The following is a 116,601-nucleotide window of genomic DNA, read 5'->3' on the forward strand; positions in this document are numbered from 1 at the left end:
GCATGAATTGGTCATAAAATTAGATCTGATCTTCATCTAGGTCACAACAATTGACAAACACAGTCTGTTTTAACTAATAACACACAAACAATTATATGTTTTCATGTCTTTATTGAACACATGGTGTAAACATTCACAGTGCAAGGTGAAAAAAATATGTGAGCCCTTGGATTTAATAACTGGTTGGCCCTCCTTTGGCAGCAACAACCTCAACCAAACTCAGTTGCGGATCAGACCTGCATAACAGGAGACATTTTGGACCATTCCTCTTTACAGAACTGTTTCAGTTCAGCAATATTCTTGGGATGTCTGGTGTGAACTGCTCTCTTGAGGTCATGCCACAGCATCTCAATCGGGTTGAGGTCAGGACTCTGACTGGGCCACTCCAGAAGGTGTATTTTCTTCTGTTGAGGCCATTGTTGTTGATTTACTTCTGTGTTTTGGGCCGTTGTCCTGTTGCATCACCCAACTTCTGTTGAACTTCAATTGGCAGACAGATAGCCTAACATTCTCCTGCAAAATGTCTTGATAAACTTGGGAATACATTTTTCCGTCGATGATAGCAAGCTGTCCAGGCACTGAGGCAGCAAAGCAGCCCCAAACCATGATGCTCCCTCCACCATACTTTAGAGTTGGGATGAGGTTTTGATGTTGGTGTGCTGTGCCTTTTTTTCTCCACACATAGTGTTGTGTGTTCCTTCCAAACAACTCAACTGTAGTGTCCTCTGTCCACAGAATATTTTGTCAGTTGCGCTGCGAAACATCCAGGTTCACTTTTGCAAACTTCAGACGTGCAGAAATTGTTTTTTTGGAGAGCAGTGGCTTCATCCGTGGTGTCCTCCCATGATCATCATTCTTGTTTAGTGTTTTATGTATTGTACACTCGTCAAAAGAGATGTTAACATGTTCCAGAGATTTCTGTAAGTCTTTAGCTGACACTCTAGGATTCTTCTTAACCTCATTGAGCATTCTGCGCTGTGCTCTTGCTGTCATCTTTGCAGGAGGGCCATTCCAAGGGAGAGTAGCAACAGTGCTGAACTTTCTCCATTTATAGACAATGTGTCTTACTGTGGACTGATGAACATCAAGGCTTTTAGAGAAATACCTTTTCCAGCTTTATGCAAGTCAACAATTCTTAATCTTAGGTCCTCTTTTGTTTGAGGCATGGCTCACATCAGGTGATGCTTCTTGTGAATAGTAAACTGACACGTTGTGTGTGTTTTTTATATGGCAGGGCAGCTCTAACCAACATCTCCAATCTGGTCTCATTGATTGGACTCCAGGTTAGCTCCTGACTCCAATTAGCTTTTGGAGAAGTCATTAGCCTAGGGGGTTCACATACTTTTTACAACCTAGACTGTGAATGTTTAAATGATGTTTTCAATATAGTCAAGAAAAATACAGCAATTTTTGTGTTATTAGTTTAAGCACACTGTGTTTGTCTATTGTTGTGACTTAGATGAAGATCAGATCAAATTTGATGACCAATTTATGCAGAGATCTGAGTAATTCCAAAGGGTTCACCTACTGTTCTTGCCTTTGTACACGTACACATTTACACTGGTACACACATTCAATTTGTGTGATTGTTGTGCATTCCACAGCTCAGGGGTGGTAAAACCATGCTTCCCCGCACACACACAGTCCTGGCCAGTAGCAGTGTTAGAACCACTTCACCCTATAGCCAAGAGTTATAAAACACCCACATAGCCACACACACACCAAATAATAGGCCAACAGGAGCCGTCTGACTTCTTCACCCCACCAGCCGAGAGCTATGAACAAACACACCCATAAATGACCTTCTCCTCCATTCAGCAGGATTAGCCTGACCACTACCAGCCCTCCACCTCCGTCCAGCACAACTCTCTATTAAATACAGATCTATGATCAGCGTACCCTCCCTGAAACCTAACCATCAGTTCCGAAAACACAAAACTGACCTAAGATCAACATCTACACTAGGGAAGTATGAGAGAATTGAATAGCAGCCTCAGAAGGAGGGCGGTAGAGGGGTGGTGGTACACCCTTGGTCAGAGCTGCTGGGGCGCTCCAGTACTCTCCAAATATGTTATTCTCCAGCTAAATGAGAACCAGACGCCCGGGCTCGGCTCAGCAGGCACTCGGACTGCCCTGCACGTGTTCAGACAGCCAAAGGGTCTTTCAAGTCGTGGAGGACATACTCAGGATTTTCAAGGCCCAGTCTATCTGTGTTTCATGTTTAGTAATGACATGTCCCTGAACGATGAATCACAGTGAATCATTCCTTTAATAGAAGCAAAAGGTAGTTTTTAAATGTGCCTGTGATTTTCTCTCTTTTTATTTATCCACCCACTCAATAGCATCAGACTTAACAGAGGACTGATGGTGAAATAAACAGTTCTGGTCTGTTCTTCAGTTGTACTGCACAAATGTGTCAGCTGTGTCACTGGTTAAGACCGCCCTCTAGTGGTAGAAACGTCACAGTACATAGAGCCCTCAATCACTGGCTCCTTCCCGATGGAACTGGGGAGAAGAGAAATAAGTCTGAGGAAACAGAGCAGTGAGGGGCCTGACCGACACCTACAGGTTGATATGTTGTGTGTGAGGGACGTTTATTAACTCACTGGGAACACAATCTAACATGTGTATGTTTCTTTGGTTGTTTCATAGGAGAACGAGACGCCAGGACATCAGGAATGGAGATCCCCTCTCCCAGTGCTCCGACCTGCAGCATCATGGTACAAACGCTTTAGATTTTTATTTTACGCTTTCATCTCTCACACACACACACACACACACACACACACACACACACACACACACACACACAAAACCCCACTGTGGTGTTTCTCTGGTAACCTTATCCTTGTGTCTGTGTAGATGACGTGGACGGGCTGGGTCATGTGGAGGACAGGAGTGTGTACGGAGTGGAGAACAGCAGCATGTTCCTGGAGTGTAGTCCCAAGTCCCAGAGAGCCCTCATCTACTGGCAGCTCCAAAGACCCAACGAGGACCGCAAACATGAGGTGGGTACACACACACTCTGCATGCAAGATGTGTCCTATTTACCATCATTCTCAATAACGTCCCAATCATTTTCAATAACTTTGCAATCACACTAAACCTTCACAAATGATTACCTGAAATTGCTTCAGTTTGTTAATAATCAATTGCCATGCACTCAAATGTAACCATATTGAGTGGATATTGAATCCACCCCACCCTTTCTATTTCCCCCTCCCTTTCCTCCCATCCCCCTCATTTCCCTCTCCAACTCTCTCTCCAGATCAAGTCCGAGGACAGGATGATCCGCACGGAGCAGGGCCTGCTCATCCGCATCCTCACCCAGGCCGACTCAGGCGTCTACACCTGCCACGCTGTGGAGCACGGCTTCATCCAGCCCCTCCTCCGCCTCTCCCTCCAGGTCATCCCCACACAGAGGCTGGGTGAGCTGCTGCCTGGTGGGCCTCAGGGTGGAGCTGGAGGGTCTGGTGGCGCAGGTAGTGGGTCTGGTGGTGCAGGTGGGCCTGCTGGTGCAGGGCACTCAACAAAACACAAGCTGTGGTACAGGGATTTCCTCTCCCTCCTCGACCACCCTGACCTGAACAGCGTGGAGGAGTTCTGCGAGCGTGTGTGGCGGAAGGAGCGCAAGCAGCGGCGTCTGAAAACCCCCACCATCACCACCAATGACCAAAGTCTGGCTAGGCCTGACGGCGGAGCTCCAAGCTCAGGCCTAAAACCTAAAAGTAGTCCTCTTGGCGCAGGTGCACCCAATGCCCAGAAGCAGCAGAGCGGGCATCCTACGGTGCAGCAGCAGCAGAACAAAGAAGGGAGCCCCCAGAGCACGAACCCCCAGAAGGTGCAACACCATGCGGGTACGCTAACCCAGGCACAGGCCCCTAAAAACAACAACCAGAATGCCCAGAACTCTCAGGCCACACCCAACACCCAGAGCCCCCAGAAGGGCCAAGGCGCCCTGGGGGGAACCCAGGTGCCTGGTGGTGGGGCCAGAGGTGGACCCCAGCACACGGCCAAGTGGAGGCGAATGCAGGAGAATAAGAAGGGGCGAAACAGGAGAACCCATGAGCAACAGAGACCCCCGCGGAGTGTCTGAGACACACACACAGCAACACACACACTTACACACATATTGTACATTAAAATATAGACTTGCTATCCCATAAAGATATAATGTAGGATCCCACATAATGCAATACTCATGGTCATATGCTCATTCACACATAATATGTAGACAGAAATATACCGTCCAAATGGAATGCTCTAAAACATACACCCAAAGCACACACACACACACACAGTAGCCATGGCTACTAGGTCATAGGGTTACAGACCTGGGTACACACACACACACACACACACACACACACGCACACACACACACACGCACACGCACACGCACACACACACACACACACACTGCAAATACCCTGTGAAGACTTGGAGAAGACTGGCGACTAACAGGACATTGAAGACTGAGGCTAAACTGGAATCGTATGCGTACTGTACATGCTAACCATGTGGATATAGTGGCCCAGGGGGTACAATTTGAGGAACTGTGTAGTCCAGGTCCGTGTTGCAAGTGGGACAGAGTTATCTGGCGGACACATGGCCCTTCTGTACAGACGCTACTTCCGTATGGGACTGGGATGGGGTTAAAAAACATTCATTTTCAGTGAGGATGATACATATTCAGACCTCTGGACAAGTTTGGACAATGACCTCTACAGGACATTTCAGAAGACATTTCAGAAGGGGTTAAGACATTTAAGTTCAGTAGGGACGTCCATTACTGCAGCTACTGGCCTTGTTGACATGCGCAGAAGGAAGAGGATGTCCACTATATAGAGAATGGAAGAACTATGAGGATAAGAATCATTTGTCCAGTCGATTGCAAACTAGAACCGAAATACATCAAAAGAAGCACAGTCATTTTCAGAGAGTGAACTGCATTTCCCACAATACAGTTTGTCGGCTCAACTTTATTCAACTGATTCGATTCACAATGACTCTCATGAATGAGCACTTTGGGCTTGTACATAGAGCTTGACTGTCTTATAGGTCAAACAGATTAAATGGGGCACAGTTAGCTGATTAACAATCCACAACGGTGCCCTGCATATTGTTTATAGTTCAATAACAGAATTATTCAATATAAAACGACAAAATCCACATTAGCCTGTGATCTGTGCAGCAAAATCAAGCTTCTCTTCCTCCCAAGGCTTGAAAAGCATTGTGCATGTCGTAGTCAGTCAATATTCATGATTTGAATAAGCTATTTCTCGCCAGTTACTCGCTATGTAAGGTTTTTTTATGTTAAAGGAGTCCTATGAAAGAAAAATCTATTTTCTGTTTTTATTTGATATTTACTTCTCTCTCTCCCTACAAACCACTGCATCCCTGTAGGGGTAAACAATTATGTAGTAGAATTTTTTGACCTGCCCCTTTAAGTTATTTTTCTTTCTTTGCTTTCTCCTGGAGTTGCGTGTGAATTTATAATTCCAGTCATATGTTCGTGCTCAGTCTGGAAAACAGACTGCCTATTGATTCTGTACATATGCATACAACAACAAAACGACTCTTTATGTATGTAAATATATACAACCAGAACACCACTGATTATTTATTTCTCATTGTTTTGTGAAAGGGTTGCATTTATTTTTGATATTCTGGTATTTTGGCTCATCAATAATCAAGAAAAAAAAACTGTGGCACATTGAGAAACACAAACGGACCAATGAGGACGGATTTCCTCTGTCAAGGACTCCCTTTTTTTCCGGGGGGGGCGTGTTTCGGAAGTGAACCACGGGATGAAGGTGGGAGCAGGGGGTTGTTGTGTGTTTTACAGTATCCAGACTGAGAGCCTTCAGGATGATAAGCACAAGTTTCTCAAACCCTCTTCTACGTTTCTGTCTCTTCTGGTCTTTTCCTAAATGGCTCATTTTTCTACCCAGGAGGTGTTTTCGTTGGAGTTTGGAATCCCATCCACCTATCTCATTCGTTCATCCCAAATACTCATTTTATGTAAGATAATACTACCCAAAACCTGATAAACATTAGCTGTGAATTCCTATGTAAGAATTAGTAAGGAAAAGGTTCCAATCTAAACCTAGTCTGAGGACGCTGAGTTAAAGCTGCATGTGAATGCTACTTAAGTGCATCTTTTCTATTGTCTCTAGATGTTTCCTGTGAGCGGTAAAGGTCCCGTGGGCAACATGTGCAAGAGAGATGTGAATATTCTTCCTTTTTGCCAAAACAAAGATGCCAACATGTACCAGGGGTGTATTCATTAGGAACCAAACAGAAGCAAACAGGCCTAAACGGGGAGGGACTAACCTGAACTTGTCCAATAACAAACGCACATTTTTGTCGCAAATCGTTTTCTGTAGCTAAACGTTTTGCTATGGTGTCTGCTAATGAATACACCACAGTGATGTTACTCCAATCCCAAAACTTGTATTAAGACCTTCAACTTTTCATACAACTATGTGTTTCCCCCTCAGTATACAACAAGACTGATGTGTCATTGCAATAATGGACAGCAGATAGCAAGGTTTCCTGGTGGTTTGTGGTATGTTTCCGGTCTCTCACGGTGTGTAGGGTGGACGAGGAGAGAACAGATACCTCTGCTGTAACATGGTTCTTCCTGGCATGCGTTCAGTTGTCTAATTAAACATTTCCTGTAAAACCTAGCCTTGTTGTTGTTGTGTAACTTCTGTCCAGTTCTATATGGTACAGTCTGATGCATGTGAATCTGAGTTGACAAAATGTATTTTGTTTGTGTTGTACAGTCATTTCAAATGGTGCCATTTTATCCCATTTAGTCACAGGTGGGACTGGGAGCAGTCAGTTTGCACACTCAAACACACAGATAAAAGGTTGAGTTGATGAAAAACACATTTTTTACTGGAATTACATTATGGTGAATTACACAGTATTATATCTTCTTTAAAAACGTTTTTAAAAATACTTTCCAACAGACAGTGAAGCCTACTCCTTCACCAGAGGACATCTGAACCCAGACCGTGGAGGAAGATGTGACTCAGTTCTAAGGTACCTGCTGAATTACAATGGCTGTGTTTACAGAGGCAGCCTAATTCTGATATTATAGGCTAAAGAGCCAATCTGATTGATTAAACAACCAATTAGTGGCAATAGATCAAAATTGGGCTGCCTGTGTAAACGCAACCATAGTGGGCTCTCAGTGCTGAGTACAGTAAATACTGAAGTAGAATCACAAGCTCTCTGTCCACATCCTTCAGTGGGTTGACCACGGCTCCCATAGAGAGATTTCATTGACAAAAGGCAGAAATTATGTGTCAAAAAAAGGTCATTGATGTGTTATGCTGTGTAAGGAAGAGGCAGCCTTCCTTGTGGATGAAAACACCCCCTTGCCATGAATAATTAAACTGGAGGTTCATGTTTTGGATTAGCCACAAGAGGTCACTGTTCTCTCTGATCTCTGTTCCAATGGACTTCCATTTCTACCTAGCTTTTCAGGGGATTACATTTTAGCTGTCATTCTAGTCACGTGTCCAACTCATTCCACGGAGGGCTGAGTGTCAGCGGGTTTTAACTCCTCCCTTGGACTTAACTGATGAATTAAGGCCACTAATTAGTAAGGAACTCCTCCCACCTGGTTGTCTAGGTCTTAATAAAAAAAAAACAGACACTAAACTCAATGGAATGAGTTTGACACCCCTGTTCGAACACTTTAGTTAGTAGTCTAAGTTCCCTGTATATCAATTATGTGACTGGAATGCAATGCCCATCAGCTGTTTATGTTCATCAGCCACAACGTCTTGCACTGTGTGTCACTCTATGTCTGTAGTTTTGAAGATTCCACTGGTGTGTAGAGACAGATGGTTAACAGTTAACACAGTGTCACTAAAGGCCTTCGTGAGGTCGTCATCTCCACTCTAATTGAGCCTACAGTGGCACAGCGTGTTACCTAAAATGGTGCTCTACCACAGAATCCCTGCAGGTACCTTAAAAGGTTCTCTACCACTCTCTGCGTGGGCACAAACTCCCTGAACCCTCTGACTGACACACACACACACACACACACACACACACACACACACACACACACACACACACACACACACACACACGCACACAGACGCACACACACACACACAGACGCACACAGACGCACACACACACAGAGACACACACAGACACACACACACACACACACACACACACACACACACACACACACACACACACACACACACACACACACACACACACACACACACACACACACACACACACACACACACACACACACACACACACACACACACACACACACACACACAGAGAGACGCTGCAGCCATCCAGTCACACAGAGAGAGTGTGCATGTGGAATCCTCAGCTTAACTGATGAGAGTAGCACAATCTATGTTCCCAGGCCCCAAGAGTCACAAACGTGTTGTGAATTCACAGGGTTCGTTACCATGGGTACTGCCCCGAGAACACAAGGGCTGTACGTGTGTGTGTGTGTGGAGGCTGCTGAGGGGAGGACAGCTCATAATAATGTCTGGAACGACGCTCATGCAATGGCATCAACCACATAGAAACCATGTGTTTGATACCATTCCACTCATTCCGCTCAGGCCATTACCACGAGCTCATCCTCCCCAATTAAGGTGCCACCAACCTGCTGTGGTGAGTGTGTGCATGTGCACGTGCATGCACACACCTTTGGAATGGTGTGATAGGTGACTTACCAATGATAAAACAACACACTACAGTATATTTGTACCCCTTTAAAAAGGCTGTTTAAACACAGGGTTTATTATGTCATTGACATTGCAGTGACTGCTCTCTTTGGGTGCATCTCAATAGTTTGGAGTAGCTTCCTGCCCTCGTCTCTTCTTCATCTGTACTCATCTGAAAATGTAAAGCAGTATGGTGGATGCCAATGGCGGAAAGGAGACAAGGAGAAGAACCCATTTTAGATGACTGAGATACACCCCTAGATTCCTCAAAGCAGAGGCACACACTTGCTCACTGCTTGAAACATCGGTGCTGATCCAGGTTAACTGGCCCAGGCGGTTCACTTAACCTTTTTGCAGTTGTGTCGCGGGCTAATCATCAGGGGTTGTATGTATCAAGTGTCTCAGAGTATGGGTTCTGATCTAGAGTCAGGTCTCCCCTGTCCATATAATCATATTCATTATAATCTAAAACACAAAATCTGATCCTATGTCAGCAACTCTGAGACGCTTGATAGATACAACCTGTTAATGACACAGCAATCCTCGGAAACGTGCAGCACGACTGCAAAAACATCAACCTGGAACGCGGCCATTACAACAAGCATAATTTAGCTATATCTATGCATATTCATGTAGCTTTGAACTGAGGCATTCTGTTCTGTTGTGTCAATGACAGGTCTGTAGTGCAGCATAGACAAGGCTAAACAGCTGGTAGGTAGGAATGCAACACCGATGTGTCTCACAACAAGCTATCTCGGATTTAGAGATGGATTGAAATATGCCTGGTTTTACCATGGAAAAGAGGCTCTCTTGATGACAGGAGGTTGATGGCACTTTAATTGGGGAGGACAGGCTTGTGGTAATGGCTGGAGCGGAATAAGTGGAATGGTATCAAATACATCAAACACACGGTTGCCATGTGTTTGATGTCATTCCATTCACTTCGTTCCAGACGTTATTATGAGCCGTTCCCCCCTTCAGCAGCCTCCACTGCTCGAGGTTCCACTCATAGCTCTTATATGGAAGAATATGTTTGTACTGGGTCTTAGTCAGATGAATGAATAGGAAGACACCATATGTTTGTACTGGGTCTTAGTCAGATGAATGAATAGGAAGACACCATATGTTTGTACTGGGTCTTAGTCAGATGAATGAATAGGAAGACACCATATGTTTGTACTGGGTCTTAGTCAGATGAATGAATAGGAAGACACCATATGTTTGTACTGGGTCTTAGTCAGATGAATGAATAGGAAGACACCATATGTTTGTACTGGGTCTTAGTCAGATGAATGAATAGGAAGACACCATATGTTTGCTAACCCACTGGTTTGTTTCTTTGTGGTTGTGTGTAGGTTGGCCTATTGTAGACTGTATTGAAATGCAAGTCACCGTTGTTGTCATGGGATTGCCACTAGATGGCACACAGATCCCCGTACTGTAAAGATGACCTATGGAAGTTCAACATCACTTCTTTATAATAGACAGAATGGGTCAATGGATATAAGGGCTATAGAAGGTATGTGGTCTCCTGCTGGAGTGTAGAGAAAACACTGCCATGGGCTGTAGAGAAAACACTGCCATGGGGCATAGAGAAAACACTGCCATGGGGCATAGAGAAAACACTGCCATGGGCCGTAGAGAAAACACTGCCATGGGCCGTAGAGAAAACACTGCCATGGGGCTGTAGAGAAAACACTGCCATGGGGAGTAGAGAAAACACTGCCATGGGCTGTAGAGAAAACACTGCCATGGGTTGTAGAGAAAACACTGCCATGGGGAGTAGAGAAAACACTGCCATGGGCTGTAGAGAAAACACTGCCATGGGGAGTAGAGGAAACACTGCCATGGGCCGTAGAGAAAACACTGCCATGGGCCGTAGAGAAAACACTGCCATGGGGCTGTAGAGAAAACACTGCCATGGGGAGTAGAGAAAACACTGCCATGGGGCATAGAGAAAACACTGCCATGGGGCTGTAGAGAAAACACTGCCATGGGGAGTAGAGAAAACACTGCCATGGGGAGTAGAGAAAACACTGCCATGGGCTGTAGAGAAAACACTGCCATGGGGAGTAGAGAAAACACTGCCATGGGGCATAGAGAAAACACTGCCATGGGCCGTAGAGAAAACACTGCCATGGGGCATAGAGAAAACACTGCCATGGGCCGTAGAGAAAACACTGCCATGGGGCATAGAGAAAACACTGCCATGGGCCGTAGAGAAAACACTGCCATGGGGCATAGAGAAAACACTGCCATGGGGAGTAGAGAAAACACTGCCATGGGGCATAGAGAAAACACTGCCATGGGCCGTAGAGAAAACACTGCCATGGGGCATAGAGAAAACACTGCCATGGGGAGTAGAGAAAACACTGCCATGGGGAGTAGAGAAAACACTGCCATGGGCCATAGAGAAAACACTGCCATGGGGAGTAGAGAAAACACTGCCATGGGGAGTAGAGAAAACACTGCCATGGGCTGTAGAGAAAACACTGCCATGGGGAGTAGAGAAAACACTGCCATGGGGAGTAGAGAAAACACTGCCATGGGCTGTAGAGAAAACACTGCCATGGGGCATAGAGAAAACACTGCCATGGGGCATAGAGAAAACACTGCCATGGGCTGTAGAGAAAACACTGCCATGGGGAGTAGAGAAAACACTGCCATGGGGAGTAGAGAAAACACTGCCATGGGCTGTAGAGAAAACACTGCCATGGGGCGTAGAGAAAACACTGCCATGGGGCGTAGAGAAAACACTGCCATGGGGCGTAGAGAAAACACTACCATGGGCTGTAGAGAAAACACTGCCATGGGCTGTAGAGAAAACACTGCCATGGGGCATAGAGAAAACACTGCCATGGGGCATAGAGAAAACACTGCCATGGGCCGTAGAGAAAACACTGCCATGGGGCATAGAGAAAACACTGCCATGGGCCGTAGAGAAAACACTGCCATGGGGCATAGAGAAAACACTGCCATGGGCCGTAGAGAAAACACTGCCATGGGGCATAGAGAAAACACTGCCATGGGCCGTAGAGAAAACACTGCCATGGGGCATAGAGAAAACACTGCCATGGGCCGTAGAGAAAACACTGCCATGGGGCATAGAGAAAACACTGCCATGGGGCATAGAGAAAACACTGCCATGGGGCATAGAGAAAACACTGCCATGGGCCGTAGAGAAAACACTGCCATGGGGCATAGAGAAAACACTGCCATGGGGCATAGAGAAAACACTGCCATGGGCCGTAGAGAAAACACTGCCATGGGGAGTAGAGAAAACACTGCCATGGGCTGCAGAGAAAACACTGCCATGGGGAGTAGAGAAAACACTGCCATGGGCTGTAGAGAAAACACTGCCATGGGGCATAGAGAGAACACTGCCATGGGCCGTAGAGAAAACACTGCCATGGGGCATAGAGAAAACACTGCCATGGGGCATAGAGAAAACACTGCCATGGGCCGTAGAGAAAACACTGCCATGGGGAGTAGAGAAAACACTGCCATGGGCCGTAGAGAAAACACTGCCATGGGGCATAGAGAAAACACTGCCATGGGCCGTAGAGAAAACACTGCCATGGGGCATAGAGAGAACACTGCCATGGGCCGTAGAGAAAACACTGCCATGGGGCTGTAGAGAAAACACTGCCATGGGGCATAGAGAAAACACTGCCATGGGCCGTAGAGAAAACACTGCCATGGGGAGTAGAGAAAACACTGCCATGGGCTGTAGAGAAAACACTGCCATGGGGAGTAGAGAAAACACTGCCATGGGCTGTAGAGAAAACACTGCCATGGGGAGTAGAGAAAACACTGCCATGGGGAGTAGAGAAAACACTGCCATGGGCTGTAGAGAAAACACTGCCATGGGGAGTAGAGAAAACACTGCCATGGGCTGTAGAGAAAACACTGCCATGGGCCGTAGAGAAAACACTGCCATGGGGCATAGAGAAAACACTGCCATGGGGCGTAGAGAAAACACTGCCATGGGGCATAGAGAAAACACTGCCATGGGGCAAAGAGAAAACACTGCCATGGGGAGTAGAGAAAACACTGCCATGGGGCGTAGAGAAAACACTGCCATGGGCTGTAGAGAAAAGACTGCCATGGGGCGTAGAGAAAACACTGCCATGGGCTGTAGAGAAAACACTGCCATGGGCCGTAGAGAAAACACTACCATGGGGAGTAGAGAAAACACTGCCATGGGGGATAGAGAAAACACTGCCATGGGGCGTAGAGAAAACACTGCCATGGGCTGTAGAGAAAACACTGCCATGGGGCGTAGAGAAAACACTGCCATGGGGCATAGAGAAAACACTGCCATGGGGCGTAGAGAAAACACTGCCATGGGCTGTAGAGAAAACACTGCCATGGGCCGTAGAGAAAACACTACCATGGGGAGTAGAGAAAACACTGCCATGGGGGATAGAGAAAACACTGCCATGGGGCGTAGAGAAAACACTGCCATGGGCTGTAGAGAAAACACTGCCATGGGGCGTAGAGAAAACACTGCCATGGGGCATAGAGAAGACACTGCCATGGGGCATAGAGAAAACACTGCCATGGGCTGTATAGAAAACACTGCCATGGGGAGTAGAGAAAACACTGCCATGGGGCATAGAGAGAACACTGCCATGGGGAGTATAGAAAACACTGCCATGGGGCATAGAGAAAACACTGCCATGGGGAGTAGAGAAAACACTGCCATGGGGCTGTAGAGAAAACACTGCCATGGGGAGTAGAGAAAACACTGCCATGGGGCATAGAGAGAACACTGCCATGGGGAGTAGAGAAAACACTGCCATGGGGCATAGAGAAAACACTGCCATGGGGAGTAGAGAAAACACTGCCATGGGGCTGTAGAGAAAACACTGCCATGGGGAGTAGAGAAAACACTGCCATGGGGCATAGAGAGAACACTGCCATGGGGAGTAGAGAAAACACTGCCATGGGGAGTAGAGAAAACACTGCCATGGGGCTGTAGAGAAAACACTGCCATGGGGAGTAGAGAAAACACTGCCATGGGGCATAGAGAGAACACTGCCATGGGGAGTAGAGAAAACACTGCCATGGGGCATAGAGAAAACACTGCCATGGGGAGTAGAGAAAACACTGCCATGGGGCTGTAGAGAAAACACTGCCATGGGGAGTAGAGAAAACACTGCCATGGGGCATAGAGAGAACACTGCCATGGGGAGTAGAGAAAACACTGCCATGGGGCATAGAGAGAACACTGCCATGGGGAGTAGAGAAAACACTGCCATGGGGCTGTAGAGAAAACACTGCCATGGGGAGTAGAGTAAACACTGCCATGGGGCATTGAGAAAACACTGCCATGGGCTGTAGAGAAAACACTGCCATGGGGCATAGAGAAAACACTGCCATGGGCTGTATAGAAAACACTGCCATGGGGAGTAGAGAAAACACTGCCATGGGGCATAGAGAGAACACTGCCATGGGGAGTAGAGAAAACACTGCCATGGGGCATAGAGAAAACACTGCCATGGGGAGTAGAGAAAACACTGCCATGGGGCTGTAGAGAAAACACTGCCATGGGGAGTAGAGAAAACACTGCCATGGGGCATAGAGAGAACACTGCCATGGGGAGTAGAGAAAACACTGCCATGGGGCATAGAGAAAACACTGCCATGGGGAGTAGAGAAAACACTGCCATGGGGCTGTAGAGAAAACACTGCCATGGGGAGTAGAGAAAACACTGCCATGGGGCATAGAGACAACACTGCCATGGGGAGTAGAGAAAACACTGCCATGGGGCATAGAGAGAACACTGCCATGGGGAGTAGAGAAAACACTGCCATGGGGCTGTAGAGAAAACACTGCCATGGGGAGTAGAGTAAACACTGCCATGGGGCATTGAGAAAACACTGCCATGGGCTGTAGAGAAAACACTGCCATGGGGCTGTAGAGAAAACACTGCCATGGGGCGTAGAGAAAACACTGCCATGGGGAGTAGAGAAAACACTGCCATGGGGCATAGAGAGAACACTGCCATGGGGAGTAAAGAAAATACTGCCATGGGGAGTAGAGAAAACACTGCCATGGGGCTGTAGAGAAAACACTGCCATGGGGAGTAGAGAAAACACTGCCATGGGGCTGTAGAGAAAACACTGCCATGGGGAGTAGAGAAAACACTGCCATGGGGCATAGAGAGAACACTGCCATGGGGAGTAGAGAAAACACTGCCATGGGGCATAGAGAGAACACTGCCATGGGGAGTAGAGAAAATACTGCCATGGGGAGTAGAGACAACACTGCCATGGGCCGTAGAGAAAACACTGCCATGGGGCATAGAGAAAACACTGCCATGGGGCATAGAGAAAACACTGCCATGGGCCGTAGAGAAAACACTGCCATGGGGAGTAGAGAAAACACTGCCATGGGCTGTAGAGAAAACACTGCCATGGGGAGTAGAGAAAACACTGCCATGGGCTGTAGAGAAAACACTGCCATGGGGAGTAGAGAAAACTCTGCCATGGGGAGTAGAGAAAACACTGCCATGGGCTGTAGAGAAAACACTGCCATGGGGAGTAGAGAAAACACTGCCATGGGCTGTAGAGAAAACACTGCCATGGGCCGTAGAGAAAACACTGTCATGGGGCATAGAGAAAACACTGCCATGGGGCGTAGAGAAAACACTGCCATGGGGCATAGAGAAAACACTGCCATGGGGCATAGAGAAAACACTGCCATGGGGAGTAGAGAAAACACTGCCATGGGGCGTAGAGAAAACACTGCCATGGGCTGTAGAGAAAACACTGCCATGGGGCGTAGAGAAAACACTGCCATGGGCTGTAGAGAAAACACTGCTATGGGGAGTAGAGAAAACACTACCATGGGGAGTAGAGAAAACACTGCCATGGGGCATAGAGAAAACACTGCCATGGGGCGTAGAGAAAACACTGCCATGGGCTGTAGAGAAAACACTGCCATGGGGCGTAGAGAAAACACTGCCATGGGGCATAGAGAAAACACTGCCATGGGGCATAGAGAAAACACTGCCATGGGCTGTATAGAAAACACTGCCATGGGGAGTAGAGAAAACACTGCCATGGGGCATAGAGAGAACACTGCCATGGGGAGTAGAGAAAACACTGCCATGGGGCATAGAGAAAACACTGCCATGGGGAGTAGAGAAAACACTGCCATGGGGCTGTAGAGAAAACACTGCCATGGGGAGTAGAGAAAACACTGCCATGGGGCATAGAGAGAACACTGCCATGGGGAGTAGAGAAAACACTGCCATGGGGCATAGAGAAAACACTGCCATGGGGAGTAGAGAAAACACTGCCATGGGGCTGTAGAGAAAACACTGCCATGGGGAGTAGAGAAAACACTGCCATGGGGCATAGAGAGAACACTGCCATGGGGAGTAGAGAAAACACTGCCATGGGGCATAGAGAGAACACTGCCATGGGGAGTAGAGAAAACACTGCCATGGGGCTGTAGAGAAAACACTGCCATGGGGAGTAGAGTAAACACTGCCATGGGGCATTGAGAAAACACTGCCATGGGCTGTAGAGAAAACACTGCCATGGGGCATAGAGAAAACACTGCCATGGGCTGTATAGAAAACACTGCCATGGGGAGTAGAGAAAACACTGCCATGGGGCATAGAGAGAACACTGCCATGGGGAGTAAAGAAAATACTGCCATGGGGAGTAGAGAAAACACTGCCATGGGGCTGTAGAGAAAACACTGCCATGGGGAGTAGAGAAAACACTGCCATGGGGCTGTAGAGAAAACACTGCCATGGGGAGTAGAGAAAACACTGCCATGGGGCATAGAGAGAACACTGCCATGGGGAGTAGAGAAAACACTGCCATGGGGCATAGAGAGAACACTGCCATGGGGAGTAGAGAAAATACTGCCATGGGGAGTAGAGACAACACTGCCATGGGCCGTAGAGAAAACACTGCCATGGGGCATAGAGAAAACACTGCCATGGGGCATAGAGAAAACACTGCCATGGGCCGTAGAGAAAACACTGCCATGGGGAGTAGAGAAAACACTGCCATGGGCTGTAGAGAAAACACTGCCATGGGGAGTAGAGAAAACACTGCCATGGGCTGTAGAGAAAACACTGCCATGGGGAGTAGAGAAAACACTGCCATGGGGAGTAGAGAAAACACTGCCATGGGCTGTAGAGAAAACACTGCCATGGGGAGTAGAGAAAACACTGCCATGGGCTGTAGAGAAAACACTGCCATGGGCCGTAGAGAAAACACTGTCATGGGGCATAGAGAAAACACTGCCATGGGGCGTAGAGAAAACACTGCCATGGGGCATAGAGAAAACACTGCCATGGGGCATAGAGAAAACACTGCCATGGGGAGTAGAGAAAACACTGCCATGGGGCGTAGAGAAAACACTGCCATGGGCTGTAGAGAAAACACTGCCATGGGGCGTAGAGAAAACACTGCCATGGGCTGTAGAGAAAACACTGCCATGGGCCGTAGAGAAAACACTACCATGGGGAGTAGAGAAAACACTGCCATGGGGCATAGAGAAAACACTGCCATGGGGCGTAGAGAAAACACTGCCATGGGCTGTAGAGAAAACACTGCCATGGGGCGTAGAGAAAACACTGCCATGGGGCATAGAGAAAACACTGCCATGGGGCATAGAGAAAACACTGCCATGGGCTGTATAGAAAACACTGCCATGGGGAGTAGAGAAAACACTGCCATGGGGCATAGAGAGAACACTGCCATGGGGAGTAGAGAAAACACTGCCATGGGGCATAGAGAAAACACTGCCATGGGGAGTAGAGAAAACACTGCCATGGGGCTGTAGAGAAAACACTGCCATGGGGAGTAGAGAAAACACTGCCATGGGGCATAGAGAGAACACTGCCATGGGGAGTAGAGAAAACACTGCCATGGGGCATAGAGAAAACACTGCCATGGGGAGTAGAGAAAACACTGCCATGGGGCTGTAGAGAAAACACTGCCATGGGGAGTAGAGAAAACACTGCCATGGGGCATAGAGAGAACACTGCCATGGGGAGTAGAGAAAACACTGCCATGGGGCATAGAGAGAACACTGCCATGGGGAGTAGAGAAAACACTGCCATGGGGCTGTAGAGAAAACACTGCCATGGGGAGTAGAGTAAACACTGCCATGGGGCATTGAGAAAACACTGCCATGGGCTGTAGAGAAAACACTGCCATGGGGCATAGAGAAAACACTGCCATGGGCTGTATAGAAAACACTGCCATGGGGAGTAGAGAAAACACTGCCATGGGGCATAGAGAGAACACTGCCATGGGGAGTAGAGAAAACACTGCCATGGGGCATAGAGAAAACACTGCCATGGGGAGTAGAGAAAACACTGCCATGGGGCTGTAGAGAAAACACTGCCATGGGGAGTAGAGAAAACACTGCCATGGGGCATAGAGAGAACACTGCCATGGGGAGTAGAGAAAACACTGCCATGGGGCATAGAGAAAACACTGCCATGGGGAGTAGAGAAAACACTGCCATGGGGCTGTAGAGAAAACACTGCCATGGGGAGTAGAGAAAACACTGCCATGGGGCATAGAGAGAACACTGCCATGGGGAGTAGAGAAAACACTGCCATGGGGCATAGAGAGAACACTGCCATGGGGAGTAGAGAAAACACTGCCATGGGGCTGTAGAGAAAACACTGCCATGGGGAGTAGAGAAAACACTGCCATGGGGCATAGAGAGAACACTGCCATGGGGAGTAGAGAAAACACTGCCATGGGGCATAGAGAAAACACTGCCATGGGGAGTAGAGAAAACACTGCCATGGGGCTGTAGAGAAAACACTGCCATGGGGAGTAGAGAAAACACTGCCATGGGGCATAGAGAGAACACTGCCATGGGGAGTAGAGAAAACACTGCCATGGGGCATAGAGAGAACACTGCCATGGGGAGTAGAGAAAACACTGCCATGGGGCTGTAGAGAAAACACTGCCATGGGGAGTAGAGTAAACACTGCCATGGGGCATTGAGAAAACACTGCCATGGGCTGTAGAGAAAACACTGCCATGGGGCTGTAGAGAAAACACTGCCATGGGGCGTAGAGAAAACACTGCCATGGGGAGTAGAGAAAACACTGCCATGGGGCATAGAGAGAACACTGCCATGGGGAGTAAAGAAAATACTGCCATGGGGAGTAGAGAAAACACTGCCATGGGGCTGTAGAGAAAACACTGCCATGGGGAGTAGAGAAAACACTGCCATGGGGCTGTAGAGAAAACACTGCCATGGGGAGTAGAGAAAACACTGCCATGGGGCATAGAGAGAACACTGCCATGGGGAGTAGAGAAAACACTGCCATGGGGCATAGAGAGAACACTGCCATGGGGAGTAGAGAAAATACTGCCATGGGGAGTAGAGACAACACTGCCATGGGCCGTAGAGAAAACACTGCCATGGGGCATAGAGAAAACACTGCCATGGGGCATAGAGAAAACACTGCCATGGGCCGTAGAGAAAACACTGCCATGGGGAGTAGAGAAAACACTGCCATGGGCTGTAGAGAAAACACTGCCATGGGGAGTAGAGAAAACACTGCCATGGGCTGTAGAGAAAACACTGCCATGGGGAGTAGAGAAAACACTGCCATGGGGAGTAGAGAAAACACTGCCATGGGCTGTAGAGAAAACACTGCCATGGGGAGTAGAGAAAACACTGCCATGGGCTGTAGAGAAAACACTGCCATGGGCCGTAGAGAAAACACTGTCATGGGGCATAGAGAAAACACTGCCATGGGGCGTAGAGAAAACACTGCCATGGGGCATAGAGAAAACACTGCCATGGGGCATAGAGAAAACACTGCCATGGGGAGTAGAGAAAACACTGCCATGGGGCGTAGAGAAAACACTGCCATGGGCTGTAGAGAAAACACTGCCATGGGGCGTAGAGAAAACACTGCCATGGGCTGTAGAGAAAACACTGCCATGGGCCGTAGAGAAAACACTACCATGGGGAGTAGAGAAAACACTGCCATGGGGCATAGAGAAAACACTGCCATGGGGCGTAGAGAAAACACTGCCATGGGCTGTAGAGAAAACACTGCCATGGGGCGTAGAGAAAACACTGCCATGGGGCATAGAGAAAACACTGCCATGGGGCATAGAGAAAACACTGCCATGGGCTGTATAGAAAACACTGCCATGGGGAGTAGAGAAAACACTGCCATGGGGCATAGAGAGAACACTGCCATGGGGAGTAGAGAAAACACTGCCATGGGGCATAGAGAAAACACTGCCATGGGGAGTAGAGAAAACACTGCCATGGGGCTGTAGAGAAAACACTGCCATGGGGAGTAGAGAAAACACTGCCATGGGGCATAGAGAGAACACTGCCATGGGGAGTAGAGAAAACACTGCCATGGGGCATAGAGAAAACACTGCCATGGGGAGTAGAGAAAACACTGCCATGGGGCTGTAGAGAAAACACTGCCATGGGGAGTAGAGAAAACACTGCCATGGGGCATAGAGAGAACACTGCCATGGGGAGTAGAGAAAACACTGCCATGGGGCATAGAGAGAACACTGCCATGGGGAGTAGAGAAAACACTGCCATGGGGCTGTAGAGAAAACACTGCCATGGGGAGTAGAGTAAACACTGCCATGGGGCATTGAGAAAACACTGCCATGGGCTGTAGAGAAAACACTGCCATGGGGCTGTAGAGAAAACACTGCCATGGGCTGTAGAGAAAACACTGCCATGGGGCATAGAGAAAACACTGCCATGGGCTGTATAGAAAACACTGCCATGGGGAGTAGAGAAAACACTGCCATGGGGCATAGAGAGAACACTGCCATGGGGAGTAGAGAAAACACTGCCATGGGGCATAGAGAAAACACTGCCATGGGGAGTAGAGAAAACACTGCCATGGGGCTGTAGAGAAAACACTGCCATGGGGAGTAGAGAAAACACTGCCATGGGGCATAGAGAGAACACTGCCATGGGGAGTAGAGAAAACACTGCCATGGGGCATAGAGAAAACACTGCCATGGGGAGTAGAGAAAACACTGCCATGGGGCTGTAGAGAAAACACTGCCATGGGGAGTAGAGAAAACACTGCCATGGGGCATAGAGAGAACACTGCCATGGGGAGTAGAGAAAACACTGCCATGGGGCATAGAGAGAACACTGCCATGGGGAGTAGAGAAAACACTGCCATGGGGCTGTAGAGAAAACACTGCCATGGGGAGTAGAGTAAACACTGCCATGGGGCATTGAGAAAACACTGCCATGGGCTGTAGAGAAAACACTGCCATGGGGCATAGAGAAAACACTGCCATGGGCTGTATAGAAAACACTGCCATGGGGAGTAGAGAAAACACTGCCATGGGGCATAGAGAGAACACTGCCATGGGGAGTAGAGAAAACACTGCCATGGGGCATAGAGAAAACACTGCCATGGGGAGTAGAGAAAACACTGCCATGGGGCTGTAGAGAAAACACTGCCATGGGGAGTAGAGAAAACACTGCCATGGGGCATAGAGAGAACACTGCCATGGGGAGTAGAGAAAACACTGCCATGGGGCATAGAGAAAACACTGCCATGGGGAGTAGAGAAAACACTGCCATGGGGCTGTAGAGAAAACACTGCCATGGGGAGTAGAGAAAACACTGCCATGGGGCATAGAGAGAACACTGCCATGGGGAGTAGAGAAAACACTGCCATGGGGCATAGAGAGAACACTGCCATGGGGAGTAGATAAAACACTGCCATGGGGCTGTAGAGAAAACACTGCCATGGGGAGTAGAGTAAACACTGCCATGGGGCATTGAGAAAACACTGCCATGGGCTGTAGAGAAAACACTGCCATGGGGCTGTAGAGAAAACACTGCCATGGGCTGTATAGAAAACACTGCCATGGGGAGTAGAGAAAACACTGCCATGGGGCATAGAGAGAACACTGCCATGGGGAGTAGAGAAAACACTGCCATGGGGCATAGAGAAAACACTGCCATGGGGAGTAGAGAAAACACTGCCATGGGGCTGTAGAGAAAACACTGCCATGGGGAGTAGAGAAAACACTGCCATGGGGCATAGAGAGAACACTGCCATGGGGAGTAGAGAAAACACTGCCATGGGGCATAGAGAAAACACTGCCATGGGGAGTAGAGAAAACACTGCCATGGGGCTGTAGAGAAAACACTGCCATGGGGAGTAGAGAAAACACTGCCATGGGGCATAGAGAGAACACTGCCATGGGGAGTAGAGAAAACACTGCCATGGGGCATAGAGAGAACACTGCCATGGGGAGTAGAGAAAACACTGCCATGGGGCTGTAGAGAAAACACTGCCATGGGGAGTAGAGTAAACACTGCCATGGGGCATTGAGAAAACACTGCCATGGGCTGTAGAGAAAACACTGCCATGGGGCTGTAGAGAAAACACTGCCATGGGGCGTAGAGAAAACACTGCCATGGGGAGTAGAGAAAACACTGCCATGGGGCATAGAGAGAACACTGCCATGGGTAGTAGAGAAAATACTGCCATGGGGCTGTAGAGAAAACACTGCCATGGGGAGTAGAGAAAACACTGCCATGGGGAGTAGAGAAAACACTGCCATGGGGCTGTAGAGAAAACACTGCCATGGGGAGTAGAGAAAACACTGCCATGGGGCATAGAGAGAACACTGCCATGGGGAGTAGAGAAAACACTGCCATGGGGCATAGAGAGAACACTGCCATGGGGAGTAGAGAAAACACTGCCATGGGGAGTAGAGAAAACACTGCCATGGGCTGTAGAGAAAACACTGCCATGGGGCATAGAGAGAACACTGCCATGGGCCGTAGAGAAAACACTGCCATGGGGCATAGAGAAAACACTGCCATGGGGCATAGAGAAAACACTGCCATGGGCCGTAGAGAAAACACTGCCATGGGGAGTAGAGAAAACACTGCCATGGGCCGTAGAGAAAACACTGCCATGGGGCATAGAGAAAACACTGCCATGGGCCGTAGAGAAAACACTGCCATGGGGCATAGAGAGAACACTGCCATGGGCCGTAGAGAAAACACTGCCATGGGGCTGTAGAGAAAACACTGCCATGGGGCATAGAGAAAACACTGCCATGGGCCGTAGAGAAAACACTGCCATGGGGAGTAGAGAAAACACTGCCATGGGCTGTAGAGAAAACACTGCCATGGGGAGTAGAGAAAACACTGCCATGGGCTGTAGAGAAAACACTGCCATGGGGAGTAGAGAAAACACTGCCATGGGGAGTAGAGAAAACACTGCCATGGGCTGTAGAGAAAACACTGCCATGGGGAGTAGAGAAAACACTGCCATGGGCTGTAGAGAAAACACTGCCATGGGCCGTAGAGAAAACACTGCCATGGGGCATAGAGAAAACACTGCCATGGGGCGTAGAGAAAACACTGCCATGGGGCATAGAGAAAACACTGCCATGGGGCAAAGAGAAAACACTGCCATGGGGAGTAGAGAAAACACTGCCATGGGGCGTAGAGAAAACACTGCCATGGGCTGTAGAGAAAAGACTGCCATGGGGCGTAGAGAAAACACTGCCATGGGCTGTAGAGAAAACACTGCCATGGGCCGTAGAGAAAACACTACCATGGGGAGTAGAGAAAACACTGCCATGGGGGATAGAGAAAACACTGCCATGGGGCGTAGAGAAAACACTGCCATGGGCTGTAGAGAAAACACTGCCATGGGGCGTAGAGAAAACACTGCCATGGGGCATAGAGAAAACACTGCCATGGGGCGTAGAGAAAACACTGCCATGGGCTGTAGAGAAAACACTGCCATGGGCCGTAGAGGAAACACTACCATGGGGAGTAGAGAAAACACTGCCATGGGGGATAGAGAAAACACTGCCATGGGGCGTAGAGAAAACACTGCCATGGGCTGTAGAGAAAACACTGCCATGGGGCGTAGAGAAAACACTGCCATGGGGCATAGAGAAGACACTGCCATGGGGCATAGAGAAAACACTGCCATGGGCTGTATAGAAAACACTGCCATGGGGAGTAGAGAAAACACTGCCATGGGGCATAGAGAGAACACTGCCATGGGGAGTATAGAAAACACTGCCATGGGGCATAGAGAAAACACTGCCATGGGGAGTAGAGAAAACACTGCCATGGGGCTGTAGAGAAAACACTGCCATGGGGAGTAGAGAAAACACTGCCATGGGGCATAGAGAGAACACTGCCATGGGGAGTAGAGAAAACACTGCCATGGGGCATAGAGAAAACACTGCCATGGGGAGTAGAGAAAACACTGCCATGGGGCTGTAGAGAAAACACTGCCATGGGGAGTAGAGAAAACACTGCCATGGGGCATAGAGAGAACACTGCCATGGGGAGTAGAGAAAACACTGCCATGGGGAGTAGAGAAAACACTGCCATGGGGCTGTAGAGAAAACACTGCCATGGGGAGTAGAGAAAACACTGCCATGGGGCATAGAGAAAACACTGCCATGGGGAGTAGAGAAAACACTGCCATGGGGCTGTAGAGAAAACACTGCCATGGGGAGTAGAGAAAACACTGCCATGGGGCATAGAGAGAACACTGCCATGGGGAGTAGAGAAAACACTGCCATGGGGCATAGAGAGAACACTGCCATGGGGAGTAGAGAAAACACTGCCATGGGGCTGTAGAGAAAACACTGCCATGGGGAGTAGAGTAAACACTGCCATGGGGCATTGAGAAAACACTGCCATGGGCTGTAGAGAAAACACTGCCATGGGGCATAGAGAAAACACTGCCATGGGCTGTATAGAAAACACTGCCATGGGGAGTAGAGAAAACACTGCCATGGGGCATAGAGAGAACACTGCCATGGGGAGTAGAGAAAACACTGCCATGGGGCATAGAGAAAACACTGCCATGGGGAGTAGAGAAAACACTGCCATGGGGCTGTAGAGAAAACACTGCCATGGGGAGTAGAGAAAACACTGCCATGGGGCATAGAGAGAACACTGCCATGGGGAGTAGAGAAAACACTGCCATGGGGCATAGAGAAAACACTGCCATGGGGAGTAGAGAAAACACTGCCATGGGGCTGTAGAGAAAACACTGCCATGGGGAGTAGAGAAAACACTGCCATGGGGCATAGAGACAACACTGCCATGGGGAGTAGAGAAAACACTGCCATGGGGCATAGAGAGAACACTGCCATGGGGAGTAGAGAAAACACTGCCATGGGGCTGTAGAGAAAACACTGCCATGGGGAGTAGAGTAAACACTGCCATGGGGCATTGAGAAAACACTGCCATGGGCTGTAGAGAAAACACTGCCATGGGGCTGTAGAGAAAACACTGCCATGGGGCGTAGAGAAAACACTGCCATGGGGAGTAGAGAAAACACTGCCATGGGGCATAGAGAGAACACTGCCATGGGGAGTAAAGAAAATACTGCCATGGGGAGTAGAGAAAGCACTGCCATGGGGCTGTAGAGAAAACACTGCCATGGGGAGTAGAGAAAACACTGCCATGGGGCTGTAGAGAAAACACTGCCATGGGGAGTAGAGAAAACACTGCCATGGGGCATAGAGAGAACACTGCCATGGGGAGTAGAGAAAACACTGCCATGGGGCATAGAGAGAACACTGCCATGGGGAGTAGAGAAAATACTGCCATGGGGAGTAGAGACAACACTGCCATGGGCCGTAGAGAAAACACTGCCATGGGGCATAGAGAAAACACTGCCATGGGGCATAGAGAAAACACTGCCATGGGCCGTAGAGAAAACACTGCCATGGGGAGTAGAGAAAACACTGCCATGGGCTGTAGAGAAAACACTGCCATGGGGAGTAGAGAAAACACTGCCATGGGCTGTAGAGAAAACACTGCCATGGGGAGTAGAGAAAACTCTGCCATGGGGAGTAGAGAAAACACTGCCATGGGCTGTAGAGAAAACACTGCCATGGGGAGTAGAGAAAACACTGCCATGGGCTGTAGAGAAAACACTGCCATGGGCCGTAGAGAAAACACTGTCATGGGGCATAGAGAAAACACTGCCATGGGGCGTAGAGAAAACACTGCCATGGGGCATAGAGAAAACACTGCCATGGGGCATAGAGAAAACACTGCCATGGGGAGTAGAGAAAACACTGCCATGGGGCGTAGAGAAAACACTGCCATGGGCTGTAGAGAAAACACTGCCATGGGGCGTAGAGAAAACACTGCCATGGGCTGTAGAGAAAACACTGCTATGGGCCGTAGAGAAAACACTACCATGGGGAGTAGAGAAAACACTGCCATGGGGCATAGAGAAAACACTGCCATGGGGCGTAGAGAAAACACTGCCATGGGCTGTAGAGAAAACACTGCCATGGGCTGTAGAGAAAACACTGCCATGGGGCGTAGAGAAAACACTGCCATGGGGCATAGAGAAAACACTGCCATGGGGCATAGAGAAAACACTGCCATGGGCTGTATAGAAAACACTGCCATGGGGAGTAGAGAAAACACTGCCATGGGGCATAGAGAGAACACTGCCATGGGGAGTAGAGAAAACACTGCCATGGGGCATAGAGAAAACACTGCCATGGGGAGTAGAGAAAACACTGCCATGGGGCTGTAGAGAAAACACTGCCATGGGGAGTAGAGAAAACACTGCCATGGGGCATAGAGAGAACACTGCCATGGGGAGTAGAGAAAACACTGCCATGGGGCATAGAGAAAACACTGCCATGGGGAGTAGAGAAAACACTGCCATGGGGCTGTAGAGAAAACACTGCCATGGGGAGTAGAGAAAACACTGCCATGGGGCATAGAGAGAACACTGCCATGGGGAGTAGAGAAAACACTGCCATGGGGCATAGAGAGAACACTGCCATGGGGAGTAGAGAAAACACTGCCATGGGGCTGTAGAGAAAACACTGCCATGGGGAGTAGAGTAAACACTGCCATGGGGCATTGAGAAAACACTGCCATGGGCTGTAGAGAAAACACTGCCATGGGGCATAGAGAAAACACTGCCATGGGCTGTATAGAAAACACTGCCATGGGGAGTAGAGAAAACACTGCCATGGGGCATAGAGAGAACACTGCCATGGGGAGTAAAGAAAATACTGCCATGGGGAGTAGAGAAAACACTGCCATGGGGCTGTAGAGAAAACACTGCCATGGGGAGTAGAGAAAACACTGCCATGGGGCTGTAGAGAAAACACTGCCATGGGGAGTAGAGAAAACACTGCCATGGGGCATAGAGAGAACACTGCCATGGGGAGTAGAGAAAACACTGCCATGGGGCATAGAGAGAACACTGCCATGGGGAGTAGAGAAAATACTGCCATGGGGAGTAGAGACAACACTGCCATGGGCCGTAGAGAAAACACTGCCATGGGGCATAGAGAAAACACTGCCATGGGGCATAGAGAAAACACTGCCATGGGCCGTAGAGAAAACACTGCCATGGGGAGTAGAGAAAACACTGCCATGGGCTGTAGAGAAAACACTGCCATGGGGAGTAGAGAAAACACTGCCATGGGCTGTAGAGAAAACACTGCCATGGGGAGTAGAGAAAACACTGCCATGGGGAGTAGAGAAAACACTGCCATGGGCTGTAGAGAAAACACTGCCATGGGGAGTAGAGAAAACACTGCCATGGGCTGTAGAGAAAACACTGCCATGGGCCGTAGAGAAAACACTGTCATGGGGCATAGAGAAAACACTGCCATGGGGCGTAGAGAAAACACTGCCATGGGGCATAGAGAAAACACTGCCATGGGGCATAGAGAAAACACTGCCATGGGGAGTAGAGAAAACACTGCCATGGGGCGTAGAGAAAACACTGCCATGGGCTGTAGAGAAAACACTGCCATGGGGCGTAGAGAAAACACTGCCATGGGCTGTAGAGAAAACACTGCCATGGGCCGTAGAGAAAACACTACCATGGGGAGTAGAGAAAACACTGCCATGGGGCATAGAGAAAACACTGCCATGGGGCGTAGAGAAAACACTGCCATGGGCTGTAGAGAAAACACTGCCATGGGGCGTAGAGAAAACACTGCCATGGGGCATAGAGAAAACACTGCCATGGGGCATAGAGAAAACACTGCCATGGGCTGTATAGAAAACACTGCCATGGGGAGTAGAGAAAACACTGCCATGGGGCATAGAGAGAACACTGCCATGGGGAGTAGAGAAAACACTGCCATGGGGCATAGAGAAAACACTGCCATGGGGAGTAGAGAAAACACTGCCATGGGGCTGTAGAGAAAACACTGCCATGGGGAGTAGAGAAAACACTGCCATGGGGCATAGAGAGAACACTGCCATGGGGAGTAGAGAAAACACTGCCATGGGGCATAGAGAAAACACTGCCATGGGGAGTAGAGAAAACACTGCCATGGGGCTGTAGAGAAAACACTGCCATGGGGAGTAGAGAAAACACTGCCATGGGGCATAGAGAGAACACTGCCATGGGGAGTAGAGAAAACACTGCCATGGGGCATAGAGAGAACACTGCCATGGGGAGTAGAGAAAACACTGCCATGGGGCTGTAGAGAAAACACTGCCATGGGGAGTAGAGTAAACACTGCCATGGGGCATTGAGAAAACACTGCCATGGGCTGTAGAGAAAACACTGCCATGGGGCATAGAGAAAACACTGCCATGGGCTGTATAGAAAACACTGCCATGGGGAGTAGAGAAAACACTGCCATGGGGCATAGAGAGAACACTGCCATGGGGAGTAGAGAAAACACTGCCATGGGGCATAGAGAAAACACTGCCATGGGGAGTAGAGAAAACACTGCCATGGGGCTGTAGAGAAAACACTGCCATGGGGAGTAGAGAAAACACTGCCATGGGGCATAGAGAGAACACTGCCATGGGGAGTAGAGAAAACACTGCCATGGGGCATAGAGAAAACACTGCCATGGGGAGTAGAGAAAACACTGCCATGGGGCTGTAGAGAAAACACTGCCATGGGGAGTAGAGAAAACACTGCCATGGGGCATAGAGAGAACACTGCCATGGGGAGTAGAGAAAACACTGCCATGGGGCATAGAGAGAACACTGCCATGGGGAGTAGAGAAAACACTGCCATGGGGCTGTAGAGAAAACACTGCCATGGGGAGTAGAGAAAACACTGCCATGGGGCATAGAGAGAACACTGCCATGGGGAGTAGAGAAAACACTGCCATGGGGCATAGAGAAAACACTGCCATGGGGAGTAGAGAAAACACTGCCATGGGGCTGTAGAGAAAACACTGCCATGGGGAGTAGAGAAAACACTGCCATGGGGCATAGAGAGAACACTGCCATGGGGAGTAGAGAAAACACTGCCATGGGGCATAGAGAGAACACTGCCATGGGGAGTAGAGAAAACACTGCCATGGGGCTGTAGAGAAAACACTGCCATGGGGAGTAGAGTAAACACTGCCATGGGGCATTGAGAAAACACTGCCATGGGCTGTAGAGAAAACACTGCCATGGGGCTGTAGAGAAAACACTGCCATGGGGCGTAGAGAAAACACTGCCATGGGGAGTAGAGAAAACACTGCCATGGGGCATAGAGAGAACACTGCCATGGGGAGTAAAGAAAATACTGCCATGGGGAGTAGAGAAAACACTGCCATGGGGCTGTAGAGAAAACACTGCCATGGGGAGTAGAGAAAACACTGCCATGGGGCTGTAGAGAAAACACTGCCATGGGGAGTAGAGAAAACACTGCCATGGGGCATAGAGAGAACACTGCCATGGGGAGTAGAGAAAACACTGCCATGGGGCATAGAGAGAACACTGCCATGGGGAGTAGAGAAAATACTGCCATGGGGAGTAGAGACAACACTGCCATGGGCCGTAGAGAAAACACTGCCATGGGGCATAGAGAAAACACTGCCATGGGGCATAGAGAAAACACTGCCATGGGCCGTAGAGAAAACACTGCCATGGGGAGTAGAGAAAACACTGCCATGGGCTGTAGAGAAAACACTGCCATGGGGAGTAGAGAAAACACTGCCATGGGCTGTAGAGAAAACACTGCCATGGGGAGTAGAGAAAACACTGCCATGGGGAGTAGAGAAAACACTGCCATGGGCTGTAGAGAAAACACTGCCATGGGGAGTAGAGAAAACACTGCCATGGGCTGTAGAGAAAACACTGCCATGGGCCGTAGAGAAAACACTGTCATGGGGCATAGAGAAAACACTGCCATGGGGCGTAGAGAAAACACTGCCATGGGGCATAGAGAAAACACTGCCATGGGGCATAGAGAAAACACTGCCATGGGGAGTAGAGAAAACACTGCCATGGGGCGTAGAGAAAACACTGCCATGGGCTGTAGAGAAAACACTGCCATGGGGCGTAGAGAAAACACTGCCATGGGCTGTAGAGAAAACACTGCCATGGGCCGTAGAGAAAACACTACCATGGGGAGTAGAGAAAACACTGCCATGGGGCATAGAGAAAACACTGCCATGGGGCGTAGAGAAAACACTGCCATGGGCTGTAGAGAAAACACTGCCATGGGGCGTAGAGAAAACACTGCCATGGGGCATAGAGAAAACACTGCCATGGGGCATAGAGAAAACACTGCCATGGGCTGTATAGAAAACACTGCCATGGGGAGTAGAGAAAACACTGCCATGGGGCATAGAGAGAACACTGCCATGGGGAGTAGAGAAAACACTGCCATGGGGCATAGAGAAAACACTGCCATGGGGAGTAGAGAAAACACTGCCATGGGGCTGTAGAGAAAACACTGCCATGGGGAGTAGAGAAAACACTGCCATGGGGCATAGAGAGAACACTGCCATGGGGAGTAGAGAAAACACTGCCATGGGGCATAGAGAAAACACTGCCATGGGGAGTAGAGAAAACACTGCCATGGGGCTGTAGAGAAAACACTGCCATGGGGAGTAGAGAAAACACTGCCATGGGGCATAGAGAGAACACTGCCATGGGGAGTAGAGAAAACACTGCCATGGGGCATAGAGAGAACACTGCCATGGGGAGTAGAGAAAACACTGCCATGGGGCTGTAGAGAAAACACTGCCATGGGGAGTAGAGTAAACACTGCCATGGGGCATTGAGAAAACACTGCCATGGGCTGTAGAGAAAACACTGCCATGGGGCTGTAGAGAAAACACTGCCATGGGCTGTAGAGAAAACACTGCCATGGGGCATAGAGAAAACACTGCCATGGGCTGTATAGAAAACACTGCCATGGGGAGTAGAGAAAACACTGCCATGGGGCATAGAGAGAACACTGCCATGGGGAGTAGAGAAAACACTGCCATGGGGCATAGAGAAAACACTGCCATGGGGAGTAGAGAAAACACTGCCATGGGGCTGTAGAGAAAACACTGCCATGGGGAGTAGAGAAAACACTGCCATGGGGCATAGAGAGAACACTGCCATGGGGAGTAGAGAAAACACTGCCATGGGGCATAGAGAAAACACTGCCATGGGGAGTAGAGAAAACACTGCCATGGGGCTGTAGAGAAAACACTGCCATGGGGAGTAGAGAAAACACTGCCATGGGGCATAGAGAGAACACTGCCATGGGGAGTAGAGAAAACACTGCCATGGGGCATAGAGAGAACACTGCCATGGGGAGTAGAGAAAACACTGCCATGGGGCTGTAGAGAAAACACTGCCATGGGGAGTAGAGTAAACACTGCCATGGGGCATTGAGAAAACACTGCCATGGGCTGTAGAGAAAACACTGCCATGGGGCATAGAGAAAACACTGCCATGGGCTGTATAGAAAACACTGCCATGGGGAGTAGAGAAAACACTGCCATGGGGCATAGAGAGAACACTGCCATGGGGAGTAGAGAAAACACTGCCATGGGGCATAGAGAAAACACTGCCATGGGGAGTAGAGAAAACACTGCCATGGGGCTGTAGAGAAAACACTGCCATGGGGAGTAGAGAAAACACTGCCATGGGGCATAGAGAGAACACTGCCATGGGGAGTAGAGAAAACACTGCCATGGGGCATAGAGAAAACACTGCCATGGGGAGTAGAGAAAACACTGCCATGGGGCTGTAGAGAAAACACTGCCATGGGGAGTAGAGAAAACACTGCCATGGGGCATAGAGAGAACACTGCCATGGGGAGTAGAGAAAACACTGCCATGGGGCATAGAGAGAACACTGCCATGGGGAGTAGATAAAACACTGCCATGGGGCTGTAGAGAAAACACTGCCATGGGGAGTAGAGTAAACACTGCCATGGGGCATTGAGAAAACACTGCCATGGGCTGTAGAGAAAACACTGCCATGGGGCTGTAGAGAAAACACTGCCATGGGCTGTATAGAAAACACTGCCATGGGGAGTAGAGAAAACACTGCCATGGGGCATAGAGAGAACACTGCCATGGGGAGTAGAGAAAACACTGCCATGGGGCATAGAGAAAACACTGCCATGGGGAGTAGAGAAAACACTGCCATGGGGCTGTAGAGAAAACACTGCCATGGGGAGTAGAGAAAACACTGCCATGGGGCATAGAGAGAACACTGCCATGGGGAGTAGAGAAAACACTGCCATGGGGCATAGAGAAAACACTGCCATGGGGAGTAGAGAAAACACTGCCATGGGGCTGTAGAGAAAACACTGCCATGGGGAGTAGAGAAAACACTGCCATGGGGCATAGAGAGAACACTGCCATGGGGAGTAGAGAAAACACTGCCATGGGGCATAGAGAGAACACTGCCATGGGGAGTAGAGAAAACACTGCCATGGGGCTGTAGAGAAAACACTGCCATGGGGAGTAGAGTAAACACTGCCATGGGGCATTGAGAAAACACTGCCATGGGCTGTAGAGAAAACACTGCCATGGGGCTGTAGAGAAAACACTGCCATGGGGCGTAGAGAAAACACTGCCATGGGGAGTAGAGAAAACACTGCCATGGGGCATAGAGAGAACACTGCCATGGGTAGTAGAGAAAATACTGCCATGGGGCTGTAGAGAAAACACTGCCATGGGGAGTAGAGAAAACACTGCCATGGGGAGTAGAGAAAACACTGCCATGGGGCTGTAGAGAAAACACTGCCATGGGGAGTAGAGAAAACACTGCCATGGGGCATAGAGAGAACACTGCCATGGGGAGTAGAGAAAACACTGCCATGGGGCATAGAGAGAACACTGCCATGGGGAGTAGAGAAAATACTGCCATGGGGAGTAGAGACAACACTGCCATGGGGCTGTAGAGAAAACACTGCCATGGGGAGTAGAGAAAACACTGCCATGGGGAGTAGAGAAAACACTGCCATGGGGCTGTAGAGAAAACACTGCCATGGGGCGTAGAGAAAACACTGCCATGGGCTGTAGAGAAAACACTGCCATGGGCTGTAGAGAAAATGTAGCAGTTGTAAAGCAAGTTTTCTGCAATTCTACACATTTTGTAATGACTTATGTCGTGTTAATATAAGAGCTGAGTGAGAATGACTAACACAATCAATGGATCCCCCTGGAGGTCAGGTCATGATTACTACAAGTTTAGATGGCTGGCTAGACTATCTGCCAGGCTATATACAGTGCCTTGCGAAAGTATTCGGCCCCCTTGAACTTTGCGACCTTTTGCCACATTTCAGGCTTCAAACATAAATATATAAAACTGTATTTTTTTGTGAAGAATCAACAACAAGTGGGACACAATCATGAAGTGGAACGACATTTATTGGATATTTCAAACTTTTTTAACAAATCAAAAACTGAAAAATTGGGCGTGCAAAATTATTAATGGAGTGACATAAAGAGAGAAAGAGAGAAACACTGCAGATGCACGACACATTTAGAAATGGCATCTGGTGTATTCTACTATTCTAACTTTTAACAATAAGTTGAGAGACCCCCCCAATTTAAAAAAAATAATAATTGTATATATGTGTGTATGTGACATCTGCGATATTCTCTTATGTGTGTGTTCGTCCTCTATGTGTGTGTCTCCCAGTCTCCTCACGACTCCCAGATTGGGCTCTTCAGAAGCTCTGACTCACACTCGTTCCGCAGCCCAGGAGTGGGCTCCAGGGATTCTGGGAAAATCAACTCTGTCAGCAGGGAGAGAGGTCCGTGACAAGACAGCGCTCACACAGACCTACTCCTTAAATATCTCTCTCTTATTTATTCCCTGTCTTTCTATTTATTTCATTCCCTCTCCCTCCCATCCTTTCTCTAACCATCTCTTCCTCATCTCTTCCTCTCAACAGCTGTACCAAGCTGAACCCTATTCTCTCTTTATACCCCAGTTGACCACAACTTCACATAAGGCACAGTGTCAAACATTGATACCTCGAGGCTGCTCTTGAGTACACACAGGACATTCAGCCACACACACACAGAGCACCTTGATTGTTTGATGTCGGATTTCCAACCCTCACTCACCCCATAGTTACGACCCCTCAGGCGGCAGGGGTTCACAGATGCCATGGCAACGCTTGACTCTTGAAGGGTTGCAGAAACCCCCAGAAACAGAGGAGTCACTGGCGGCCATTTGGAGTCTAGACCGAGCCCTTGGAAGACCTCATTAACATATAGTGAGCAGCCCCAGCACTGTGACGACTTCAAGAACACCACTTAGTCTTATGTACAGGTCTAAAAGCAGAGATGGTTTTACATTTCTAACAGTGGTCAGTTATATCATTTACACCTCCCATTTTCCTCTCTCTCTCTCTTCCCAGTTTCCATAGCTATTCCCAGGAGAAGTGTGAGAGGATTCAGTGAGCTCTGGGAATGTTGTATTCATGTCTGTTGGATCCTATTGTACACACAAGCCCTCAAGGTTCAACGACACACACCCTTCGACCTCGTAAACACACACACTTGTCAATCAAAACGAAATTCACACATACAATTCATCCACATAAAACACACACACATAACGACCCCCCCTCATGCCAACACACACACGCAGGTTGGACCTCATAAAATCTTCCCCACTGGGGGTTTGATTGTGAGGCTATTGATTGCTATAGGTTAGGATCAATCGCTCCTCTATAGCCATTCCCCTGAGTGGATGGAATACAGATGTATAGTGTCCAGTGTTAAAGAGAGTTAAAAAGCAACAAATCCCTTTGAAAACAGCCTATGTGTTATCGATATGAGTCAGAAACTGTTATTGTATTGTTCAAATTGACTACATTTTGATCATAAAGTCATTCTGGCCTAAAATGAAGGTTTTGATTTGACGATGTCCATTTGCCGACTAACATGGGGTGAACAGCTGCAGTGAAACTGTCCAGACCTGCCCAGCAGTTACGACTTTGTTTCCATAAGACAACACGTTGTGCATTTTGTTACTTCAGAAATATTGCACCAAACACCTTAGTCAGATGTAAAACTAAAACATCCTCGGCAAAAACATGAAAATGAATTACAGATTTCTTGAGTTGTCTCAGATTTATTCTGGGGATTGTGAGGAAGTGAAATAGGCTTCCATGCTTTAAGTGTCTTATGGGGGACAAACATCATCAACCAAACGCTGAATCGGTCAGGAAACACACCTCCAAGACTGAAAACGTGTTTTTCTAATGAGCAACACAAAAACACGTGCCAATCAGTGTCTCTTTAAAGCTGGAATCAGTCATGGTGAAACTGCCACATCCGTTTGTGATGTTCCAAATAGAAAGAAATTACTTCCAACAACGAACAGTGTTTTTTTCCCCTCAGAAATCGTTGCACATTATTGCACGCGCGACAGAACAGCAAAGCATTTATTGCACCTTTTTTTACCATGATGCTCCTCTCCTGTTTCATAAACAAAAACAAATGTGTTGGGGTAAACAGTGGTGCTGCTAACCTAATGTGTATTCCAGCTATAAAGGTCGACTTGGAGGGGGGGGGGACGACAAATGACTTTAAACGGTATAACCGATCAATGAACCATCATAGCAGGCCATTTAATGCTTAAAAACAAAACAAAATGACAAAGATATTTGGCTACAGAAGTGCCATTTCCTACCAATGTCTACAGCTTCCGTCCAAAAAATAAATCCTGTGAAATGGCATCAACACATACTGGAGGAGGCTAACTATAGTGGCTAGCTTAGCTAAGGAACTAGCTACGTCGGTCACGGCACAAATCACCAGAATGACACATATGAACCACCAAAGGCACACCCCATTTTGGTTTGAAAATTGAGAAAGAGGCGGACTTGGACCGTTTTTGGTGCCCAAAGGTGACCTTTAAGTGGAAGGACATGCCTGTTGGTGTGACAATGAGTGACAAGGATATAGCAAGATAGCACAAACAGACCAGGCTACAGAACAACTGCTTGGGGAGTTCATTTTGAGAAAGTTGTGTCAGAGACTTGAGTTGCCTTGGAGTTTGTATGGTTCGGTTTTGCCCTGGCGAGATTACTGCACTCAATGAATCCTCTATTTGCTGTGGTCAAAACCCATGTTGTTTTGAATGTGTTCGGGGTGTCTTTCACCTTGAATGTTTACCCCAATGTTTATAATGTTTTTCAATTCATATACAGTATGTAGACCTGTACGTAGGCGTGTGTTTTTGCCTTCTTTGTTTGTATACGTGTGTGTCTGCGTGTGTGTCTGTGTGTGTATGTGTGTGTGTGTATGCATGTTTGTTTTTTTCTGTCTGTGTGTGTATGTGTGTGTCCTTCAGTGTGACTCATCTATTACAAGCCTGGCTAATCACCTTCTCTCCACCTTCCTCCTCCTAATCTGTACCAAGTGGACCGGCCTTGTTACAGTGACATCACCACCTGTGACGCACATCCCTAACAATAGGTGTTGCTAGGGATTCACAACGGGGTGTGTGAGAGAGAGAGCACAAATGAAGGAGGGAACCCCTTTCTCTTCCTTTTGCTCTCTCTCTCTTTCTCTCTCTCTGTCTCTCTCTGTCTCTCTCTGTCTCACTCTGTTTCTCTCTTTCTCTCTCTGTCTCCCTCTCTTTCTCTCTCTGTCTCTCTCTGTCTCTCTGTTTCTCTCTCTTTCTCTCTCTCTGTCTCTCTGTCTCTCTCTGTTTCTCTCTCTTTCTCTCTCTCGGTCTCTCTCTGTCTCACTCTGTTTCTCTGTTTCTCTCTCCGTCTCTCTCTCTGTCTCTCTCTGTCTCTCTCTGTCTCACTCTGTTTCTCTCTCTTTCTCTCTCTGTCTCTCTCTGTCTCCCTCTCTCTGTTTCTCTCTTTCTCTCTCTGTCTCTCTCTCTGTCTCTCTGTCTCTCTCTGTCTCTGTCTCTCATTCTGTTTCTCTCTCTCTCTATCTCTCTCTCTCTCACACACACTCTGTTTCTCTCTCTCTCTGTCTCTCTCTCTCTCACTCTGTTTCTCTCTCTCTGTCTCTCTCTCTCTCTAACTCTCTGTATGTCTGCTCCCCCCCCCCCCCTCTCTGAAGGATTAGACAGTGAGTTGTCAAGGGACTCCTCCCACTTCACTACAGTTGAATAATTCGATGGTGTTGCTACATCACCATATTCGTCTGGAAATTTTAACTGATTTGAGGAATCCTTCTGCAGTTAGAGGAAGAGAGGAGGGGTTAGAGAGAAGGAGAGAAAGGGATAAGAAGGAGCTATGGCGATGATAGGAAGGAGAATGGGAAGAGAGAGTTCATTTGAGCATTTGGGGCAGCAGGTAGCCTAGTGGTTAGGGCATTGGGCCTGTAACTGAAAGGTTGCTCGATCGAATCCCAGAGCTGACAAGGTAAAAAAAATCTGTCATTCTGCCCCTGAACAAGGCAGTTAACCCACTGTTCATAGGCTGTCATTGTAAATAAGAATTTGTTCTAAACTGGCTTGCCTAGTTAAATAAAGGTTAAATGCACATTTGGTGGAGTGAGTGAATTGAGAAGACAGATAAAAGACAGTGATAGACCCTGTTCCCACCTTCATGCCTACCTGAACTGTACTGAGCTGACTTCTTTCCCTTTCCAACATGGTTCCAGCAGCCATGGTGGGTGTGTACCCACGCTGAAACAGTATAGCTCATCTCAATAGTGTAAAAAGTGTATTACTGCCCCATCTAGGATCAGCCAATTCTATGGGTCATGATGGACTATGGGTCTTGCTGACCCTTAATCATTGGAAGGGAAACCAATGGTTAAGACGCGTTGCTGACGCCTGACAGATCTTACAACGCCTTAATAAGTATTTTATGTATCAACTAAGCATATCATTTGTTATAGTAATCTGGCAGTCGATGACATGGTCGACGACAAGACCCGCAACCAGTGGTTGATGCATGCAACATCCGAACAGGGGAATGCGACCAGGGACTTCTCTGACCTGTCAATCCCATTAAGAACAGAAGAACCTGATGTCCTTTATTAATCAGCCTCACCCTCCTGGTGAGGTCAGAGCACCAAAACAAATCCTGACAGACAATGCCTGAATGTCCTGATCTGCAGATCTATCAGCTTACCCTTCTCCAACCCTACCTTGACAATTATGAGGAAAACGCAAAACCAACCGTAGAGCGTCAGTGTCTAGGGGCAACGTCATCCTACTTCACCAAAACAGGGTCATATTCATTAGGACACACCGTAGCAAAATGTTTTGGACAAGCTTAAGTTAGTTTCCCTTTTTCATTCTGTTTTCTCTTGTTTGGTGCCTAAAAAATAGGACCCAGAGCTCTGTAAATCAGTTTGGCAGTATGAAGTGTGCGAGGAACAAAGAGTTTAGATAGATACGTTATGTAACCAGAAGGCTGTCTAGGCATTGTAGAGGAAAAGATGCAGTAATCTGTTGACAGCGAGCTGCTTGAACGCAGTAGTATGCATGTTGTATTCATGTCTTGAAATACGCCCTAGCGGTATTACTCGTGTTGGGATGTTCAGTGGTGTTTGCTTTAGGAGTTGACTGATGGTTTTATACCATGAGCAAAGGTGTTTCTCCGACTTGTGTTCAATCCCTTTTCAGTTCAATCAGATCTGCAGTTCAATCAGATTTTACCAGATTAAAGGTGGAATTTGACCCCAGATTTGACCCCTAGTCGGAGTCGCCTGAGTGACAGACTGAACTTTGCTGGTGTACAACAACAGATTATAGTATAGTTCGTGATTGGCCTATCTCTCAGAGTAAAGAGGATTATGAGGTGTGTCTTGAGAAAGAGAGAAGGAGATAGAGTACACTGTTCCTTTAAAAATATTTTTAGTTCAGGGCTTCTCTCTGGTCAGCGGTCAGAAGAATCTGGTGTTAAGGACAGAGTTAGGCGTGTGCCAGGTCGCTAATGGGAATAGAAAGGGTTCAGGACTAATAAACCTCTGGTTAAACATCGCTCCGCTCGCAGGGCTAGTGCTACTGAGAAACCACTGAGGAACCTGTTCTCAGAGTGGATAGTAGAGGACACAGACACAGGATATACACCCTGACAAAGGTATGTGACTGCTTCTCTCTCTTTATGAAACTAACTTCCTGATTCTGACACCTGTTGCTGCAGAGTGGGAGGGATTTGCCTTGGAATTGCCAAGGCTGGTGATTGGATGTTCACACACACACACACACACACACACACACACACACACACACACAGTGTGTATACATGTATGCAAAAGAGTGTGCGTCAGTGTACGGATATGAGTGCGTACACCAGTGTATGCACGCTTATGTGGGTGTGTAGGGTGTGTGTGTGTGTGTGTGTGTGTGTGTGTGTGTGTGTGTGTGTGTGTGTGTGTGTGTGTGTGTGTGAGCGCGCGCGTATGGGCTGTTTCCGCTCCACAGACTTGAGGCCATTAGGGCTCGCTCCAGTGGCCAGCCCAGTGTGGGGAAGGCTCTCTGTTCAATACCATAGTTTATCACTGGAGACAGCACCCAGCGCCTGACTAAAACACACCTCCATCTACACACACACTGTCACCACCAGGGAGAGGAAGGAGGGGGAGGGAGAGAGAGGGAGGGGATGAGTGAGGGATAGGGGAGGAGGAGGAATAGAGGAATAGAGGAAGAGAGAGAGAGAGAGAGAGAGAGAGAGAGAGAGAGAGAGAGAGAGAGAGAGAGAGAGAGTAAACACAATGACCATCCACTGCTATAACCAATGACCATCCACTGCTATAATAAACACAATGACCATCCACTGCTATAATAAACACAATGACCATCCACTGCTATAATAAACACAATGACCATCCACTGCTATAATAAACACAATGACCATCCACTACTATAATAAACACAATGACCATCCACTACTATAATAAACACAATGACCATCCAATACCATAATAAACACAATGACCATCCACTGCTATAATAAACACAATGACCATCCACTGCTATAATAAACACAATGACCATCCACTGCTATAATAAACACAATGACCATCCACTGCTATAATAAACACAATGACCATCCACTACTATAATAAACACAATGACCATCCAATACCATAATAAACACAATGACCATCCACTGCTATAATAAACACAATGACCATCCACTGCTATAATAAACACAATGACCATCCACTACTATAATAAACACAATGACCATCCACTGCTATAATAAACACAATGACCATCCACTGCTATAATAAACACAATGACCATCCACTACTATAATAAACACAATGACCATCCACTACTATAATAAACACAATGACCATCCAATACTATAATAAACACAATGACCATCCACTGCTATAATAAACACAATGACCATCCACTACTATAATAAACACAATGACCATCCACTGCTATAATAAACACAATGACTATCCACTGCTATAATAAACACAATGACCATCCACTGCTATAATAAACACAATGACCATCCACTTCTATAATAAACACAATGACCATCCACTGCTATAATAAACACAATGACCATCCACTGCTATAATAAACACAATGACCATCCACTACTATAATAAACACAATGACCATCCAATACTATAATAAACACAATGACTCTCCACTGCTATAATAAACACAAGTACACAAGTTAATGGCTGCGTTTTATTCCAAGAGGATGTTCCCTCCCCTCTGACCTCGTTCACTCCCCTTCACAGGTCTGATAGGGCTGGATAGGTGAAATGCAATATGGTGGGAACTAGATGGATCTAGTGATTACACCTACCCAGTTGTTTCTATCCATGAGGGCAATGAATTTAGGCCGAGGGATCTTTTGGATTGAAACACAGCCAATTACAAGATATCTGTAGAGAAATTGCTCACCGCAATGACTCTCCCACCCTAGGACCTCTCCTCTGCCGTTACCCAGGGAGGGAGAGCCTAAAGCGGGGTTACAGAGGACATATCCAACCTGGAGCTCTGTAAGCTGTGAATAAGCACTGACCGTCACATGACAGCGCATCCCACTGATGGAAAGCACAGTGGACGCTCTATAATATCATAACCAGTGATCTGGAGGGTGTGCCTGCTTAAAATATAGAATTAGAATCACTGTGTGTGGAGGAAGTGAGTGTGGAACTCCGCTTGAGCTACAACTGTGTGAATAGTTTTCATATTGTGGATGTTTTTTGAGAATATTATGTATAAATCTGTTACGAATTAAAAGAATGGTACATATTTTCCCAATAAACTAGGCATCATGTTTGGTTGGCAGGTAGCCTAGCAGTTAGGAGTGTTGGGCCAGTAACTGAAAGGTTGCTGGTTCAAATCCCCAAGCAGACTAGGTGAAAACTCTGCTGATGTGCCCTAATTGCTCTAGGGTTGCTGTCAATAATGGCTGATTCCTGTCTCAGGGGGAGTTGGATACGCAAAAAAAGAATAATCCAATTCACACATGTGCTTGAACATGTGTGAAATAGGACAAATGTAAGCCCACTTAATGATTATTATATGTAGATTAATACATTCGGTGTAAATACCAAACTGTTTACGTGGAGTAAATACCAAACTGTTTACGTGGAGTAAATACCAAACTGTTTACGTGGAGTAAATACCAAACTGTTTACGTGGAGTAAATACCAAACTGTTTACGTGGAGTAAATACCAAACTGTTTACGTGGAGTAAATACCAAACTGTTTACGTGGAGTAAATACCAAACTGTTTACGTGGAGTAAATACCAAACTGTTTACGTGGAGTAAATACCAAACTGTTTATGTGGAGTAAATACCAAACTGTTTACGTGGAGTAAATACCAAACTGTTTACGTGGAGTAAATACCAAACTATTTACGTGGAGTAAATACCAAACTGTTTACGTGGAGTAAATACCAAACTGTTTACATGGAGTAAATACCAAACTGTTTACGTGGAGTAAATACCAAACTGTTTACGCGTATTAGTGTATCAGTCAAGTCACAAGGGGCCCTATTCAATCAAAAACTGTTTCCATTTTTCCAGGATTAGCTACATGCCACATGAATGTCCAAAACTATAAACAGTATTCGGCTTGGTACATGAATCCAAATTGTACCAGAACACCACAAAGACCTGGTAATAGGATTTTATTGAATAGTGTCAAGGATACAGTATGAGGAAAAAGCAGCTAATTGAGGTTCAGTGCAGATAAACAGATCCAGCCATAGTGATGCACTCTGGGAAATGAAGTATCATCCAAGCCCCATGTTCACCAACTTTATTTTATTTTATTAAATCAGGTAAGTTGACTGAGAACACATTCAAATCAATTTTTAAAAAATGTATTTGTCACATACACATAGTTAGCAGATGTTAATGCGAGTGTAGCGAAATGCATTCTCAGCAACAACCTGGGGAATAGTTACAAGGTATGAATGAGCCAATTGTAAACTGGGGATGATCAGGTGTGAGTTCCAGATTGGGAATTTAGCCAGCATACCAGGGTTAACACCCCTACTCTTCCAAAAGTGACCACAAAGAGTCAGGACACCTGTTTAACATCACATCCGAAAGACAGCACCCTACACAATCTAATATTTTTTTAGACCAGAGGAAAGGGTGCCTCCTACTGGCCCTCCAACACTAGTTCCAGCAGCATCTGGTCTCCCATCCAGGGACCGACCAGGACCAACTCTGCTTAGCATCAGAAGCAAGCCAGCAGTGGGATGCAGGGGTTGTATGCTGCCAGTCCGGTAGTGGAGAACTACATGATTTGCGGGGTGTAGTTTCAATTAAATCAATCAAAATCGTGATAATATATTGAAGATGTGTTTTGTCTGGAACAAAAGCATGCACACCTGCACACTTGACCCAGAGCACTACAATGCTATAATGGCATATCACTGGCATTTAGGTGTGTGTGTGTGTGTGTGTGTATACATCTGGATGTGTGATGCCTAAACACTTGAACCCACTCATTGTAGGCCTACCTTGAGATTACATGATCATCGTGATATTTACATAATAGCCAAAACGTCACCAGGACGTCATGTATTCCAGAAATCAATAGTCAGCAGCTTAAGTCGTGTCATTGTAGTAAAGGTTACAAATGAGTAAAGGGAAATACACTTGCCCCTTTGAACTAACAAGAGCTCTTCTGTAGCCTACACGTTATGTTTTTAACGGTTAACGTTGATCCCTTTAAAGCCTACATATTTTCCTTCAGTGAAGTCTTCTGTCACCTGTCAGATGCGGAACATGCGCGTTTGAGAGCGCAGGGAGAGAGGGAGAGGATGTGGTGTAGTAGGATAGAACTGAAGACAGACCCGCACGGAGAACCGTCGTCCATCGACAGAAGAGATGCGCGATATCAACACAGAACTGAGAGAACGAGGGAGAGGGCGATGTAAAGATGGAGAAATAATTTGAGATGCACGCAGAGTCGAGGGGGGCCGTTTTCACCGCTTTTCACCACGTTCTTTGGAGCTAGAAACGCTGAGCGTCGCGTCGAAATCGAAACGGGGGGCGGCGGGAGGGGGCCATCATGGGGAACGAAGCGAGCCTCGAAGGCGGCGAAGGGGTGCTTGCTGGATTACCGGAGGGGCTCGCACCGGACGGGAAAGGAGGCTTCATTCGGACCTCCACGGGGGCACAGGTGGACCTGAGCCAACTCAGCGAGGATGACAGAAAGCAACTCGCCGCGGCTATGTCAAGGGCGCAAGCCAACAAGCCCGGGGGCGCGCCCGCTCGAAGGCAGGATTTTACTGGCATTTTTGTGCACTTTAAAATGTCCACTCCTCTCCGTACCCCGTCATTTATCGGGCCTATTCATGAAAGAGAACGAAAGGCGTGTGTTTGTGCCGTGTTTTGATTAGGCAGAGCACTGCAGCTTGTCAGCAGTGTATCACTATGAATGCACAGGAAAGGAGAATGCATGTTCACACCCATTCACATTTACCATGGGGATAGATGATACCATTCAAAAATGGGATAGGTGGTTATTGTTATTGACATTTACAAAGATAGTCTTGAAGCATTGATACCCATAAGACCAATGCTGTTTTTACCATAAATTGTTAATTCGCTTAATTTATTAATTTAAAGCATCTGGTAAAATGCTGGACAATTTGTCAGTTCGTTCACAATACCGCATCAGATCAAATATTAGAATGCACTAAATGGTATGATACTGAAATAATCTCTTGTAACAATTATTTGCATGCGAATTACTGCCTAAATCGTTTAATTGTGCCATTATCAAAGGATAGCCGCTGTAAAATCGGTGGTAAGACACCAGCGTTTGTAAAGAAACGAAATGCCTCCTGGGTAAAAATTACTCTGTCAAGCCACTGTATTTTTCCCCACGAAGGACGCTATCATCCCAAACAAATAGCCTCTCCACTCACGGTGCCAACATTGTATATCACCATTCCAATGTTGTCAATTATATATCATAACCTACTCGTATTTACATAGCTTCTATTGCAAATATATGTCAAGAGTCGATATTCAGGCCGACGCTGGTTGTGTGTCCCCTATTGACCAACAATTCCCACCAGTATATCATTAACATATACATTGGAACACGATACACGTTATCACAAATTCCTTATCACTAATTCGCTCTGTTGGTGAGAACAGTTATTATTACCCAAGCCAGAATAGGGGGAGGGGATACATACATATTAATGTGGCTATATATAGAACAGCGATCGCAAATGTCATCACAGTCATTGATTTCCCCTTATTGCATCTTGAAAGTGGGTTTTGAATTTAATTTTGTAAATGGAAAGATATCGAACATCTTGTGGAAGGAAGCGCATTAGCCAAGTGGATGAGCGGTCTGTCTATGAGCTAGTTGCTTTCCATGGTGCTGAAACCAACAGTTGCCAATAGCAGAACTGGCGGGCTGTTTTTGACACATAAAGGAAAACTCCACCCAAAAACGATATTTTGGTATTTGTTTCATTAGTCCATTGTTGACATATTGCCAACATTTTTTGCTTGTCAGCAATCAAGTTTTTTCAAGATATGTAACTTTCAAAGTACAGAAATCATCCACATATGATGTATTTTGCATCATATGATGCTGCGTTTTGCATAATTTCTGTATTTTGAATGTTACATAACTTGAAAACTCTGACAAACAAAATATGTTGGGTCTATGTCAACAATGGACTAATGAAACAAATACCAAAAGATAGTTTTTGGGTGGAGTTTTCCTTTTAAACACCAATTAGCTTATGGTCTGTTGGCCTCAAATAGGAAGCTATTTTTCTCTGTAATTCATGCTTTACCTTCAGGTCAAATTCACAATGACGCTTCACTGTTCCAAACCTGAACCGCATGATCTTATTTCGTGCTCGGCATTGATCTATCTATCATCTACGTGATAGGTTCAATCTCAGTTGATGAGTAGCTGGGTTGCACCTGACAGCAGTGTAGGCTAGGCTGTCTATCCCGCCTCTCAGCTCGATCTAATAAGGCCATCTCATCTTACCCCATTGAGCTGTTTCTCACTCTCTCTCCTATATCTCCATGATCTCTCAACTGTAGATGTCATTCAGAGCTATTCACTTTCCCATCAGCACTAGCCTAGGGCTGGTAGTATGCTTGCTTTGTGCTCGCTGTGCCGATGATAGGCCTATGTCCAATGGCTTTGGGGTGAAAGGTTAGCTTGTTGTGTCGGGCAGAGGCTTAAGTGCATTTCATCATTGAGCATTTAGCCTACAGTATTGCTCAATACCCCCAAAGAGCCACACCTCATGTAGGCCTTGTAGTTAAGTAGGCTATGTTATTACAACACACCATACCAGATTGTTGAGATGTCTGTAGAATTTGAGTGATGAGTTGTCATATAACAATTATCATTCTTAATGATTTGGTTGTTTGGAAGATGTGTTTATCTGGGATACATATGTGTCTGTATGTGTGTTGAATGATGTATTTAGGAGCTCTTCTGCGGCGATGGTGATCATGAGTGTTTAATTAGTCTCATCTCTAAGTTTGCCAACCGGCAAATATCAGCCATTTGATAGTGTAAAGTAGCTTCCCCTCCTTGTCTCCTCTCCTTCCTCTTCGCTGATCTGAAAATGCAACAACATGGTGGAAGCCTATGGCAATTTGCTTTCACCTATCCAGCTCTGTCACATCAGTACAGATTAAGGAAAGGAGGGAATGAAAGGAAGTCACAGAGTATTGAAATGTATACACACCATCTATTTCCATTTGTACTGCCAAATGACTCTTCTTTGTTTGTTTGTTTCTTTCTTTCTCACACTCTCTCTCTCAGGCCCTCGGAGGCAGATGTTCAGCAGCGGCCCCAGCAGCCAGGAGTTGGACCCTCTGTTCGGCTTAGCAAGAGTCGCACCGTAGACGCGTTTGGAGAGGGCCCCACTGGCAGGCCGGCCCCTGGCCGCAGTCCCTCGTCCCTCAGCCTCTTAGAGTCCCGATTCAGGCAGGAGCCTAAGGACCCAGAGAAGAAAACAGGCATGTTTGGCTCCAGCTTCCTGAGTGGGGCCAACCCGCTTAACGCTGTCTCGTCCATGACCTCCCAGGTGTCCTCTGGAATGTCCTCAATGTCCTCCGAGGTCACCTCCATGGGCTCCGGGGTCAACATGCCCTCATTTGGCCTGTTTGACAAGGAAGAAAAGCCTGGAGAGAAGCCCCAAGGTGGGCCCCCAGGGCCAGGCAGCAAGGGCCCCCAGCAGGGGGGGCCAAGACCCCCTGGCCCCGGACAAGGGCCCAGACCCCCTGGGCAGCAAGGGCCCAGACCCACTGGTCAAGGACCCCTTGGGCAGCAAGGGCCCAGAACCCCTGGCCCCGGACAAGGGCCCAGACCCCCTGGGCAACAAGGGCCCAGACCCACTGGTCAAGGACCCCCTGGGCAGCAAGGGCCCAGAATCCCTGGCCCCGGACAAGGGCCCAGACCCCCCGGGCAGCAAGGGCCCAGACCACCTGGTCAAGGACCCCCTGGCCAGCAAGGACCCAGACCCCCTGTCTCCGGACAAGGGCCCCCTGGGCAGCAAGGGCCCAGACCACCTGGTCAAGTCCCCCCTGGGCAGCAAGGACCTAGACCCCCTGGCCCCGGTCAAGGGCCCCCTGGGCAGCAAGGACCCCCTGGCCCCGGTGCACAGCCAGGCGGGCCAGCTAAAGCTGGGGGTCCCCCTGGTCCACAAGGCCCTGGTAAACCACCTGGAGGTGGGCTGTGTCCGCTGTGCAAGAGTACCCAGCTCAACGTGGGCTCCAAGGAGCCGCCCAACTTCAGCAACTGTACCATGTGTAAGAACCAGGTGTGCAGCCTATGTGGATTCAGCCCCCCAGACTCGGAGGTAAGAGAATGCCCTCTCTCTCTAGCTTGCTTTCTTCCTCTCTCTCTTTCTCCTGTTCTCTGGTATATATTTATACTACCCTTTCTCTCTCTCTCCACCGTATTTCCATTTTCCCACACTTCCTTTGTCGCTGTTCCTCTCTCTCTCTCTCTCGCTCTCTCACTTACCCTTAAAATGTATTTGTACTGTAGTTTGTGCTGACTGAGGGTCTATTATATGGTGTTTTTTCACATCACATTCTGTCCCAGATGTATCAGACACTTCATTCAATTAAATGTCTACTGCCAGTGTCATTGCATAGATACAACAACCAACGTATGCCTTGAATTAGTTTCAGTTTTCTGTTTCTGTTTCTGTTTATTAGTACAAAATTCACCCAGCATGTCTAAATGACATTTCAACTTCACAAGAGACGCACAGTACACCATTACGGTACAAAATATACATAAAAAAAGGTGAATCAATCAAAACCAACAGTTAATTCTCATATCTAAAGAAGCAGAGCGATAATTTTTAAGCATTAGCATTTTTAGCATTAACATTTTTAGCATTAGCATTTTTAGCATGAGCCTTTTCAGCATTAGCCTTTTTAGCATTAGCCTTTAAGCATTTAGCGTTCCAGAGATGCCCATGCAGTCAGGCCTAGCTCTGGAAATGCCCCCCATATTAACGCCACACAGCTTGAGGAACAGAGGGGCCATATGGACAGTGGGGAAGCTATCAAGGTGACTCATGTCATGGGCACAGGAAGCCTCCAACCGCCGGTCAACGTCAGGTTTCAGTAACCAACCACACGAGCCATGCACCCCCGAGGCATGATGCCTGTTGAAACTGAGGGGGGCAGGTGATCTGATACTTATCCATATAATGTATTTATTATAGATATACAGAAAATACAATACAAATAATGAATTCAAAGATTTGGTCATCAGTGCCCCTCTCAAAAAATAATATCTTTGCACACACTATCAGATAAAACAGCAGAATCACAAAGTGGTCATATTTTGCATCTCTTTTTCTGGGGGTAGAATTATTGAGCATGGTAATCACAAAGAGGGAACGGAAATGTGAGTGTTGTTCTATGCAAGAAGATACTGATAATAACCATGTCAATATTGTCCTCTTTTGTAGGGTTTCTTGTTGTAGACAATGGTAACCAAGGCCATGTCCTGTGTAGTGAACAAAAACATTACACTGTAGCTAAGCTAGTTGTCAGGATATGTGACGAAACTCCATCTTTAGAACAAACACACAGTATATATCATGTAGGAAATCAGTATGAATATCTAATGATGTATTTATAAAGTGTTACAGATGCATCAATACAGTTGTTTCCCATTTCTAACTAACCATGAAATGCATCTACTTTCATCAGAGTACTTTTCTTATATTTCAAGAACGACTCAACCAATAAACATCTCAAATTAAACAAATAAAATGGTTTGTAAAGATGATTTTCTGCCTGAAATTAGAGAAATATTCCATTTGTAATGCAGCCTTGTCAAATAGTACATTTAATGGTGGTTCTGCAAATTGCCACGATCTGCAAATACAGCTCCCGTTACTGCAACACGTAATTAGTATAAATCATTCAATTAGCTTTTAAATCCCTCAAGAACTGAGCGAAAAACAATTTACAGTGTGAAAAGAGAATCATGTTATTGAGATTGACTAATTAAGTTGTATTTTTTCTCTGAATTACTGTGATGTTTCACTTAAAGGAAAGGATTGTGTGTGTGTGTGTGTGTGTGTGTGTGTGTGTGTGTGTGTGTGTGTGTGTGTGCATGTGTGTGTGTGTGTGTGTGTGTGTGTGTGTGTGTGCGTGTGTGTGTGTGTGTGTGTGTGTGTGTGTGTGTGTGTGTGTGTGTGTGTGTGTGTGTGTGTGTGTGTGTGTGTGTGTGTGTGTGTGTGTGTGTGTGCATGTGTGTGTCATTGTGTGTGTGCGTGTGTGTGTGTGTGTGTGTGTACCTGTATATACACTACATTAGGGCTGTGATATTAGAATGTGATATCACAATATTGTTTTCATGGCAAATATATATATAATATAAAACAATACAAAGCAGAACATACTGTTTGGTCCTTTAAAAACCTGCTGGATGTAAAATATTGTGTGCTATAACTCGGAAATTAAATAAATGTCACTCTGGGTGACAACATAATGGTATTTGTTTCCAACATTTGGGCTGTTTTCCTAAAGAAGTTAAATCCGCTTTGTGTTTTGTTTCCTTGCCATGTTACTAATGAGTATCACGATACTGGTACTGTCCCGGCCATACAGTACATGTGTGTATATGTGTGTGTCGTATGTGTGTCTGACCATGTTTTGTATCTTTTCAGGGTAAAGAGTGGCTGTGTCTCAACTGCCAGATGCAGAGGGCTATGGGGGGTATGGATGACCCTCCTATGATGGGCAAGGGCTCTGCCCCTCCTTCACCCTCAAGGAAAGACCCTGGCAAAGATGGCAAGAAGCCCAATCTACTGATTAAGCAGCAGAGCATCTCCGACAGAGGCTTAACCCCTCCAACCACGCCCAAACAGAAATCCCCCGGCCCATCTTCCCCGAAAGGCAGCCCCCAGCCCTCACCGGCCAAAGGTAAACAGGAGTCCAGCTTCTTCGGGGGCCTGGGGGGCATCAGCCTAGGGGGGCTCACCGATGTGGCCAAGCCTCCAGCCGCTGCCTCCCAGGCGGCCGAGTCCATCACGGGAACAATGTTCAGTGGCTTTGGTGGGTTCACTGGATCAGCCAAACCTGATCGGGCCAAAGCCGCTGCTGGTACCCAAAAAACAGCAGAGTCGGTGACGGGAAAGATGTTCATCGGGTTCGGTGGTTTTACTGAGACAGCCAAGCCCCCGGCGGCTGCCTCCCAGATGTTTGGCTTTGGCTCGTCTATCTTGAGCTCGGCCACCAACCTCATGACCACCGACTCTGTGGACTCTGTGGATGAGAAAGCTGGTTCTCCTGCCGATTCTCCTGCCGGTTCTCCTGCCGGCTCTCCCCCAGACTCCCCCTTCTCTGCCCCTGGTTCTCCCCTCGGTTCTCCCCCAGACTCTCCCTTCTCCGCTCCCGGGTCCCCCCCCGACTCAGACAGCCCTGACACCCCACCTGCCTCCAAGAAGGCCCCCAAACGTGCCGTCTCCCTGCTGAAGGACCAAAAGTCCATAGAGGCAGATCCCTCCGTGGAGCCTCTGAAAGCGGGGGAGCAGCTTACTACGGCCACAGGCTCGGGGGCCCAGGAAAACTGCCCTCTGTGTAAGGTGGAGCTGAACGTTGGATCAGCAGACCCCCCTAACTACAGCAACTGCACCGAGTGCAAGAAGAGTGTGTGCAACCTGTGTGGCTTCAACCCCACACCTCATCTTGGTGAGGTAAGACCAGTACAGCTTTCACTACTGCTAAAATAGAAACAGTTCTGCTGAAAGGTACACAAACCATACAAGGATTTCAGCTGTTTCCATTGTTACAGTAGGTGGGTTAGGGCTACAGTCTTCTGTACACTCCATGTTGTTCAGTCACTCACTGGCTATATAAAAACCACATCTGCAGTCAATTTGGTTTCTATATCTTCCAATTGTAATCAGGACACAAATATTGACACCCTGTTTAAAGGTACCCCTCTTACCATAAGTGAACCTGAACGTTGGTCACGGTGGTCATGACTGCTGCATGTGTTTGACCTTTGAGGGAGTGGTTTGTGGTTGATGCGTTTAGCTTTCCCTAGCCTCCTAGCTGCCCTGTAGTCTAACTCTAAGCCATTGTGGGGCTAGGTTAATAAGGCTAAATGAATGCCATTTAAATGGCCATCTCATTATTGAGCGACATTTACACTTCAAAAGGCTGCCACTTGACTCTGTAATCTAAGAGAGGGGCGTGTGTGTGTGTGTGTGTGTGTGGTCATAGGGACCAAATACTCTTTAATTTCTCATCTTCCTAGGAGGTTATAGAGTGTTATTACTAGTGTGTCCCATTGACGCTGAATTAACATACATCACTTACATTCAGTTCCCAAGAACAGATGGTTTATGGGGTCATTCAATTATATTAATGGAAGAACTGCACAGAATTTCATTCAGTTCAGCGAATCAAAGCTCACTGTCAAACAGTATTCTGATGGCAAAATACAGCAGTAGCCTACTTATTGCTTGTCTACTGTGTAACTGCTGTATATTTTGGTTGACAGGTCAATAGGGTGTAATACGGGTAGCGTTGGTTTCTCAATTGAACTGTGCCTAGATTGTCTTTGTTATCGACCATGTCTGGCTCGGCTTAGGAGCTACTCACAGTGTAAGTTGTTCAACCTTGAGTGAAAGCAGTGAACGTGTTGAAAGCAGGTATAGTTGAGCTCACGCAATGGCAGGTTTGGCGTAGCTTCACATGCTAGCTTCCCTATGCTAGTAGGTAGTTTAGTGTTTAGCGGTGTAGCGCGTGGCCAGTTCCCTTAGTAATCACGCTACTGGTCTATTTAAGGTGTTCCGGGGAGATTAGGCAGTCTAACTCCTTGTCACATGGTGAGAACCATGACTCCACCACCACGCACAACAAGATGGCAGCCACTCCATTATGAAACAACGTCACTGAAAAGGCTCTCTATTTTCTCGTGGAGTTCATCATTTACGTTTAGGTTTATTTAACATTATTGTATGTAGAAACACATACACTGTGATGTCATACAGTACTTCAAACGACAGTTAAAATAGAGGTAGATCCTCATGTATCTTTGTGTTGGCTTAGACAGCCAGTTACCACATACTACTATGTACCCTAAGGTTGTTACTAGTGTAACTACCTCATTACTACACAGGTGGCACTTACTTTACCTACTAATTTTAGCTCCTAGAGGAGCAAAGGCCCTCAGGTTACGGCCTCTGGACTACACAGGTCAACTCAATATAACATGCTACCAATATCATAGACTGGTATGTATCGCTGTGTTGTCGTACTGACCCATCTTTGGCAGTAATGAGGAGCAGCGTATTCCTCAAATGAAGTCCAAGGCACAGGGAAATGTGTAATTACGTTGGGGAGATCAGCATCCTAGGTGATTATGTTCTTAGACGGCCTAATGAGCCAAAGATTAGGTGTCTCTGGACCAGTGTGTCTTAACACGAACCAATATACTTGTTTTGCTCAAAATCAGGGTTGTGTTCATTAGGCACCAAACTGAAGAAAACTGACTGAAATAGTGAGGGACTAGCTGGACTTGTCCAATAAGAAATGCTGATTTTCATTTCCAATGCAAAACGCTTAATGACAGTGTGCAATTATGAACACAACCCAGGTGCGGAGTATAACCGACAGAGATGAAATACCATCATGTTTCAGGGACTATGTAAATTCATCTTTACTCAGTCGAGAATTAATAGGACATTCTGATCATGGATTGAAAAGGTTCACTGAAAAACATACTAATTAAAAAAGTCCTAATTTCCTGATTTATACATGTTGAATTTCGATCCCAAACCTGATTTTAACTGAGCTGAAATTCAATTCAACCCAACCAGACATGCATCTAATCTGATCCAATCCATTCAAGGATGCTTCATGAAACTGAACTTGTTGATTGATGGAGAGCTACATAGAGCCCTGAGTCCTTTGTGATGAAGAGGAATAGATAGATGATGTGAGTCATTGGTCTAGGACAGAGCATGGTGCTGGATGGCCATGTGAACGAGGCTGCTCCTGCCCCAGTCTACCTACCTCAGTACACTGACTCATCCAACCCTTTCTCTGCTTCGTCAGCAGACATGCCTTGCCTCTGTCACTCTCCCAACACTTGCTCCGAGCTGAGAATTTGTGTGTGTGTGTGTGTGTGTGTGTGTGTGTGTGTTTAGGGGGTTGTGTGTATGTGTGGGGGTTGGTGCATGCATTGCATTGAGTCTGAAGGAGCATTTATCTGTGTGTTGGTGTTTGTTTGGTGTGTGGTGTGTGTTGCTTGCTGTGTAGGCGAGCTGTAGAAAAAGTAATCTCTGCTTCCTAAAAGGATTTAAAGGGCATCAGGAAGCCTGTCCCAGTCAGAAGAGGTGACCCTTAACCTTCCTCAATATGAGCCTCTCTCTCTCTCTCTCTCTCTCTCTCTCTCTCTCTCTTCTGTTATTATCTCTGTTCATTTCTCTGTTTCCATGTTTATTTGAGTAAAGAACTGTACATATCAGATAAACAACTGAAAACAGGCCTGATGGAAACAGAGCATTGTCGGGAACCTTTCCTAAATGTTGATCAAACAAATGACATTAGACCAGTGGATTATAATTCCTTTTTTTGACCGAATATTAGAATATTTGCTTGGAAATCTTTTGACAAATGGATGGGAACCTAGCTTCTGTCTCCCTGTCCCTCTATCTCTCTTACTGTCTCTTTAATTTTGTTTTCTGTCCCTCTCTCTCTCTTACTGTCTCTTTCATTTTGTCTCTGTATGTCTTTGTGTCAACATACAGAGACAATGAATATGCTATAGTCATATAATATAATGTATTATACTTTATAGTAGAGACCATCACCATCATGGGGAAGCTGAATCCAACATTTAGGTTCATGATCCAACATTCGACTTTTCTATCTGGCCATCATATCAAAGATAAATATGTATTTATCTGAGGCAGATTGTGTTTGTTTACAAATAGGTCTGTCCAGTACCAATACGATGTGACATTATTCATCCTGGATAAATGAATGGCTGTACACCTGTGGTCAGCTGGGGACACCTGTGGTTAGCTGGGTACACCTCTTTGAGCATCCCTCTGTGTGTGTGTGTGTGTCTTTGTGCGTCCCTCTGTGTGTGTGTGTGTGTGTCTTTGAGCGTCCCTCTGTGTGTGTGTGTCTTTGTGCGTCTCTCTGTGTGTGTGTGTGTCTTTGTGCGTCCCTCTGTGTGTGTCTTTGTGCATCCCTCTGTGTGTGTGTGTGTCTTTGTGCGTCCCTCTGTGTGTGTGTGTGTGTCTTTGAGCGTCCCTCTGTGTGTGTGTGTCTTTGAGCGTCCCTCTGTGTGTGTGTGTCTTTGTGCGTCTCTCTGTGTGTGTGTGTCTGTGCGTTCCTCTGTGTGTGTGTGTGTGTCTTTGAGCGTCCCTCTGTGTGTGTGTGTGTGTGTCTTTAAGCGTCCCTCTGTGTGTGTCTCTTTGAGCGTCCCTCTGTGTGTGTGTGTCTTTGTGCGTCCCTCTGTGTGTGTGTGTGTGTCTTTGTGTGTCCCTCTGTGTGTGTGTCTTTGTGCGTCCCTCTGTGTGTGTCTTTGTGCGTCCCTCTGTGTGTGTGTGTGTCTTTGAGCGTCCCTCTGTGTGTGTGTCTCTGTCTGTCTCTGTATACACTACCGTCACTCTCACTCCCATCACTTGCCCCGAGGACAGAAATGGGCAAAAATAGCCTGAGCTACAAAAGAGCTACTGAGGATACAAGCAACTACAGGGCGCCATGGGAAATCATCTCTCTCTCTCTCTCTCTCTTGACCATGGAGGTGTGTGAGTCTTAGGAAGAGAGAAAAGTTTAGCATATACACCCAATAAAGTATGTGTGACTATGGGAGGCCTGGTGAATGTAGTTGTGTTTGTGTACATTTATGTGTTTAATATTGCCTTTCCCACAGACCAATACTATGTAGTGTAAAATGTCCAACTTCAAATGGAAGCTGCCTGAACATCACAGGTAGTAAAGTGTTTGTACTATCTGCTTGGAGTTTTACTCTGTGTGACATATGGGGTTAGCAAACCTTCAGGGCCCTAGTCGGTACAGCTCCCCCCTGTTATACAGACCTATTACTGGGTCATGATTCTTCATTATCTACAGCACATTTACGAGGGATTGGAGGTTTAGGAGCCATATTTTAGCCAAGCCAAGTGAGCGACTGCGGCCAAAAAGATACCGGCGCCAGGAAATCGATGAGGTGCCAGTGTTAAGTCCTATTGAGAGGGGGAGATGCACAGAGACACACACTGAGACCCTGGTTCCAATAGCGCAAGCTGTTGTATTTGCGTCAGGTCAGCTTTGGCTTATGTCAGATGCATAGATACACAGACACACTGCCAGATATATGTCATACACACGCACGTAGGCACATATACACGTAGACTTTTTACTTCAATGCCAGGTTTAGTATCACAATACTCAATACCATCACGATACTTCATACCAAAGTGATACCAAAACGATACCAATGCAAAAAAAACAAGAAACGTATTAGCTAAATGAATGGCCCTTGATCCAGACAGATCTTGTCTGTTCAATATCATTTGAAATGTTTGATTTTCAAATGTATGCATTAATGACTCAACACATTTTTAAAAAAACAATCTACATAACAGCATAATGGTAATCATTTATTTGAATGGTAAATCTCTATTGATCATCTGGGTAAATCAAGATGTAGCCTAGGCCTGTTCACAATACAGGTGAGTTATTGTTTTGGTTGATTTCATGAGGCTATAAATGAAAAACAATATGTTTACCTTCCAATTATGACTTATTTTATTGTACTGATCAACAACCTTAGCATAGAAGAAGCATTATCTTATTTTATAAAAGTGTGCGCTGTCTCTTTAAGACCCATGATGTCATTCACACACAGTCAGTTTTCTTGGCTGAAGCAAAGATGATCTTGACTGGGGCAGATGTTAGCCGGGGTAAACGAGTGAATTAATTACGTTTTTGGTGACAATTAGCTTTGTAATCAGCAATATTTTGAAATACTAGGGCTGTGATTGGTGTTGGCTTCAGCTGTAAGTTAGCAAGGAAAGTTAGCCTACAACGCTGGAAGCTTCCGTTATCTTCTTGCACTCTAGTGTTCTAGCCTGTACTGGACATTGTTTTGGGAACAGTAATTAGAAGTTTCAACATTTCTACTGTGTTGCATCATTAAAGTGTGTTAACTTTTATACAGCATAAACATATGCAGCCCAGTTAGTTCAGTGGTTACTTAGAACAGGCTAGAGCTAGCAATGAGGAAGTGGAGCGTGCACCGTGCTCTAGAGCTAGCAATGAGGAAGTGGAGTGGGCACCGTGCTCTAGAGCTAGCAATGAGGAAGTGGAGCGGGCACCGTGCTCTAGAGCTAGCAATGAGGAAGTGGAGCGGGCACCGTGCTCTAGAGCTAGCAATGAGGAAGTGGAGCGGGCACCGTGCTCTAGAGCTAGCAATAAGGAAGTGGAGCGGGCACCGTGCTCTAGAGCTATAAGGAGACATCAGTTGATAGACAGACTTGACAGGCACCGTGTTCTAGAGCTATAAGAAGACATCAGCTGGGCTGATAGACAGACTTGACAGGTACGGTGCTCTAGAACTATAAGGAGACATCAGCTGATAGACAGACTTGACAGGCACGGTGCTCTAGAGCTATAAGGAGACATCAGCTGATAGACAGACTTGACAGGCACGGTGCTCTAGAGCTATAAGGAGACATCAGTTGATAGACAGACTTGACAGGCACCGTGCTCTAGAGCTATAAGAAGACATCAGCTGGGCTGATAGACAGACTTGACAGGCACGGTGCTCTAGAGCTATAAGGAGACATCAGCTGATAGACAGACTTGACAGGCACGGTGCTCTAGAGCTATAAGGAGACATCAGCTGATAGACAGACTTGACAGGCACGGTGCTCTAGAACTATAAGGAGACATCAGTTGATAGACAGACTTGACAGGCACGGTGCTCTAGAACTATAAGGAGACATCAGCTGATAGACAGACTTGACAGGCACGGTGCTCTAGAACTATAAGGAGACATCAGCTGATAGACAGACTTGACAGGCACGGTGCTCTAGAACTATAAGGAGACATCAGCTGGGCTGATAGACAGACTTGACAGAAGAACCAAAAGTAACAGAATCGTTTGTCATGTTCTACTATTGGTATACCGTGCAACACTAAGGCACACACACACACACACACACACACACTTGTGAAAGACGCAGACCTTTATTTCCCATGTTCAGGTTAAACCTACTCCTGGACTCAAAAACACCTCCAATGGAGAGTCACTTTTGAAAATGCTTTTGAGTCTAGGAGTAGGCTTAACCTGGACCTGTGACACATTTGGGTATCAGCGATTCTACATCTTCTGACTGGTCTAGTCTTTCACAGGCGTTTAGGAACTTGACAAGCTGATCAATATCTTCAATTGTAGCGTTAGTTGTAGCCTTTAGTTTCAAGGGAATGGGAGAAAGGCTAGAGGAGGCAGGGGGAGGGGAAAGAAGAAAATGAGTGTGATGGAAACTGAGGGAGATGTTTAAGAGAAGAGAGACTTGATTAGCGGAGGTAGAGAAGGATGAGTGTGATGGAAACTGAGGGAGATGTTTAAGAGAAGAGAGACGTGATTAGCGGAGGTAGAGAAGGATGAGTGTGATGGAAACTGAGGGAGATGTTTAAGAGAAGAGAGACGTGATTAGCGGAGGTAGAGAAGGATGAGTGTGATGGAAACTGAGGGAGATGTTTAAGAGAAGAGAGACGTGATTAGCGGAGGTAGAGAAGGATGAGTGTAATGGAACCTGAGGGAGATGTTTAAGAGAAGAGAGACGTGATTAGCGGAGGTAGAGAAGGGTGAGTGTGATGGGAACTGAGGGAGATGTTTAAGAGAAGAGAGACGTGATTAGCGGAGGTAGAGAAGGATGAGTGTGATGGAAACTGAGGGAGATGTTTAAGAGAAGAGAGACGTGATTAGCGGAGGTAGAGAAGGATGAGTGTGATGGAAACTGAGGGAGATGTTTAAGAGAAGAGAGACGTGATTAGCGGAGGTAGAGAAGGATGAGTGTGATGGAAACTGAGGGAGATGTTTAAGAGAAGAGAGACGTGATTAGCGGAGGTAGAGAAGGATGAGTGTGATGGAAACTGAGGGAGATGTTTAAGAGAAGAGAGACGTGATTAGCGGAGGTAGAGAAGGATGAGTGTGATGGAAACTGAGGGAGATGTTTAAGAGAATAGAGACATGATTAGCGGAGGTAGAGAAGGATGAGTGTGATGGAAACTGAGGGAGATGTTTAAGAGAAGAGAGACGTGATTAGCGGAGGTAGAGAAGGATGAGTGTGATGGAAACTGAGGGAGATGTTTAAGAGAAGAGAGACGTGATTAGCGGAGGTAGAGAAGGATGAGTGTGATGGAAACTGAGGGAGATGTTTAAGAGAAGAGAGACGTGATTAGCGGAGGTAGAGAAGGGTGAGTGTGATGGAAACTGAGAGAGATGTTTAAGAGAAGAGAGACGTGATTAGCGGAGGTAGAGAAGGATGAGTCTGAACAAAGGAGAGGAGGTGGTTGGGAGAGGAGGAACAGGATGACTGAGGAAAGCAGTAGGAGGGGTTGGATGTCATGTCACAGAGGATGTACGTGTACCAGCTACATGCTGCTTTAATATAATGCTAACAAGCTATTGAGTACAAAACCATTTTTGTTAGCATGAGGGCTAGGGGAGAGGAGACTAGTATTGTTAGCATTAGCGCTAGTGGAGAGGAGGCTAGTTTTGTCAGCATTGACTCCTGTGACTTTTCTATTGGTTCCAGACCAACAGGCAAAATCAATCAAGCCCAGCTAAACTACGTTGAACACAAATATGAACACAACACGCAACAATTTCAAAGATCTAACTGAGTTACAGTTCATATAAGGAAATCAGTCAATTGAAATAAATGCATTATGCCCTAATCTATGGATTTCACATGACTGGGAATACAGATATGCATCTGTTGGTCACAGATACCTTAAAAGAAAGTAGGGGTGTCTGGTCTGACCACAATTTGCCTTATGCAGAAAGACACATCTCTTTCGCATAAAGTTGATCAGGTTGTTGATTGTGGCCTATGGAATGTTTTCCCACTCCTCTTCAAATTGCTGTGTGAAGTTGCTGGATATTGGTGGGAACTGGAACACACTGTTGGACACGTAGATCCAGAGCATCCTAAACATGCTCAATGGGAGACATGTATGGTGAGTTTGAAGGCCATGGAAGAACTGGGACATTTTCACCTTCCAGGAATTGTGTACAGATCCTTGCAACATGGGGCTGTGCATTATCATGCTGAAACGTGAGGTGATGGCGGCGGATGAATGGCACGACAATGGGCCTCAGGATCTCATCAAGGTATATCTGTGCATTCAAATTGCCATCGATAAAATGCAATTGGTCGTTGTCCATAGCTTTTGCCTGCTTATACCATAACCCCACCACCACTATGGGGCACTCTGTTCACAACGTTGACATCAGCAAACCGCTCACCCACACAATGCCATACACGCTGTCTGCCATCTGCCCAATATAGTTAAAACCGGGATTCATCTGTGAAGAGCACACTTCTGCAGCATGGCAGTGGCCATTTAAAGGTGAGCATTTCCCCACTTAAGTCGGTTATGACGCTGAACTGCAGTCAGGTCAAGACCATGGTTATGACGAAGAGGACGCAGAGGAACTTCCCTGAGACGGTTTCTGACTGTTTGTGCAGAAATTCTGTAGTTGTACAAACCCACAGTTTCATCAGTTGTCCGAGTGGCTGGTCTCAGATGATCCCACAGGTGAAGAAGCCGGATGTGGAGGACCTGGGCTGGCGTGGTTAAATGTGGTCTGCGGTTGTGACGCCAATTGACGTACGGCTAAATTCTCTAAAACGACATTGGAGACGGCTTATGGTAGAGAAATTAACATTAAATTCTCTGGCAACAGATCTAGTGGACAAACCTGCAGTCAGCATGCCAATTGCATGCTGCCTCATGCAATTGAGACATCTGTGGCATTATGTTGTGTGACAAAACTGCATATTTTAGAGTGGCCTTTTATTGACCCACGCACAAAGTGCACCTGAGTAATGATCATGCTGTTTAATCAGCTTGTTGATATGCCACACCTGTCAGGTAGATGGATTATCTTGGCAAATGAGAAATGCTCACTAACAGGGATGTGCCCAAAATGGGAGAGAAATAAGCTCCTGAAAGATGGAACAAACATGTTACATGTTGCGTTTATATTTTTGTTGAGTATATTTGCAATGATTTTGGTGTTTGATCCCAGGTCTGTCAGTCACAAAGTGATACAGTCTCTTTCTCTCTCACCCCAAACAGAGAAGCAAAAACAGCAGCGGAACTCCTAATGCCGCTCATTACCGCAGGCTGTTGTGGGTCTTAATTATCCCTCCTTTAAAACTGAAAGGGGGAGAGGAGATCCCCCATCTCCATCCCTATCTCATTGCCTCCAGTAGCACAGGCAAGCTGGCATCTCACACCTGTCCATCTGTATAGACATACCCGCTAGGGGAAACCCGATAGCACACAAACACACACACACACACCAGCTGATAAGCCCATTTTAACTGCAGCTGGTGAACCAACCTAATGTACTGCGTAAGATAAGATGAAGCAAAAAGCTGATACACACAAAATAACACTGGGTTCAAAGTTCAGTAGACAGATGGCAAAACGGAAGAACACTTCAGACAGACGGACACACCCACCTACCTAGTTTTGCTGGGTCTTCCTTTCTCCTCCTTTACTAAGTTCTCTCTCACCTAGCTCAGAGTTAATATACAGTGCCTTGCGAAAGTATTCGGCCAAATACAGGACCATTCTGGAAGAAAACCTGATGGAGTCTGCAAAAGACCTGAGACTGGGACGGAGATTTGTCTTCCAACAAGACAATGATCCAAAACATAAAGCAAAATCTACAATGGAATGGTTCAATAATAAACATATCCAGGTGTTAGAATGGCCAAGTCAAAGTCCAGACCTGAATCCAATCGAGAATATGTGGAAATAACTGAAAACTGCTGTTCACAAATGCTCTCCATCCAACCTCACTGAGCTCGAGCTGTTTTGCAAGGAGGAATGGGAAAAAATGTCAGTCTCTCGATGTGCAAAACTGATAGAGACATACCCCAAGCGACTTACAGCTGTAATCGCAGCAAAAGGTGGCGCTACAAAGTATTAACTTAAGGGGGCTGAATAATTTTGCACGCCCAATTTTTCAGTTTTTGATTTGTTAAAAAAGTTTGAAATATCCAATAAATGTCGTTCCACTTCATGATTGTGTCCCACTTGTGGTTGATTCTTCACAAAAAAATACAGTTTTATATCTTTATGTTTGAAGCCTGAAATGTGGCAAAAGGTCGCAAAGTTCAAGGGGGCCGAATACTTTCGCAAGGCACTGTAGTGCTGTCTCTCACCTCCCCTGTCAGTATCCCTTAATAGACACCCCAACCTCCTGGGAAACAAACCCAAACCACCTGGGACACCACAGCACCTCTTTACTGCCGTCAAACACGAGGAAAATACAATACTGAGGTACACATTTGTTGGTGTCAGAGAGTACTTGTTGTGTAATTGTATTTGGGAAGTGTTTGTATGGTGAGTAGAAAGGTTTGGAATGTAATGCTGGATAGTTGAGTCCATGTTGTGAATATTTCATTGGACATTGTGTGTTGGATGACATGAAATTGTTGCATGCTGTCAATAGCAGATAAGAGAAAATTATAATGAACACCTCAACTCCTTACTTGACCTTCACACTAACAAGACTTTCTAGCCCACACAGCTTTGACACCTGCTACAGAACTGTAGCGATGCGGGTCTACTGTACAGTACACCAAGCAACATATTCTCAACACTGGGGAGGTTGCTAAGGATTCAACCTCCTATGAAAACAACCTAACCAGAGAAATGGCAAAGTGATGTTTCTATGACAACATGGTACACAGTTGAACCAAATGATTTTGATGGCCTAGTTGGTTAAAGTGTGATACTCCCATCACCAGAGACCAGATTTGGCCCATTTAAAAGCAGGTTAAATCACTACATGTATATCCATATTTCTGGGGGGAATGATTTCATATCAGAAGCCTCCCTATTAAAATAATAGAGGAAACACTAATACTGACCAGCTAATTTCCTATCTGCACCAGGGGAAGTCACCTCAAATATCCCCTCCCTTCTCCACCCATTGTAATTCTCATGTCAGACCAAATTTAGGAGGTAAAACCCTGGCAGGATTCTCCTCTGTAATAAAAGGATATCACTCCGACCTTCACGTCGCTCACCTCCCCTGAGAGGAGGAACCAATGACCCAACATGGAGGACAGACTCATCAGATTTGCCCATTTTGCCGAATCATCTCAGACTTTTTATGTTAATGTCTTGAGACTTGAGGTAGTTTAGTAGTTTGTGTTGTTTCTTGTAGCGTCCTTGAACGTTTGAACTCTTTTGTCAGGGTTGTATAGTCCCAGTAAAGAAAGGAAAGGCTCCCACACTAATGCTGCTCATTTAACTATCTTTCTATCTACAGTATGTCATACCCAGGTCTGTGTGGGATGAGCATATCACTGTATAGCTGTGATACAGTGTGTGTGTGTGTGTGTGTGTATTATTATTATGTGTGTGTGTATGTATATGTGTGTGTGTGCTTAGCAAACAGCAGCATGGCTGATTCACAACCCACAGGGATGAGAGGGTGGATCCCACATAATGCCATAAAGTCATAAAGCCATACAGCTATACAGCCATATAGTTACACAGCCACACAGCCACATAGCCATACAACCACATAGCCATATAACCACACAGCCATATAGCCATACAGCCACACAGCCACTCGGCTATACTGCCACACAGCCACATAGCCATATAACCACATAGCCACACAGCCACACAGCCACATAGCCACACAGCCATATAGCCATACAGCCACACAGCCACTCGGCTATACAGCCATACGGCCATGCAGCCATACAGCCACACAGCCATACAGCCACACAGCCATACAAATGTGAGGATGCTGATGATTATACATCCCCCATTACTACTATGATGACCAACTGATGGCACACACACTCTGTGAAATGACTCATAATTTCTCTTATCTTAATGAGGCGCTGGACAAGACTGGACAAGACTGGGCACTTAATGAAACTTCAAGGAATTGAAGCTGCTGAGCTCTGTTACCAGGAATGCTTTGTAATTGGCTAGTTAGGAAAACACAAACATCCATTAGCATCCTAGCTTCAATCAGGGGGTCAATGTAATGGTTTAAAGGGGTTAAATAATTGCAATACGACAAGGTTGTAGTGTGACACCTATGTGCGTATACATGTTTGTGTGTGGCTAACTGTCTGTGTGTGGAAGTCTGTGTTTGTGTGTGGATCACTGTGTCTGAATCACTGTGTTTGTGTGCGAGTCTGTGTGCGTGTGCATGTGTGTGTGCGTGCGTGTGAGAGAGAGAGAGAGAGACAGGGTGTGTGTGTGTGTGTGTGTGTGTGTGTGTGTGTGTGTGTGTGTGTGTGTGCGTGCGTGCGTGCGTGCGTGCGTGCGTGCGTGTGTGTGTGTGAGAGAGAGCGCGAGAGACAGGGAGTGTGTGCACGTGTGTGGGCACGTGTGTATTTGACAAATATAGAGATGGAGAGACAGGATGCTTTTTATGGTGGTGATCTGGTGGAAGGGTGATGTCCAGGGACCGTAGGCTGCAGATCTCTGATAGCGTCGGTGATGACAAGGATAAAAGTGGTTTGAAGCCGAAGCGACAGATCTTGTGGCTGACTGGCTGGCTGGCTCTGTCCGGGCTCTCATTATTCCCTATCAGTGGCAATCTGGAACCATCTCTCTGCCTCTCAAGCTGCTCTCTGGGGTGTAAATGGATGGACCAGTCAAGCTGCAAAAGCCAATGCCCTGTGGTGGTGGCACGGCATCCTGGACTGTAGGGAGAGGGACCTCTACATGGGGCTTGATTATGATATTATTCATGAAATCATATATAATAAAGGTGAAATCCTACGGCTCTCTGTTTCTTTCCTCTCTTACTCTCACTCTATTTCCTTCTCTCTCTCTCTCTCTCTCTCTCTCTCTCTCTCTCTCTCTCTCTCTCTCTCTCTCTCTCTCTCTCTCTCTCTCTCTCTCTCCTCTCCTCTCCTCTCCTCTTCTCCCTTGCTCCTTTTTACACACACTCTCCATTTCAATCGTATGATAACAAAATGCCAACCATTTAACATGGAGAACGTTATGAGGTAACCATTAAGGTATCTTTACTTTTACTCAAGTATGACAATTGGGTACTTTTTCCACCACTACTTAGCAGGCTTCACACCATCTGGTATGGATTTAGCATAAGCCCTGCATTTAAGCCAGGCACAGGAGGGCACACACCCACGTTACTGGCCTGTGGAGGCTCACAAAACGGGTGTGCAGGAAAAAGGGTGTTTACTTGAAACGGAGACTGGAGGGGTGGCCAGACCCATGCTGACTAGACCCCAAGAGAGAAAGAGAGAATATGTATGTATGGTGGGTGGATGATGTATCATGTGTGGATGTGTTATTTTACCAATACTCTTACAGTACATCTACACATACAGTACAACATCTCTCCATCATTAGTCCGACTTACATTAGCTCTGGTGTGCTACAGTGTAAGACCCAAAGTCCCTAGGAATCAAATGTTTACCATCGTTTCTTTCTCTCCTTCCTTGTCGAGATATCGAATATTAAACCGTCTTAACGGGTACAACACTTAAACCACAGTTCTCAGTGGAGCTCTTCTGTAATGACTTCTTCTTTAGTGCTGTGATTGTCGACTTGAGTCAGATAACCGTGACAGGACAGAATTAAAGTCCCTCCGAGACGAAGGATTTGAACAGCTGTGTTCGTGGCGGTTTGTTGTCTTTCTTGCTGATGCACTATGGTTATTTTCAGAGATAGAGGGCCGGTTCGGTCCCAAGCGGAGGATGGGAAGAAAAAACAATGCCGAAGTCATCGCACAACACAGGATAAACCGTTTACTGAATGCACAATTTTAATTGCCTGCCTTTGAGCTGTGTTTACTGAAAGATTGAATTGGTCTGAAATAAGACGTTTCAGTTCATCCCACTGTAAGGTCCTTGTCCGAAGCATTAGTGTTCCTCTGACCTGTGGTGTGAGCTAGCCTCGCTTGCGGTTGGAATGTAAAACATAGATCAGGGATGGGCAACTTTGATGGGCTGGGGGCTACAAAAAAATCAAAACCCAGCGGAGAGACATTTTTTACATTTTAGAGTAAATGTTGTGCAATTCTACACATTTTGCCATGGGGTGTAGAATTTTTTTTGCAGTTTTAAAGCAAGTTTGCTGCAATTCTACACATTTTGCCATGTGGCGGGGAGAACATTTAGCAATTTTATAACTAATTTCCTGCAATTATACAAATTTTTATCATGGGGCAGAAAGGAAAATTAGCTGTTTTTAATATGATATCTGAGTGAGACTGACAAACAAAATCAATGGGGGCCCCCCAGCCGATCATTCGACCACAATAACAAGTTTAGATAGCTGGCCGCTAAAATAACTTAGCAATCTTAAAATGTTTTGATTACGTGGGCTAATTGATTAACTATCAGTGACGGACACAACAGAAAAACTGCTGATGCACAACCACATTTCGAAACAGCATATTGTGTATTCTACTATTAGTTCCAAAAGTTTTTTGTACTATGGGGCGGTAGGTAGCCTAGTGATTAAAGTGTTGGGCAAGTAACCAAAAGGTTGCTTGATCGAATCCCGAGCAGACAAGGTAAAAATCTGTCATTCTGCTCTTGAACAAGGCAGTTAAACCCACTGTTCCCCGGTAGGCCATCATTGTAAATAAGAATGTGTTCTTAACTGACTTGCCTAGTTAAATGAAAGTAAAATGTAAAAAATAATACTAATATTTTTGTGGAAAAATTATGTGAGCGCCTTCAAAAGGGGGGTCGCGGGCCAAAAGTTGCTCATCCCTAATATACTGTACATCATGCTGAATTTAGGACATGGGACTAAGGGGCGCAGTGGTCTGGGGTTATGGTCTTGTGTCATTAAGTCATAGGGCCTAATATGTGTTCATCCTGATGGATGCACTGTATAAAATAGTTTTGTGTAGATGGGTCAGCTAGACACACACAAACACACACAGACTCCACCCTGGCTCTGCTGTAGAATGTCTGCACCCGCTGCCCCAGTCATTCTGACATGCCTTGGTAAACCTCTGTGCCATTACCATGCATTATGAAACGACTATCTGTTAAGTTACATAAAAGTAAAAAGCTTGCCTGAAATAGAATAGGCTACAATGGCCCTGTGTCTGCGCATAGCCCAAGTGTTACGAAACCGTGGGTCCAGTTTTCTAATAATGATCATAAAACATCATTACTGATTAAAGTCAACATTTTAATCATCCACTACAACAACTATGTATTAGAGTGAGTGAGCATTTTTACAAGGTCCACACTAACTAACATTTTCTTTGTTTTTCTGTCTTACAGAAAGAATGGTTATGTCTCAACTGCCAGACCCAAAGAGCTCTCTCTGGCCAGCTGGGCGATATGCCCCCTCCACCATCTCCTGTGAAGAAGCAACTACCCACACCTACCCCTACCCCTCCTGCCTCCCCTGCCAAAGTCCCTGACTCCCCAGCTGCTGCTGCCTCTCCATTAACGGGGAGCCCCTCAGTCACTCAGGTAGAGGCAGCAGCAGCAAAGGAAGACACCCAGCCGCTTCCCACGTCCAAGGTAGTAGCAGAACGCACCCCGCCCCAAACACCAGACGCTGCGTCTGCAAACACAGACACCACACCCATCCCACCTGAGCATGCCACCCCTCCTTCTGATAGTGTTCCAGAGGAGAAAGAACCAGAGCAGGCTGAAACAATAGAAGCTATATCTGAGAGTATACGAGATGAGCCTGTGCAAGAGAGTGTAGTGGAGAGTGCTGTTGAGGCCCCGGCAGTGGAGAAAGACCCAGAGCAGGCTGAAGCGATGGAAGCTATGTCTGAGACTATGTTGGATGAGCCTGTGACAGAGAGTGTAGTGGAGAGTGCTGTCGAAGCCTCAGTGGTGGAGAAAGACCCAGAGCAGGCTGAAGCAATAGAAGCTATATCTGAGAGTATACGAGCTGAGCCTGTGCCCGAGAGTGTAGTGGAGAGTGCTGTTGAGGCCCCGGCAGTGGATCATCCAGAGAGTATGCCAGAGAAAGTTACAGAAGAACAGTCACCACCCGACACTACTCAGGCAGAATCAGATTTCCAGCCTACAGTTGTAGAGGAGCCTGTCATTGCTCCCCCTGTAGAGAATAAGTCAGAAAAGCCTGTTGAGGCAGCACCCGAGCCAACTCCAAGCCCAGATAAAGTGCAGAGTGAGTCTACACCAGAGGAGATCTCACCGGCTCCCTCTGCAGGTAGTGAGAAAGAGGAGCCCATCCTGGAGAAGGTTCTTGAAGAGGAAGCTAAGCCGATAGAGCCAGAGGTGATTCCAACACCTGAAACGGTCACACAGGAAACTTCTGTCCAACCTGACCAATCACCAGAGCCTGTACCGCCAGCTCCTGTAGTCACTGAGGAAGAAGAGAAAGCAGTGGTGATTGAGGAAAAACCTAGGCAGCCACCTAAAGCTGAGGAGAAAGCTCCTACACCTCCTGTAGTCACCGAGCAGGAGGAGAAACCTAAAGAGCCAGAGCCTCAAGCAACTATTGTTGAACAGCCTCCAACTGAGGTGTCTTCAGTACATACAGGTCCAGTAGCAGAGAGTTCAGATGTGAAGATGGCTGTGGAGACAAAGATGCCAGAGGTGGCTCCTGCTCCACCAGTTAAGGTTGTAGAGAATTCGGCCGCAGCTCCCAAAGCCACTAATGAGCCGGTAGAGGATTGTTTATCTCCCAAACCAGCAGAGCTAGAGCCTGTGCCTTCACAAAAAGAGGAGGTACCCCCTGCGGTAGAAGAAACTCCCCCTGTAGTTGCTGAGAATGAACAGCCTAAAGAGGTAGAGACCGTTCCACAAACTGAGGCAGTTGAGTCTGTAGCCCCATCTCCTCCTCTAGTTACTGATAAAGTTGAGAAGAAGCCTGTAGAGAAGGAGGAAGAGTCAATTCAGCCAGCCCAAGTTGAGGAGAAGCCTGTAGAGGAGGAGGAGTCAATTCAGCCAGCCCAAGTTGAGGAGAAGCCTGTAGAGAAGGAGGCAGAGCCAATACCGCCAGTCCAAGTTGAGGATAAACCTGTAGAGAAGGAGGCAGAGCCAATACCGCCAGCCCAAGTAGAGGAGAAGCCTGTAGAGAAGGAGGCAGAGCCAATTCAGCCAGCCCAAGTAGAGGAGAAGCCTGTAGAGAAGGAGGCAGAGACAATACCGCCAGCCCAAGTAGAGGAGAAGCCTGTAGAGAAGGAGGCAGAGCCAATACCGCCAGCCCAAGTTGAGGAGAAGCCTGTAGAGAAGTTGGCAGAGCCAATTCAGCCAGCCCAAGTTGAGGAGAAGCCTGTAGAGAAGGAAGCAGAGCCAATTCCGCCAGCCCAAGTTGAGGAGAAGCCTGTAGAGGATGAGGCAGAGCCAATTCAGCCAGCCCAAGTTGAGGAGAAGCCTGTAGAGAAGGAGGCAGAGCCAATTCAGCCAGCCCAAGTTGAGGAGAAGCCTGTAGAGAAGGAGGCAGAGCCAATTCAGGCAGCCCAAGTTGAGGAGAAGCCTGTAGAGAAGGAGACAGAGCCAATTCCGCCAGCCCAAGTTGAGGCAAAGCCTGTAGAGGAGGCAGAGCCAATACCGCCAGCCCAAGTAGAGGAGAAGCCTATAGAAAGTGAGGCAGTAGTAAAGAAAGTACCAGAGGCTTCTCCTGCACCTCCTGCTGCTGAACCAGAAAACGTTAGCCCTGAGAGAGAAACAGTGGTTGAACCAAGCCCAGAAGTCAAAGCCGAAGAGTCAGTTTCACCATCCCCTTTTGTCCCTGAACAGCTCCCAGAACCTGAACCACAATCAGCTAAAGTTGATCAGATCCCACCTCAGGAGGCTGTAGAAGCTCCAGCACCAGTAGTAGAAAAAAACACAAATGAAACTGAAACGGAGGCTGGAGCAGAACGTGTAGGTCAGAAAGACGAAAATCTGACATCTGTGGATACAAAGGTTGAACCAGAGCCAACAGCAGATAATAAGGCTGAAAAATCCCAGGATGAGTCTACTCCTCCAGCTTCTGAAGCTAAAGAGGAAGAAAAGGTCAAAGCAGAGCACTTAGAACAAGCTATAGAGGCAGCGTCACTATCATCTGCTGCTAGTGAGCCACAAGCCCCTGAGAACATTTCTGAGGAGAAACCCACACAGGAAGGAAAAGAAGCTGCAAGCATAGCTGAAAATAAACAAGAGGTGTCTATAGCTGAGAGTAGGGAGCCAACTCCTACTGTGTGTCATGAGAAAGCAGTGCAAGAGAAAGAATTATCCAAAGATGAATCCAAGCAAACTCCAAAGACAGACTCTGTGTCTGAGAGCATTCAGCCAGAGAAAGAGAAAGTGGTTGTGTCACCACCTGTAGTTAGTGAAAAGCAAGAAAATGTTTCAGTATCAGAGGTGAAAGCTGTGAGTGACAGACAGGGCAGCGTAGAAGACAAAACAATACCAGAGCAGACTAAAATATCTGAAACTGTATCTGAAAATGAGTCTATTGCCCCAGACCCTGTAGTAGAACCTGACACCCTAGTCCCTGTAGTTGGTGAACAGGACGAAGACAAACCCCTGAATGAAGAGAAGATAAGAGAGGCTGAACTGGATGCAGTTGGAGAGGTGACTGTAGTATGTAGCAACAGTAGTGGCTGAGAATTAGATGATTCAAGTCAGAAGGGATCTTTTCACAAATGTTTCTACAGACCTTTTAGTTATGCAAAATAATCTACAGACAAAAAAAGTTATCTTCCCTTTATACATCTTCAAATATCCATTTTAAATGTTCAAAATAATATGTTATGTTTATGATCAATTATGGATGATTGGCATCTACATATTTATTATACATCAATTGTGTTTTATTATTTAATTTACAGGCAACGCTGAAAGACCCTGGAGAAAAAAACACCATCGCCAAGGATAGCAGTCCCACCAGCCCCTCAGACCTTGCCAAGCTGGAGAGCACTGTCCTTCCCATACTAGAGGCCCAGGCTACACAACCAAAGGATAATTCAGACAAACTGACCGACTCACTCAAGACCAGACGCAAACTTGAGGTGCTACCCCTCTCACCTGAATCTCCCAGCACAGAGGATGACCCAGAACTCTCAGAGAAGAAGGACGCCTCAGCAAAGAAAAAGCTGCTGGTGCCGACAGACATCAGGGGTGACTCGTTGGAGGACAGCAGTGAGAGCTTAGGGAAAGATAGTCCCGTGTCAGGGGATGACGAAGACTTCATTCGTAAACAGATCATGGAGATGAGTGAGAACGAGGATGCTTCGCCGTCAGACGAAGAAAACCTCATCCGGCGAAAGATCCGCGATCATGAGAGGAAACGAATGGAGCAGGAGAAAGGGGAGGGGAAGGAGAGAAGCGCAATGGCAAAAGGCAGGCGGCTCCTCAAAAAGAACACCATCAGCCCTGAGGACGAAGATGAGCGGCAAATCTCACTGGATAAACCTGACAAGGCATGGAAAGAGGGATCAAAACCCAAAGTCTCAGACTCTCAGGAAGGGGAACAGCCTTCGGCCGATAGAGTTGTGGCAGTACGCCAATTCAGAACAATCGAGCTCAACACGACTACCACCCCTGTGCGCATATCAGATGATGGAGAGCTTGAGATGGAAAGCCTCACCAACTCCCCTGATGATCGCTCCAGGGGCGATGGGTCCTCCAGCCTGCACGCATCCAGCTTCACCCCTGGGACATCGCCTACATCCCTATCCTCTTTGGATGAGGACAGTGACAGCAGTAGTCCCAGCCGCATGCACAGTGGCGAGGGGAAACAGCACAGGAAAGCGAAGCATAGACAACAAGGCCAAGGTCTACCCACCATCGAAGACTCTTCTGAGGAAGAGGAGTTACGAGAGGAGGAGGAGCTGTTAAGAGAACAGGAGAAGCAGAAAGGCTCTGGGAAGAAGTCGAAGAAGGACAAAGAGGAGATCCGAGCTCAGAGGAGGCGGGAGCGTCCCAAAACACCGCCCAGCAACCTCTCTCCCATTGAAGATGCCTCCCCAACAGAAGAGCTGAGGCAAGAGGCAGAGATGGAGCAGTTCAGGCGATCATCCTTATCCGATTTCTCTCCCAGCATCGAGTCAGAACCAGAGGGAGTTGAGATCAATGCTGCAAAGATTGCAGCAGTACAGAAAGTATACCAACTTCCTACATCTGTTTCTCTCTACTCTCCAACAGCTGATCAAGGTGCTAATAAAAGCCCTGAAAAACGAGCCCTGAAAACTGCAGACGAAGCCTACGAAGATATCATGCTAAAGGCTAAAACACCCACAAAGGAAAAGGTGGACACCCCTCCGGGGAAAGAGTCCCTCTATGGTGGGATGCTGATAGAAGATTATGCCTATGAGTCTCTTGTTGATGGAAATGGAAAGAAAGTCCAGCAGCAGGAGCCTGAGAAAATCTCAGTGCCAGCTCAGCCCAAAATACTGAGATCTCCAGATGAGGTTTACGAAGACATGATGGAGAAGAAGAAAGAATTCATGCAGCTGGAGCAGGAACTGAAAAAAGCACAGTCCGTGTCAGATAGACCCATACCAGAGATTGTATTGCAACCCACTGAGCTAACCAGATCCACGAGTGTTACAGTTACTATAGGCAAGGATGGGAAACCACTGCTCGATGCTGAGGCTACGTATGAGGAACTCATGAAGAAAGTTCTGACTCCTGGGACTAGCCCGACACAGCAGGGTCCTGATATATCTGGGGCGGCCTCTGGTGGTGAGTTCGAAGGTACTGAATCCAGAAGGGCTCTGCGTCCCATACCAGACCTGAGGGTTACACAGTGCTCCTCAGGGGAGGAGGACGCCGATGAAGAGGCCACTGAGAACAAAAGTCAAGATAAGCCAAAGACTTCATCAGACATTCCTAAAGCTGATCAGGCACCCTTAACAGCTGCTGCAGAAACTGAGTCCAAATCAGTTGCTTGCAAGGTCCCCCCATCAACAACTTCAGACCAACCACAGACCCAATTTGAAACTTCCCAGGCTGACCAGCCTCTGGACATAACCCAACAGGATGTCATGGACTTGTCTAGTATGAAGTCCGCAGCCCCTGCTGTTGCCAGTGTATCGCCCTTACCCACCGTCCCTCAGTACACCCCCACTGTCCCCAGTGTAGTGTCGACCACCCCACCAGTGCCCCCGAAACCAGCCATCCTGCACAGGGCTCTGTCTCAGGAAAAAGCAGACATTCCTGAACCCCCTCCACTGCCCCCTCCCACCATGCCAAAGCCATCGGTTTACCCCAGGAAACCCCCTGTTCCGCTTCCATCTCAGGCTATAATCAGGTCAGAACATGTTGCCATGACAACAGCCCAAGGGTCGCCGGTAAGACAGCCTCATGTCCCCCCACCGGTTCCTCCAAAGCCAGCCATCCCTGCTGGAATGGGGTACAGCCACAGGCCAGGGGAAAACGTCAAACCACCCCTTGCTCCAAAACCTGTCTCTCAGCCTGGCTCTCCTGCCCACATCCAATATCCAAGACCCACTGCCCTCCACACAGGCCATGCTGATATAGCCCTGAATCTGAGCCCCTCAGCTGAAAGCAGGCCAGGTCACTTCTCAGGTCATTCCTCGGGTCACTCCTCGGGTCACCCATCCCCCACTTCTCCGCGATACGGCAATCGACACGAAACTTATGTGGTTATAACTCTGCCATCCCAGCCCAACTCTCCAGTGGAAGGGATCACCACCCAGGCCCCATCCAGTCCTGGTCCAGCATCTCCTTCAAGACATGCCCAACCTCCACCTCAAACTCAAACACAGTATCAACCACAACCTCAACCCCAGAAACAACCACAGCCACCTCCACCACACACAAATAGGATGCCCCTGGCATTCACTCGCATCACTGAGTCCATGGAAAGTCAAGAGATATGTGGGCCAGAGAAAGTTGTGTCAAGTTCCTGTCATGTCATTGAGGCTATTTCAGCATCCGCTCCACCCCCAGAGGTCAGGTTAGGGCAGGTCACTCAGTTTGTGACGACAGAAGTTCAAAGAACCATGGTGTCTGTCCGACACGAAAGGTCACCGCCTCCACCTCCGGCCCCAAGAGCGAACGGTGTTCCAATCTCACTGGAGAAACCTAAACCACAACAGACACAGAGTCTCCAGGGCTACCAGCCAGGGGAGGTAGTAGACCTTCGTACCATGAAGGTGAATTCAGAATCGGCCATGAAAGTGGTGGATCTGTCTTCTTCAGATGTTAGACGCCAGTCCTTGGCCACAGACATCAGCGGTCGTCAGACAAGCGCAGTGCAGTCCCCAGTGGTAAATCTCAGCACTGAGTCGACCAGTGTTTCCATAGTGACTGACAGCATCACCATAGTTACATGTGCTGCCACCATACAAAGTTACGAAAATACCAACATATCCCAAGTCCCTTCTCTGCCCCTTCAGCTTACAACCACAAACAAAGCCTTCGAGCCTGTTTGTCAGATTATCTATCGGCCCATAGATGCACAGCCCACAACCAGCAACAATGCTGAGATCCCGATTAACCTTTCTCTAGGACCCGGCACAGGCTTAGGGTCATTCCAGCCACCTGTCACTATCGCCCCTACCCCTGCCCCAGGGTGTGTGGCTAATGGTCTGAGCGTCGGGATGCCGACAGTAGCAGGTGCGGTGGACCTTAGCACAGCCAAACCCTTCAACACCGTGGTTTCGGTCGACGCTTCCTCCGCGGAAGTGGTCACGGCTGTGATCACAGAGGAGGATGGGAAACCCGTGGACCTGACGGCTGGGAGAAGAGCTGTCTGCTGTGATGTTGTCTACAAGCTGCCATTTACAGGTAGCTGCACCACCCAGCAGCCCACTACTCCATTGCCCGAAGACCGCTTCGGTTACCGAGACGACCACTACCAATACGACCGCTCACCCTACAACATGAGGGGCTTCGGTGGCATCAAACCCTCCATGTCCGACACCAATCTGGCTGAGGCTGGGCTTTTCCTCTATAAGAGCAAGAACAGTTACAATTTCCATGGCACCACAGAGGGTGCAGTAGACCTGACATCCTCCAAGACATCTGATGCAGGTTTGTGCAGTGACATCGCCGACCTCTCGCTGAAATGTCACTTTGAGATGCCTCTGCTTATTCATGGCTGATCCTGTGGCATTTTAGTGCATTTTGTTGTTTCGTTCACTTCTTGTTTGCATGGACATTTTGTTTTACCTTATTTTTTCGTTCTACCTTTATGATCTTTTTTTTTTGGTACATCGATGCATGTGCTTGCATGCTGTTTGATTTGGCTCCACATCATCCATGATCTAGCAAGACTGGAGGTTTTTCCATTTTTGTTGTTGCTTTTTTATTTATTTGGATGGAGCATGGCTTTCGATGGAGCATTGCTTTCGATGGAGCATGGCTTTCTGTCTGATGTTTCACCACTAAGGCTACCTGTTGTTGTGGACTCAATAGATTTATTTTCCCCAACAGGTGTAGCTCTGGACTTCTCCACCAAAGGCTCAGGGTTATATTCAGGAATGATAATCCCCCCATATTCCCAAGCTAGAGTCAAAGGAGCTGTTGGGACACACTTTGGCACGAGCAGTGTCCTGAGATCCTCCAATGGGGTGGTGTACTCTTCAGTCTCAGTACCAATCCCATCCACCTACGCCATCACCACACAACCTGGGTCCATATTCAGTACCACTTACAACTCCCTGTCGGCGGGCATGCACACCAGCGACACCATGCCATCCCTGTCCACTCTCCAGAACCAGCCCATGACTCGGTCCCACAGCTTCATCTCCACCACCTCTGCAGACGATCAAGAGGATGTCCCCCTCAACCTGGAGCTTGCTAAAGATGGCATATCCACCTCCGTGGCCCTCAGCACCAAAACAGTCACCCTGGCCCTGGAAAGGCTGGACTCGTACACGGACGCGTCCCTGGAGGCTATCGCCGCCTCGCTGGAGGCCCTGTCCTCGCCCTGTGTGCCAGGGGAGGGCCAGTACCAGATGCAGCGTGAGATTCTGGAGATGGAGAAGTTCAAACAGCAGCGGTTGGCTGAAGAACTGGAGTGGGAGCGTCAGGAGATCCAGCGCTTCCGTGAGCAGGAACAGATGCTGGTGCAGAAGGAGCTGGAGGAGCTGCAGTCCATGAAGCAGGCCATCCTGTGCCAGCAGGAGGATGAGCGCCAGGCCCACCTCATGATGCAAAAGGAAACCTATGCCCAGCAGCAGCAGCAGCTAGAGCAGATCCAGAGGCTCCAGGAGCAGCTCCGAGCACAGCTGGAGGAGCAGAAGTTCCGGAAGATGTACCCGGGGGAGGTGTTGCTGGGGCATGGCCAGCAGGAGGCAGTCGTCCTGGGGCCGGATGGCACCGAGCTAGCCCGGAAAATCATGGATAGTGGGTGTCAGACGGACGACGAGGACAGTGTTGTTGATAAAGCCTACACGGCAGGGAGGAAGAAGAGAAGCACGGCCAAGAAGAGCGTAGACAGCTGCGTGCAGACGGACGATGAGGACCAGGAGGAGTGGGAGCCTGCTCGGGCCAGACGTAGCAGGCCCCGCACGTCAAGGGGGGACAGAGGCGGACAGACTTCCGATATATCCATTCAGGCTCACTCTGAGATCTCCATACAGACGGACTCTGCAGGGAATGTAAGAATGGACACCAGGATGGAGCTCTCCGACTCGGAAAGTCCACATTGGGAAGACAAGAGACGGCCCACGCCCTTGGAGATAGAACAGTCTGGCCACCTCAGAGCTGACCCCTCCTCACTTCAGGCCCCGCCCAAATCCCCCAATGTTCTCTACTCCCCCATATCCCCCTGCATATCCCCAAGCAAATCCCTTGAGTTTGTGTCCTATGAGAAATCACTGGGTGATACAAGCCCACAGAGAATAAGAGGGAGTACTGATCCGACCAAAGTCTCTCCAACCGGCAGCCCCAAGGGACCTAAGGCCATGCAGAGATCCATGTCCAACCCCAAGCCCATGAGTCCAACTGGAGAGGAGAGGGCATCATCCAGTTTCCAGTATGGCGAAGGTTCCTCCGTGAGTTCTGGTTTAATCATTGTTTGCAATTGTGATGTGTTCTATTCAAATGGGCATAGAGTCTCTCCCTTAGGCACGCAGGCTTTGTATAAAGGTCAGTTTTCTCACCCCAGGGAGAAACGGTACAAAAGGGCGCTAACTCTTGCATATTATTATTTATAGATAATTGGGTTTATTTTGTCATTTTATATTAAGACAACTAGAGTTAGAGTTTTTCGAAGTATGATATACTGTGACATTGGACAAACAAAGTAGAGCATAATCCAGGATAATGTTCTGTTTTGAAACCAGATTTGGTTGCATTTCTGTTCTGTTTTGAAACCAGATTTGGATGAATTTCTGTTCTGTTTTGAAACCAGATTTGGATGTATTTCCAGGTTGCACTTCTTGTCATAACACTACTCCACTATTGCCCTGAAAATGATGTCTTATTGCAGTTCCGTTTCTCTCATACACATCTAATGTAGCCCCCAGCTTGCTATTCATTTGGCGAGCTTGCTGTCTAAATTCATATGAGCCTCTCATAGAATGCCCTTTCAAAGGCATTGCTGCACTAAAGCTGATATATTTATATTGGCATTTTAGTTTGAAGGCAAAGCCCGCAAGACTGGAGGCAATTTTCTAGAAGAGTTTCCATTTTTCATATTTCATACATTGAGTCATTGCACAGTGCCTCTTCAATGTGATTTGGGACTGGTAGCATCCTTGGTAGATATCCCACATTCTTTCTTTCCAACCAGACTAACTAGATCAGGGTATATTTGAGGTACTGCAAATGACTTGGTCCAAAGGTTACAGCTATTCCTTTAGTATCTACTAGTTGTATTAAAGCATATCATTTTTTTTTCATTCAACTTGTTTCCATGGGACCGGTTGCAGACATAGTCAAAATGTACTGAAAGATGATTAAGTTAAGATATATACTTACATTAGTTACAGTAGGTTATAAATACTAGAGTTGGGCGGTATCCAGAGACAGTGCCTTTGGAAAGTATTCAGACCCCTTGACTTTTTCCAAATTTTGTTACGTAACAGCCTTATTCTAAAATTGATTTTTTTTAAATATATCCCCCATCAATCCACACACAATACCCCATAACGACAAAGCAAAAACAGTTTTTTATAATAAAAATGTATTACAATAAAAAACGGAAATATCACATTTCCGTAAGTATTCAGACCATTTACTCAATACTTTGTTGAAGCACCTTTGGCAGCGATTACAGCCTCAAGTCCTCTTGGATATGACGCTACAAGCTTGACACACCTGCATTTGGGTAGTTAATCCCATTCTTCTCTGCAGATCCTCTCAAACTCTGTCAGGTTGGATGGGGAGTGTCGCTGCACAGCTATTTTCAGGTCTCTCCAGAGATGTTCAATCGGGTTCAGGTCTGGGCTCTGGCTGGGCCACTCAAGGGCATTCAGAGACTTGTCCCAAAGCCACTCCTGCGTTGTATTGGCTGTGTGCTTAGGGGCGATGTCCTATTGGAAGGTGAACCTATGCCCCAGTCTGAGGTCCTGAGTGCTCAGGAGCAGGTTTTCATCAAGGATCTCTCTGTACTTTTCTCTGTTCATCTTTGCCTCAATCTTGACTAGTCTCCCAGTCCCTGCCGCTGAAAAACATCCCCACAACATGATGCTACCACCACCATGTTTTACCGAAGGGATGGTGCCAGGATTCCTCTAGACGTGACCCTTGGCATTCAATCTTGGTTTTATCAGATCAGAAAATATTTTTTCTCACGATCTGAGAGTCTTTAGGTGTCTTTTGGCAAACTGCCATGTGCCTTTTACTGAGGGGTTGCTTCCGTCTGGCCACTCTACCATAAAGGCCTGATTGGTGGAGTGCTGCAGAGATGGTTGACCTTCTGGAAGGTTCTCCTATCTCCACAGAGGGACTCTAGAGCTCTTTCAGAGTGACCATCGGGTTCTTGGTCATCTCCCTTCTCCCCCGATTACTCAGTTTGGCCGGGCTACCAGCTCTAGGAAGCTGTCATCAAGGCAAAAGGTGGCTATTTTGAAGAATCTCAAATATAATATATATTTAGATTTGTTTAACACTTTTTGATTTACTACATGAGTCCATATGTGTTATTTCATAGTTTTGATGTCTCCACTATTATTCTACAATGTAAAAAATAGTAAAAATAAAGAAAAACCCTTGAATGAATAGGTGTGTCCAAACGTTTGCCTGGTACTGTATATATGTTTTATATCTATATTGTGTAGATTGCTGAGGATTTTATTTATTTAATCCATTTCAGAATAAGGCTGTAACATAACAAAATGTGGAAAAAGTTAAAAGGTCTGAAAACTTTCCGAAGGCACTGTATGGTATACCAGCCAAGCATTATACATACTTAATCAAGCCTCTCATTTTACCTCTGGCCCTCTCCCGGGGTATATAAATCAGTTTTCTGCCTGAGTGATACACCACTGAGCTCCTCATACTGTACATACAAGGGGTGGACAAACAGCTGAGCTTGAAGGAAAGTAATGATATGCCACAGATCCATAGGCGTTTAATGTGAATAAATTACATATTTTGAGGCTGCTCTTAAGGTAGTGAGTAACATTTATGGCCAGGAGCACATACAGTATCATCCTGTGAAACTCACCAGCAGTCAATATGCTGTGTTTCTCAATAAGCTTTCCCTCACTCTGAGCACACCAGATTCTTGTCCGTGCCTGATTGTAATCAGGACACAGAGACACCGGGATAGAGATCCTCTTCTATTTTAGTCATCCATTCATTTAATCAGATAATTGAAATCATGAAAGATTTAACACTTCTTTCCGGTTAATTTAGTACATGTAGTAAAGGTTTGGAGAAAGTCATCATTCAGATGCTGTACCCATTCAGTGTGAAATCACAATGTGACGTTTGAGTATAAATAATTAAAGAAGCAATTTATTCTCATTTTAATAACTATTTGTTTGTTTTGGTTTTCTCCGGCAGGGCAAAAGCTCGTCGGGCAGCACCCCAACTGGCACCGGCAAGAAGGTGAAGAGGACCCTGCCCAACCCGCCCTCGGAGGAGGAGGCAACAGCCGCTGGCCAGACGGCCTACAGCACTGGTTCGGCCCGCCGTCGCATGTGCCGCAACACCAACATGGCGAGGGCCAAGATCCTGCAGGATATCGACCGAGAGCTGGACATGGTGGAGCGTGAGTCGTCCAAGCTCCGCCACAAGCAGGCGGAGCTGGACGAAGAAGAGAAGGAGATCGACGCCAAGCTACGCTACCTGGAGATGGGCATCAACCGCAGGAAAGACGCCCTCCTCAAGGAGAGGGAGAAGAGGGAGCGGGCCTACCTGCAGAGCGTGGCCGAGGATCGTGACTACATGTCAGACAGCGAGGTCAGCAACATCCGGGAGACACGGAGCGGCCGTGGCAGTGGAGAAGATGATGAGATGGGAAGTCACGGGCTGGAGCGCCCCAGGACGGCACCCCAGTCAGAGCTGGATGATTTTGTGCCACCACAGACCACACACGAGGCCCAGTACGGCACGTACTCCCAGTACCAGTACCCACTGAGCCAGACGCTGTACCAGCAGCAGTCACTCTACCAATCTCCCCAGTCCTACCAGTCTCAGTCCATCTATTCCTCAGTCCCATCCCTGTCTAGCTCCCAGCAGCAGAGCTACCACCAGATGCTCCTTCTCCAGCAGAAGGCAGCCAGGCAGGCGGCCCTGATCCAAGAGTTGGACGCGTCGTCAAAGTACGAAATCATCAGCCGACAGCCCGACCCCGTGTCCTCTGCCTACATGGGAGGGGTCAGGTACGACAAGTACGGTAACCACTTGGACCTCCGGGCCCTGGAGGTGGGGGGCAGTATGGCTGGCAGCCCCATGTCCAACGTGTCGGCCGACTCCTTCTATGGAGACGTGGAGCACCACCACCACACTCCACGAAGCTACGTCCTCCTAGAAGATGCGGCAGAGCTGGCCAAGAGCTCCACGAGTCTGGCTTCATCCAGCTACGCCCAGGCCGAGAAGGAGCTGGCTAAGGCAGAAAGGCTGTTGCGAAGAAGTGCAGCCGACTTGACCTCCACCGACTACCTGGGCTCCAGCTCCAGGCTCCACTCCGGGTATGGAAAGACCCCAGACGATGAAGACTCCATGGACGACCCCTACGAGCTGAAGCTCCTCAAGCAGCAGCTGAAACAGGAGTTCCGGAGGAGCACAGGGGGAACAGAGAGCCTGGACCCGCTGACGGGTCTCTCCCACAACTACTACGGCACCCCCAGCTCGGGTGTCTCCTCCTCCCAGAGTTACTCCCAAAGACACTACCCCAAGACGGAGAAATACAGCATCAGCCGGCTGACCCTAGAGAAGCAGGCAGCCAAGCAGCTCCCGGCATCCATGCTGTACCAGAAGCACAAAGCCCCGCTGACCGACCCCAAAGTCTCCAAGTACTCCTCGATGCAAGACGGCAGGAGTCTGGAGACAGACTATACCAGCTATTTAGGGTCCAGTAACGTTAGCGCCTCTCCCAGATCCAGCCGGCTCCTTCAGGACGAGATCACCTTTGGACTACGCAAGAACATTGCAGAGCAGCAGAAGTACCTGGGCTCCACGTTGGGTGCCAACCTGGCTGGCTCGCTCAACTTCGGCCAGAGCCTGGCCTTGGACTCGACTTCCTACCCCAGTGGCAGCCGGTCACGGCCCTCTTCTAGGCCCAACTCCGTCTATGGCCTGGATCTCTCACTCAAACGGGACCCATCCAGTTCCTCTTTGAGGCTCAAGGGGGACGGCGAGGCGGCCTCAGACAGCTACCAGATGCCATCAGGGCGTGCCAAGCCCACCAGCCTGCCCATCGTGCAGGGCGGCCGGGGGCGCATCCCCATCTTGGCGCAGAACTCTGAGGAGGAGAGCCCGTTGAGTCCTGTGGGCCAGCCTATGGGCATGGCGCGGGCGTCAGCGGGGCCCCTGCCGCCCATCTCGGCCGACTCACGGGACCAGTTTGGTTCGTGCCTCTCCCTGCAGGACTCCCAGCAGCAGCAGCACCTGAGGGAAGAGCCAACGAGGGGTCGAGGCTACGTCTTGATGGACGACCTCCAGGGCACCATGTCGGACGGCGAAGGTAAACAACAATGGCATCAATTCAGAACTGTTTTCTTTCAATTTCAAACTGACTCAATATACTATCCAATATGCCACCCAATGAACCACCCACCTGCACCACCCATGACCTTTGACTTTCTTTATGTCTTATCTGTGTCTTTACTGGTTTCTTCATCTATTGTCTTTTCTGAATGTATTCATTCCCTCTTCCTTTGATTTGATGTATTAGTCTCAATACAAGGGACAAGTTGACTTTACTGAATGTAATTACTGTATTTTGTATGTGTCTATGTTGATGTCCTTTGGTGTTTAATCCCTCATTTGGGTCTCTTCTGATCTCTAAATGCATGCGATTGTGTCTTCGTTGGAATCTTTATATATATTTTCTATTTAATCTCTATGAATGTTACTCTAAAATATTATATCACTTATAGATATGCAGAAGGTATCCTTCCTCCAAAATCATTCTGTCTCTGAAACTGATCAGCAGTTTTGTTTGCTAAATGTTGTCATTTCTGCTCTATAACTGACATACTTGAAAATATGGTTTTGTACTTTAAGTCCTAGAGGACTTCCGTAGTATTTCACAACTTGCTTGTTTATCTAATGCCCAGGTGTTGGGAGTAGAATAATCCCTCTACTTGAAAGCTCAGGTCAGATTGTGCAGGGAAATGGGAAAAGAGCCTTGCTTTCTCTGAAGTGATCAATTGAAAAAGTGCCTCTGGCTAGAAAATGTTATGGAATGTGTTTATTACTTTGTTCTTCAGATATTTGATGTTTATTTCAAATTCAGTAGTTCAGGTGAGGACATTCATAGGAATGTGTATCTGTGTGAACACTGCACGTTATGTTACATGATACATGATATATTTAGACTATGACAGGCCTATTACAGATCTATTGGAAGGTTTAAATGTATTTTGTTGTGGTAGTTAGGTACATACAGTATTATCATTGCATCAGTGCAGTATTTCTTATTTGGATGAAATACACTTGACAATTTCGAGATGATATGGGAAGGATCCTTTCTCTCTTTTCTAGAATTCTTTCTCACTTTCTTGCATGTCCATCTCTAAGGGTTTTCCAATGCATGTTATGTTAATGCATGTTCTGTTAATCTATAATAAATACATTTAATTTGCATGTGTTTGTCTGAATACGTGCATGGGTGTCATACCTTTGTTGTACACGTTTGCATGGGGAATATAATGTTTATTGTAGCATGAACAAAGCTCTTCCTGATTCTGTGATGTCACTCTTTATTCGGGTTTTTTACGCATGCTCTAACAAAATATAGGCATTACAGTTTTCTCTTTTCTCTCTCTGTTATGTCTCCATCTCTATTCTGCTGACAACCATGTCTACTTTAAATCAATTCCCTTCATAACACTGTTTAATTGATTTCATATGCAAATGAACAAAAAAATATACCGCTGTGCCAATAGGTCTTGTCATGACAGGAAATAAACCCCCTAGATCCAATATCCCTATCCCATAATAAGTGTGTAGAACTTGACCCTTTGACCTACATGATGTCATATAGCGCAGAATCCATGTTTATCAATTTCCCTTGGTTACAGCCCTAAGTGACTCCATGCTGGCACTGAACAGAGATGATCCCCGGCAATCACATGAGAATATCCCAAACGGTATAGTATTAGTTCTAGGGTGTTCTATTATCCTGCCCCGCCCTGCCCCCTACCTGTCAATCATCCATAAGCCAACATCTTAACCATTCCAGACGTCAACATGTATTTCCAATATGACTCAATGTTGGTAGATGTTAGCTGGCGTCTGTGTACCGTTTGTTCCTTATTGATGAGTCATGGAGGTTTCTTTACACCAATCGGAAATTCAAACCTGCAGTTTATCAATGCTGATCGAAAGATACAGGACCGTACATTTATTTTCACATTTACCAGCACTCTAAAAGTGAGCTACACCAGTCTAAACGTCAGATTGTTACCATGGTTACATACTGTACAGTAACTGGTGCCAGTTGTTATAAACTATGGAAAGAAAACGGACTAACCCTATACTGTGCCATATTAACTAAAAAGAGCATTGGTCAGGTTGGCATGTTATTGTGAAAAACATGCCAAACATTAATGGCAATAAATGACATCTACCATAAGATAAGTTAAAGTTATCCCTGGCGTTAAATATTTCATCAGAATAGTATTATCATTTAGCTGCTTGTCATTTATATCTTGAAATTCCCTAAATTTGTACCTTTCTTGGAGGCCTCTTTCTCTTCCTTCCTGTTTCAACTGCCCGTCCCCTCTCCAGCATGCAATCCTCTTCCAACCAATCAGAAAGCTTGTCCCCACTGATAGGTTAGAAGGGACTGATTGACAGGGTTAATGATCATGGCCTATTTGTCTCTGAAGCCTACCACCTACGGCGAGAGGAAACGGACTGGTTTGACAAACCCCGCGAGGGACGACCAGAGAACGGACAAGGGCCGGACAGGAGACAGGTGACACCCAAGCACCAACCCACACACGGCACAAAGTCATAAAGTTGAGAAATGCCCATATGCACACAGACTTTTAAAACAATGCTTTACTGTTTATTCTTTCTTGCATAAATAACCCAAACTAATTACATATATATCCATGACTACATAATTGTGGAGACATTTTCAAGCATGCATTTGTATCAGTAACTGCAGCTATCTGTTGAGGTGTAATAGCCTACAAAACACTTATGTAGTTTCCTGTATGTGTCTCTCAGGGGAAGGGTGTTTACTACCCCTTTCCTCACACCAGAGTCAAACTGCAGAGGGATCCCAAGGACCGCAGCGTGTCAGGTAAGGGAAACACAGTTTACCTTGCACATGGACACAATCTGTCATAAACACAGCTGTCTTCACGCAGTGACAGGTCTTAATGTTGGTCTTGACCCAAAATGGGGTAGACATTTCGTGGATCCTCTGTTGATTTGGCACATCTCCATTCTCATCAGTCATCCATCCTGGCTCAAAATGGCGTATCATTGACACACAGGATTAGCTTTTTGCAATTAGTCAGCAGGCCACAAAGAACGTGCTTGTTAATGTGGAGAAGTGCTAAAAATGAACCATTTGTCTGTGGGATTTGGGTGACAGTGTCAGTGTGATAAGCATGTATTTACTCTTTAGCTTAAATGACTGATCTCTAAACGACTGTGTGTCTGCGTGTGTGTGCGTGTCTGTGTGTGTGTGTCCGTGTGTGTGTGTGTGTGTGTGTGTGTGTGTGTGTGTGTGTGTGTGTGTGTGTGTGTGTGTGTGTGTCTGCGTGTGTGCGTGTCTGTGTGTGTGTGTCTGCGTGTGTGCGTGTCTGTGTGTGTGTGTCTGCGTGTGTGCGTGTCTGCGTGTGTGCGTGTCTGTGTGCGTGTGTCCGTGTGTGTGTGTGTGTGTGTGTGTGTGTGTGTGTGTGTGTGTGTGTGTGTGTGTGTGTGTCTGCGTGTGTGCGTGTCTGTGTGTGTGTATGTACAGTATGCATGTGTGTGAGTGCGTGCGTGTACATAAATGTGTATGTCTACATTCTACACTGGATACATATTCCTGTGCATGCATACTCTTAATGGGTGTCTGACCACTGTACGTGCATGGGTATAGTTGTGTGTGTTCATGCTTCTCACTCATTTGGGGGTTTCTACCTCTTAATTTCCAGGGAATGGATTGGGTATCAGAGTGGTGGGAGGTAAAGAGGTTCCAGGGACCAACGGACACATCGGAGCCTACGTAGCTAAAGTCTTACCTGGAGGAGTTGCCCAACAGACTGGGAAGATACTAGAGGGTAAGTTAACTTCACAAATCTTGGGATATATACTGCACTCCTGGGTCGTATTCATTAGGCACCAAACTGACTGAACCAGGAAGGGACTACCTGAAGGGACTACCTTCATTTTCTGCGTGGCCATAATGAATATTAAATGGTGCAAAATTAGTATATCAGTTAAGTGCTTATGTTGCTCAAAAAAACATTTGAGAGAGACATTTCTACATGTGAAATGTACTTCCCCTTTAAGAATCAATCAGTTCAAGAATCAAGTAGTCCAAGCCTGGACATAAGTGATTATTGTCAGAAGAAGGACTCGTCTGTCTTTCTCCATCTGTCTGTTTCCTTAAATCCGTTTGTTTATCCATCCAAATCTCTCTCTGTTTACCTTTCTCTCCTGTCATTTTCTATCCTTAGTGTGTGTGTATGAATGCAGCAGTGGCTCACTGACAGATGGTTTGAGAGGAATCTGACTTGAGTGAGATGTGAGGACTGAGAGGGAACGACACGGAGACAACAAAAATAGAATTTCATTAGCATTTTGTTTTGTCACCTCCAGGCAATAGTCCATGAGGGGGAGCTTTAGAGAACGAAAGGTTTGAGATATTTCACCCAAGCGCTTTCAGAATTCTGAATGTAATGATATCACAGGTTTTCTTCAATCAAAGCTCAAAATGCATTTTAAGTTTCGGAATGGCTTTGTAAGTTAGCAACTATTACTCCAGTTTAGCAATACTCACATTAGAGTTTCTGTTACTTTACTCCTGTCATCTTGACCTTCGTTCAGGGTTTACCCATATTATTTCATTACTACATCTCTGGGAATGTGCTAAAACTCAGTGGTAGGGCTATGGCCCAGAGTTTTATAGATCTGAATCCAAACTAAGGGGCCTTAGGCACAACAAGCAGTAAGCATTGTCCATTTATCCCTCGACAGTCTCACTCCTGGCCAGTTGTCAATACAACACTACCTGAAGATGGATGGCTATGTCCTATTAACTGAAATGACTTTCATGAGACTTATTGATTTGACTGGAGGGAGACCGCATGGTGTGGTGCTGTGTATCTTTCTCTATCTCACTCTCTCTTTCTGTCTCTCTGGTCTCTCTCTGGTCTCTCTCTCTGGTCTCTCTCTTTCTGCCTCTCTGGTCTCTCTCTTTCTGTCTCTCTGGTCTCTCTCTGGTCTCTCTCTCTCTGGTCTCTCTCTTTCTGTCTCTCTGGTCTCTCTCTTTCTGTCTCTCTGGTCTCTCTCTGGTCTCTCTCTCTCTGGTCTCTCTCTTTCTGTCTCTCTGGTCGCTCTCTGGTCTCTCTCTTTCTGTCCCCCTGGTCTCTCTCTTTCTGTCCCTCTAGGTCTCTCTATGGTCTCTCTCTTTCTGTCCCTCTGGTCTCTCTCTGGTCTCTCTCTTTCTGTCCCTCTGGTCTCTCTCTGGTCTCTCTCTTTCTGTCTCTCTGGTCTCTCTCTTTCTGTCCCTCTGGTCTCCTTCTGGTCTCTCTCTGGTCTCTCTCTTTCTGTCCCTCTGGTCTCTCTCTGGTCTCTCTCTCTGGTCGATCTCTTTATGTCCCTCTGGTCTCTCTCTGGTCTCTCTGGTATCTCTCTTTCTGTCCCTCTGGTCTCTCTCTGGTCTCTCTCTCTCTCTGGTCTCTCTCTCTCTGGTCTCTCTCTGGTCTCTCTCTGGTCTCTCTCTCTCTCTCTGGTCTCTCTCTCTCTGGTCTCTCTCTTTCTCTCTCTTTGTCTCTCTCTGGTCTCTCTCTGGTCTCTCTCTTTCTGTCCCTCTGGTCTCTCTCTGGTCTCTCTGGTCTCTCTGGTCTCTCTCTTTCCGTCCCTCTGGTCTCTCTCTGGTCTCTCTCTCTCTCTGGTCTCTCTCTTTCTGTCCCTCTGATCTCTCTCTGGTCTCTCTGGTCTCTCTCTTTCTGTCCCTCTGGTCTCTCTCTGGTCTCTCTCTCTCTCTGGTCTCTCTCTCTCTCTGGTCTCTCTCTTTCTGTCCCTCTGGTCTCTCTCTGGTCTCTCTCTCTCTCCCTGGTCTCTCTCTTTCTGTCCCTCTGGTCTCTCTCTGGTCTCTCTCTCTCTCTGGTCTCTCTCTTTCTGTCCCTCTGATCTCTCTCTGGTCTCTCTGGTCTCTCTCTTTCTGTCCCTCTGGTCTCTCTCTGGTCTCTCTCTCTCTGGTCTCTCTCTCTCTGGTCTCTCTCTGGTCTCTCTCTGGTCTCTCTCTCTCTCTGGTCTCTCTCTTTCTGTCCCTCTGGTCTCTCTCTGGTCTCTCTCTCTCTGGTCTCTCTCTTTCTGTCCCTCTGGTCTCTCTCTGATATCTCTCTCTCTGGTCTCTCTCTTTCTCACTCTCTTTCGCTCTCTGGTCTCTCTCTCATTCTCTCTGTCTCAGTCTGGGGGTTGTACAGGGTCCATGCTGGACGGTTGTGAATTAGCACGGCTGTGGCCCCTGCCTTTGTAGGGGCTGTCTGGGGCCTGATGTATGAGAGGTGGGTCGGAGGACTGTAAAGAGAAGAGGGAAGAGATACAGCTCAGAGCCACCTGGTGGGAGCTAGGGCCATCCATCTGTCACACTGTGTGTGTGTGTCTGTGCTATTGTGTGTGCATGCATGCATTCGGTGTGTGCCCTCTCTCCCCATTTTCTTCATCTTTCCCTCCTTCACTCTCCCTCCCTCCCTCTTGCTTTCTCTCTGTCCCTTCTTCCCTGCACCTGACCAATCTCTCCTCCATCAATTTATCTTTGTCCTCCCTCCCTCCCTTCCTCCCGCTCTCTCTGATTTATCATGGGCTTGAATTGTAAATACGAATTTGTTCTTAACTGACTTGCCTAGTTAAATAAAGGTTAAATAACATTTTGAATAACAGCTTTTCCTCTGTGTCAGCTGTATCAGAATGATCTTTAACTACAGGTTGGTCTGGACCGGTGTGTATTTATTAATGCTGTGACAGGTTGGATCTCACCTCTGCACTCGTCTAGTAGGTCAGCTATGGAGGCACCATCGTCAATCTCTTCTGCATACAGTCAATGCCTGGGTTGTGTTCATTCGGGCATACCATAGCAAAACGTTTTGCAACTGAAAATGAACACCTGTGTTCTTCTTATTGTACAAATTCAGATCCAGTACCTCTCTGTTTCAAAATGTTTTCCCTACTGAACACGGCCCAGATAAGTGTCCATCTCCAAACAGTGCAGATCATCAATCCTCATTCAAATCAAATGCATGTTCTTCTTACTCCACATACCTGCATGCACTCATTAACACACACATTTAGGATGATCCCAGGAAGTTGCATTCACCAGTAGTATTTATTATCCGATGACTAAAACATCCAGGCCTGAAGGAGATGGGTAGTAGCCTAGTGACACTGTTACCTTTCACTCTAGCAGAGCTCATCGTTTTGCCAGTGAAAACTTTACCATGGAGAGCTGCAGCTATGACTGTGTCCGTGCCAAACAAAGTGTCTCTGTGTAAGGTGACACTTCCGCTGAAACTTTGGAACATGGTTTCTCACAGTGAGCGGTGTGAATACAGAATTGTGTCAATTCTAGCAGGTGCGAAGGCTCAGACCGAGTGTGTGTGATGAGTCATACTGCCATACTGTGTCAATGAGTAACTAGTGTGAAACTCTGTGTGGGTAACACAGCTCAGGAGCTCCGGCGCAGTCGGAGTCTAGCTGCCTACGTCAAGACTCGCTTTCACCTGTGTGAGTGCTGCTGGACAGCACGGAGTGTGTGTGCTTTTGCAGTGCTGTAGGACTGGTCTGTTTGTGTGCCATGTGTGTGTGCCATGTGTGTGTGTGTGCCTGTGTGTGTGTGCCGTGTGTGTGTGCCGTGTGTGTGTGTGTGTGTGCCTGTGTGTGTGTGTGTGTGTGTGTGTGTGTGTGTGTGTGTGTGTGTGTGTGTGTGTGTGTGTGTGTGTGTGTGTGTGTGTGTGTGTGTGTGCCCGCCCTGTGTGTGCGTGTGTGAGTTTGTGGTGCTTTGGCCTGATCTGACCTTTACTGACCAGGGTCAATTACATTTCAATTCAGGAAGTGAATCAAAACTTCCGTACAAGACTTGACAAAGCAACACTTTTCAATTGTAGAATTTGAATGTGATCTCATGTACTGACTGAATTGAAATGGAATTGATCCAAACCCTGCTACTGACCCTGTGGTCATGTGGTTTAACTTTCTTCGAAACATGGGGTTGTTGGAGAAAGAGTTCGAGTTTATAGGAGGCTGCACAGCAGTGTGTTGTGGTGTTAAAACAGGACTCAATGGTACTGTGTGTTGTTGATGATGGTGTGGTGTGTTTCTGTATGTGTGTGAGGTGATACACACACACTTAGCTAATTGGTTTCAGTTTTCGAATGTGAGAATTAGGTGTGATACATTTTATATGGTAAACTAACTATGTTTGTGTACGTGTGTGCGTGCATGCGTGTGTGTGTGTGTGTGTGAATATAGGAATGCAGGTGCTGGAGTGGAACGAGCTACCTCTAACGGGGATGACCTATGAGGAAGTGCAGGGGCTTGTGGTACAGCAGTGTGGCGAGGCAGAACTCTGCGTGAGACTGTGAGCATATTTTCTTCTCTCTGTGACTGTCTCTCCCTCTCGTCCCACTTTCTTCTCTCTGTGACTGTCTCTCCCTCTCCGTCCCACTTTCTTCTCTCTGTGACTGTCTCTCCCTCTCCGTCCCACTTTCCTCTCTCTGTGATTGTCTCTCCCTCTCCGTCCCACTTTCCTCTCTCTGTGACTGTCTCTCCCTCTCCGTCCCACTTTCTTCTCTCTGTGACTGTCTCTCCCTCTCCGTCCCACTTTCTTCTCTCTGTGACTGTCTCTCCCTCTCCGTCCCACTTTTTTCTCTCTGTGACTGTCTCTCCCTCTCCGTCCCACTTTCTTCTCTCTGTGACTGTCTCTCCCTCTCCGTCCCACTTTCTTCTCTCTGTGACTGTCTCTCCCTCTCCGTCCCACTTTCTTCTCTCTGTGACTGTCTCTCCCTCTCCGTCCCACTTTCTTCTCTCTGTGACTGTCTCTCCCTCTCCGTCCCACTTTCTTCTCTCTGTGACTGTCTCTCCCTCTCCGTCCCACTTTCTTCTCTCTGTGACTGTCTCTCCCTCTCCGTCCCACTTTCTTCTCTCTGTGACTGTCTCTCCCTCTCCGTCCCACTTTCTTCTCTCTGTGACTGTCTCTCCCTCTCCGTCCCACTTTCTCTCTGACTGTCTCTCCCTTTCTAATTGGTCTTAGGCTTCCTCTCTCTCTCTGTTCCTGTCACTCTTTCTCTCTCTATATATCTCCCTCTCCTTCTCAGTTTCTCTCTGTCCAGCTACCTTCCTCTCTCTCTTCTCCCTTTATCGTTTGTCATGATTTGATAGAGGAGGAGGAATTTAAGCCTTAAGATATATATTTGAGCACAGCCACCTACACTCACTGATAACAGCCTTGCGGGGGTTCCACCTCAAATATTTGGAAGTGAGCAGTCTTCATTAGCTTCAGTAGTTCTCTAGAGTGGGTTGTTTCTGATTCACATAGAATACATTTCTTTTTAAAATCTCAGTCTTCTCTAAATTCATCTCATTGCCTCGCACTCCCTCACTTTACTGGTGACTTCTCTCTCCCACTCATCTCTGTCCTCTCTTTTTGACACAATTTGTTTCTCTTTTCTCTCTTCCCAACCTGTCTCTCTCTCTCTCTCTTACCCGCTCAATCTGGCTCTCTCACTTTCTCTCACTCTCTCTCTCTCTCTCTCTCTCTCTCTCTTACCCGCTCAACCTGTCTCTCTCTCACAATCTCACACTCTCTCTCTCTCTCTCTCTCTCTCTCTTACCCGCTCAATCTGGCTCTCTCACTTTCTCTCTCTCTCACTTTGTCTCTCTCTCACAATCTCACACTCTCTCTCTCTCTCTCTCTCTCTCTCTCTCTCTCTCTCTCGCTCTCTCGCTCTCTCGCTCTCTCGCTCTATCTCCCTCAGAGATCTGAACATGCTGGCTGACTCAGAGGGCTCTCAGCACCTTGATCTCCCAGACCAGAACAAACCAGGTAGAGTAAGAGCTTAGCCTCTTCACCCCAGGGTGTCCTCCCCCCTCTCTCTCTGCTATCTTCCCCTTCTCTCTCATTTTTCTTTACCTTCTCTCTCAACTTCCCCTCTCTCTCGACTCGCCTCACTAAAGGTACAAAATCCCTTAAGGTTCTGCAACTAGAATATTTCAATCACTATGGCCTCTACCACAGTGAATGATTCCATAACTTCAAATGTGTGTGTGTGTTTCTCTTTGTGAATTTGTGTCCATACGTGTGTGTCTGTGCTCTAGGTGACAGACCCCCCAGGTCTCCGGGGGTGGATCCGAAACAACTGGCTGCAGAGCTACAGAAGGTGTCCCAGCAGCAGGCTCCTCCACCTACCACCGCCACGTCCTCCTCCTCCACGGTGGGGGGAGAGAAAGGACCCCACTCTGCCATCTCAGGCGCCGCCTCGGCCACTTCTAGCGCCATCCAGAGTCCGGGACAGCCGGGGTCGCCCTCCGTCAGCAAGAAACGCCACAGCAGCAAGGTGAACGGGTGGAGGATGATGTGGAGCTAAATTGAACACAGGCGTCATCTTCTGGTTGCATGACTAGAACATATTTTATGTTCAAAAGAACTGTCTAATTTTCAATAGAGGCAATTCTATATTGGCACATACTGTATGTTGTATGCCTTTTAGTTTGAAAGTGTTTCTAACTAAACTTATGCATAATTCTGTACTCATCGACAGTTCTTTACATGCACACACACTTACTGTTTCTAAATGTGTTTCTGTCATCTTCCAGTCTGCGGAACCAGTGAAGACACAATCCCACCCTGTTACTGGAGAGATACAGGTCAGCTGACCAAGCCTTGTTTTGAGATTCCTTGACTCACCACTGCTTGTATATCCATGCACTTCATAAGGTGTTTTACTAAGGCCAGCCGTCTCGTTGAGATTCCACCGTCTCTTGATTTTGCAGCTTCAAATCAACTATGACAAGCAGCTGGGGAACCTGATTGTTCACGTGCTCCAAGCCAGGAACCTGGCCCCCCGAGACAACAACGGCTACTCCGACCCCTTCGTCAAAGTCTACCTCCTACCGGGGAGGGGGTGAGTCTGTTGGATAAGCTACCAGCAGGGTTTACAAAATTCGGATAACTTTCACAAAATTCCCAGGTTTCTAAATAAAATCCTGGCAGATTCTTGGAGTCAGGAGAGAATAAGCGGCTTATCCAGAATCCTCCAATCCGGATTTCTGGGAAACTTGGGAATTTTGGGAAACTTAAGAGAATTCTGCAACCCTACCAAAGAAAGAAAGCTGGTCTGGAATCCAAACTGAATATCACTTTTTTTTAAATTTGAAATGAAAGTATATTGAGTTTAGTTTGCAGGCAGGCAGTGAGGAGTGGTATTCCGTTTGGATTCTAGGCTATAGCAGAGAGGTAGGGACAGAAACACTGGAACTAGTCAAGTCAAGGAGAGAACAATCTCTTTGGTGAGAGAAGTTAAGTATACTTCACAGATCACCGATAGTAGCCTACACACTACAGCCATTATGTAACTCTTTCACTTCTCATCCTTGCTCTGTTGCTGTGCTCTGTCCATGTACCTATGCTCTGTAATGTTACCAGAGCATTTCCTTGTCGGATGTGCATCACCGTGAGTTAATAATGAACTGTGTCATATCGTAGTGGAAGCATTATCGATAGCAGTGTTGAATGGTTGTGTGGTAAAGTGTTCTTGTAATTGTGTTAAGTGTATATAAAACACTGGAAAGGTGATTCGTTTAGTTTCAGGGTGTTTCACGTGTGTAAAAGGCATTATGAATTTCAGGTCATGTAGACAAACGCATTCATACGGAAGAAATGCCTAGAACCAAGATTACCATTAAAACCAACCACTTCAAAAGGAAGCCATTTTGGAAAGCTTAAAACGAACTCCCATTCATCTTAAAATCGATTTACGATTGATTTTAGCTGGCCATGGCATGCATGTTGTGTTCTATGCACCCACACCTGATGTCAGATCAATTCCATCATGCCACTGTGATAAACCTGTTACAAGCCTGTCACATGACATGAAATGTAATTACCATTCTAGGAACTGTTTCTATGTAGACATTTGATACCTAGTTTTTATTAAGGGAGTCATTAACACCTAATCAGCGTCAAACGACACACATGTAATACCCTAAACGTGATGTAAATTATGTTATATTTTGCCATGTAGTTCTGCTGAGTTTTCCCCTTTGCTCTTGTTGCTAGGCAGAATAGAGCAGGGAAATCGATAAAGACTCATAATAGCTTGTAATACAATCCACACTGTAGCCGTCTGGATCTCAGTGCTCAATGTGATTATGTCATGTTGTAATCAGCTCTCCCACTTACCCTACCTACCCTTCTCTATGGAGTCCTTAGGGACCACTGGACTTGTATAGTGTTACACACATGCATATACAAGCACACACACGCTGGGGGAAAATGCACACTCACAATACACACAGACACATTCCTCCCTCACTGCCCCAACACACATCCTGTGCCCCATGCCCACTTCCCTGTTACTGACCTCCCCAAATACACACACACCACACTGCCCCCCCCCCCCCCCCACCACCACACACCTGAACCCTCACTGCTCACTTAACCCCCCCCCCCCCTCCACCAAAACTACATCCACACACACCCCACACACACTCCTAACCCCCCTGACACTGACTCTTGTTTTTGTATGCTGTTCTTATATTTAATGCATGCTGGACCCATTCAGTCAGGTCATGGTTGTCCAGAATGCCAGGTATGTGATTTGCCCACTCTGACTTTTGACTTTGATGGTTGCTGTTAGGTTGTAGTAAGGTTGGACCTGGATTGTGATGACGATTGAGTTGAAGGCTCAGGGCCCAATGCATGTGGTGCTGGTGACGAGGGTATAACCCCAGCAAGTCACTATATACTCACTCTAACACCTTTCCACTCCCATGCATTGTACACTTCTGCCCTATGCCCTCATATTGTTCCCTACCTCCTTAGATTGTGTTCTAATATGCATACTACAGTAGACTGCACCTCGATATGACCTAACATATGATTCCCCACTTTCCCATAACTCATTTCCCTACATGTCTGTCAGACATATAAAATACCCTAAATTGTTGTTCTAATATTGTGTTTTACTTTGTACCTCACCCTGATGTTGTTCTTGATATTGTGATATCCGTTGTATCCAGTGTTGTTCCCTTTAGTCTTCCATTTTAATTGTGCCCTAAATTGTTCCGTACACCCTTACATTGTGCCCTACATCGTTCCGTACACCCTTACATTGTGCCCTACATCTTAACATAGCTCGCTACTTCCTTTCATTGTGCCCTGCACCCTAACATTGTGCTATTGTGCTCTGAATTTCTATGTTTTGTGTGTGTGTGTGTGTGTGTGTGTGTGTGTGTGTGTGTGTGTGTGTGTGTGTGTGTGTGTGTGTGTGTGTGTGTGTGTGTGTGTGTGTGTGTGTGTGTGTGTGTGTGTATGTGTATGTGTATGTGTGAGTGTGTGAGTATGAGTGTGTGTGTTCATACCTTGCTAATGGCCTGCTTTGTCTGTGTGTGATTCCAGTGCTGAGAATAAGAGGAGATCAAAACAAGCTGGCCAGAGTCTGAACCCAGAGTGGAACCAGACTGTTATCTATAAGAACATCCACCTGGAACAGGTACTGCTGCAGTATCACTAACTGCTTTTGGGATAACCACAATGTCCTGTGTGTTTGATGTGTGCTGGTTACTGTGAATACTGCATTTGTGAGTTTAGAGGAATAATAATGCGTGTGTGGTGTGTGTCTGTCTCTGTGTGTGTGTGTGTGTGTGGTGTGTGTCTGTGTGTGTGGTGTGTGTGCGCTGTGTTTCAGCTGAGGAAGAAGCTGCTGGAGGTGAGCGTGTGGGACTACGACAAGTGCTCCTCCAACGACTTTCTGGGAGAGGTGAGAGAGAGAGACATGCATTTTGTCCATAGCACTTCTGTGAGGGTGACATACATTACTGTGATGCTGCTGTAAGTTTCCTATAAGAAGCAGCCATCCACTATGTGAGGTTGATGTTAAAGGGGATGTGTGTGGGTGTTATTGATGTTAAAGGAGATGTATGTGGCTGTTCCTCTAGGTGTTGATGGACCTGTCCAACACAGCTAACATGGATAACGTCCCACGCTGGCTCCCTCTGAAGGAACAGAGTGAGGGAGAGCACCACCGGCGCTCCCTTTCAGCACAGGGGCGCCAGCACTCCCCCAAGCCCCCCTCGCAGCACGCCTCCCCCAAAACCCCTGCCCACGGTAACCAGGACTCCCCCAAGCCCCCCTCACAGCACGCCTCCCCCAAAACACCCGCCCACGGGAACCAGGACCCGCCCAAGTCGTCGGTCATCAAGAGCCGGAGCCATGGGATCTTCCCTGATCCAGCCAAGGGTAGGAGAGGTTCTGTCTTTCCCTTCCCTCAGGCCTCTTAGTCATCACGAACAACCTACCCTACTCCTTTCTCTCTATCTGTACCTGTTCTGGTTCTCTCTTCCTTTCTCCTTTTCTCCCTTGTTCTCTTTCTCTCTCTCTCTCTCTCTCTCTCTCTCTCATTTTCTCTAGCTGTCTTTGTCTCTGTCTCTGTCTGCCTAGCTATCTCTGCCTGTCTCTCTCTTTCTCTCTGTCTCTCTTTCTATCCCCCCTCTGTCACTTCTCCCTCACTATTCAGACTCATCCATTATAGCTTTGGATTCATGCTCTTTGCTTTGCCATGTTTTTATTTTCTGCTGTTGCCATGACTCCACTCAGCTCAGACTTTTCCTACCCTCAGCTTCCTCCATTCCTGTCCTTACACAACATGGCCATGGAAGGCTTTGAAAACAACACCCACCTCCTCAGTCTTAACCCTAAACTTAATTGGAAAACCCCAAATTTAAGTGGAAAACTTATGTGGCCCAAACAATTGGAAAATACCCACTTCCAAAGGGTCATTCAAACAGGGCGCTACAGAATGTGGCATGTAGCTTAGTAGCTATCTAGCCCTGATGTAAAAACAGAAGAGCACAACAACAGATGGTAGCTTTAATGGTAATGATAGATGGTAATTGGTGAATTTGGTTGTTCTAGACACGCAGGTGCCCACTATTGAGAAATCTCACAGTAGCCCCGGCACATCGAAGCCTTCCCCGTCCGAGGGCCACAGCCAACATACGCCACGCGCGGCTCCACGTGCGGCGCCTCGCAAAAGTGCAAGGCAACACCAGCAGGATGGCGCCGGCGGTGTCGCTGTAGCAACGGGTGAAGCTCCGGCTCCGCAGCAACAGCACCGCCTCCAACCAAGTAAAAGACACAAATAAAGCCTCCGCAGCATGGCCGCCTCGCGCTCATCTGTTCCCCCTTCTGTCCAGTTGGAGCTGTTTTCTTTGTTTTCTCTTTCTTCCCCTTTTCCTTCTATTTTTTTCCCCCTCCTTTTTTTAATTTGTCCTACTTCTGGTGCCTTCCGTACTCCCCCCCCCCCCTCACTGCTTCTCTTCTGTATGTTCCCACGGTGTGTAGATCCAGCATCACACTTACCGTATTCTAGCACTTCTTGTTTTAGAGTTTACACTAAAGTTTACTCCTCAGTTTACCCTGTTTCAATGAACCTCCAGAGCCACAAAGATTGCTGTTAAAAACATTTTATACTTCATTGGTTAAAAGGTTGATAAAAAGGAAATGTACAATTACTACAACTAAACTAACGTTTCTAAAAAGAGAAACTAAACCCTCTGTTAAATTAGATCATAAATTGGAACTAAACATTTAAATAACGAATCCTAAGGTTGCAGGCATAATCATCCTCCCTTAAACCAAGTTTGTTTCAAACATTCTTTTAAATGTTCTTGTATAATTACATTTTGTAAGACAGTTAACAGAATGTCACAGAATGACAATGATGATCTTAAACAAGACTGACTCCCGACAAACAAGTAGGGCTTTTGAAAAATCACTTTGGGACCAGTTGTCAATCAGTGTCCGAACACAGTACCACTGCCAGTGCTCTCACATGATTGATCAAGCCATTGACTACCATGGTACACACAGAAGAATCAGTAGATTAGTAGACACAGTATATTTGATTCAGTTTGGACAAGTCATGGTGTCATGGTCCAAGAGAGGGAAGGCTAGGAATTACACTTAGATATCACTTGAATCGTTTGAACCACCTAATCCAAGCATTTACAACGATGAACTCAGAAGAAAGTCTCCCAACCTAACCCTCTCCCTCTGTTTAAATTTCATTATACCTTTTTTTCCCTGTGTTTTGGACTTATTTTGGTTTCTGTTTTATACCAAAATGTCCGGCTTTCTGAAGCTAGTCCACTCGGATATGGCTGTGCATGCAGTCCGCTGCCCCTCTCCCACCCACCCTTCTTTTTTCTTTATTTTGGAGCACAATGCACATCAGTAGACGCCCCACCCCTATGTGATGTGGAGGGCCGGGGCGACTGTGCACAGCACTCTGTGGCTGCATGTGACTGACAGTAAAGCTGGTTTCAATGGTGATGATATTCCTGCTTTCTGAGTCTCCATCTTGCCCGCCCCCTGCCCCCGGCCTTGACCTCTGCCCTCTACCCACTTGGCGTGACCCTGTCCCGCGCCTGCGCCCCTTACGCCCTCCAGTCTCCTACCCCCCAGCCCAAAGAGGCCGCCTCTCCCTGAGGCACCACAGACACACCATAGTGGGCGTGCTCACCATTCAGAAAGCCCAATCCGATTCGCTCCCCGCCCCGCCGGGCCCGGCAGCATCGGCCACTGGGAGCCAAGCAGACAGCAGACACCTGACCTTCAGGAAAGCCATGTCTGAAGAGAGGCCACAGAGAGAAGGAGGTGAGAGTCGCACGTTTCTGTCGTGTGACTGACTGCAAAGATTGTTGCAGCCGGAGAGAGACAGGCTGGGATACTACTAACGCACACCTGCAGAAAGAGAGAGATCTGACACAATACAACAGACAAAAAGAGATCTGACAAGGTACAACAGACAGAAAGGGATATTAGGAGAGATTGTGACCAGAGAGAGAGAGACAGAGAGAGCTAACACACAGCCACACAACCAGCCACACAACCAGAGATTCATGCAGCGAGACACAATTTCTTAATGACCGCGGACACAGTTTGCTAATACCAGGAAATAGGCTATCAATCCAGGGCTCCGGCATTGTTCCCTAACAATAAATCAGGCTTTGACAGCAATTACCATAAAACCATTAAGCAATAAGGCCCGAGGGGGTGTGGTATATGGCCAATATACCACGGCTGAAGGCTGTTCATAAGCACGACGCAATGCGGAGTGCTAGGACACAGCCCTTAGCCGCGGTATATTGGCCATATATCACAAACCCCCGAGGTGCCTTATTGCTATTATAAACAGGTTACCAACATCATTAGAGCAGTACAAATACATTTTTTGTCATACCCATGGTATACGATCTGATATAACACGGCTGTCAGCCAATCAGCACTCAGGGCAGTTTTTAAAACTTTATATAGTACCTGTACACGTTTTTACTCCGTTTTCCTTCCTTGGGTCATTAAATGGTATTAGCAAACGTTTATTTTTTCTTATCGTGTCGAGAGGCCTCAGAGAAGAGCGTCGGCATAGATCCAGTTTCATGTCACGTGACTCACACATCCCACGCCACGCCATTCACAACCAACAAGTCATACTCTATATCTATCTCACCACTGCACTTATGTGACAGAGGTGGTTTTGTGTATAACCTTGCCAGACCTAAAGAAGTGATTTGAACTTGTTTTGGCATTTAGATCTCAGAGCTAATGCCTAGGCTTTAGCTCAGCTGGCTAACACAGTCTTGTGGAACAAAACCCAGTCAGTAACACACTTACTTACTGTAGAAGTTGCTGTGAATATAAACAGTGCATTTATTATACCTAACTTTTGCAAAGCAAACACATAAATAGGCATTTAAACCATTCAAGTTTTGAAACTACGATCAGTTACTAAGATGTAATTGTGATGATTGCATAACAAATGTAAAATTGCTTTAAGTAACTTTACATCAATGTGTTGTAGAGTAAAATGATTAGTTATCCCCACAAAGCAGAGACACACACTTAGTCCGACATTTAGATTACTAATGCGTAATAGGGTCTGTGGGCCTTTTGTTTGGTCTGTTGTGAACATATTTATGTTGCTTAATGTTTGATACTGTTTCTCTGGATCGTTATGTGTCTATGTCCTTGTGTTCTCTCTGTGTGTCCAATGATGAAGCGGTTTGAAAATGTTGTCCCGTTTATGTGTGAGGGATGATACTGTACGTATGCCACTACATCTGCCCATATGTGTATGTTTCATGCCTGTCTTCTATAGTATTGTGGTGCTTTTCATAATAACAATGTGATGTGTATTGGAGGAGAGGTGTTGGCTGCCCTTATTCTTTAGATCACACACACACACACACACACACACACACACACACACACACACACACACACACACACACACACACACACCATGTTATGTCACATAAAGTGGAAGAGCTATACATCACACTCAAAGTGCTAAATAATATTTAATATAGTAACAGTAGGCATGGGTGTTGTAATACCATATCAACACTGGAACCAAAGGAGACAGTTACCCAGGCCTTTATTGAGACCTATAGTGCACCCACATAAGGCAGTACATTCTCAACCAGGCCTATATAGTGCTCCCTCTCTCTCTCTCATGACTTGTGTCGTCCAATCTCCGTACAGCACGGCCCAGCAGGTCCGGCGACGCCCCGGTAACAGCCGCCTCATTGGATAGCGGTCTGAGTGGCAGTGCTCACAGCCTATTGGAGGATGAGGGTGGGACTAATGCCGTGGACAGTGCCATCTTCCAGGTCCCTCGGTTGTGAGTTTGGTTATTTTATATACTGTATTTTACATCCTAATGTTTTGTGCACTCAGTGTGTATATTTCTGTATTTTGATATGATCTTGTTCCGGACAGTGGGAAGATTCCAAATGGCACCGACGTGATGATGTCACCAATGGGCCATATGGACTCTGAGGGTAAGTCACAGTGGTGTGTGTGTATACCACCTGGAGGTGGAAGCGAAATTCTATGGTGTGCATGCATGTGTGTGTATAGGTGTGAGTATGTCCCTGTGAGCTTCAGTGTGTACAGTATGTGTCAACACATCCCTCAGAAGTAACTATGGTTAGCTGGTCTGCTCTCTAGGGCAGGTTTAGTTGAATCCCAGTGTGAGTGTTGTGACTGGTGTGAAGTCATCAGGAAGTGACAGCACCAGTCACATTCATCTGACCTTGTGAGCATACTTCATACAGTACTGACACGTGTCATGGAAGGAACACTCTAGTGGTCAGTGGAGGCTCCTCAGAGGAGGAAGGGGAGGACCATCATCGTTATTGAATTTCATTAAAATAGTGAAACATTAAAAAAGTTATGCTTTTTAGATGAAACTATACTAAATATATTCACGTCACCAAATCATTTATTAAAACACTGTTTTGCAATGAAGGTCTACAGTAGCCTCAACAGCACTCTGTAGGGTAGCACCATGGTGTAGCCGGAGCACAGCTAATTTCCGTCCCCTTCTGGGTACATTGACTTCTATACAAAACCTAGGAGGCTATTGGTTCTCACCACGTTCCATAGACTTACACAGTAATTATGACATCTTCCAGAGGACGTCCTCCAACCTATCAGAGCTCTTGTAGTATGAACTGACATATTGTCCACCCAATCAAAGGATCAGAGAATGAATCTAGTACTGAAAGCATAAGCTACAGCTACAGTAGCTAGCACTGCAGTGCACAAAATGTGGTGAGTAGTTGACTCAAAGAGAAAGACAATAGTTGAACAGTTATATAGCGATATATTTAGTTGTATTTTTTTCACTTTCACTTAGCTAGCGAATGCAGCTAGCTAGTTTAGTCAAACAAACCGGCTCAAACAGAGAGGGATCTTATGTTAGCTAGCTGGATATGGCTATCCAACACTGGAACTTTTCCAAGTCAAGGTAAGCTTTTGATTTTATTAATTTATTGCCACAGGGGCCCGCCGGTGTAACTGCTAAACTGCTTGCTGCTGACTGTACACTGTACTGCATGATTATAGTGGGTTTACTAACGCATTAGTTTTAGTAGCTTTGTTGACTATGATGTTAATATGGTGACAACGATGTAGGCTGTGTGTAGCAGTTAGCGGTTATGATATGAAGGTTTGGCTTGGATTTGTTTTTAGCCTGGTCACAAGCAGCTAATGTGTTGTGCACTGAAGTCCACAAGGGAAGGGAAAGGTGAGAGGAGGAGAGCACGTAGATGTGGTAAGGGATTACACAACGATCAAAGGGATCAAAGTGAACTGTGTTTGCATGTGATCACGGGTGTATTCATTCCGCCGATTCTGTTGAAAAGAAAAATCTTAAACGGGAGCAAACGGAACAAAACGGGGGATCAACATACCTGAATTTGTCGAATGAAAACTGTCATATTCAACTGTTGGACTAATGATTACACCCTAGCTCAGCTAGAGGCAGGCAAGAGTGAATGTGTCAATGTCTGTCACTTTGATTGCTCAAATGTAGTAGCTAAACCTATTGCTGTTACATTGAACTGGGTGAATGGAATATGAATGACAGTCATCCAATATGCTGTAATAGAAATAAGGCCATGCTCGTAAAAAAAATAATTGTCCTCCCTAATTTTTAAATGGCACCGACCTCCACCGGTGTGTGTGCATATGTGAATTAACGTGTGTGTGTGTGTGTGCGTGTGTACGTGTGTGTGTGTGTGTGTGTGTGTGTGTGTGTGTGTGTGTGTGTGTGTGTGTGTGTGTGTGTGTGTGTGTGTGTGTGTGTGTGTGTGTGTGTGTGTGTGTGTGTGTGTGTGTGTGTGTGTAGGTAAGACCCAGGTAATGGGAGAGATCAAGATAGCTCTGAGGAAGGAGCTGAAGACAGAGGGAGACCAGCTGGTGTTGGAGATTCTCCAGTGCAGAAACATCACCTACAAGTTCAAGTCTCCAGACCACCTGCCAGGTACTGCTACATGCACATGTACATTACACACGTTTACACACTCATGTCGATGCACATTCGCTCGCACACACACAAACACTCAAATGGTACAGATACCTGTGAATTCAGGTACACACACACACAGACTGTTTCAGAAAATAGAAGATAACTATTTTGTGACCAACGTAGTGTGTGCTCATATGTGTGTGTGTCTACAGACCTCTATGTGAAGCTGTATGTGGTGAACATTGCGACCCAGAAGAGGATCATCAAGAAGAAGACCCGGGTATGTCGTCACGACCGCGAGCCCTCCTTCAACGAGACCTTCAGATTCTGCATGAACCCCACCGGCCACTCTCTGCAGGTCTGTCTGTCTGCCTGCCTGAATGTCTATTTACCTCGTGCATCTCTTTTCTTGTCTTAGATACTGTTATATGTCATTTAAAGTATAATACGTAGGATGCTCGTATGTGTGCTGTACTGCTGCCCCCTATATCACATGCTCTGTGTTTCACGCTGGATATGAACTCTTGTGACAGAAAGTTACATAAATCGAGTAGCCGGCCAGCTAGCACGCACGCAATGTTGGGTCCTGGTTACCAAGAATACTCTGGATAAAAGTGTCTGCTAGATGTCTGTTCTAAACATGACTCTTCTCTCTCAAATCAAACTGTATTTATCACATGCGCAGAATACAACAGTGAAATGCTTACTTACAAGCCCTTAACCAACAGTGAAATGCTTACTTACAAGCCCTTAACCAACAGTGAAATGTTTACTTACAAGCCCTTAACCAACAGTGAAATGCTGACTTACAAGCCCTTAACCAACAGTGAAATGCTTACTTACAAGCCCTTAACCAACAGTGAAATGCTTACTTACAAGCCCTTAACCAACAGTGAAATGCTGACTTACAAGCCCTTAACCAACAGTGAAATGCTTACTTACAAGCCCTTAACCAACAGTGAAATGCTTACTTACAAGCCCTTAACCAACAGTGAAATGCTTACTTACAAGCCCTTAACCAACAGTGAAATGCTTACTTACAAGCCCTTAACCAACAGTGAAATGCTTACTTACAAGCCCTTAACCAACAGTGAAATGCTTACTTACAAGCCCTTAACCAACAGTGAAATGCTTACTTACAAGCCCTTAACCAACAGTGAAATGCTGACTTACAAGCCAACCAACAGTGAAATGCTTACTTACAAGCCCTTAACCAACAGTGAAATGCTTACTTACAAGCCCTTAACCAACAGTGAAATGCTTACTTACAAGCCCTTAACCAACAGTGAAATGCTTACTTACAAGCCCTTAACCAACAGTGAAATGCTGACTTACAAGCCCTTAACCAACAGTGAAATGCTTACTTACAAGCCCTTAACCAACAGTGAAATGCTGACTTACAAGCCCTTAACCAACAGTGAAATGCTTACTTACAAGCCCTTAACCAACAGTGAAATGCTGACTTACAAGCCCTTAACCAACAGTGCAGTTTTAAGAAAATACAACAAAAATACCTCAAATTAAAAAGTCAGAGATAAGAATACTAAGTAATTAAAGAGCAGCAGTAAATAACAGTAGCGAGGCTATATACAGGGGGTACCGGTACAGAGTCAATGTGGAGACTATATACAGGGGGTACCGGTACAGAGTCAATGTGGAGGCTATATACAGGGGGTACCGGTACAGAGTCAATGTGGAGGCTATATACAGGGGGTACCGGTACAGAGTCAATGTGGAGGCTATATACAGGGGGTACCGGTACAGAGTCAATGTGGAGGCTATATACAGGGGTTACCGGTACAGAGTCAATGTGGAGGCTATATACAGGGGGTACCGGTACAGAGTCAATGTGGAGGCTATATACAGGGGGTACCGGTACAGAGTCAATGTGGAGGCTATATACAGGGGGTACCGGTACAGAGTCAATGTGGAGGCTATATACAGGGGGTACCGGTACAGAGTCAATGTGGAGGCTATATACAGGGGGTACCGGTACAGAGTCAATGTGAGGAGGCTATGTACAGGGGGTACCGGTACAGAGTCAATGTGAGGAGGCTATGTACAGGGGGTACCGGTACAGAGTCAATGTGAGGAGGCTATATACAGGGGGTACCGGTACAGAGTCAATGTGAGGAGGCTATATACAGGGGATACCGGTACAGAGTCAATGTGAGGAGGCTATATACAGGGGGTACCGGTACAGAGTCAATGTGAGGAGGCTACATACAGGGGGTACCGGTACAGAGTCAATGTGAGGAGGCTATATACAGGGGGTACCGGTACAGAGTCAATGTGAGGAGGCTATGTACACGGGGTACCGGTACAGAGTCAATTTGAGGAGGCTATATGCAGGGGGTACCGGTACAGAGTCAATGGGCACCGATGTCGAGGTAATTGAGGTAATATGTACATGTACAGTACTGTAGGTAGAGTTATTAAAGTGACTATGCATAGATAATAACAGAGAGTAGCAGCAGCATGGGGGGGGGGGGGGGGGGGCAATGCAAACAGTCAGGGAATCCATTTGATTAGCTGTACAGGAGTCTTATGGCTTCGGGATTAAAGCTATTTAGAAGCTTATTGGACCTAGACTTGGCGGTCCGGTACTCTGTCCAGCTCTTCTTGGTGTTTAACTTTTCTCTGTCCAGCTCTTCCTAGTGTCTAACTCTTCTCTCTCCTCTGTCCAGCTCTTCCTGGTGTCTAACTCTTCTCTGCCCAGCTCTTCCTGGTGTCTATCTCTTCTTTGTCCATCTCTTACTGGTGTTTAACTATTCTCTCTCCTCTGTCCAGCTCTTCCTGGTGTCTAACTCTCCTCTGTCCAGCTTTTCACTGTGTCTAACTCTTCTCTCTCCTCTGTCCAGCTTTTCCCTGTGTCTAACTCTTCTCTCTCCTCCGTCCAGCTCTTCCTGTTGTCTAACTCTTCTCTCTCCTCTGTCCAGCTCTTCCTGGTGTCCAATGGGGGGAAGTTCATTAAGAAGACCCTGATCGGAGAGGCCTACATCTGGCTGGATAAGGTGGACGTGCGGAAGCGAGTGGTCAGCTGGCACAAACTGCTGGCTAGCTCTGCTCAGATCCACTCCTAAAGAACCTACTGTTAACCTTGTCTATTCTATAGGCTCTTAACTCGCAGAGAGAAAGACGAGGATGGCTAGGGCGCTCAAGTTTACTGTCGCCATCACTGATCCACTCTTTATGGACCTACTGGACATACTCACAGGTCCAGCATTGGGGTCGGGCGAGGACCGTTAGGGTGCGGGAGTTAGACATCTCTTCCGTATCCTGTGGATCTTGAGTTTTGGTGTCAGGGGTCAGCGTTTGAATTGCTTGAGCTGTGACTAGGGATTGGCTAGTGGGGAGGAAGTAGGTATGTGTTTACAGGAAATTAACTTGTGTTTACAGGAAGTAGTGTAGCCAGGGCAGGGAGGAGGACATTGAGGCAACAAAGCAAGAACAGAATCAACCAGGTATTACACATACACTCACACACACAGTCAACAACACATTCAAACACACCACAAAGAAAGATGATCGTAAGAGACTGACACATAAATACAGGGGTTGGACATGTTTAGATTCTCTCATTGCTTTATTTGACTGGAGATGTTTTTATTTATGAATGAAATTATAACTACCTGTGGATTCCCCTCGTGGCTTTGTATATTGTTAGAAGAATTTAATTAATTTATGAAGCATTTTGGGAATTAAATGTTGAAGATTTATTATATGGAGATTGCACCTCTTATTTTTGTATTATAATTATGATTATTAGAGTTTTATTGATTATTTTCCTCAATTGTTTAAGTACTGAATGATTAATGAATTATTTTTTATCCAGGGACGCACAGTATATTTTGTGACATACTCTCACTTTAATTCTAATTCTCGATTTGAAATGACTCCCTCATCTGGCACAAGGTACAAAGACCTTGGCAAGCATGTTTTTACATTTTGGGACAACAATATTTCCCCTTCTCTTCTTTCTCTAGATGTAAATTTAGATGCTGATATATCAGATATATTATATAAACATTGTTCTAAGTATAATTGGTGTGGTTTTAACAGACTGGGTAGTCTTGTGCACAGGGTCATGTTTATTAGGCACCAAATGGAAGAAAACAGACTGAAACAAGGAGGGACTACCTGGTGTTGTCCAGGAAGAAATGCTCATTTTAGTTTTCAGTTGCAAAATGTTTTCTGCTGGGTGACCTAATGAACGTGACAGTGAAAAGTTGCATTGTTGCCTTTGAGGTTGACTTTGTATATAGTTGAGTACACTGTCGTTGTGAGAGATAAATAGATATATTCTTATCACAGACAATCCGTTGTGGATGATTGTGGCTTAACGTATTATTTTTGAAATGTGAAATATTGGGCACAGGTTTTAGCTGTGATTCAAGCCTGGTTTTCCTCCTAGTAAGATACACAGTGAACTGCTATGCGTAAGACTAGCATAGTTCTGACTTCTCCTTACATTCACACATTTGAAATATCTCTTCACATGCACACTTTCATGTTTTACTTAGCACTTTGTCAAGTTATCGAATGTATAGATGAATATACAGTATGTCCCCACTCGTAGAGAAATATAATATATATAAGTATGTCAAATGAATATATTAAATAAATGATGATAATGATGATGATAGTAATATAATATAGTTGACCATACTTGATTACCCTCTTGGCCTGTGTATAGTAAAGTGTGTCCCATGGTTCATATATCAGGGTCCCCTCCAAACAGTCTATCTATACATTGGATGGGTGGGTGGGGTGGGGGAGTAGGTGGATGCGGCATGCTTTGGACGGTTTCTGTTGGTGTGTCTATCTCCATCACATGTCTAGGTACAAACTATCCTATTGGGCTCTCTGTTTTTCTATGGGGAGAGGTTGGTAGCTGGGGCTATTGTTTGAACATGAGTTCAATCAAAGTTGCTTTGATTAAGAAATGCTACAATGCTCCTGGGTGGCGCAGTGGTCTAAGGCACTGCATCGCAGTGCTAGCTGTGCCACCAGAGACTGGGTTCGAGCCCAGGCTCTGTCGCAGCCGGCCGCGACCGGGAAGCCCATGGGGCGGCGCACAATTGGCCTAGCGTCGTGAGGGTTTGGCCGGCAGGGATATCCTTGTCTCATCGCGCACTAGTGACTCCTGTGGCGGGCCGGGTGTAGTGCACGCTAACCAGGTCGCTAAGTGTATGGTGTTTCCTCTGACACATTGGTGCGGCTGGCTTCCGGGTTGAATGCGCACTGTGTTAAGAATCAGTGCGGCTTGGTTGGGTTGTGTTTCAGAGGACGCATGGCTCTCGACCTTCGCCTCTCCCGAGTCCGTACGGGAGTTGCAGCGATGAGACAAGACAGTAACTACTAACAACTGGATACCATGAAAATTGGGGACCAAAAGGGGGTAAAAAAAATAAGAAATTATTACGTTTTGGTATGTTTGTCATAGTCCTGGTGACACATTTATTTTAGCTGGTGTGCATCTGCTATTTGTTATGAGTGTGCATCTCTAAGAGATTTGAAGGTGTGTAACGTGGCTTTCAGTTGAAAGGGCACACTCAGAGTGATGTCCTGCCTAGGGTCAAGGTGTGTGAGGGCTGGTTGGTTTAATAGTGACCTTTTGACCTTTGATCTTTGCCAAACATTGACCAAACACCACAGGTTCTCTCCAGCTGATTCTATGCAACATAGACTTCGTGTTGTGACTGTGTCTGAATTATCAATCTAGATTCTACAGTCTGAATTAGCGATGCATTTTAGTGGACAATGGGTTATTCTGTTTGTGTATTGTTCACATGTATAGTTTTTTTACTGCCTTCAAGTTTGGGAATGAATAAGAACATATAGCTCTTTGATTTTTATAAGTATGCTTTCACATACCGTTAAATGCAACTTTATTTATTGCACATAAGCTGTTGTTTTCATATGTTTTTTACATCATCAAATGTTAGATGTAAGGTACATAGCTAATTGGAAAGGTATTTTGTTTTCAGAAAATTATCCAATGCTTGTATTTCAACCCAGAAACTCAGTCTTCAGCCCAATGTCCCAGCAGACTCTCACACACACACACACACACACACACACACACACACACACACACACACACACACACACACACACACACACACAGTAGTGACTCTTCACATAGACTAGAATCTAAGGAGACACTTTCTTAACACCAGAGCCACGTTCCCAACAGATTCTAGCTTTTCAGTTTTTATGCACCCCCACTTTTGAATAGTTTTATTTTTCCAGTATATATGTCATTTGAAAAATGACCAAAAAAAGTTTAACAATGTAATGACTTGATGTTCTATCTAAAATGGTTCCCCACCTGAAATTGATATTTTTTGATACCAGCGTGCGTGAGTAGTTTCTTCATGCCACACCCATGCATGGCCAAGTCCTCCTGAAAGTGACCTCCCTTTCCTATGTGTGTTATCTAGCTAAGATCTACACACACACACACACACACACACACAGAAATGCCATCTCTTTATATCCTACCTTGTAAATACATATATTTTTTTTCTACAAGAGGAAACCGAAAGATTTCCTTGATATCTGTCATTAACGCATATGAGCAGGGGATGAGAACACAAGCAGTATGTTACTCTCTTGACATGGCAGAATACCTACAGGAGTTAGATGGAGTAAAGACCTTATAAACCTTGCCCTGACACCGGACACAACAGAGTTTTACCAGAGTATACAAACACAGACAAACCTTATTTTATCAACTCAAGTAGTTGCAGGAGAATTTAAATGTGCTCACAACAATGGATGTTGCATGTTTAGTTGGTGGTTCGTTCATACTATTTTTGTGTCCGGAAATTCTATTTAAAAAAGAAAAGATAGATAGAGAGATCAAACGTTACGAGGGGAACGAAATTCTGAAGAATAATTCTCAGATTATTTAAAGATGTATGCTGACTGTACAAAGATTATGCTTGTAAAATCCGTCTGGTTTTCCACTTCTATGTAAACAGAAAAATCTAATGTCATGGTTTTGTGATTGTACACAGGAGGTATTGATAAATTATGCAAATTGTGCTGTAAAAACAACGGCTGTTGCCCCAAGTCTAAATATTAAATATCTGTACAAAGAAAACAAGATGGGTGTTTCTTTGTATGTTGATTTCCTGACAATGTTTTTGTATGTGAAATGTGATGATAGCTATGCATACATCTACCAAGGCATTCCAACATAATATCATCTCAAGTGTATTATTGTTCTTGAAATCCTGCTGATTATCATACATGCAACAAATACTGAAGTACTGAAAATGAATATGGGAAAGTTGATCACCTTGTTAACACTGTAAAGCCCAATGTTACATTATATGTAACAGTGTCTTTAAACACCTGGTAAAGTGTCTGAACCCGATCAATACATAAAAGGAAGCCACGATCGTCAAGAAGAGATCCTAGTACACACTTGACACCATCTGATGCACGATCTTTGTAATTACACTATTAGAGATTGGCGCTGAAAATGGTGGACTTCAACAATGATAAAAAAGTGAATTATTTATTATTATTATTATTATTATTATAAGTTGTCAAAAAGGTGAGTTTCTGAAATATTTAAATAAAAATATTTATTTTTGCCGAAGTATAGTCACTTAAAAGTTTGCTTCGTATATGTAACATTGGGCATTAAGTCAAATCAAATCAAATGTATTTATATAGCCCTTCGTACATCAGCTGATATATCAAAGTGCTGTACAGAAACCCAGCCTAAAACCCCAAACAGCAAGCAATGCAGGTGTAGAAGCACGGTGGCTAGGAAAAACTCCCTAGAAAGGCCAAAACCTAGGAAGAAACCTAGAGAGGAACCAGGCTATGAGGGGTGGCCAGTCCTCTTCTGGCTGTGTCGGGTGAAGATTATAACAGAGCATGGCCAAGATGTTCAAATGTTCATAAATGACCATAATAATAATCACAGTGGTTGTCGAGGGGGCAGCAAGTCAGCACCTTAGGAGTAAATGTCAGTTGGCTTTTCATAGCCGATCATTAAGAGTATCTCTACCACTCCTGCTGTCTCTAGAGAGTTGAAAACAGCAGGTCTGGGACAGGTAGCACGTCCGGTGAACAGGTCAGGATTCCATAGCTGCAGGCAGAACAGTTGAAACTGGAGCAGCAGCACGGCCAGGTGGACTGGGGACAGCAAGGAGTCATCATGCCAGGTAGTCCTGAGGCATGGTCCTGGTGCTCAGGTCCCCCGAGATAGAGAAAGAAAGAGAGAAAGAGAGAATTAGAGAGAGCATACTTAAATTCACACAGGACACCGGATAAGACAGGAGAAGTACTCCAGATATAACAAACTGACCCTAGCTCCCCAATACAAACTACTGCAGCATAAATACTGGAGGCTGAGACAGGAGGGGTCAGGAGACACTGTGGCCCCATCCGATGATACCCCCGGACAGGGCCAAACAGGAAGGATATAACCCCACCCACTTTGCCAAAGCATAGCCCCACACCACTAGAGGGATTTCTTCAACCACCAACTTACCATCCTGAGACAAGGCCGAGTATAGCCCACAAAGATCTCCTCCACGGCACAACCCAAGGGGGAGGAGCCAACCCAGACAGGAAGATCACATCAGTGACTCAACCCACTCAAGTGACGCACCCCTCCTAGGGACGGCATGAAAGAGCACCCTGTAATAGGGTTAGAGGCAGAGAATCCCAGTGGAAAGAGGGGAACCGACCAGGCAGAGACAGCAAGGGCGGTTCGTTGCTCCAGAGCCTTTCCGTTCACCTTCACACTCCTGGGCCAGACTACACTCAATCATATGACCCACTGAAGAGAAGAGTCTTCAGTAAAGGCTTAAAGGTTGAGACCGAGTCTGCGTCTCTCACATGGGTAGGCAGATCATTCCACAAAAATGGAGCTCTATAGGAGAAAGCCCTGCCTCCAGCTGTTTACTTAGAAATTCTAGGGACAATTAGGAGGCCTGCGTCTTGTGACCGTAGCGTACATGTAGGTATGTACGGCAGGACCAAATCAGAGAGATAGGTAAAACCTTGAAATCAGCCCTTGCCTTAACAGGAAGCCAGTGTAGGGAGACTAGCACTGGAGTAATAAGATCAGATTTGTTGGTTCTAGCCAGGATTCTAGCAGCTGTATTTAGCACTAACTGATGTTTATTTAGTGCATTATCCGGGTAGCCGGAAAGTATCTGCATCATTTTTGGACAGAAAGTTTCTGATTTTTGCAATGTTACATAGATGGAAAAAAGCTGTCCTTGAAACAGTCTTGATATGTTCGTCAAAAGAGAGATCAGGGTCCAGAGTAACACCGAGGTCCTTCACAGTTTTATTTGAGACGACTGTAAAACCATTAAGATTAATTGTCAGATTCAACAGAAGATCTCTTTGTTTCTTGGGACCTAGAACAAGCGTCTCTGTTTTGTCCGACTTTAAAAGTAGAAAGTTTGCAGCCATCCACTTCCTTATGTCTGAAACACAGGCTTCTAGTGAGGGCAATTTTGTGGCTTCACCATGTTTCATTGAAATGTACAGCTGTGTGTCATCTGCATAGCAGTGAAAGTTAACATTATGTTTTCGAATGACATCCCCGAGGAGTAAAATATATAGTGAAAACAATAGTGGTCCTAAAACGGAACCTTGAGGAACACCGAAATTTACAGTTGATTTCTCAGAGGACAAACCATTCACAGAGACAATGTCACGTTCTGACCTTAGTTCTGTTGTTACCTTTGTTTTAGTATGGTCAGGGCGTGAGTTGGGTGGGTTGTCTATGTTCGTTTTTCTATAATTTGGGATTTCTGTGTTCGGCCTAGTATGGTTCTCAATCGTTGTCCCTGATTGAGAATCATACTTAGGTAGCCTGGTTTCACTTTTGAGTTGTGGGTGTTTATTTTCTGTCTTTGTGTGTGTCGCCAGACAGGACTGTTTCGGTTTTCGTTCGTTCACTTTATTGTTTTGTATTTCAGTGTTCATTTTGATTTATTGAAGATTACATCATGAACACTTACCACACTGCGCATTGGTCCGCCGATCCTTCTCGCTAATCCTCCTCAGAAGAGGAGGACGAGATCCGTTACAGACAAACTGATATCTTTCCAACAGATAAGATCTAAACCAGGCCAGAACTTGTCCGTGTAGACCAATTTGGGTTTCCAATCTCTCCAAAAGAATGTGGTGATCGATGGTATCAAAAGCAGCACTAAGGTCTAGGAGCACGAGGACAGATGCAGAGCCTCGGTCTGATGCCATTATAAGGTCATTTACCACCATCACAAGTGCAGTCTCAGTGCTATGATGGGGTCTAAAACCAGACTGAAGCATTTCTTATGCATTGTTTGTCTTCAGGAAGGCAGTGAGTTGCTGTGCAACAGCTTTTTCTACAATTTTTGAGAGGAATGGAAGATTCGATAAAGGCCGATAGTTTTTTATATTTTCTGTGTCAAGGTTTGGCTTTTTCAAGAGAGGCTTTATTACTGCCACTTTAGTGAGTTTGGTACACATCCGGTGGATAGAGAGCCGTTTATTATGTTCAACATAGGAGGGCCAAGCACAGGAAGCAGCTCTTTCAGTAGTTTAGTTGGAATAGGGTCCAGTATGCAGCGTGAAGGTTTAGAGGCCATGATTATTTTCACCATTGTGTCAAGAGATATAGTACTTAAACACTTGAGTGTCTCTCTTGATCCTATGTCCTGGCAGTGTTGTGCAGACTCAGGACAACTGAGCTTTGAAGGAATACGCAGATTTAAAGAGGAGTCCGTAATTTGCTTTCTAATAATCATGATCTTTTCCTCAAAGAAGTTCATGAATTTATTACTTTTGAAGTGAAAGACATCCTCAATTGGGGAATGCTGCTTTTTAGTTAGCTTTGCGACAGTATCAAAAAGAAAATTCGGATTGTTCTTATTTTCCTCAATTAAGTTGGAAAAGTAGGATGATCGAGCAGCAGTGAGGGCTCTTCGATACTGCACGGTACTGTCTTTCCAAGCTAGTCGGAAGACTTCCAGTTTGGTGTGGCGCCATTTCCGTTCCAATTTTCTGGAAGCTTGCTTCAGAGCTCGGGTATTTTCTGTATACCCGGGAGCTAGTTTCTTATGAGAAATGTTTTTAGTTTTTAGGGGTGCAACTGCATCTAGGGTATTGCGCAAGGTTAAATTGAGTTCCTCGGTTAGGTGATTAACAGATTTTTGTCCTCTGACGTCCTTGGGTAGGCAGAGGGAGTCTGGAGGGGCATCAAGGAATCTTTGTGTCGTCTGGGAATTTATAGCACAACTTTTGATGCTCCTATATAAAGTGATTGAGTAGGCTGCATAGATTTCATGGCTAGAAGCGCAAAAGACGAAAACAACATTTTTTTTGTAAATTGAAATTTGCTATTGTAAATGTTAGCACCTCCGCCTTTGCGGGATATAGTCGCTAGTGTAACCAGGAGGTGAGGCCTCATTTAACACAGTAAATTCATCAGGCTTTAGCCATGTTTCAGTCAGGCCAATCACATCAAGATTATGATCAGTGATTAGTTAATTGACTATAACTGCCTTTGAAGTAAGGGATCTATCATTAAGTAGCCCTATTCTGAGATGTGAGGTATCATGATCTCTTTCAATATTGGCAGGACTGGAGGAGGTCTTTATCCTAGTGAGATTGCTAAGGCGAACACCGCCATGTTTAGTTTTGCCCAACCTCAGTCGAGGCACAGACACGGTCTCAATGGGGATAGCTGAACTGACTACACTGACTGTGCTAGTGGCAGACTCCACTAAGCTGGCAGGCTGGCTAACAGCCTGCTGCCTGGCCTGCACCCTATTTCATTGTGGAGCTAGAGGAGTTAGAGCCCTGTCTACATTGGTAGATAAGATGAGAGCACCCCTCCAGCTAGGATTGAGTCCGTCACTCCTCAACAGGCCAGGCTTGGTCCTGTTTGTGGGTGAGTCCCAGAAAGAGGGCCAATTATCTACAAATTCTATCTTTTGGGAGGGGCAGAAAACAGTTTTCAATCAGCGATTGAGTTGTGAGACTCTGCTGTAGAGCTCATCACTCCCCCTAACTGGGAGGGGGCCAGAGACAATTACTTGATGCCGACACATCTTTCTAGCTGATTTGCACGCTGAAGCTATGTTGCGCTTGGTGACCTCTGACTGTTTCATGCTAACATTGTTGGTGATGCAAGCCACACAATTGCATCAATTGTTTTGTATTTCAAAATGTTTAGTATTATTTTTTTTTCCAGAAATATGTTGTCTGTTAATTTGTATAGCAGCAATTTGAACTAGTTGGACACGAGGAGTATGCAGAGAACGCGAGGAGTATGCAATTGAGATTTTCCCAATTTGCTTTCTCAACTCCTCCGTACTCTCCTCACTTCCTTCACTAGTGGGTCATCATGCAAATGACATGGACAGGTGGAATCCCAAATGAAATGTGTATAGTAGTGGTAAAAAGGCATTTAGCTAGTTGCGCTAGACATTTCATCAACGCCTGGGCAAAGAAACACGCCCAATGACTTCATAGAAAACCTCACATTAAAACTATGTATTACTATATTGTTTAGAATAGTCATAGGAAAAGTGACGCTGGGTGTCTGCATGTGAGTCAATTTGACCTAATATGTGCTAGTGAAGGGAGGCATGGTCATGAAGTACCACAAGATAGCCACAAGATGACACTACAGGTCTATCCTGGTCATGACCAAACTACTCATGGGCCCGGGAACCTTCCATTTATGTTGAACAATTGAACACCAATACAAATTGCATACTGTACTATTTAATATGTGTTGAATCATGCACAATGAGCATAGGGAGCATAGGGGACATAGGGGGGATTTACTCTAAACAGCTGATCAGTGATACCTCCATTGCAACTACCTCTCCTCCTGCACAAATTTTTTAGAGTTGAAACACAAGTTTCGATAGAAGCTTAGACCCTCCTTTTTTATGTATTTCTAGTTATTGAGATGTTTATTTATACCCTACTGTTTGTACATTTATTTGGGGATTTTTTTTATGTTTCAAATGGGTGTGAGTTGAGTCTATATGGGTGTGAGGTGAGTCTATATGGGTGTGAGTTGAGTCTATATGGGTGTGAGGTGAGTCTATATGGGTGTGAGTTGAGTCTATATGGGTGTGAGTTGAGTCTATATGGGTGTGAGTTGAGTCTATATGGGTGTGAGGTGAGTCTATATGGGTGTGAGTTGAGTCTATATGGGTGTGAGTTGAGTCTATATGGGTGTGAGGTGAGTCTATATGGGTGTGAGTTGAGTCTATATGTGTGTGAGGTGAGCCTATATGGGTGTGAGGTGAGCCTATATGGGTGTGAGTTGAGTCTATATGGGTGTGAGTTGAGTCTATATGGGTGTGAGGTGAGTCTATATGGGTGTGAGGTGAGTCTATATGGGTGTGAGTTGAGTCTATATGGGTGTGAGGTGAGTCTATATGGGTGTGAGTTGAGTCTATATGGGTGTGAGGTGAGTCTATATGGGTGTGAGTTGAGTCTATATGGGTGTGAGTTGAGTCTATATGGGTGTGAGGTGAGTCTATATGGGTGTGAGTTGAGTCTATATGGGTGTGAGTTGAGTCTATATGGGTGTGAGGTGAGTCTATATGGGTGTGAGTTGAGTCTATATGGGTGTGAGTTGAGTCCATATGGGTGTGAGTTGAGTCTATATGGGTGTGAGTTGAGTCTATATGGGTGTGAGTTGAGTCTATATGGGTGTGAGGTGAGTCTATATGGGTGTGAGTTGAGTCTATATGGGTGTGAGTTGAGTCCATATGGGTGTGAGTTGAGTCTATATGGGTGTGAGGTGAGTCTATATGGGTGTGAGGTGAGTCTATATGGGTGTGAGTTAAGTCTATATGGGTGTGAGTTGAGTATATATGTGTGTGAGGTGAGTCTATATGGGTGTGAGTTGAGTCTTTATGGGTGTGAGTTAAGTCTATATGGGTGTGAGTTGAGTCTATATGTGTGTGAGGTGAGCCTATATGGGTGTGAGGTGAGCCTATATGGGTGTGAGGTGAGCCTATATGGGTGTGAGGTGAGCCTATATGGGTATGAGGTGAGCCTATATGGGTGTGAGGTGATCCTATATGGGTGTGAGGTGACTATATGGGTGTGAGGTGAGCTTATATGGGTATGAGGTGAGCCTATATGGGTGTGAGGTGATCCTATATGGGTGTGAGGTGACTATATGGGTGTGAGGTGAGCCTATATGGGTGTGAGGTGAGCCTATATGGGTGTGAGGTGAGTCTATATGGGTGTGAGTTGAGTCTATATGGGTGTGAGTTGAGTCTATATGGGTGTGAGGTGAGTCTATATGGGTGTGAGTTGAGTCTATATGGGTGTGAGGTGAGTCTATATGGGTGTGAGTTGAGTCTATATGGGTGTGAGTTGAGTCTATATGGGTGTGAGTTGAGTCTATATGGGTGTGAGGTGAGTCTATATGGGTGTGAGTTGAGTCTATATGGGTGTGAGTTGAGTCCATATGGGTGTGAGTTGAGTCTATATGGGTGTGAGTTGAGTCTATATGGGTGTGAGTTGAGTCTATATGGGTGTGAGGTGAGTCTATATGGGTGTGAGTTGAGTCTATGCACCCTGGAGGCGCTTAAAGTTCAGTGGGTCCCCCCGCACCTGTTACTCCTCTATGTGTGTGCGTGCGTGTGTGAGCGTGTGCGTGTGTGCTCGGATACAGTAGTAAATCTGGTCCCCAT

General features: G+C 46.3%; 2 protein-coding genes across 3 annotated transcripts in view; both read left to right on the forward strand.

The window, feature by feature from the left end:
* LOC110501009 (semaphorin-3aa) overlaps positions 1-6,692 on the forward strand; it is a 56,289-nt gene extending 49,597 nt beyond the window's left edge. Inside the window, exons 14-16 of the mRNA XM_090213649.1 lie at positions 2,653-2,720; positions 2,863-3,008; positions 3,269-6,692. Coding sequence (XP_090069775.1) covers positions 2,653-2,720; positions 2,863-3,008; positions 3,269-4,096 — 1,042 coding nt within the window. The 3' untranslated portion in view covers positions 4,097-6,692. The remainder of the gene's footprint in view (positions 1-2,652; positions 2,721-2,862; positions 3,009-3,268) is intronic.
* A 36,676-nt stretch (positions 6,693-43,368) lies between these two features.
* LOC110516649 (protein piccolo) lies at positions 43,369-109,009 on the forward strand. 2 transcript variants are annotated; one of them, XM_090213650.1, is made up of 28 exons: positions 43,369-43,638; positions 46,178-47,216; positions 49,557-50,585; positions 66,417-67,991; positions 68,667-69,680; positions 69,938-74,108; positions 74,511-76,075; positions 79,035-81,159; positions 82,721-82,789; positions 83,531-83,619; positions 83,877-83,952; positions 84,797-84,922; positions 89,337-89,445; positions 90,842-90,909; positions 91,182-91,420; positions 91,680-91,730; positions 91,857-91,987; positions 93,647-93,673; positions 94,483-94,576; positions 94,772-94,843; positions 95,022-95,322; positions 95,998-96,210; positions 97,534-97,740; positions 99,628-99,766; positions 99,865-99,926; positions 101,780-101,914; positions 102,112-102,257; positions 104,839-109,009. In XM_090213650.1, exons 1-28 carry the CDS (start codon positions 43,430-43,432, stop codon positions 104,980-104,982), a joined length of 15,225 nt encoding a protein of 5,074 aa, XP_090069776.1. In that variant the 5' UTR covers positions 43,369-43,429; the 3' UTR covers positions 104,983-109,009. The 2 variants fall into 2 exon arrangements, with proteins under 2 accessions (XP_090069776.1, XP_090069777.1); XM_090213651.1 differs by lacking the exon at positions 68,667-69,680 and having other exon boundaries at positions 43,377-43,638; positions 66,417-66,662.
* The last annotated feature ends 7,592 nt before the right edge of the window (positions 109,010-116,601 follow it).

The sequence above is a fragment of the Oncorhynchus mykiss genome, chromosome 21, assembly GCF_057628025.1.
Source record: "Oncorhynchus mykiss isolate SJ-2025 chromosome 21, ASM5762802v1, whole genome shotgun sequence".
Taxonomy (NCBI): Eukaryota; Metazoa; Chordata; class Actinopteri; order Salmoniformes; family Salmonidae; genus Oncorhynchus; species Oncorhynchus mykiss.

Excerpts from the sequence above, each read along its gene's own strand:
- LOC110516649 (XM_090213650.1), top strand. The coding sequence starts at position 43,430 with ATGGGGAACGAAGCGAGCCTCGAAGGCGGCGAAGGGGTGCTTGCTGGA. Across the intron at positions 91,421-91,679 it reads AGAAACGCCACAGCAGCAAG|TCTGCGGAACCAGTGAAGAC; the intron begins GTGAACGGGTGG and ends GTCATCTTCCAG. Across the intron at positions 99,927-101,779 it reads GGGCCATATGGACTCTGAGG|GTAAGACCCAGGTAATGGGA; the intron begins GTAAGTCACAGT and ends GTGTGTGTGTAG.